Source organism: Scomber scombrus, chromosome 10, assembly GCF_963691925.1.
Source record: "Scomber scombrus chromosome 10, fScoSco1.1, whole genome shotgun sequence".
In the NCBI taxonomy this organism is placed as follows: Eukaryota; Metazoa; Chordata; class Actinopteri; order Scombriformes; family Scombridae; genus Scomber; species Scomber scombrus.
In genome coordinates this window covers 28,316,982-28,461,160 of record NC_084979.1, presented here as the reverse complement: position 1 = coordinate 28,461,160, position 144,179 = coordinate 28,316,982, and the positions used below count along the sequence as shown (strand labels likewise).

General features: G+C 38.2%; 7 protein-coding genes, 3 long non-coding RNA genes and 1 other non-coding gene across 14 annotated transcripts; 5 read left to right on the top strand and 6 right to left on the bottom strand.

Annotated features, from left to right (window-relative positions):
* Nucleotides 1–10,690: 10,690 nt before the first annotated feature.
* LOC133987938 (uncharacterized) lies at nucleotides 10,691–12,160 on the bottom strand. The gene is made up of 3 exons (XR_009925593.1): nucleotides 12,024–12,160; nucleotides 10,976–11,074; nucleotides 10,691–10,712 (listed from the first exon to the last, which is right to left on the bottom strand). It is a non-coding gene; the product is annotated as an uncharacterized LOC133987938 (long non-coding RNA).
* Nucleotides 12,161–15,713: 3,553 nt separating this feature from the next.
* LOC133987937 (uncharacterized) lies at nucleotides 15,714–20,233 on the bottom strand. The gene is made up of 7 exons (XM_062427430.1): nucleotides 20,179–20,233; nucleotides 18,298–18,633; nucleotides 17,799–17,930; nucleotides 16,949–17,044; nucleotides 16,444–16,481; nucleotides 16,212–16,339; nucleotides 15,714–16,101 (listed from the first exon to the last, which is right to left on the bottom strand). Exons 1-7 carry the CDS (start codon nucleotides 20,216–20,218, stop codon nucleotides 16,008–16,010), a joined length of 864 nt encoding a protein of 287 aa, XP_062283414.1. The 5' UTR covers nucleotides 20,219–20,233; the 3' UTR covers nucleotides 15,714–16,007.
* Nucleotides 20,234–22,225: 1,992 nt separating this feature from the next.
* On the bottom strand, nucleotides 22,226–22,827 carry LOC133987939 (uncharacterized). The gene is made up of 3 exons (XR_009925594.1): nucleotides 22,811–22,827; nucleotides 22,368–22,405; nucleotides 22,226–22,269 (listed from the first exon to the last, which is right to left on the bottom strand). It is a non-coding gene; the product is annotated as an uncharacterized LOC133987939 (long non-coding RNA).
* Nucleotides 22,828–27,095: 4,268 nt separating this feature from the next.
* Nucleotides 27,096–31,602, bottom strand: LOC133987936 (CMRF35-like molecule 1). 2 transcript variants are annotated; one of them, XM_062427428.1, is made up of 7 exons: nucleotides 31,548–31,602; nucleotides 30,090–30,464; nucleotides 29,580–29,723; nucleotides 29,065–29,166; nucleotides 28,454–28,491; nucleotides 28,224–28,352; nucleotides 27,096–27,388 (listed from the first exon to the last, which is right to left on the bottom strand). In XM_062427428.1, the coding sequence occupies exons 1-7, from the start codon at nucleotides 31,585–31,587 to the stop codon at nucleotides 27,203–27,205; spliced, it is 1,014 nt and encodes a 337-aa protein (XP_062283412.1). In that variant the 5' UTR covers nucleotides 31,588–31,602; the 3' UTR covers nucleotides 27,096–27,202. The 2 variants fall into 2 exon arrangements, with proteins under 2 accessions (XP_062283412.1, XP_062283413.1); XM_062427429.1 differs by lacking the exon at nucleotides 29,580–29,723.
* Nucleotides 31,603–32,984: 1,382 nt separating this feature from the next.
* Nucleotides 32,985–39,138, bottom strand: LOC133988254 (CMRF35-like molecule 1). Of its 3 annotated transcripts, none has more exons than XM_062427836.1 (7): nucleotides 39,098–39,138; nucleotides 37,091–37,429; nucleotides 36,602–36,775; nucleotides 36,127–36,225; nucleotides 35,528–35,565; nucleotides 35,298–35,426; nucleotides 32,985–33,116 (listed from the first exon to the last, which is right to left on the bottom strand). In XM_062427836.1, the coding sequence occupies exons 1-7, from the start codon at nucleotides 39,135–39,137 to the stop codon at nucleotides 32,994–32,996; spliced, it is 942 nt and encodes a 313-aa protein (XP_062283820.1). In that variant the 5' UTR covers nucleotide 39,138; the 3' UTR covers nucleotides 32,985–32,993. The 3 variants fall into 3 exon arrangements, with proteins under 3 accessions (XP_062283820.1, XP_062283822.1, XP_062283821.1); XM_062427838.1 differs by having other exon boundaries at nucleotides 36,602–36,715; XM_062427837.1 differs by having other exon boundaries at nucleotides 37,091–37,426.
* Nucleotides 39,139–53,714: 14,576 nt separating this feature from the next.
* Nucleotides 53,715–54,139, top strand: LOC133987148 (uncharacterized). The gene is made up of 3 exons (XR_009925561.1): nucleotides 53,715–53,747; nucleotides 53,834–53,874; nucleotides 54,045–54,139. It is a non-coding gene; the product is annotated as an uncharacterized LOC133987148 (long non-coding RNA).
* Nucleotides 54,140–56,035: 1,896 nt separating this feature from the next.
* Nucleotides 56,036–63,035, top strand: LOC133987727 (uncharacterized). Its single transcript, XM_062427171.1, has 5 exons — nucleotides 56,036–56,149; nucleotides 56,464–56,472; nucleotides 58,014–58,082; nucleotides 61,155–61,170; nucleotides 62,585–63,035. The coding sequence occupies exons 1-5, from the start codon at nucleotides 56,036–56,038 to the stop codon at nucleotides 63,031–63,033; spliced, it is 657 nt and encodes a 218-aa protein (XP_062283155.1). The 3' UTR covers nucleotides 63,034–63,035.
* A 6,624-nt stretch (nucleotides 63,036–69,659) lies between these two features.
* On the top strand, nucleotides 69,660–86,936 carry klhl21 (kelch-like family member 21). The gene is made up of 5 exons (XM_062427816.1): nucleotides 69,660–69,763; nucleotides 80,343–81,429; nucleotides 85,599–86,004; nucleotides 86,286–86,358; nucleotides 86,585–86,936. The coding sequence occupies exons 2-5, from the start codon at nucleotides 80,403–80,405 to the stop codon at nucleotides 86,918–86,920; spliced, it is 1,842 nt and encodes a 613-aa protein (XP_062283800.1). The 5' UTR covers nucleotides 69,660–69,763; nucleotides 80,343–80,402; the 3' UTR covers nucleotides 86,921–86,936.
* Nucleotides 86,937–90,716: 3,780 nt separating this feature from the next.
* zbtb48 (zinc finger and BTB domain containing 48) lies at nucleotides 90,717–98,512 on the bottom strand. Its single transcript, XM_062427700.1, has 11 exons — nucleotides 98,237–98,512; nucleotides 96,280–97,016; nucleotides 95,845–96,149; nucleotides 95,660–95,765; nucleotides 95,470–95,562; nucleotides 95,286–95,372; nucleotides 94,595–94,749; nucleotides 94,336–94,472; nucleotides 94,056–94,220; nucleotides 93,860–93,948; nucleotides 90,717–91,467 (listed from the first exon to the last, which is right to left on the bottom strand). Exons 2-11 carry the CDS (start codon nucleotides 96,997–96,999, stop codon nucleotides 91,033–91,035), a joined length of 2,292 nt encoding a protein of 763 aa, XP_062283684.1. The 5' UTR covers nucleotides 97,000–97,016; nucleotides 98,237–98,512; the 3' UTR covers nucleotides 90,717–91,032.
* trnar-ccu (transfer RNA arginine (anticodon CCU)) lies at nucleotides 91,909–91,981 on the top strand. The gene has a single exon. It is a non-coding gene; the product is annotated as a tRNA-Arg (tRNA).
* A 212-nt stretch (nucleotides 98,513–98,724) lies between the features above and the next one.
* nol9 (nucleolar protein 9) lies at nucleotides 98,725–117,657 on the top strand. The gene is given in 14 exon segments (XM_062427701.1): nucleotides 98,725–98,878; nucleotides 100,352–100,882; nucleotides 103,076–103,286; nucleotides 103,392–103,522; nucleotides 103,636–103,771; nucleotides 104,807–104,903; nucleotides 106,598–106,695; nucleotides 107,956–108,123; nucleotides 108,221–108,473; nucleotides 108,553–108,667; nucleotides 110,393–110,567; nucleotides 115,116–115,156; nucleotides 115,158–115,250; nucleotides 116,522–117,657. Coding segments are annotated over 13 exon segments (2,109 nt in total). The 5' UTR covers nucleotides 98,725–98,878; nucleotides 100,352–100,411; the 3' UTR covers nucleotides 116,642–117,657.
* The last annotated feature ends 26,522 nt before the right edge of the window (nucleotides 117,658–144,179 follow it).

Below are 144,179 nucleotides of genomic sequence, written 5' to 3'. Positions count from 1 at the left end.
ACATTTAACTGCGATTTCTATAGAAAATTTGAAAACAATCATATGTTATAGAGAAAAAAAAACGTTTCTATGTGAGTGATACTCATCCAAACCACAACCTATTGACCTGTTTGTCACTGAGGGAGGAAACAGGATGTCAGCAGTATTAAAGTTACTGCTGAGGTAAAGTAACAGTTGACAGAGGCTGTGATGCTACTTTGGCATCAGTGTATGTCTGAGGCGTGGAGTAGATAACATTATCGACTTGACCAGAGGGGGCGCTGCTGAGTGAGACGGCAGCTCTGTTGGACAAATGTACCTCAGTGTAGTCGACTTCAGTCAAGTCGTCTTCAGTCTGGAAGAAAACAAAGAGCTCAAGGTTTATATCTTATAGACTGAATCCAGTAAGGATTGCAGTAAGAGTGCATAACTATTATAAGGTTGATACTGGATATTGGATACTTTTATCTTTGGGGATGATTATTTAAATTAAATCATGTGAGAAGTTTTAGAGGGGAAATCACAGCATGATAAAATCTGATGATGTAAGAAAGGACCCCATCTAGACACAATTTTTTTAAGACACCATAAACCAATATTTCCCTCTGAAATGTAGTGGAGTAGTAAAAATTACAAGCTGGGGTAAATGTACTTTAGTGTGTATATGACAGAGTGGAGGCTGCTGCTGATTGAGACAGAGCAGAGTCAGCAGGTAGTAAATGTGATGTGAAGTCTGTGTCTTGCTCCTTAACTGCTGAGTAAAGTGAAGATTAACACTGAAGTTACTGTAGCAACTGTGGTAACTTCAACCCTGGAGAAGAAAACTAAGTCTCCATAATGTGGTTAACACTACTGTTTTCTGACCACAGAGCTAAAATGCTGCCACAGTTTCTTCTTACTTTGCTCAGAGGACAGGATGCTGTAGCAGTGACCAAGCTGTAGACAGCTGAGGCTTCAACTGAGTTTTCCACAGGAGGAGATCTGCTCTGTCCGTCGCCCTCTCTGATCTCCTCGTACACTGGGCTGGCCTGCAGCAGATGAAGAAGAGGATGGTTTTGGTTTGTATTAATATCAGCTGGTTTCACAAATATTAACAAAAAATCACTTAAACTCACCTCTGTGACATTATCACACTCTGTTTCATCGGGATGTTCTGAAAAACACGAGGTTCAGAGGAATAAGTACATGCTAAAACATCTGAGAGACACTTGAACCTTTTCTGACCAAAACGTTCCTGGAAACACTTTTGCCCGTTCCTCTTTGAGCTTCTGAAGAACTCTGAACTCTGACATCAACGAACATTGACAAATTTATCAGGAACTCAAAATCTATTTTCCTTGTAAAAGTCCTAAAGAACATAATTTTGTCAGGTTTTAACTATTGTGAAGACACACTGTGTGTCTCTTTCTGGACCATTATGGAACATTTTTTGTCTTGAAAATGGACCAGCTGAGTCGAAACTACACAGTTTGTGAGAACATTTGTTTCACATGAAAGCTTGTTTGAGGCACTTGAACAGGTGGTTTGTTAGAAATGGTTTTAGATGTTCACCTTTGGGTTTAGAGGTTCTTTTTTTGCAGAGTATCAGCACAGCCACTGAGGACAGGAGCACGATGATGACCAGAGTCAGACACACATACAGCAGCACACCTGTTGTAGATTGAACAGTAGAACAGGTTTGTGGTCTACAACGACTCTCCATTATTTAGTTTGTCATTACATACAGTACCAGTCAAAAAGTTTAAAACAAAGACTATTGTTTCTCTTTACTTAGTTGAGCAGTTTATGTCATAGTATGGATTACTACAATAGTTGAATAGAGCTATTAGCTGCATAGCAACACTACCTGGACACAACACAACTAAGACGGTATAATATTGATCATTATTGTGCAAAGCTGTCATCAAGGTAAACAGTGGCTACTTTGAGGAACCTAAAATATGAAACATATTTGGGTTTTTTGTTTATTAAAGAAACATTTCAAAGGTAAATGTACCTGAACCTCCAGCTGTTTGTTCCTTTTCAGACAGGTTGGTGGTTTGAGCAGAAAATGTTGAAGATGTGGAGCTTCTTCTGAAACTCTGTGTTGGTGTTGGTGGTGTTTTTGTGTTAGCTGATCGGGCCGATGTTAAAAAGGGTCTAGTAGTCATCTTTGGTGTTGAAGTGGACGGACCTGTGAAGAATAAAAAAGAAACACACTGATACAAAATAAATCCTGATGAGAGAAATAAAATGTTCCTTTATCTGACTGGCTGCTTAAAAAATGATGGCAACATTTAAATTTAATAATCAGTATATAATTTTCATTTCTAAAACCACTGATACAGTAAATGGACACTTACTGTATCAATCTTCACAGTGATTAATTAGACCAAATATCAGATTATTAAAATATCAGCTGCAGTCAGAAATATGTGAAAACTTTCCTCTGACCTCCAGAAACATGAAGAAATATTTTCATGACTTTCAATAGAAACTCACCATCTGTGACGATGATCTCAAACTGCTGGTATGGATCTATTACGGCATATTTGTCCAAACCACAGCCATAACGTCCAGAGTCAGATTTTCTCAGCTTTGTGATGGTCACATCCAGCCGACTTCCTGTATGTGTGGTTTCATATCTCATCCTGTATCTGCCTTTTTTATGACTGACACCAGTCATTGTAATAAGACGTCTATTACATTTGTTCTTACAAAAATACTTCCTGCTTCCAGTCCTGGTAAAGTTACATTTAACTGTAATATTTTGTCCTTTAGTTCCTCTAAAAATGGGGATTTCTGCATTGATGAGACCAAAGTTTCCATCCTGCAGCACTGCTGGGAACAAATCAACAGTCAATATTTCACATTTGCACTGATCCAGAGTCACACTGGGAGCTGCCCAGTTCAACCAGTCTGTCGTTTGACTTGTCAGGAAGGACTCGATGGATGCAGCATAAATTCTCATATTTTTCCAATGATCTGACTTGATTTAATTTAAATGTTTTAAATTACATCTTTGTCCTCATTAATTTATCTTATTTTATATGCTGTCTTTTATTTCTCCAGATGTTTTTTTTTATAAACCATTGAACTTTTCCCCCCCACACATTTTTCTTGATGCCTTTTATGTTTTATGTAAAGCACATCGAATTGCCTGTTGTTGAAATGTGTTATAAAAAATAAACTTTCCTGTATAATCACTCTCCTTCTATTTCAGCAACATAATACACTCCCACTAACTACAGCTTTTACAATACATTTGTTACTTTGTTTTTTGGATTTTAATAAGAAGAAACATTGAAATCACATCTACAGTAATTATCCCTTTTTACAGTTAAAAGTAATGTCAACATATTCTTTAATTACTTAGTTAGTAGTTTTGTATTATAAGAATGAAGCTTTGTTAACCTGCTGCTTAATGTGCTGCGGCATTAATTAGTGATCTGGTCGGCTAAATCTCTTTTCCCAGTTAATGTTTGTTTGGTGCAGGACAAGACATGTTTTCATGTTTATAAGTTAGATAAGAAGAAGACTTAATGTGGGTTGTTGATCAGAGTCTGTGACTCGTACAAATTTGTTGTCAATTTTATTCTAGATTCTATTTGCTAAACGTAAATAAACCCTCCAGCTTTAGGCTGGGAATTAAATTGATGTTATATTGATATCATGATATGAGACGACATATTGTCTTAGATTCTGGATATCGTAATATCAATTTATAGCATGGTGTTGTCTTAGTAAGGTAGGTAGTAGGTAATTAGGTAGTAAAATGATGTAATTTCCCCTTCATCCAGCTTTACTACAGCTACATATGCAGATGATGGAACAATAGTAAATGTAATCATGTAAAACTAGGAAATGTCATCATTAAATCAAATAATTTGCATTATAAATTTGTCCCTTTTTTTCCTGATTTTTTTCTCATAAGAGATGTTTATGCTGCAACATAATGTAATTTAACTTCAGTTCAATTTTTTATTTTATGAAGATTGATTGAATGCTCGCTTGCTTGCTTGATTGATTGATTGATTGATTGTCCCTAACTGAGAAAAAATAAACTCTAACAATGGAAAAAGTTAATTCAAATCAACATTTTAGTCTGTCCAGGTCACTGATCCAAATTATGTTCATTTGTTCATTTCTCTTTAACACTTTCACACAGCTGGAGGTAAAAAGAAGAATATAGAACCAAATTAAATGAATCATCCGTTTCAAACACACCCTGTTTCAATACATAGAGGAAGAATTCCTAATCTGAATTCAACATATTTTTTACATGTCATTTCTTTTTAATCTTTGCTTTTTAACTTTTACCTTCTCAACATTTTCTTTGACATTTAATTAGATCTCATATTGTAGTAGCACTTTCTCTCTTGTTTTGAAACAGATGATCTTATTCATTGCTGTTGATTGCTGCTAATTGCACGTCAAACATCCACTATTGTTAAGAATCACAATCATTAGAATACAAATAGGTAAATTATTTTTCAGAGTTTCTTTACATGACGAGAAATTATTTACTGGTTGAAAGTTGTTTTTCTCATCTCTAAAAAGGGGAAGTTAATTGAGTCCAAAGGCCAACACGCCACATAACAACTACAATATCCGTAGTTTGATTCTGGCAGCAGACTTCCCCCCACATATCATTTGTTTCCTGTCTACTCTCTACTCTCACTGTAATAAAGACTTACAGTTACAAACTGTCAAATGAACTCAAGTTAAACTGTTTGCATGCAAAAATTTAAACAGTCAGTTACTGTAAATTGTCAGTGTGTAAAACCTTCAATGTTACAACAAGTGCTGCTAATGATTTACATTTGAAAGTGACTCTGTTCATCATGTTTAACCACAGAAATGTTTGAAAATGTATCACTCACCAACTTTAAATAAATAATACAACATAATAAAGAGAAAGAAATAGGAAGTTAATGTACTCACTGAAGAAGAAAAGGCAGATCAGAGTGTGATGAACGTTCATGTTGAGGCTCTGGTGGTTTAATCCTTTCTTTTTTTTTCACTGGCAAACCAGGAACCTCTCGTTCACTTCTCTAAATGATGGAGTCCCTCCTCCCAAACAAAAACAAACACAGCTCTGCTCTCCTCCCCTCAGTCTCTATCAATACTGCAGGTCTGAGTTTGCATGCAAATACATACAAAGTTTAAGAGCTGCAACTATTTTCATTATGAAATCATCATCATCAATTTAGTCGTTTTGTTAAGCAAAAACAACAAATTGCTGCTTCTAAAATGTGATGATTTGATGTTTCTGTTGATGATAAATAGATAGATAGATATTTCATTCATCCCGAAGGAAATTAAGGCATCCAGTAGCTTATATTTCTAACACACATACACATGCAAATGCAAAAAAAAAAACCACACACAGTAGACAATTGTGAGATGCTTACAGATACCAAGAAGTATGCATAGTGGAAGTGGTGTAGTAGGGTGATATGGTGATAGAATGTGTAGTGGTACGGCCATGACAGTAGTGCAAAAATGGTCAGTGCAATTACTGTATCTGATACTGAATACAAATACACAATATAACAGGACAACAATGTTAACAGCAATAGAAAATACTAAATCCTTTAAACCTTGTGTTGGGCCTCTACATCCGCACATGGCTCCTTTTGTTCCCCTGTTTTTGTTCTCAGGCCTGTATGTAAAAATCAAAGCCTGAGTTTGAGTTTTCTTCACATACTCAAACACAGAAACCCTTCCCCCAAGCCAAAAGCTCAAATTCAACTCACTCCAAACCCAGGTAACCCCCTTTGATTCTCTTCCCCCATTGGCTGAGAGACACCCAACGTCACTTCCAGACGGGTGAAGTCACCGGAGCTTCAAAAGGAGAGTCCCAAGGCTGCTCTCTCTCTTTCCTTTCTCTTTTCCTCTTCTCACCAGGCTACGCGCAGGCGGGCCACAAGCTGTCCTTCCCAACCGCCAATGGCTGAGAGAACACGACGACACGTGTGTTACCTTTTCCCCTTGTCTTTTAGAAGCTTCTTCATCTTGCTGGCCAAGATGGAAAATTACGCATTCACCTGAACACGTCTTCTAAACAGAGAAGAGAGCCTGCTGATCACAGACGCTGCTCTAAATTACCTGCAGAAGGGAGAGATAAGTTACAAAACCAAGAAACAAAACCTCTCCACGTTGTGGGCAACCTAGACCCACGGCCCAAGAACTGTCGACAAGTAGGCTTTCCGCCGATCTGATCGGCTATATCCGATCAATGTCGTCATTGTCGTGTTGAAACTTTTTGCAGATGCTCCCGTTGCATAGATTGCAGATGGCTTGTGTTTTATCTGTCTCATTTACTTTGAATAAATTCCACACCACCGACATGTTTGTTTGATTCCGACAGCTAGTTTTGAGCCCTGTCACGATGTGACGGACAATAACGTTTTTTGAATCTTGAATCATTTAATTAGCTGTCGGATTCAAACAAACATGTCAGCGGTGTGGGACTTCTTTGGAGTAAATGAGACATATAAAACAAAAGCTATTGCAATCTGTGCAACACTAAAGTACCTCAGGGGGAAGCATCTGCAAAATGTTTCAACACCACAAATTTAATCAGGCACCTGGATAAGGAACACAAGGAAGAGCATGCCGAGTTTAAGAAACGGAGCGTGGACAAAGAAAAACGAACACCGAAACGGATGCTAAAGCAAACGACTTTAGACAGTACCCGTCCATATAGCCGTGACAGTGAGAAGGCAAGGGGTGTTACAAGGAAACTCATCAGAATTTATCGTGCTGGCCGACCTGCCATTTAATATTGTGGAGAACCCGGCATTGCAACATTTGCTGGCATACTTTGATCCACGCTACTTTGATTATTAAACATTGGCAAAAATGCTTGAGAATACTTTTGTTTATACTCGTAAACAGTAAATTAACAAGTTATTTAAATATACATATTGCTCCCTCACTTGATCGGATCGGTGATCGGTTTATTTAAACTCAGTAATCGATGATCGGCCCCAAATATCCTGATTGTGTAAAGCCTATCGACAAGTCTGAGTTTCTGCGCCACATCGCCGAACACAGCATCTGTTCAGCCGGAGATCAGGACAGCGATCGCAAAAGCGTTGCTTGAGGATCGCATCGAAATGTGCTACGGACTTGAACACCACACAGATTGCATCAGTTGATCAACGAATAGTAAAAGGTTGTATGTCTGGGCAGAGCTAAATTGTGTGTTATAATGCTAGTTAGCATCTTATCTCATTGCTGCATAAGCTTGTGTTTTGGGACCGTTGCGTCCATGTTTGATGACTCCGAGGAGTCTTACGTTGTTGCCAACACTGCTCACATGTAGTGCTATTTTGTGTTTATTCCATCAGGATCAGTGTTGTTAAGGCTACCATTAAGGGATAGTAAGCACCCTCAACAGATCAGCCGGCACGCACTTGCAGAGCTGCTATGTTAGCCAGCATCAGATAACAAGCGTACAACGCCTCCATGCTGTGCGCACGTTTATCTATGTACAAAGCTTCTGTCTCTCTCTCTCTCTTGCACTAACCACACGTTCACACATGCACATCCTACATGTATAACACAGGCTAAGCTCAGCTAAATCTAAGTGACCTCATCTTCAGACACGTGTGTTTCTGCTGAGCCGGTGTGTTTGGGAGCGTTGACCACGAGTCAGCGCCATTGTGTCATTTTTTCCAGCGGAAACGGCTCCCGTATCCGCCTCCTGTTCTTGTGTGGCGAAACCCTCTTGCGGAGTCTGCCATCTTGAATCCACACGCACATGCTCTCTCCCTCAAACACACACAACCCCTGCCTACACTCACATACTCTCTCATACACACACATACACACACACACACCTGTTTATTTGTACAGTCTTTCAGACACATCTGTTGTTAGTGTTTGTTTATTAGTATAGTGGTAGAAAAACTTATAACTATACATTGATTAACTTGTTGATTGATGGTTATTAATAAATTGTTCATAGCTTTAAATAGAAGTGTTTTGTGCATATGTTATCGTGATAAGTGGCTGATCAAAATAGTCAGAGCTCGGATTCTACTCCTTCTTTTTTTCTAATTTGTATTATTGATTGAGGCTGATTTAACTGTTTGGTTATTGTTTCCGGTTTTCCGGTGGTGCACCAAATTAATAACTAGAAATGATAATTATCTTATTTCTTAATAATTAATAATTATTTATGATAATTATTTATCATTATTAATAACCAAACGCACTCCCTTCTACCCTTACATTTTATGGTTCCCCTAGTGGTGATACCCCAACATTTATGGTGCCTCGTTGTGAGGCTACCCCAACACTTGTAAACCAATACAGAGATTACACAGGTTAAAAATTAGGACAATACAGTTAGTGAAGGTCCAAAAAAATAATAAGAAAAATAAGAAATAAGTAAAATGTCTATGCGTAGGGGCTAATATAGTCAGTAAAGAAAAACACATTCTGTGTGTAGGCTGGCATGATGTGGTGGGGGCAGAATGAGGCAGACTCATGACCAAAAGTCCATGTCCCTCTAAAATGCTAGTTGCAGCCCTAAAAGGTTGAATATTTCAAAAGTTGAAAAATAGCAGATTCATAACTCTGATGCAGTTTGCAGAAACATTGATCCTTTATTTATTGAAAGAAATTCATCACAACAAAGAGTACTGAGAAGGTTACAGCATTTCTACATAAATTAACTTTTACATTAACTAAGTTTTGTAACTTGTATCATGTTTAACATAGATATTCAACATCATAGCAGTATATAAATAACAGAAAATCACAAAGAGCATAATGTGTTCCCTTTAATAAAATGAAAAATAAAATAAAATCTTTTCAATATTTCAGTGGTAACCAGTGGAGGAAGGCCAGAGGAGACTAACCAACTTCCACAAAACAGGAGTTGCAGAAGTTGAGACCCGAGACAAACAAAACTTGAAAATGTTCTCCAGATGTAAAAAAGGCAGAAAATACTTGAGGAAGAATAATCACAATCAGATTTTCACTACACGATTGTGGAGATGAAAATAATTCATAATACTGATATTATTGCGATGTCAATGGAAAATTTGAAAACAATCATATGTCACAGAGAAAAAAAACCTTTTCAGTGTGAGTGATACTCATCCAAACCACAACCTGTTGACCTGTTTGTCACTGATGGAGGAAACAGGATGTCAGTTGTATTAAAGCTACTGCTGAGGTAAAGTAATAGTTGAATACAGAGGCTGTGACTCTACTTTGGCATCAGTGTGTGTCTGAGGCGTAGAGTATATAACATTATCGACTTGACCAGAGGGGGCGCTGCTGAGTGAGGTGGCAGCTCTGTTGGAAAAATCTACCTCGGTGTAGTCGAGTTCATTCAAGTCGTCTTCAGTCTGGAAGAAAACAAAGAGCTCAAGGTTTATATCTTATAGACGAAATCCAGTAAGGATTACAGTACAAGTATATAAGTATTATCAGCTCGAGGTAGTTAAAGTATTAAAGTAAAAGTACTGCAGTATTATGAGTGATGTAGTATGCAGTATTACAGTAAAAGTACTGCAGTATTATGGGTGATGTAGTATGCAGTATTACAGTAAAAGTACTGCAGTATTATGGGTGATGTAGTATGCAGTATTACAGTAAAAGTACTGCAGTATTATGAGCGATGTAGTATGCAGTATTACAGTAAAAGTACTGCAGTATTATGAGTGATGTAGTATGCAGTATTACAGTAAAAGTAGTGGTTTGGTCCCTCTGACTGATATATTAGTATATATGACATCATTAGATTATTAATAGTGAAGCATCAGTGTTAGAGCAGCATGTTACTGTTGTAGCTGCTGGAGGTGGAGCTAGTTTACACTACTTTATATACAGTTAGCTAGTTTAGTCCAGTGGTTCCCAACCTAGGGGTGGGGCCCCTCCAAAGGGTCAGCAGATAAATGTGAGGGGTGGTGAGATGATTAATGGGAGAGGAAAGAAGAAAAAACTAAGTTCTGACACACAAATGTGTTTTCAGTTTTTGGATTTTTTTTGTTTAGATACTTTCATCTTTGGGAATGATTATTTAAATTAAATAATCTGAAAAGTTTTGGGGTGAAAACACTACATGATCAAACTGCTAACAACATCTGATGATGTGAGAAAGGACCCCAGCTAGACACAATAAACCAACATTTCCTACTGAAATGTAGTGGAGCAGTATAAATTACAAAATTACATATATATAGTACTGGAGTAAATGTACTTGGACCATTGGTGTTTAGTGTGTATATGACAGAGTAGACGCTGCTGCTGATTGAAACAGAGCAGAGTCAGCAGGTAGTAAATGTGATGTGAAGTCTGTGTCTTGCTCCTTAACTGCTGAGTAAAGTGAAAATTAACACTGAAGTTACTGTAGCAACTGTGGTAACTTCAACCTTGGAGAAGAAAACTAAGTCTCCATGATGTGGTTATCACTACTGTTTTCTGACCGCAGAGCTAAAATGCTGCCACAGTTTCTTCTTACTTTGCTCAGAGGACGGGATGCTATAGCAGTGACCAAGCTGTAGACACCTGAAACTTCAACTGAGTTTTCCACAGGAGGAGAAATGCTCTGTCCGTCGCCCTCTCTGATCTCCTCGTACACTGGGCTGGTCTGCAGCAGAAGAAGAAGAGGATGGGTTTGGTTTGTATTAATATCAGCTGGTTTCACAAACATTAATGATGCTCAGATGTCACAAAATCACTTAAACTCACCTCTGTGACATTAGCACACTCTGTTTCCTCAGGATGTTCTGAAAAGCACGAGGTTCAGAGGAATAAGTACATGCTGAAACATCTGAGAGACACTTGAACCTTTTCTGACCAAAACGTTGCTGGAAACGTTTTTGCCCGTTCCTCTTTGAGCTTCTGAAGAAATTAAAACACAGACTGACACAGACACCAACCAACATAGACTAATCCAAATTTATGAGGAACTCAAAATATATTTTCCTCGTGAAAGCTTGTTTGAGGCACATGAACAGGTGGTTTGTTAGAAATGGTTTTAGATGTTCACCTTTGGGTTTAGAGGCTCTTTTCTTGAGTATCAGCACAGCCACAGAGAACAGGAGCACAGCAATGATGACCAGAGTCAGACACACATACAGCAGCGAACCTGCTGTAGTTTGAACAGTAGAACAGGTTTGTGGTCTACAACGACTCTCCATTGTTTAGTTTGTCATTACATATACAGTACCAGTCAAAAAGTATAAAACAAAGTTTAAAATAAAGACTATTGTTTCTACTTAGTTGAGCAGTTTGTCATACTTTGGATTACTACAATAGTTGAATAGACCTATTTGCTGCATACCAACACTACCTTGACACAACACAACTGATGGTCTCAAACACATTAATAGAAACCTGTTCATAGAAAATCATTCCACATGAAGACCTCATGAAGCTGGTTATAATATTGATAATTATTGTGAAAAGCTGTCATCAAACTAGCGGCTACTTTGAGGAACCTAAAATATGAAACATATTTGGGTTTTTTGTTTACTAAAGAAACATTTCAAAGGTAAATGTACCTGAACTTCCAGCTGTTGTTTTATCAGTTTGCTCCTGTTCAGACTGGTTGGTGGTTTGAGCAGAAGATGTTGAAGGTGTGGAGCTTTTTCTGAAAATCTGTGTTTTTGTTATTGTTGTTGTTGTTGTTGTTGGTGTTGTTGTTGTTGTTGGTGGTGTTTTTGTGTTAGCTGATGGGACCGATGTTAAAACAGGTTTAGGAGTCCACTTTGGTGTTGAAGTGGACGGAGCTTTGAACAATAAAAAAGAAACACACTGATACAAAATAAATCCTGATGAGAGAAATAAAATGTTCCTTTATCTGACCGGCTGCTTAAAAATGATGGCAACATTTACATTAAATAATCATATTATCATTTTTATTTTATAAACTCTGATACAGTAAATGGACACTTACTGTATCAATCTTCACAGTGATTAAATAGACCAAATATCAGATTATTAAAATATCAGCTGCAGTCAGAAATATGTGAAAACTTTCCTCTGACCTCCAGAAACACGAAGAAACATTTTCATAACTTTCAGTAGAAACTCACCATCTGTGACGATGATCTTAAACTGCTGGTATGGATCTATTGACCAAGATTTGTCCAAACCACAGCTGTAACGTCCAGAGTCATATTTGGTCAGATGTGTGATGGTCACATCCAGACGACTTCTTGTATGTGTGGTTTCATATCTCATGCTGTATCTGCGTATTTGAGCACTGTTATCCTTCATTTCAAGAATGCGTTCTGTTTGATCACAGTCATTATACAATTCAGGACTGGTTCTTTCTTCAGATTTGTGTTTACAGAAGTACTTCTTGCTTCCAGTCGTGGTAAAGTCACATTGAACTGTGATACTTTCTCCTTCAGTTGCTCTAAAAATGGGGATTTGTGCATTGATGAGACCAATGTTTCCATCCTGCAGCACTGCTGGGAAAAAAATCAACGGTCAATATTTCACATTTACACTGATCCAGAGTCACACTGGGAGCTGCCCAGTTCAACCAGTCTGTGGTTTGACTTGACTTAGATTTATTTGATTCAATTTCAATGTTTTAAATTAAATCTTTGTCCTCATTAATTTATCTTATTTTATATGCTGTCTTTTATTTCTCCAGATGTCTTTTTGTACTAAGTATTGTACTTCTATTTTCCCCCACATTTTTCTTGATGCCTTTTATGTTTTATGTAAATCACATTGAATTTCTTGTTGTTGAAAACTTTCCTGTATAATCACTCTCCTTCTATTTCAGAAACGTAATACACTCCCACTAACTACAGCTTTAACAATACATTTATTATTTTGTTTTTTGGATTTTAATAAGAAGAAACATTGTTGAAGTGAAATCACATCTAATTATCCCTTTTTACAGTTAAAAGTAATGTCAACATATTTTTAAATTATGTATTTAGTAGTTTTGTATTATAAGAATGAAGCTATGTTAACATGCTGCTTAATGTGCTGCAGCATTAATTAGTGATCTGATGTTTTCATGTTTATAAGTTAGATAAGAAGAAGACTTAATGTGGGTTGTGAGTCCGTGACTCGTACAAATTTGTTGTTTTTTTTATTCTAGATTTTATTTGCTAAACTGAAATAAGGCCTCCAGCTTTAGGCTGGGAATTAAATTGATGTTATATTGATAACATGATATGAGACTACATATCGTCTTAGATTCTGGATATTGTAATATCAATTTATAGCATGGTGTTGTCTTTTCATGGTTTTAAACGTAGTAAAATGATGTAATTTCCCCTTCATCCAGCTTTACTAAAGCTACATATGCAGATGATGGAACAATAGAAATGTATTCATGTAAAACTAGGAAATGTCATCATTAAATCAAATAATTTGCATTATACATTTCTCCCTTTTTTTCCTGATTTTTTTCTCATAAGAGATGTTTATGCTGCAACATAATGTAATTTAACTTCAGTTCAATTTTTTATTTTATGAAGATTGATTGATTGATTGATTGATTGATTGATTGATTGATTGATTGATTGATTGATTGATTGATTGTCCCTAACTGAGAAAAAATAAACTCTAACAATGGAAAAAGTTAATTCAAATCAACATTTTAGTCTGTCCAGGTCACTGATCCAAATTATGTTCATTTGTTCATTTCTCTTTAACACTTTCACACAGCTGGAGGTAAAAATAAAAATATAGAACCAAATGAAATGAATCATCCGTTTCAAACACAGTTTCAATACATAGAGGAAGAATTCCTAATCTGAACTCAACATATTTTTTACATTTCTTTTTAATCTTTGCTTTTTAATTTTTATCTTCTCAACATTTTCTTTGACATTTGATTAACATTAGATCTCATATTGTAGTAACACTTTCTCTCTTGTTTTGAAACATATTATTCATTGCTGCTGATTGCTGCTAATTGCATGTCAAACATTCACTATTGTTGACGGAAACTTTAAAGAATCACAAACTATCATTAGAAAACAAATAAGTAAATTATTTTTCAGTATTTCTCCACGTGACGAGAAATTGTTTACTGGTTGAACGTTTTTTTTCTCATCTCTACAAAGGGGAACTGAATGGTTCAACGACCATCAAAACAAATAAAAAAAAGTTGTGATCACACACCCTGTAGTCTTGAAGTGGCGACTGACTTCGGCTGCTACTCATACGTTTCTCTTTCTCTCTTTTTTTGAAAATGTACCAGAAAAGTAGTTTCAAAAGCAGTTAAGCTAAAACAGTCAGACTGAAGCAACAGAACACACACTTTGTTATGAATATGGGCAATAAATATAACAAAAAGAAACTGAATTCTGCTTCATATAAAACAAACAGTTAGAACAAGAGTTGTAACCCGGTAGTCTAAAAGCCAAGACGCCACATAATAACCACAACATGTATTTCAATTCCGGCAGCAGACCACACATCACTCACTTCCTGTCTACTCTTTACTGTCACTGTAATAAAGACTTTCAGTTACAAACTGTCAAATGAACATTTAAACATTAAATGCAAACATTTAAACAGTGAGTTACTGGAAATTGTCAGTGTGTAAAACCTTTAATGTTACAAGTGCTGCTAATGATTTACATTTGAAAGTGACTCTGTTCATCATGTTTAACCACAGAAATGTGTGAAAATGTTTCACTCGTCAACTTTAAATAAAGAATATAACATAATAAAGAGATAGAAACAGGAAGTGAATTTACTCACTGAAGAAGAAAAAGCAGATCAGAGTGTGATGAACGTTCATGTTGACGCTCTGATGGTTTAACCCTCTTTTCTGTCTTAAAACCAGGAACTTCTCGTTCACTTCTCTAAATGATGGAGCCCCTCCTCCTAACAAACACAAACATGCACACAGCTCAGCCCCTCCTCCTGTCAGTCTCTATTTATACTGCAAGTCTGAGTTTGCATGCAAATTCATGCAAGGTTTTAAAGCTGCAACTGTTAATGCAACTATTTCCATTAGATAGATAGATAGATAGATAGATAGATAGATAGATAGATAGATAGATAGATAGATAGATAGATAGATAGATAGATAGATGGACGGACGGACGGACGGACGGACGGACGGACGGACGGACGGACGGACGGACGGACGGACGGACGGACGGACGGACGGACGGACGGACGGACGGACAGACAGACAGACAGACAGATAGATAGATAGATAGATAGATAGATAGATAGATAGATAGATAGATAGATAGATAGATAGATAGATAGATACTTTATTCATCCTGAAGGAAATTAAGGCATCCAGTAGCTTATATGAAACACACATACTGTTCAAATGCAAAAAAAAAAAAAAAAAAAAACGCACAGAAGAGAATTGTGACATGCTTACAGATACCAGGAAGTACGTATAGTGGAAGTGGTGTAGTAGGGTGGTATGGTGAAAGAATGTGTACCATGACAATAGTGCAAAAGATGCAATTACTGTCCACCTGTCTGTTGAGCATGACGGAGACAGAAGTCTGCGGCTGAACATACTCCTCTGTCTGTTTGATTTTAAATGGCGTACATGATAGTAAGCTAGATTTCTTTGGATTTGGACTGTTGATTGGACATAACATCACAAGTTTATAGACAAAAGAAGGAAAAAATAAGCAGAACAGTTAATAAAAGGAATTGCTAGTTGCAGCCCTAAGAGGTTTAATATTTAAAAAAGAAAGAAAGAAAGGAAAGCAGCACACTCTGATACTGTTTGTAGAAACATTGATCCTTCATTTATTGAAATAAATGCATCGTAGTTATGAGTGTGCTTCTCTCTCGCATGTGTCAATGTCTACATGTGAAACTCATAAGAAAGGGTACGTAGGAGTCGTTGAATTGCACATTAAGACATTTGGTTTCCAGAGCTTCAAACACTTCTCTGGGGTTAATTATTAACATAATCATCATTACTGTGTTGACCTGTTTGTCACTCAGGGAGGAAACAGGATATCAGTAGTTTTAAAGCTACTGCTGGGGTGAAGTTGACACAGTTGACTCCAGAGACTGTGACACTATTCTGGCATTAATGTGTTTTCGAGGCGCAGAGTAGATCACATGACCAGAGGGGGCGCTGCTGAGTGAGGTAGCGTCTCTGTTGGAAAAATCAACCCGAGTGTAGACGACTTCACTCCAGTCGTCTTCAGTCTGGAAAAAAAGGAAGAGCTCAAGGTTTACATGTTATAGACTGTTTCAGTCTTAATAACATTTTCTTTTCTTTAAATACACGTAACTGACAGATCACAGTTTTTTCTTACTTTCTCATGGGATAGGATGCTGTAGCAGGGGCCAAGCTGTAGACAGCTGAGGCTTCAACTGAGTTTTCCACAGGAGGAGATCTGCTCTGTCCGTCGCCCTCTCTGATCTCCTCGTACACTGGGCTGGTCTGCAGCAGCAGAAGAAGAAGAGGACAGATTTGATTTGTATTAATATCAGCTGGTTTCACAAACATTAACAATGCTCAGATGTCTACATTTCAATTAGACTCACCTCTGTGACATTAGCACACTCTGTTTCCTCAGGATGTTCTGAAAAACACGAGGTTCAGAGGAATAAGTACAGGCTAAAACATCTGAGAGACACTTGAACCTTTTCTGACCAAAACATTCCTTGAAACACTTTTGCCCATTCCTCTTTGAGCTTCTGAAGAACTCTGAAGAACTCAAGGTAGGTGACTTCAGCACAAATGTTTACACCTGGCTGCATTTATGGGAATTTGGCAATTTGTGGTAAATTAAACACAGACTGACACAGACACCAACCAACATGGACTAATCCAAATTCATCAGGAACTCAAAATCTATTTTCCTTGTAAAAGTCCTCCTAAAGATAATTTGGTCAACTTTAACCTATTGTGAAGACACACTGTGTCTCTGCCTGGACCATTATGGAACATTATATTTCTTTAAAATGGACAAGCTGAGTACAAACTGCACAGTTTGTGAGAATATTTGTTTCACAAATAAAAGTTTGTTTGAGGCACATGAACCATCACCTTTGGGTTTGGAGGCTCTTTTCTTGTGTATCAGCACAGCCACAGAGAACAGGATCACGATGATGACCAGAGTCAGACGCACGTACAGCAGCACACCTGTTGTAGTTTGAACAGTAGAACAGGTTTGTGGTCTGCAACGACTCTCCATTGTTTAGTTTGTCATTACATACAGTACCAGTCAAAAAGTTTAAAACAGAGACTATTATTTCCCTTTACTTAGTTGACTAGTTTCTGTCATAGTATGGATTAATACAATAGTTGAATAGAGCTATTTGCTGCATACCAACACTACCTTGACACAACACAACTGATGGTCTCAGAGAGCTTTCACACCAACAGCAGTTGGTGCGCACTAAACAGTCCATTCGGACCAAAAGCTCTTAGCTCGGTTCATTTTCTTGGTGTGAAAGCATCAATCGCACTCGGTCGGCACTAAATCAAGCGGACAGAGACCTTCAAAAAGAGGTGGTCTCGGTCCGCTTGACTCCACACCAAATATCGACCTACCGGAAGATGAGGGAACGCCAATCGGACCAATTTTGATTCGTTTGCAGGTGTGAACGCAGACCACACCGCAGTCTGTATGCTACATAGTAAAAATTTGACTGCCTGGTCCGGACCAAATAATCGAACTAGTGGTGTGAAAGCTCCCTCAAACACATTAATAGAAACCTGTTAATAGAAAATCATTCCATGTGAAGACCTCATGAAGCTGGTTATAATATTGATCATTATTGTGAAAAGCTGTCATCAAGGCAAACTAGCGGCTACTTTGAGGAACCTAGAATATTAAACATATTTGGGTTTTTTGTTTACTAAAGTAAAATTTCAAAGGTAAATGTAGCTGAACCTCCAGCTGTTGTTTTCTCAGTTTGCTCCTTTTCAGACTGGTTGGTGGTTTGAGCAGAAAACGTTGAAGATGTGGAGCTTCTTCTGAAACTCTGTGTTGTTGTTGTTGTTGTTATTCTTGTTGTTGTGGAAGCTGATGGGAAAGATGTTAAAAAGGGTCTGAGAATCAACTTTGGTGTTGAAGTGGTTGGAACTGTGAACAATTAAAAAGGAAACACACTGATACAAAATAAATCCTGATGAGAGAAATAATATGCTCCTTTATCTGACCGGCTGCTTAAAAAATGATGGCAACACTTAATTGAAATAATCAGTTTATCTTTTTTATTTTTAAACACTGATACAGTAAATGGACACTTACTGCATCAATCTTCACAGTGACTAATTAGACCAAATATCAGATTATTAAAATATCAGCTATAGTCAGAAAAATATGAAAAATTTCCTCTGACCTCCAGAAACATGAAGAAATATTTTCATGACTTTCAGCAGAAACTCACCATCTGTGACGATGATCTCAAACTCCTGGTATGGATCTATTACGGCATATTTGTCCAAACCACAGCCATAACGTCCAGAGTCAGATTTGGTCAGATGTGTGATGGTCACATCCAGACGACTTCTTGTATGTGTGGTTTCATATCTCATGCTGTATCTGCCTCTTTGAGCACTGACACCATCCATTTCAAGAATTTTCTCTTCACATTCGTCCTTACAGAAGTACCTCCTGTCTCCAGTCGTGGTAAAGTTACATTGAACTGTGATACTTTGTCCTTCAATTTTTGTATGAATGTGTATTTCTGCATTGATGAGACCAATGTTTCCATCCTGCAGCACTGCTGGAAAAAAAAATCAATGGTCAATAATTAACATTTACACTGATCCACAGTCACACTGGGAGCTGTCCAGTTCAACCAGTGTGTGATTTGACCATAGACTGTATATAAGAAATGGACGTAACATCCGTGACGTCACCCATCTTGAAAATTTCAGGTGCATGCTGGGAAAAATAAAAACATGGATTCTACTTATATGGGCATCAGGAGGAGCAAGAGGCGCCCTCCTGAACATGTGAACCAATCAACCTGCCAATCACGACGTAGCCACGCCCTAATGCATACCCTGCTTTATCGTCAAATATAAAATCAGGGAGGCCAAAATTTCACAAATGAACATCATACTGCATTGAAGAAGGCTTTAAACTAGCAATTGAGACCATAAACACATTTTGAAAACGTTTACTTAGGTTATAAATCAAGTGAGAAGTTGGTGAATTCTCCATTGACTTGTATAAAGACGGAAGTCCTTTTGACACCAAAACGGTCGCCCCCTGGTGGCCTTTTGATAGAATGCAGTTTTAAATTACTTCCGTGTTGGCCTCATTTCAGAGGACCGGAACTCCCCGCCTGGAGTTGACTTGATTAAGTCTCTGTCAGGAAGGACTTCATGGAGACAGCATGAATTCTCACATTTCCCCAGTGATATCATTTGATTCAAACCACTGAACATAACTGTTAATCTCCTTATTTTAAGTGTTGTATCAGAAATTTGAAAAATAAATATATAGATATCTATGTTGAGTCAACAATATTAAAAAAAATAGCCATTAACTAAAGGTATGCCTCCTCCATTAGGACCTAACAGAGCAAATAATATCTAACAGTGGGAAAATGTCTACATCCAACTAAACATTTTAGTCCATTCAGATACGTGTTTCTGTGATCTGTGCTGAACAGAACAGTGCTTTTTATCTTCTCAATATTTTCTTTGGAGAATAATTAACATTAGATCTCATATTGTAGTAAATCTTCCTCTCTTGTTTTGAAACAGATGATCTTATTCATTGCTGTTGGTTGCTGCTAATTGCACGTAATACATTCACTATTGTTAAGAATCACAATCATTAGACTACAAATTGGTCAATTATTTTTCAGAGTTTCTCCACATGACGAGTAAGTATTTACTGGTTGAAAGTTGTTTTTCTCATGTCTAAAAAGGGGAAGTTAATTGAGTCAAAAGGCCAAGACGCCACATAACAACTACAACATTCATAGTTTGATTCTGTCAGCAGACTTCCCTCCACACATCACTTGTTTCCTGTCTACTCTCTACTGTCACTGAAATGAAGACTCTCAGCTACGAACTGTCTAATGAACTCAAGTTAAACTGTTTCCATGCAAAAATTTAAACAGTCAGTTACTGGAAATTGTCAGTGTGTAAACCCTTCAATGTTACAACAAGTGCTGCTAATGATTTACATTTGAAAGTGACTCTGTTCATCATGTTTAACCACAGAAATGTGTGAAAATGTATCACTCACCAACTTTAAATAAAGAACATAACGTAATGAAGAGAACGAAATATGACGTGAATTTACTCACTGAAGAAGAAAAAGCAGATCAAGGTGTGATAAACTTTCATGTTGACGCTCTGATGGTTTAATCCTCTCTTCTGTCTTCACTGGCAAACCAGGAACTTCTCAACCACTTCTCTAAATGATGGAGTCCCTCCTCCTAACAACCATAAACATGCACACAGCTCTGCCCCTTCTCCTTTCAGTCTCTATTTATACTGCAGGTCTGAGTTTGCATGCAACTTCATGCAAGGTTTTAGAGCTGCAACATTTAGTGCAACTATTTTCATTATGAAATCATTATTCAAGTCATTTTGTCAAACCAAAATTCCAACATGCTGGTTGCTGCTTCTCAAGTGTGAAGATTTGATGCTTTTCAATGTCACAATGAAAGTAAACTATAAGACAACAAGACATTTGAAGACATCACCATGGGATCCTAGAAATTATAAAACACATTTCTCACTATTTTCTGATGTTTAGAAATTGTTACTAAAATGCTAGTTGCAGCCCTAAAAGATTGAATATTTCAAAAGTTGAAAAATAGCAGAATCATGAATCTGATGCAATTTGCAGAAACATTGATCATTTATTTATTGAAAAAAATTCATCACAACAAAGAGTTCAGAGAAGGTTACAGAATTTCTACATACATTAACTTTTACATTAATTAAGTTTTATAACTTTTACCATATTTAACATATATATTCAACATCATAGCAGTATATAAATAGCAGGAAACCACAAAGAGCAAAATGTATTCCCTTGAATAAAATGAAGAATAAAATAAAATCTTTTCAATATTTCAGTGGTAACCAGTGGAGGAAGGCCAGAGGAGACTAACCAACTTCCACAAAACAGGAGTTGCAGAAGTTGAGACCCGAGACAAACAAAGCTTGAAAAATGTTCTCCAGATGTAAAAAAGGAAGAAAATACTTGAGGAAGAATAATCACAATTAGATTTTCACTACACGATTGTGGAGATGAAAATAATTCATAATACTGATATTATTGCGACGTCGATTTTTTTTTGAAAACAATCATATGTCACAGAGGAAAAAAACTGTTGACCTGTTTGTCACTGAAGGAGAGAACAGGATGTCAGCAGCATTATAGCTACTGCTGAGGTAAAGTAATAGTTGAGTACAGAGGCTGTGACTCTACTTTGGCATCAATGTGTGTCGGAGGCGTAGAGTAGATAACATTATCGACTTGACCAGAGGGGGCGCTGCTGAGTGAGGCGGCAGCTCTGTTGGAAAAATGTACCTCAGTGTAGTTGAGTTCATTCAAGTCGTCTTCAGTCTGGAAGAAAACAAAGAGCTCAAAGTTTATATCTTATAGACTGAATCCAGTAAGGATTGCAGTACAAGTGCATAAGTATTATGAGCTTGATGTAGTTAAAGGGTCAGCACATAACTCTGAGGGATCGTGAGATGATTAATGGGAGAGGAAAGAAGAAAAACAAAGTTCTGTTTTCAGATTTGGACCTTTTTCTTTGGATACTTTTATATTTGGGAATGATTATTTAAATTAAATCATGTGAGAAGTTAGATGGGAAATCACAACATGATGAAACTGCCGACAGCATCTGATGATGTGAGAACCCCAACTAGACACTTTTTTTTTTTAAGACACCATAAACCAATATTTCCCTCTGAAATGTGGTGGAGAAGTAAAAATTACATGTGATTCAAATCTGTACATAAATACAGTACTGGAGTAAATATACTTGGACCATTCGTGTTTAGTGTGTATATGACAGAGTGGAGGCTGCTGCTGATTGAAGCAGAGTAGAGTCAGCAGGTAATAAATGTGATGTGAAGTCTGTGTCTTGCTCGTTAACTGCTGAGTAAAGTGAAGGTTAACACTGAAGTTACTGTAGCAACTGTGGTAACTTCAACCCTGGAGAAGAAAATTAAGTCTCCATGATGTGGTTAACACTACTGTTTTCTGACCACAGAGCTAAAATGCTGCCACAGTTTCTTCTTACTTTGCTCAGAGGACAGGATGCTGTAGCAGGGACCAAGCTGTAGACAGCTGAGGCTTCAACTGAGTTTTCCACAGGAGGAGATCTGCTCTGTCCACCGCCCTCTCTGATCTCCTTGTACACTTGGCCGGCCTGCAGCAGAAGAAGAGGACGGGTTTGGTTTGTATTAATATCAGCTGGTTTCACAAATACTAACGATGCTCAGATGTCACAAATTCACTTAAACTCACCTCTGTGACATTAGCACACTCTGTTTCCTCAGGATGTTCTGAAAAAACACGAGGTTCAGAGGAATAAGTACATGCTAAAACATCTGAGAGAAACTTGAACCTTTCTGACCAAAACTTTGCTGGAAACACTTTTGCCCATTCCTCTTTGAGCTTCTGAAGAACACTGAACTCTGACATCAACCAACATGGACAAATTTATCAGGAACTCAGAATCTATTTTCCTTGTAAAAGTCCTAAAGAACATAATTTGGTCAAGTTTAAACTATTGTGAAGACACACTGTGTCTCTTTCTGGATCATTATGAAACATAATTTGTCGTGAAAATGGACTAGCTGAGTCGAAACTACACAGTTTGTGAGAACATTTGTTTCACATGAAAGCTTGTTTGAGGCACATGAACAGGTGGTTTGTTAGGTTTGTTAGAAATGGTTTGAGATGTTCACCTTTGGGTTTAGAGGTTCTTTTTTTGCAGAGTATCAGCACAGCCACGGAGGAAAGGAGCACGACGATGACCAGAGTCAGACCCACATACAGCAGCACACCTGTTTGAACAGTAGAACAAGTTTCTGGTCTACAACGACTCCATTGTTTAGTTTTACATTACATATACAGTACCAGTTAAAAATTTGGATACACCTCCTCATTCAAGGGGGTTTCTTTTCTTTTTATGTTTTCTACTTTGTAGAACAATAAGAGAATCATTAAAACTATGAAAGAACACATGTAGTATCATCATGTAGTAATAAAGAACGTGTATTGTGTTAAATTGTAGATTAATCAGAGTAGCCACCTTTTGCTTTAATGACAGCTTTGTTCACTCTTAATTCTCTCAGCCAGCTTCGTGACGAAGGCAGCTGGATGTTTTTCTAACTGTCTTAAAGATGTCCTCTCTTATGCTGAGAACTTGTTGGCTGATTTTTCTTCACTCTGCAGTCCTACTCATTCCTAAACATCCCCAATGTATTTAGGTCAGGTGATTGTGGAGACCAGGTTATTTGATGCAGCACTCCTCCATGCTTCATGATGGGAACCACAAATGCAGATATCATTGGTTCTCCTTCTTTGCATTTCACAAAGAAACAGCTGGATCTCGGTTGGAGCTGCAAATCCCAAATTTGAACTCATCAGACCCAAGTAGAGATTTCCACTGGTCTAAAGATCATTCTTTGTGTTTCTAGGCCCAAGCAATTGTCTTCCTCTTATTGGTCTGCCTCAGTTGTGGTTTCTTTCCAGCACTTTGACCATGAAGGCCTGATTCACACGGTCTCCTCCAAACCATTGCTGTCGAAATGTGAATGCTATTTTAACTCTGGGAAACATTGATGCAGGCTCTAATCTGAGGTGCTGTGAGTTGTTTTTTGAAGCTGGTAAATGTAGTGAACTTATCTTCTGCAGCAGAGGTAACTCTTGGTCTACCTTTCATGGGGCGGTCCTCATAGTTTTTGCAGCTGGACTTAAAGTAATAATGGACTATTGTTTCTATGTACTTAGTTGAGCAGTTTGTCATAGTATGGATTACTACAGTAGTTGAATAGAGCTATTTGCTGCATACCAACACTACCTTGACACGACACAACTGATGGTCTCATACACATCAATAGAAACCTGTTAATAGAAAATCATTCCAGGTTAAGACCTCATGAAGCTGGTTATGATATTGATAATTATTGGGAAAAGCTGTCAACAAGGCAAACAGTGGCTACTTTGAAAAACCTAAAATATGAAAGATATTTGGGGTTTTTGTCTACTAAAGTAAAGTTCTAAAGGTAAATATACCTGATGTGGAGCTTCTTCTGTAACCCTGTGGTGTTGTTGTTGTTGTTATTGTTGTGGAAGCTGATGGTAAAGATGGTAAAAAGGGTTTAGGAGTCAACTTTGGTTTTGAAGTGGACAGAGAAAATGAAATGCTCCTTTATCTGGCCAGCTGCTTAAAAAACAATGGCAACATTGAATTGAAATACTTAGTATATAATTGTTATTCCTAAAACCATTGATACAATAAATGGACACATACTGTATCAGTCTTCACAGTAATTACTTGACTAAAATTACTAAAAACGTTCCTCTGACCTCCAGAAACATGAAGAAACATTTTCATGACTTTCAGTAGAAACTCACCATTTGTGACGATGATCTTCAACTTCTGGTCGGGAACGTCTGACAAAAAAATGTCCAAACCACAACCGTAAATTCCGGAGTCAGATTCCCTCAGCTCCGTGATGGTCACGTCCAGATGACTTCCTGTATGTGTGGTTTCATATCTCATGCTGTATCTGCCATTTTGATCACTGTCACCTTCCATTTCAAGAATGTTTTCTTTACATTCGTCCTTACAGAAGTACTTAATCCATCCAGTCTTGGTAAGAGGACATTTAACTGTGATACTTTGTCCTTCAGCTCTGGTAAAAGTGGGGATTTCTGCATTGATGAGACCAATGTTTCCATCCTGCAGCACTTTAAAATAAAATAAATCAATCAATCAGTCAATAATTAACAATGACACTGATCCAGAGCCACACTGGGAGCTGCCCAGTTCAACCAGTCTATTATTTGACTTGATTTAGTTTCTGTCAGGAAGGAGGAACTGTTTTATGTTACATCTTTGTCCCCCTTAACTTTACCTCTACTGTCTTTCCAGCTGTCTGTTGATGAAGTATTGTACTTCTTTCTTCTTCTTTTTTTAAATGTTCTTGATGTTTTCTATGTTTTATGTAAAGCAATTTGAACTGCCTGTTGCTGAAATGTATTATAAAAATAAACTTTCCTGTATAATCACCTTTTCCTTCTATTTCAGAAACATAATAAACTCCCACTAACCACAGCTTTTACAATACATTTGTTGGTTTGTCTTTTGTTTTTTAATAAAAAATGAAACAAAGTTTAATTATCCCTCTTTGAAGTCAAAAGTAATTTAACATGTTTTTACCTTTTTTGTATCAGTTGGTTTGAACAAATAAAATCTAACAACAGAAAAAGTTCATTCAATTCAACATTTCAGTCTGTTCAGATCACTGATCCAAATAATTTTCGTCTGTTCATTTCTCTTTAACACTTTCACACAGCTGGAGGTAAAAAGAGGAATCCCTCATCTCAACTCAATATTTATATTTTTATATATTTTCTTTTGAACTAGTGCGTTTTAACTCTTATCTTCTCAACATTGGTCTTTGACATTAAATGAACATTAGAGTTCATATTGTAGTAACACTTCCTCTCTTGCTTTGAGACAGACAATCTTATTCATTGCTGCTAATTGCACATCAAACATTCACTATTGTTAAGGATCAAAAACTATCATTAGAAAACAAATAGGTTAATTATTTTTCTGATTAGAAATTATTTACTGGTTGAACGTTTTTTCCCCCTAATCTCTAAAAAGGGGATCTGAACGGTTCAACAACCATAAAAACAAAACAAAAAAGTTGTGATCACTCACTCTGTAGTCTTGAAATGCTGACTAACACGTTTCTCTTTCTCTCTTTTTTGCAAAATATACCAGAAAGGTAGTTTTAAAAGCAGTTGAGCTCAAACAGTCAGACTGAAGCAACAGAACACAAACTTTGTTATGAATATGGTCAAAAAATACAATAAAAATAAACTAAATTCTGCTTCAAATAAAACAAACACAGAACAAGAGTTGATTTGAAAATAAACGTGAAAAGGATCATTTCTGTATGTGACCCAGTTTCCACATCCAGATATGACGTGGCTTCATATCTGGATGTTGTCATGTGGTGTCTTGTAGTGTGGCCAAGACGCCACATAACAACCACAACATCTGTAGTTCAATTCCGGCAGCAGACTTCCTCCCACACACAACTCGCTTCCTGTCTACTTTCTACTTTCACTGTAATAAAGACTTTCAGTTACAAACTGTCAAATGAACTTAAGTAAAACCTGTTTGAATGTGAAAATTTTAAAAGTCAGTTACTGTAAATTCTCAGTGTGTAAAACATTCAATGTTACAACAAGTCCTGCTAATGATTTACATTTGAAAGTGACTCTGTTCATCATGTTTAACCACAGAAATGTGTGAAAATGTATCACTCCCCAACTTTAAATAAAGAACATAACATAATAAAGAGAAAGAAATAGGAAGTAAGTTTACTCACTGAAGAAGAAAAAGCAGATCAGAGTGTGATGAACGTTCATGTTGACGCTCTGATGGTTCACTAGTAAAACCACAAACTTCTCGCTCACTTCCATAAATGATGGAGTCCCTCCTCCAAACAAACACAAACATGCACACAGCTCTGCCCTCCTCCCCTCAGTGTCTATTTATACTACAGGTCTGAGTTTGCATGCAAATTAATACAAGGTTTTAGAGCTGCAACTATTTTCATTATGAAATAAACTTTTAAGTAATTTTGTTAAACAAAAATAACAAACAATGTTGGTTGCTGCTTCTCAAATGTGATGATTTGATACTTTTCAGTGTCATACATGAAAATGCATGATAAGACAACAAGACATTTTAAGACATCACCATGGTGTCCACGAAATTATAACACACATTTCTCGCTATTTTCTGACGTTTATAGACAAAAGAAGGGAAATCATCAGCAGGAGGATTGTTTAAAAAATGAATTGCTAGTTGCAGCCCTAAAAGGTTTTATACTTCAAAAATAGGAAAACAGCAGACTTATAACTCTGATGCAGTTTGCAGAAATATTGATCCTTCATTTATTGAAATAAATGCATCACAACAAAGAGTTCAGAGCAGGTTAACATCCTCGCCTTTGCGTTTGCATCAAGCATTGCTACATACATTCATTTCAAGTTTTATAAGTGCAAGCATGTTTAACATAGATATCAGGATGTCAGCAGCATTCAAGCTACTGCTGAGGTAAAGTAATAGTTGAGTACAGAGGCTGTGACTCTACTTTGGCATCAGTGTGTTTCTGAGGCGTAGAGTATATAACTTTATCGACCTGACCAGAGGGGGCGCTGCTGAGTGAGGCGGCAGCTCTGTTGGACAAATCTACCTCAGTGTAGTCGAGTTCATTCAAGTCGTCTTCAGTCTGGAAGAAAACAAAGAGCTCAAGGTTTATATCTTATAGACGAAATCTAATAACAGGATCAAATTAACTGACTCAGCTATCCAAGCCCATCCCCAGGTATGAGCTGGGATCCAAAACATCCTGAAAGCCATCAATAGCACCAGGCGAGGGTGCAGTTATCAGGTGTGCTGCAAGGTAATGTACTATCTTAAATTTGGTGAAACTAAAACATGTTTTTATTTTTTAAACTATAATGACAGCTTTTTTGAGCCATTTCGTGAATTTTTGTGTCTTTCCTCAAATGTTAATTTGCTGGATTACGTGATAATCACTATTCAGAATAGACATGGTGTTATAATGTTAGTGTAGCTCCTCCACTCGGAAATGTGTTTTCCTTCTGGTTCAGTAGAGTTCTGCTGCAAGTGGAAAGTTTCTCTGTACTCATTGAAAATTCAGATTTTAAGGGGCAGGACTATGAGCATGAAATGTGACATCACAACTAGTTTGGAGGTCGATCATAGTTCAGTAATTAACTTAGAAGCGATTTGCAAACAGTGCAGGAACACTAAAAAATGACTTTTCAGTGCAGTAGAAGTCATCTTGTGTCGAAGAAGTTTATAAACTTATTATATTTGCCTTTGTGTAAAATCTCCATTTAAAAAGTAACTAAAGCTTTCAAATATATTCAGTCAATTTTTCCATCTGAAATGGAGCAGTATAAATTACAAGTAATTAAATGTGTACACAAGTACATGACTACAATAAACCCTGGAGAAGAAAACTAAGTCTCCATGATGTGGTTAACACTACTGTTTTCTGACCACAGAGCTAAAATGCTGCCACAGTTTCTTCTTACTTTGCTCAGAGGACGGGATGCTGTAGCAGTGACCAAGCTGTAGACAGCTGAGGCTTCAACTGATTTTTCCACAGGAGGAGATCTGCTCTGTCCATCGCCCTCTCTGATCTCCTCGTACACTGGGCTGGCCTGCAGCAGAAGAAGAAGAGGATGGTTTTGGTTTGTATTAATATTAGCTGGTTTTACAAACACTAGCGATGCTCTGATGTCACAAATTCACTTAAACTCACCTCTGTGACATTAACACACTCTGTTTCCTCAGGATGTTCTGAAAAACATGAGGTTCAGAAGAATAAGTACATGATAAAACATTTGTCAAAAGAGGAAGGAAACACTTTTGACCGTTCCTCTTTGAGCTTTTGAAGATTAATCAAACTAGACTGATGACAGGTTAAAAAACATTTTCGTTTGTTGTTCAGCTATTTGCTCCTTTTATCCACAAATCTATAACTATCAGTACTGTAGCTAGAAAGACAGTTATTATATTTAGCTAAAGCTTGATATCCCAAACTTTAAAGGTGTTTTCAGCACAAATTTGAAGCAAATTTACACCTGGCTTTATTTATGTGAATTTGGCAGTTGGTCAGTTAGTGGTAAACCAACATAACTAATCCAAATCATCAGGAACTCAAAAAGTCATCCTGAACATAATTTGGGGAAATTTTAACTATTGTGAAGACACACTGTGTCTCTGCCTAGATCATTATGGAACATTATTTGTCTTGAAAATGGACCAGCTGAGTACAAACTGCACAGTTTGTTAGAATATTTGTTTCGCATGTGAAAGCTTCTTTGGCGCACATGAACAGGTGGTTTGTTAGAAATGGTTTTAGATGTTCACCTTTGGGTTTGGAGGCTCTTTTCTTGCATAGTATCAGCACAGCCACAGAGAACAGGAGCACAGCAATGATGACCAGAGTCAGACGCACGTACATCAGCGAACCTGTTGTAGTTTGAACAGTAGAACAGGTTTGTGGTCTACAACGACTCTCCATTGTTTAGTTTGTCATTACATATACAGTACCAGTCAAAAAGTTTAAAACAGAGACTATTATTTCTCTTTACTTAGTTGAACAGTTTCTGTCATTGTATGGATTACTACAATAGTTGAATAGAGCTATTTGCTGCATACCAACACTACCTTGACACAACACAACTGATGGTCTCAAACACATTAATAGAAACCTGTTAATATAAAATCATTTCAGGCGAAGACTTCATGAAGCTGGTTATGATATTGATAATTATTGTTCTAACCTATCATCAAGGCAAACAGTGGCTACCTTGAGGAACCTAAAATATGGAACATATTTGGGTTTTTTGTTTACTAAAAACTAATTTCAAAGGTAAATGTACCTGAACCTCCAGCTGTTTGTTCCTTTTCAGACTGGTTGGTGGTTTTAGCAGAAGATGTTGAAGATGTGGAGCTTCTTCTGAAAATCTGTGTTGTTGTTGTTGTTGTTGTTGTTGTTGTTGTTGTTGTTGTTGTTGTTGTGGAAGCTGATGGGAAAGATGTTAAAAAAAAGTCTGAGAGTCAATTTTGGATTTGAAGTGGATGGAGCTGTGAACAATAAAAAAGAAACACACTCATACAAAATAAATCCTGATGAGAGAAATAAAATGTTCCTTTATCTGACAGGCTACTTAAAAAAACAATGGCAACATTCAATTGAAATAATCAGTTTATTACTTTTTTTTCTAAAATCACTGATACAGTAATGGACACTTAATATATCTTCACAATTAGTAAGTTAGATCAAATATCAGATTATTAAAATATCACCTGCAGTCAGAAAAATGTGAAAACTTTCCTCTGACCTCCAGAAACATGAAGAAACATTTTCATGACTTTCAGTAGAAACTCACCATCTGTGACGATGATCTCAAACTGCTGGTATGGATCTGTAAAACATTTGTCCAAAACACAGCTATAAACTCCAGAGTCAGATTTGGTCAGATGTGTGATGGTCACATCCAGACGACTTCCTTCACGTGTGGTTTCATATCTCATGCTGTATCTGCCACTTCGAGCACTGTCATCATCTATTTTAAGAATGGGTTGACATTCATCATCGTCACCAGACGATTCCAAAATGTTTTCTTCACATTCGTCCTTACAGAAGTACTTCTTGCTTCCAGTCTCTTTAAAGTTACAGGGAACTGTGATACTTTGTCCTTCAGTTCCTCTAAAAATGGGGATTTCTGCATTGATGAGACCAATGTTTCCATCCTGCAGCACTGCTGGAAAAAAATCAACAGTCAATATTTCACATTTACACTGATCCAGAGTCACACTGGGAGCTGCCCAGTTCAACCAGTCTGTGATTTGACTTGATTTAGTCTCTGTCAGGAAGGACTTGATGGATGCAGCATACATTCTCACATTTCTGAAGATTTGATTTGATTCAGTTTAAATGTTTTAAATTACATCTTTGTCCTCATTAACTTAACTTCTTTTAGCTGCTGATTTTTTCCCCCCCAGATGTCTTTTGATGAATTATTGTGTTTCTTTTACATCTTTAAGTTATGTTTACATTGAAAGTCACTTAACAATAAACACACTTCATGCATCTTTGAGGTCTAACACATGAAACATGAAGCACTTCCTTCCTCATATGAAGCATTTCCTTCCATGTTTAGCTTTCAGGCTTCTTGTCGCCTGCTGTTGTTGATGCATTCAAGGAATAAACTAATGATATTATCATTTCTTTGTCTTTTCATACGGATGAACACTTCTGTCAGACTGAACCATAAACATAAACTGTAAATGCATGTGTATATTAAAATACACATAAACCACTGAACATAACTGTTTACCTCCTTATTGTAACAAGTGTTTTATCAGAAATGTAATAAACAAAAACACAGACAAAACACAGAATGGTTCAACAACCATCAAATAGACAAAAAAAGTGGCATTTGCACACTTCTTGAAATGCTGACTTAATTTGGCTGCTACTCATGTTTCTGTGGTCCTCAGTAGGAAGTTTTTTTTGTTTTTTGCAAAATGTATCAAAAAGGTAGTTTCATAAGCAGGTTGAACATCCCTTGTTTCCTGTCTACTCTCGGGCCTGAAATAAAGACTTATAGCTACAAACTGTCGAATGAACTCAAGTAAAACTTGTTTGCACGCAAAAATAAAAAAGGGTCATTTCCTGAAAATTCTCTGAGTAAACCCTTCAAGTGCTGCTAATGATTTACATTTGAAAGTGACTCTGTTCATCATGTTTAACCACAGAAATGTGTGACTATGTATTACTCCCCAACTTTAAATAAAGAACATAACATAATAAAGAGAAAGAAATAGGAAGTGAATTTACTCACTGAAGAAGAAAAAGCAGATCAAAGTGTGATGAACGTTCATGTTGACGCTCTGATGGTTTAATCCTCTCTTCTGTCTTAATACCAGGAACTTCTCGTTCACTTCTCTAAATGATGGAGCCCCTCCTCCTAACAAACACAAACATGCACACAGCTCTGCTCTCCTCCCCTCAGTCTTTATCAATACTGCAGGTCTGCAAATATATTCAAGGTTTTATAGCTGCAACAGTTAGTGCAGCTAATTTCGTCATGAAATAATCATTTTAGTCATTTTGTTAAGCAAAGATAACAAACATGCTGGTTGCTGCTTCTCAAATGTGATGATTTGATGCTTTTCAGTGTTATATATCAACGTAAACTCAATTTCTTTGGATTTTGGACTGTTGATCAAACACAACAAGACACTTTAAGACATCAACATGGGATCCTAGAAATTATAACGCACATTTCTAACTATTCTCTGACGTTTATAGACACAATAAGGAAATAATAAGCACAATCATTAATGAAATTGTTAAGTTGCAGCCCTGCACTGTTTCATATTTTAACAATGGGAAAGCAGCACACTCATAACTGTGATACAGTTTGCAGAAACATTGATCCTTCGTTTGTTGAAATAAATGCATCATAGTTATGAGTGTGCTGCTGTCCCATATGTGTCCATGTCTACATGTGAGCCAGAAACTCATAAGTACAAGTGTGCAGGAGTCGTTCACTTGCACATAAAGTTGTTTGGTTCCCAGAGCTCCAAACACTTCTCTGGAGTTTTGGGACCATTAACATAATCATAATTTCTGAAGATCCACATTGTGTGAATGACATTGTGTTAAAAGGTTGGTGAAGTAAATCAAGTCAAATTTATTTACAGAGAACATTTGGTGTTGATGACCAAAGTGCTTTACAGAGAAATTTAGGACAAAGTTTATAAAACCAAATATAAATCTGCGATAACGAACAGACAAAATTAAAACTATTTTATAATTATATTAAAAATTAAGGGGAAACAAAGGCACTTGTATTAAAGTGGGTCTTTAGCAAGGATTTAAAAGTGGTGACTGATGGGAGATGATACACCAAATATACGTCATTAAACTGAAAATGTAAGCAGAAACATTCAACCTGGATCATGATTATTATGTAGACCTTACAGACAGAGTGAGCTTAATAGACAAATCATTCACAGACATTAAAATATATTCTTACTCTTCAAGCTTCTTTTAGGTTTACTGAAGTAGTAAAAGTCTTAACTTGAAGCATCCTGTTGTTATTAATGACTTCTTATCATATGTCAAAAAGTGTTTCCTGTGTGAGTGATACTCATCCAAACCACAACCTGTTGACCTGTTTGTCACTTAGGGAGTAAACAGGATGTCAACAGCATTAAAACTACTGCTGAGGTGAAGTGCTAGTTGGGTACAGGGACTATGAAACTTCCTTGGCATCAGCGCGTTACCGAGGTGCAGAGTAGATAACATTATCGGCCTGACCACTGGGGGCGCTGCTGCGTGAGGCGGCAGGTCTGTTTGAAAAATCTACTTGAGTGTAGACGACATCGCTGGAGTCGTCTTCAGTCTGGAAGAAAAGAAAGAGCTCAAGTTTTATATGTTATACTGTTTTAATCTTAATAGCAACTTAAACCTTCTACTTCAGTTAGTAATTGACTACATTTTCTTTTCTTTAAATAACCGACGGAGCCCTAAAGCTGTGACAGACTTTGCAAATTATCATCTTGTGCTAAATCCACTTTTGTCAGTTGTTTGGAACAAGGAAACCTAAAAGTGGTTAAGCTGAGGCGGGACGAGCAGAGAGCAACCACCATGTACAGTTATTGGCTGAGATAGCTGTCAATCATGCCCACATGGCCCAAAACAGGCTCGTCTTTATGGTTTAATTAATAGCAATTTACATACAGAATCAGGGAAGCATATTGCTGTCACACCAAAAAAAGAAAGAAAGCATCACGTTATAACATGAAACTCATATTTTTAATGAGGAAACACTGTGTGAAGAACAGATAGGAATATGATTCATTTATATGATGTGATTAAGAACTTCATGCTTGGGTTGAGACATGGCGAGATTCTGCTGTTATTGCGCACAGTGGGTGATATTGTTGTTATGGAGAATTTGTTTTCAATGGTTAACCTCAGCAGTAGAGAAAAGTGTACAGGAGTCCAGGATGTCTTACACCGAAAGTGTTTATTGAAGCTTGGCCGAGGAGAATCAAAGTATTATCAATACACTCGTCTAATGCATGATGCCACCACGATTCTGAGGAAACTCTCCTCCGTGGATCGTCTTTAAACCTTCACAGATAGTACCATGAATACTCGATGCCCATAAATGGTCATATTCAATGCGTCTACAGTAATGGAATTAGCCTATTGGTTCCTTATTCTACAAACGAGGAAACAGTTACCCATCTGTGGGTTTAGGGAGTCAGACAGTGATATCCTCTGACCTTGGGTGCAACAGCAATGCTTCAACTTTATCAAAGTGACTCCTGCTTTCCCCAAAACACCACCGTTGCCTTCACCATTAGGGTTGGTCCGATGGCATTAGGGTTGGTCCACCACATCGGCGATGTGCCGCCGCCGCCCGCCCGGAAATTAGACGTATTCTCCCGGGATCTGGAGTGAACGAGCAAGAGCGCGCACTAGAGTGACAGCGCGTGTGTGTTTGTGTGACTATAAATGCAGCGCGTGGGAGAGCAAAGCTCTGTGTTACCGCTTATTAGATCGTCTGCGTGCTGTGCACCCGCCTATCTAGGAGCATATTGGATTCTTGATGATGCGCCCCTTAAATAACAGTGTCATATGCGCCAGTGACTTTAGACCTGTTTTTTTTTTGGTCAGTAGCGCAATCGCTTTCCTCTGCCTCAAAATAGCAACGCGCCACCAATGCGCCTGACCACACCTCATTTAGAGACCAACACGCCCATAGGCGCACCGACTGGTGCAAGTGCATTTGCTATTTAGACAACGTGGGCGCAGGGCGAGAAAATGACAACTGTGCCGGGGGAAACTAACAAAGACACATGCGCCACGTCCGCCATCCGCTGTGCGCCTACCGCAAGATTTGACCCATAATGTCTTTCTGCCAAGAAGATAGTGCAGCCTTTACTGTGACCTTAAGGTCCATGCTTGACCCCAAATATGGAGAATTCCCTAACAAGTGTAATAAGTATGCTTACACTGAGAGGGATTTTAGCATGCATGGCTGTACAAAGCAGAATGAATGAGTCTGACACTCTGGAGGTAGCGTCATTCATTGATCTGATGTTGGAATGAGCCACCAGAGTCCACAAGCACTAACACACATGCCAAGGAACACACAGGTTGAGGCCTTCTTACTCCTTTTAAGAAGCACTCAACCATAGAGTGCACAAAGACAGATCTGTGTCCATAGATTTCATGATAGGTATGAAATGGTCACAGCATGTTTTAACCATAGATATAGTCTCACTTCTATTAACTAACAGCTGGAGGAAAATTAGGTAATGATGTGTATGGTGTATTATGTCTCTTTTTGTGCAAAATCTTAATCTAAAAAGAAACTAAAGCTTTTAAATAAATGTAGTGCAATATTTCTTTCTGAAATGTTGTGTAGTAATATAAAGTACAAATGCAGTATTATAATAAATGTACTTAGTTACAATTTTAACCCTGGATAAGTAAACTACGTCTCCACGATGTGGTTAACATTACTGTTTTCTGACCACAGAGCTAAAATGCTGCAACAGTTTTTTCTTACTTTGCTCAGAGGACGGGATGCTGCAGCAGTGACAACGCTGTAGACAACTGAGGTTTGGACTGAGTTTTCCACAGGAGGAGATCTGCTCTGTCCGTCGCCCTCTCTGATCTCCTCGTGCACTTGGCTGGTCTGCAGCAGAAGAAGAAGAGGATGGGTTTGGTTTGTATTAATATCAGCTGGTTTCACAAAGACTAACGATGCTCAGATGTCACAAATTCACTTAAACTCACCTCTGTGAAATTGGCATACTCTGTTTCCTCAGGATGTTCTGAAAAACATTCAGAAGAATAAGCACATGCTACATTTGTCAAAAGAGGAAGTAAACACTTTTGCCTGTTCCTCTTTGAGCTTCTAAAGAAATTTGACTGATGACAGATTAAGAAACATTTTCACACATAGCGACACCGTCATCCTGTTGACTCTGATAACTGAATACTGTGTATTTTGTTGGTTTTTCAACTATGTTCTCCTTTTAGCCACTAGTCTACAAATAGGATGAGCTAGTAGGACAGTTATTATAGTTAACCAGAGCTTGATAACCCAAACTTTAAAGGTGTGTGAAGCAAATTTAGACCTGACTTTAAGGCAATCAAATCAATCAGGTAGTTAAATTTAAGCTTCATGAAGCTCTGTATAATCTCCACACTCAATTCTCTTTTCATATGACCAGGAGAAAGTCATCCATCTATATATCTACCTACCTATCTGTTATGCATTAATTTACCTATTTTTAAAAGTTTGTCTTGAAACAATACGCTGAAAATGATCCGTTCAGCTGAGGAAAAACTGGTGGTTGGTAGGTTTGGGAGAAACAGTTTTTGATGTTTACTTTTGGGTTTAGATGATATTTTCTTGCAGAATATCAGCAGAGCCACTGAGAACAGGAGCACGATAACGACCAGAGTCAGACCCACGTACAGCAGCACACCTGTTGTAGTTTGAACAGTAGAAGAGAAGCAGAGTTGAGGTTTCTGTCACCTCGCCTACTTCCAAGGTGGACAAAGGCAAAAAGACTGAATAGGTCAAAGCACAAGCAACACTTGTAGTGTAAAGAACTACTTTGTTGTTAGACTGACACATTTCAGCCATGAAATATATAATACTGATGGTCTCAAACACATTAATGGAAACCTGTTAATAGAAAATCATTCCAGGTGAAGACCTCATGAAGCTGGTTATGATATTGACAATTATTGTGCAAAGCTGTCATCAAGATAAACAGTGGTTACTTTGAGGAACCTAAAATATGAAACATATTTGGGTTTTTTTTTTTTACTAAAGAAACATTTTAAAGGTAAATGTACCTGAACCTCCAGCTGTTTGTTCCTGTTCAGACTGGTCGGTGGTTTGAGCAGAAGATGTTGTTGTTCTGAAACTCTGTGTTGTTGTTGTTGTTGTTGTTGTTGTTGTTGTCGAAGCTGATGGGAAAGATGTTGAAAAAGGTCTGAAAGTCAACTTTGGTTTTGAAGTGGACGGAGCTGTGAACAATAAAAAAGAAACACGCTGATACAAAATAAATCCTGATGAGAGAAATAAAATGTTCCTTTATCTGACCGGCTGCTAAAAAAAACAATGGCAACATTTGATTGAAATAGTCTATTACAGTTTATCATTTGTATTCCTAAAACCACTGATACAGTAAATGTACACTTACTATATCAATCTTCACAGTGATTAGTTAGACCAAATATCAGATTATTAAAATATCAGCTGCAGTCAGAAAAATGTGAAAACTTTCCTCTGACCTCCAGAAACATGAAGAAACATTTTCATGACTTTCAGTAGAAACTCACCATCTGTGACGACGATCTCAAACTGCTGGTATGGATCTGTAAAGATAAATCTGTCCAAACCACAGCCATAACGTCCAGAGTCAGATTTGGTCAGATGTGTGATGGTCACATCCAGACGACTTCTTCCACGTCTGGTTTTATATCTCATGCTGTATCTGTCTCTTTGAGCACTGACACCATACATTTCAAGAATTTTCTCTTCACATTCGTCCTTACAGAAGTACTTCTTGCCTCCAGTCACGGTAAAGTCACATTGAACTGTGATACTTTGTCCTTCAGTTGCTCTAAAAATGGGGATTTGTGCATTGATGAGACCAATGTTTCCATCCTGCAGCACTGCTGGAAAAAAAATCAACAGTCAATATTTCACATTTACACTGATCCACAGTCATACTGGGAGCTACCCAGTTCAACCAGTCTGTGATTTGATTTAGTCTCTGTCAGGAAGGACTCGATGGATGCAGCATAAATTCTCATATTTTTCCAATGATTTGATTCGATTTAAATGTTTTAAATTACATCTTTGTCCTCATTAACTTTACTTATTTTAGCTGCTGTCTTTTAATTCTCCAGATTTATTTTATGAAGTATTGTGTTTATTGTGCATTTAATTTAATGCCTTTTATGTTTTATGTAAAGCACATTTTATTAAAAATTGTATTTTTCTTAATTGACAAAAGGACTCCAGCTTTAAGCAGGGCAACATATCAATATTATATTAATATCACAATATGATACTAGATATTGTCTTATATTTTGGATATTGTGATATACAGAAAGTGTTGTATTTTCCTGGTTTTAAATGTTGCATTACAGTAAAGTGATGTGATTTTCTGAACTAAACAGACTATTCTAACTGTTCTATTATTTCTTTACCCACTTAGTCACTATATCCACATTACTGATGAGTATTTATCAAAAATCTTCATGTGTAAATGAGATAATATGTATTTTATTGTCTCGCATGGGAAACTTGTCCAAGCTGCTGCATCACATATGCTCCCAGTGTCACAATGCACATGTACACATGGAACATGTTTTGTGAAAGCACCAAAAGTCATCCGTACAATATTGTCACAATAGTACTATAAAGGTATTTGGTAAAAAAAAAACATTGTGATATCTGATTTTGTCCATATCATCCAGCTCTATGCCAGCAACATAAATGGATGATCGGAAGATATTAAATAAAAAAATCATGTAAAACTAGACGGCTTCATTATGAAATCAAAGAATTTAAAATGAACATTTCTCTATCTCTATCTTATTTTTTAAATACATTTTTAAATAGATAAATAATAACCAAGTACAGTCAACAATGTTAAATATTGTTTTTTGTTAACTAATGATATGCCTCCTCCATTAGTCCCTAACTGAGCAAATAATATCTGCCAATGAAAAAAGAGACAAAATGATTCAACACTTATTTACTTTGGCTGCTACTCATGTTTCTCTGGTTCTCAGTAAGAAGTATTTTTTTTGTTTTTGTTTGCAAAATGTTGCAGAAAGTTAGTATCACAAGCAGCAAAGAGATTGAAACAACAGAATACACACTTTGTAATGAATATGGTCAAAAATAGAACAAAAGGAAACCCTAACTCTCTTAAAAAAAGAAGAACTTTGGGATTGGCCAAGACACCATCCAACCACAACATCCGCAGTTCAATTACGGCAGCAGGCCTTTGTTGCATGTTACCTCCCCGTCCCCCTCCCTCCGTTTCCTGTCTACTCTCTACTGTCACTTTAATAAAGACTTACAGTCACAAACTGTCAAATGAACTGACATTTAAAAAATGTGTCGGCAAAAATAAAAATTAAAAATCAATTACGGAAAGTTCTGAGTAAAATCTTACAGATTAAGGGATTATTTTGAGGAAGTAACAAGTGCACTGTTCATCAAGTGCAACCACAGAGAAAGTACGAAAGTGTTAAAATGTATTACTCAGCAACTTTAAATAAAGAATATAACATAATAAAGAGAAAGAAATAGGAAGTGAATGTACTCACTGAGGAAGAAAAAGCAGATCAAAGTGTGATGAACTGTCATGTTGACGCTCTGATGGTTTTATCCTCTCTTCTGTCTTCACTGGCAAACCAGGAACTTATCACTCACTTCTTTAAATGATGGAGTTCCTTCCTCCAAACAACCACAAACATGCACACAGCTCTGCTCTCCTCCTCTTAATCTCTCTATTTATACTGCAGGTCTGAGTTTGCATGCAAATACATGCAAGGTTTTAGAGCTGTACCTATTAGTGCAACTAGTTTCATGATGTTAACCGAACACAAGACATTGAAGACATCACCTTGGGATCCTAGATATTATAACGCACATTTATCACTATTTTCTGACGTTTATAGAAGGAAATAATCAGTAGAATCATTAATGAAATTGCTAGTTGCAGCCCTAAAAAGTTGATTTATTTTTTTAAAATAGGACGGCAGGACACTCATAACTCTGATGCAGTTTGCAGAAACATTGATCCTTCGTTTTTTTGATATAAATGCATCATAGTTATTTAGTGTGTTTCTCTCCCATATGTGTCCATGTCTACATGTGAGACAGAAACTCACATAAACAGGTAAGCAGGAGGTGTTGAATTGCACATAATGTTGTTATATTACTATATATTCCCTTTAAAAATAATAAAAATCTTATAAACATATCAAATATTTTACTGATAACAAGTGGAGGGAGGCCAGTATCAGGGAGATATGGTCTCTGCTCTTGGTATCAACATATCAACGCACTGTTGCAACATGATCCAGAGGAGACTGACTGACTTCCACATAACAGGAGTTGCAGAAGACGAGACTTATGTCTAAAAATGTCTCCAGATGTCCAAAAAAAAGAAAATGTTTGAGGTAGAACTGTCACAGGTTCAGATTTTCACTACATGTTTATTGTGACCAAAAGAACTCACAATATCAAAATCTATTCTATTGTGAAGATATCTGCGTGATATCTATAGAAAATGAATAAAAATAAAACATAAAAAAATGTTATCAGTCAAATAATCTTTAACTTACAGTGTCATTTCTTTTCTGGCAAATGAATTAATGGCCATCCACACCAATCACTATAACCTATAATGACATTGATGTGAGCATCCACACTTATGAAAGATAACGTACTGTAAACAAAAGCGTCAAACACACAATACACGCTCCAGCTGTGTCTGCAGCTTAGGAAAATGTATATATATAACTTTACTGCTGTAAGTTGCACAGGGAAAGAAAAAAAGAAAACTAGCAGAGTTCACAGGCGGGTGGTAATTCAGTGTGTTGCTCAGAAATATTTCGAGACACTAGTTGCTGTGATATTTCAGTATTTACAGACAATTTTACACTTAATCATCAGTATTATGTAAACCTCACAGAGAGCAACAGGCAGACAGAGAGAGGAACAAGTTAAAAATGAGAAGGTTTATTCATCTGAGACGAAGTAAAGGAGTGAAGCAAGAGAGACAGGAGCAGTTCTTCAGATTTTTCTTAAACGCATTCAAAATGAATTTCCACCATGTTCTGTTCTTCTGCTTCTCATCAGGTGAGGATGAATTACCTTACTGAATATTTATGTATGTACACGGTATTACTTTTTTCACTTAGTTATCATTCACAGACATTAAAATCCATTTATAATAATAAGCTCTTCAAGTTTATTCTAAGTCGATTGAAATTTGGTGGAATTCTTGATCGAGTGTCAGAAATCCAATTTTTTGTGTAATGTAAGTAAGTTTTCATGTTACCATGAGTACAAAAAATAAGACAAAAAAAACAAAGATAGTGCTGCTGCTTTACCAAAACTAAGAAGATTTACTCAAGTTCTGTACTTCAGTATACAGTAGCTTTAATTTACTTTATTATATCCTTTTTTCCTACTTTTGATTTTTTTGCTTTATTACATTTTAGTGGAAAATATTAGCTGTGCTTTACCCTTCACTTCATTTATTTGACAGAAGTTACGTTTGCATATTATGATTGTACTTTGAAAATAAAAAAATATTTATTAAAATATGATGAATTGTTAAACCGCAGTAATTGTATAATATATTATATAATCATAAAACACTGAAATCATTCCTCTAGATAAGGAGTAGTTATTCTTTTGATACTTCTCTGCTTTTACTATACCACACTACTTTCTATGTTTTCAGCCTTATTGGAAAAAAAGATGCTTACATTAAACTTTTCATTTGTATTTGATATTTTCTTTTTCTTTTTCCAGGAGTTCTGTGTCACAGAAACACTCCAACAGAAACCCACTCCAGAAACCTCTTCTACACAGCGACCGAAGGGCAAAACTTCTCCATTGAGTTCCCCTTCACTCTGGCTGGAGGCAGCAGGAAGTACTTGTGCAAGGCAGAGTGCGAAAGCAAAGACGTACTCATTGAAACGTACCTCGCCACAGCTCTGCGTGAAAGATACAGCATCAGATATCATGAAGGATATTTACAAGTGGCTATCAGAGAGCTGAAAAGGTCAGACTCAGGCTTTTACAGGTGTGGCGTTGGCAGCTCTTCTTTACCAGATTTATACGAAGAGCGTTTTGAGGTCATAGTTAAAAATGATGATGAGACAGAGTTAGCTACTGTCAAAGATGATGACTAACAATGACTCCATGAAAATTTTGCACAGCTTCTTTTTTTTTTTACTTCCATTCAGCCTGATTGAGAAGTGACGGTGGCGTTTACTACATTTGTTACTCTTCACAGATTTCTACTTTATCTTCAACCACCGATCAGTCTGACCAGCAGCCGACTGAGAAAAAACATCAGTTACAGTTACGGTTCAGTTCATCCGAGATCAAACATACAGAGGTGCTGGTTTATTTATTTGTTTCTTCCTTTATATATTTATTTTATAGAATTTTTAATAAAGGGGAGGACAAATGTGGATCTTAAAATGCAATACCACTGAAAATGCATCAACTTCTCTATAAAAATACTAACTCAATCATTTATTTTCACTTCCATGAACGTCAAGGGTGCTCGTGGTTATCTTGGAAGTTATTTTTCTGAGAAGGTTTTTGATGTCTGCATGTGAACACTGAAGAGCATTAAAAGCCAAATTCTGCATATACAATGACATGACTAGAAAATTTAAGCATCGTGTAAGTGCAAGGCTATTTTTAAAAAGCAGCATCTATTTGGATAATTTTTATGGCTTGGAGTCTGTGTGCAGGCTTCCTTTTTCATCAAAAATCAAAATGCCAAATAAGATTCATCTTTTTATTCTAGCAAAATCTTATTTCATACATTATAGGTATTTTTTCTCCTTTATTCATTATGATTTTTTTTTTAAAAACAGTCAAAATCTGCTGAGTATTAAAAAGTACTGTTGGCTGACCTGCAAGAGGCAGATTTTTTTTAAAGATAGCAGTGGAGGTAGAGATATTCTGGTCTGATTCTTAGTCCTGGATCCTACATTTCCCATTATGCACCAATATCTATTATTAAATCCTCCCTGCCTGGTAAACAGCCACATATTTTACTCCACATCTCCATTGTGAGGCAATCTGCTCACAAAAAAAACACATCATTGAACACAGCTAGAAAACTTTGATGTTTAACTTCAAAAAACTAAAAGAAACTTTTACTCATTATTTCTTTACCTAGTTTGCATCCACACCAAACTTTTTTTCTGGTTCCTGGTTTTATTCTTTGGCGCCCTCTGCTGGATAGTTAAGAACAATGCAATATCAGCCCCTCAACTGAGTCCAGTCCTTTTTCAGTTTATGTAGGTAAAAAACAAACAAACAAACATGTCAATTAAGTAATATACAACACAGTCCTGTTAAAGGTCAATACACAAGAATTATTAAGTAATTTACATGTGTTAATTGTTTTTTGTTGTTTTTCCTCTCTCCATTTTACCTGTTTACCTCTTTATCTCACTCAGTTTACCCCCTGGTTGTATCCATATGTGTGACACTGAGCAGTGTTGCATTATGCGACCTTCCCGTCTTATCTGTATTTCCTTCAAATATTGTACACAAACCAAATACAAAGGCTTCCCTTTCTGATCCACAGGTTTGAACTTCAGTGTAAACTCTCACCTCACAAACATCGAGGTGACTTTTATTTTAATTTTTCATATCTCTGCTGACTCTCAGTGTCTAAAAATGATTATACTACACTGTGAAAAGAAATCAAAACTGTAAAAGATGATAGCACAGGCTGCAAAACCTACTGTAAAATTACAATTAGACTTAAGGGGCAGGCTCACATTTTTTCACATCTGTCTTAAAACAACAGTCAAATTTGTCTTGCTGTAATCATTCCTACTGTTCATACTAACAACTAAAAGATCCCTCCATGATGTACTTACAATGTAAGTGATGGGGGACAAAATCCACAGTCCTCCTCCTGTGCAAGAATGTATTTAAAAGTCCATCTATTTTAGCCTATATCTATTTCCAATTTAACACTTTTAAAAATAATATTTAAATGCATTTTTATATTGCGTTTGAGCTGCTTTTACATTATGTCTTGATGCCTTTTATGTTTAATGTAAAGTTCTTTGAATTGCCTTGTTGTTCAAGTGCGCTTTATAAATAAACTTGCCTTGCCTTTTCTGAAGTTAATATGAAGCATCAGTCATCCAAATGCAGGGTTGGGGAGTAACGGATGTAACGGCGTTACGTATTTAAAATACAAAATACGAGTAACTGTATTCCGTTATATGTACAGTTTAAATTGGTGTATTCAGAACACAGTTACTTTCTTAAAAAAGATTACTATAAGATTACTTTACTGCACCACGCAGGTTGCACGGTGCGGATGCAGGTGGCATTATGCACGCTGCAAATCAATGAGAGAGAGCACTTTACACACAACACCAAATGACATGAACGACCAAGAGGAGGAGGACAAAAAGGGCTTTTTGGCATGGAAACACAGAGAACATTTTACTTACACACCTGATAAAGGTCGTAACATCAAAGTGAAGTGCAAGCTTTGCTTACCATCAACGGAGCTGCATTCAGCATCGAGAGACTCCACGTCTAATTTGAAAAAGCATCTTGACTTAAATTGGCTAATTAGCGTTAGCTAGCCGGTCGGGTGATGTAAATTATAACCATTAGGTGGGGAGTAACAGCGCCCCCCCCCCCCCCCCCCCCCCCCTAAATTAAAAACGTCTCAGGGCAGCTACACAAGCACGAATATAGTCATATGACACCGTAACTCTATGAATAAACCGTCAAAGAAAAAATCAAACAAACTTCCCATTGTAAATTTACAACTACAAATTATGTCATACCTTCGCTGTTTTTATGGTTAAAATGTGTGTCTGGTCGCATAATATTCCCAGTAACAGCTACTCCAATGTCTCTGGATCATTTTGAGTCGAGTCAAGCCAGTTTCCATTTATATACATGGCATGGGGGATGAATTGAAGATAGCCTGCATCGTCGTCGTCAATGCGACACACGGTTTTTGTCTCCATCTAGTGGCTGAACTGTGCTATTGTGACAGATTTAGCCAACTGTACTTCTTTCTAGAGGGCGTGAACTTTCTGCTGGAGCCCAATTTTAATTTTAATTTCCCTAATTTCTGAGCTGTGGAAATTAATAAAGGTAAAATAAATTGAAGAATGTTGACTCTTGGATGCCATTTTTCTTTAAATAGTATCAGTTGCAGGACAAAACGTACCACATTTGTGTTTTATGTATTTGCATAACTTTTTCTCTGAAGACAGGAATAAGATCGTTCTCTAAAGCAAGTGTTAACTAAAATCAGTGTCCCAGATAAACACGTTCAACTAGACGATTTTGAAGTAAGCTAAAAGTAATCCAAAAGTATTTAGAATACATTACTTTACTTGAGTAATCCAAGGGAATACATTACAGATTACATTTTAGGACATGTAATCAGTAATCTGTAGGGGTATACATTTTGAAAGTAACCCTCTCAACACTGTCCAAATGAGTCAAATCAAGAAGATATGTTTCAACGTTACAGTGTTTTTAGTGCCAAAGTCTCTCTTTTTGTTACTATACTTCCACCACAGCTCAACAGGGAAACACTAAGAGGGAATTTGATGCTAAAGAGACTGTAAATGTGTCAGATATCACTTGATATGACTAACTGAGACTACTGAAGCTGAACAGAAGCTTCACGTATACTTTTAAATGACCGTGTGGACTCACTGTGGATTTTGTCCTCCATCACTTTACATTGAAAGCACATTTGAAGGATTTTAATAGTCAGTATGAACAGGACGGACGATTACAGCAAGGAAAACCTCTTTCACTGTTCATATGAACACCAGACTGTCGTTTTAAGACAAACTTGAGAAACTCTGAACCTGTCCTTTAAGCTTTCCGCTATTACATTCAGTAGGTAATGGCAATGAAAAAAGGAGAGGAGAAAGAAATAAAGTTTATAGTATATATATATATTTTTTTAGTATATTAAGTTTATACTAGTTGTATATATACTTGTTTTCCTCATTGATATTTGCTTCTATTACTGGTTCATGTTATCAGATTAAAAAGTATTTGGTATCAGTATTCTGGCTCTGATGTTATTTTTGGTGTACTGTCATAGAGATTAAGTTGTTTTGTCTTTTTTTTCACTTTAATCAGTTTGTCAACTATGAAAATTGGCCTTCAGTCCCAAGATGTGAAGACTCCACCTACCAGAACCTCAATCCAGCCACCAGGGATCAGAATCAACTTTACTCTACACTAAGATAGACAAGCTGCACTAACATGCTCTAAAACAGTATGTGACTACATAGTCAGTGTACTGTACTATGTAGTGCATAGTATGTGATTTCAGACACAGATGATACTTGAAATGGAATTGGTTTGGAAATGGTACTTTTATTTAACTGTAAACGACTGTAAAATAAACAGTATCCTGACATTTTTATTTTATTTTATTTTGTTAGACGTATAAAAACATATACGTATAACATAACGTATAAATTCTACTGTCTCTCAAAAATGTGCGTGGTTCTTCATCCTTCATCCAATACACTGTCTGCTGAAGGACTAGTTTACACCTAACACATTATAGCACAGGGGTACATAAACAGCACATAGCCATGACACATAGACTGTTACATCTAGATAGATGATATGCCTCATTGACAGAAGATAAAGTCATTTGCACATATTCAAAATACAGAACTGACAGGACCCTTTCTGTTATTTCTTATAGACACTTATTATACATTTCTCAGGTTTAACATTACATTGTGATTGGCATCTGACATTTAAATCTCTTATCCATCACTGAGAGAGAAAAAATCTTAAAATCATTGTTGAATATGTTAATATGTCAGAGTTGTGCCTAAAGTTTTGGAAGACATAACATGAACAGTAAATAAATATGAACAGTAAAACATATTTTGGCAGTTGTTTTTTTGGACTATACCTTATTATACATGTTTTCAATCTAAACTCTACATGTTCACATGCTCATAATATGCTGCTTAGATTGAAATACATTGTTGCAACATGTGTTTTCTACAGAAATGTAAAAGAAATTTCCACAACCTGTTGCAAACAATAGAAAGCAGAAGTGACGTGTTTTTTTTGGTTTTTCACCACATGTTGCTACAGTTAAGAAAAGCCAGAAAAGCCAAAAAAGCTAAAAGAACTTTGCAACAAAACCAGAGACGTTCCACAACTCTTTACTTCCGTAAATTAGGTTTTCTGATGAAGCAGGTTGTTTTATAATAATAATAATAATAATAATAATAATGCATTATATTTAAAGGCGCCTTTCAAAGCACTCAAGGACACCTTACAATGCACATAAAACATGACAACAGTAAAACTAAAACTATAAAACTATAAAAATCAGGTAACATTTAGTGCAAAGATAAAGAAATAAATATGAATGCGACTATAAAGTGCATCAGTACAACAAATAAACAAGAACGTGATTGCATAGTTAGTGTGAGACAGAGTATGCCACTCTAAATAGGTGCGTTTTCAGGCGGGATTTAAAGGTGGAAACAGAGTCCGAAGTGCAAATGTCTGGTGGGAGAGAGTTCCAAAGGCGGGGGGCAGATCGGCTGAAAGCTCTTGACCCCATGGTAGTTAAGTTGGCAGATGGGGCAAAGAGCTGGTTGGCAGAAGAGGATCGGAGTGTTTGGGAAGGTTTGTAGATGTGAATAAGTTCAGAGAGATATGATGGTGCCATGTTGTGAAGGATCTTTATGCTATCAATATAGATGCTATCGGATGCTTTCAGACTGAGACCTTAAAGATTAAGTATAATGTTAGTGTGTGGATGGTCATTTTTCCATATGTATCATTTGATTTGTTATAAATGTATATGTGCACACTCTCTGAGCACAGCCAACTATCGAAACTCCTGTTCATTGAAAGAGATGCCAGTTTAGTATCATAACATATAAAGCTTTCAAATGTGAGCACATTCATTGGTTGCTATGGGAGATTAGCATTGCTTAATCTGTGCTAAAAGGTGATGAATTGTCCCCTTTGCTTGTTTTTGAACCACTCCTATTGACTACATTGGTGCAAACTACTTCCATTACTTGTTTGTGGACTAACGAGCTGATATCCTTTACAACTATTGACAAATTGACTAATGGGCTAATCAGGGTAATCCGAGTAGATTATATAATCTCTTCAAGGAAGCAGATTGATTTCAGTCCATAGATATCCAGTGGGATAGAGATCAGGGGGCTTTCATCATTTTCAACAACAGTTCTAAAATCTTAGGCAAGTTTACATCAACATACCTTCTGTTAAAAAATGCACTCAGACTGAAAAATGCTATTTTCATTGTACTGAATCTTTAAACTCTTAACATAAAGTTGCACTGATTATAAATGAATCTCTACCTAAAAGACAGACATGACAGTAATGTTACATAACTTGGTAACACACAATATATGCAACTTGTCTGAGTGTATTGAGAAATTAAGACATGAGCCAAAATGAGCATTACAACAGTGAACACACAAAAAACAATCTACTGTATTAGCAGAACTGAAAAACATTATTTTTAACTTAAAATCTTACAACTTGGAAAAAATGGTCCCTTTTTTTAAATTTACTGGCATATGATACAGATTTGTTTTACCTGTTTATAGGCACAGGAGGAGAAAAAAAAAACTTAGATCAGACATATAAAATGGATCAGCAGAATTTTTTTCACTTGCCTCTCAGAGCATTTTCAGGCACATCAACGTCACCATTTTGAATGAATTATTATAAGCAAGGAAGAGCATATGTAACATTGATTAGAGATCATTTCTGAGAATGTTGGCATGAGAGTTCAGGAAACTGTGTTGATTATGTTGCAACTTTGTGGTGCAACTTAAAGTGAGGAACTACATAAGTTTGTACGAAGACAGAAGTCATAGTTTCATTTTAAATATTTGTCTTCATCAGAAACAACTTCAGAATGAAGATCCACCCTGTTCTGCTCTTCTGCTTCTTATCAGGTAAGTACCAATTACCCGTCTGTTGTTGCTGAGTAAAATGTGTTGCCATGTGTAAAGGTGTTACTGGTGTTACACAGTGTAGCAGCCAATAAATTAATAATGGCCTATAACATAATTTTGCCAGTTTTAAATGTAATAAAGCCGGTCATGTAATAACTAGGTATGTTTTTATTAGGTATAGTCATAGTTTGACAGGGCTATTATTTTTGTAATAGTCACACTGTCACATCTCTGTTGTTTAGTTCATGTCTTATTTTGAAGATATTTTCTCCTCATGTAGTTAGTTTTACTTCCTTTGTTTTCCCACCTTAGTTATTTCCTTATGTGTTTCACCTGTGTCTTGTTTCACTCACCTGTGTCCTGTTGTAATCATCTCATGTCTATATACTGTAGGTTTTGGTTTTCAGTTCAGTCATTGTCCGAGTCTCTTTGTTAGTTTGACATCACACTTAAAACAGGTGTGGGCTGAAGCTGCACCTTGTAATTTTTAGTTCTGTTCTGAAGGTCTTTTCAGTTCGTCACTTATTCCCGCCTGTGCTTTATACAGTAACTTAAGTACATTATTATCAGAAAGGACCTAATCATGTGGTGGATTGATAAAACAAATACCTGTAAAAAAAGAAATTATTTCAGACAAAGTCTAACTTTGATCATTTCATTTGGCCAAAACTGAGTACAAGCAATAGTCACCAATTTTAGCTTCTTCTGTTTAAGACACCACATAGACTGTTGAGTCTAAAATAGAGGCACTCCCACCCCTTCACACATTTTTAGACTTGTTTCACACATACAGCGAGTTTTGCAATGCCAGAAGTCAAGAATGTCTACTAAGCAGCCACAGAAACCGCATTTCTGTGAAGCGGAACACTTTACTTTTGTCCTTCCTTTTCTTTTGATGTATTTTCTTTGTTCTTTTGTATATAATATATTTACTTTGCATTCCATCTCAATGCTATCAGTTACACAGAACTGCAAGAACAAGCAAACTCTTTTCTCTCCCTTTAGGTAAATGTCCTAGGAATTGCCCCTCCAAGTTAAGAGTATCTATGACGTCATTAAAACTTCAATAAGCACCAATGCATGCCATTGAACTAAACCCCCTTTAGGGGTAGAAACTTACTTTACAGCGTTGAGTTTTATAACTATGACTGGCTCTTCTTACAAACTAACATTACAGAATGAGTTTTATGCTTATGGTTATGCACACACAAACTAAATGAGACAAAAGGGAGCATTTCTGATATTTATAAAGCTGTAGTTAGTGGGAGTTTATACTATGTTGCTGAAATAGAAGGAAAGAGTGGCATGTTTATTTTTATAACACATTTCAGCAACAGGCTATTCAATGTGCTTTACATAAAACATAAAAGGCATCAAGAAAAAATGTTTTTAAAAGGAAGTACAATAGTTTATGAGAAATAAAAGACAGCAGCAGAAGTAAAGTTAATGAGGACAAAGATGTAATTTAAAACATTTAATTTGAATCAGATCATTGGAAAAATCTAAGAATTTATACTGCATCCATTGAGTCTTTCCTGACAGAAACTAAATCAAATCACAGACTGGTTGAACTGGGCAGCTCCCAGTTTGACTGTGGATCAGTGTAAATGTGAAATATTGACCGTTGATTTTTTTCCCCAGCAGTGCTGCAGGATGGAAACATTGGTCTCATCAATGCACAAATTCCCATTTTTAGAGGAACTGAAGGACAAAGTATCACAGTTCAATGTGACTTTACCACGACTGAAGACTGGAGGTACTTCTGTAAGGACGAATGTGAAGAAAACATTCTTGAAATGGATGGTGACAGTGCTCAAAGAGACAGATACAGCATGAGATATGAATCCAGAAGTACAGGAAGTCGTCTGTATGTGACCATCACACAGCTGAGAAAATCTGACTCTGGACGTTACACCTGTGCTTTGGACAAACCTTTGTCAAGAGATCCATTCAATGAGTTTAAGATCATCGTCAAAGATGGTGAGTTTCTACTGAAAGTCATGAAAGTGTTTCTTCATGTTTCTGGAGGTCAGAGGAAAGTTTTCACATATTTCTGACTGCAGCTGATATTTTAATAATCTGATATTTGGTCTAACTAATCACTGTGAAGACTGATACAGTTAGTGTCCATTTACTGTATCAGTGATTTTAGGAATAAAAATAATAAACTGACTGTTTCAATTGAATGTTGCCATTATTTTTTTAAGCAGCCGGTCAGATAAAGGAACATTTTATTTCTCTCATCAGGATTAATTCTGTTTCTGCGTGTTTCTTTTTCATTGTTCACAGCTCCGTCCACTTCAAAACCAAAGTTGACTCTCAGACCTTTTTCAACATCTTTACCATCAGCTTCGACAACAACAACAACAACAACAACAACAACAACACAGAGTTTCAGAACAACAACATCTTCCTCTAAAACCACTAACCAGTCTGAACAGGAACAAACAGCTGGAGGTTCAGGTACATTTACCTTTGAAGCTTTTCTTTAGTAAACAAAAAAAAACAAATATGTTTCATAATCCAGACACAGAAATCTTGAAACACAGTTTGTGAAGCCTAGCTCAACAATTCAAATCTAAATGGTTGAAATGCTTTTTACACCTTTTTTAGAAATACATTTATGACCTATTTAATGTGTTTAGAAGAAAATGTCTGAATTCACTTTACACAGTCTTTAACATTAATGTTATATATTAACTATATATATCCAGCAGTGGAGAGCAGCCTCTCTGATCCATCATTAGCTCCAGGAAAGACATCACTGTCCAAAACGCTCAGTGTTTGCAGTGTTGTTGAGGTGAGACGAACTGAACACAGAGTAACCCTTGATTTCCACCGGGTCCGTCAGCGGCACCTTACAGCTGCGCCACAGTTTAGCTCCGTCCTCTACCCAGCGTCAACTCACACCGGGAGCGTTACAGCAGCGGAGCGGTGCCTTGCGAGCCAGCAGTATTCCCGCGAGATCACGCGATAATCGCCAGACCGCGAGATCCCGCGAACTGGGTGTATAAAGTCAACAACAAGAAACAACTGGTTTCTTTGCTTCTCGGACGTGAAACGAGACCCTTTGATCGATTGCCTACTGACCTGGGGCCACCGGTTATGACGTAATGTGGATGTGAGGTTGTGATCTGCGCATTGTGTTTTATTTTGAAAGGGGACAGAAGTTTTATTATGCCGATTCTGTGTCTGACTTCCTGTCTGGTGCAATCTGCTCTGTTGAGCTTGTCGCGAGTTAGAAACGTGTCCGTGAAAAATAGAAATGCTGCGGATTGATAGCGCTGCGGCGCGGAGAGCCGCTGCTGGGACGTTGCTGAGACGTTGCTGACACGCTCCCTGTGGAAATACTCTCATTGATTATAGTGGTACCTATCAGCTCCTGTGACCGCGGCGCAGCTGTAACGTGCCGCTGACGGACCCAGTGGAAATTGGGCTTTATTTCCTTCACCTCAGTTGCTGTTAGTCTGAAGTCAATTTATGCAGGTTGCCAGGTACTACAGTACAAGTCAAAAGTTTGGACTCAACCTACTCATTCAAGAGTTTTTGTTTCTTTCTTTATTTTATTTTTGTTTTTACTATTTTATTTTGCCTTGTACCTTAGACTTTTTACTAAAGCTTTTTAATGTTAGTCAATTAGTTATATACAACAACAACATAATAAAACATAATATTCTCTGTAGGCTGAATTCTGAGCTTATTGTGCCTACCATTAATACTTAAAGCATTACCTTGACTCTGCCCAAAATAACAGTGAAACAGACCGAAATGAAACGTAATAAAGACAGAACATCATAAAATAGACAGATATTAATTAAAATATCATTTTTTTGAACATTTTCTTACAAACACATATATATATATATATATATATATATATATATATATATATATATATATATATATATATATATATATATATATATATATATATATATATATACATTGAATACATCATTTTAGCTCATAAAAGCAAAGAGTGGCAGATACATAACACAGCTGACCGAGTCTGACTCAGGAAGCCACAAGAGTAGTGTGGGACAACAAATTACAGATGGTTAGTTTCTACTGAATGTCATTAAAATGAGTTTTTACTATCTACTGTTTAAGTAACATGATGTGTTTAGTGTAACAACCATATACTTACTTGTAGGTATGACTTTTGGCAGCATCTGATTTTTCATCTATAGCCAAAGCACAAGTCCTCCAAATTAAACAACGATGAATACTGTTTGACCATGCACTCCAGATTGAGACATGGGAGAATTTGTCAACCTTTTGGCCCTGTCAGCAGTAATTGATTATGGTCTGGTTTGGTTTAGGCACAACATAAATTGATAAGGTTTAGGGAAAGATCAAGGTTTATGTTTAAATCTCACTTTCTCAAGGACAGAGACAAGTGGGTTGTGAGTTGAAGTTAATACTTAAACTTAGGCTACCATCATCATGGCAAGAATAATAACCGCAGGGTTATAATTAGGGAATTAGTGTAGTCAGGGTTTTTTTTAAAAACCGTCCCGGCTCACAGTTTGAAATAAACAGTGGTCTCCTGTGGCAAAGTCCAAAGTTGGGTTATATGATCCACCCAACCCACCACATGAGAAAATGTGATAATTATACAGACATCACCTCAACTGTGCCACTGCTTATAAGTACTATGGCCACTAGATGGCATCTGTCATTCAAACATAACTATCACTGTCACCTTGGGACATCTAACATTACAGCTAATTGTGATGTTTTTCTTGGGAGGCCAGCTTCCCAAATCAGTATCCAATATTTGAGGCCAGTATATGACAAATTAACCAACTACCCTGCCATTGCTGTACAAACTACATAATGGGGTCCCTGTTACTAAAATACATTTGCTATATCTACGTCACCCCCTAGGCAAATTAAGAAAATTGAGCCCCTCACTCCAGATCCATCTAGATGAATGAAATTTGGTGAGCATATGTATCATGTAAAGACACACAGAAAAGTCTCAGGGAGCCATACTCTAAGTCCAACAGGACTTAACAAACTCCTCCTTACTACATAATAAGGTCCCTGTTTCTAAAATACATTGGCTATATCTACTACAGCAGACTGAACTAATTTGAACACTGTGTTTCTCATCCAGGTAACATCTTGTATGTGGCTGTTTCTGTGGCTGGGGTTGTTGTCCTGTTGGCTGTTTTTCTACTGCTCCTGTACAAGTGTAAAAAAAGAAAAAGCTCCAGTGGTGAGTTACCTTCCTGCTTTAACTCTTTATATAATCACAAATCAAGAGCAATGAAAAACACCTTTGTTGTATTTTGTCTTTCACAGATTTGGAAAGCAAGGTCTACTTAACCGACACAAACATGGAGGTGAATATTTTTCAACCTTTTGTTTTCCTCTTTTACTTTACATCAAGGTATCTCTGCTCAAAATGTTTAAATAACAGAGGAGTGTCTGAGCTGTTAAAATGGCTGTGTGTATCTCATGTATATTATCATACCTTGTCACCTTGGTAAAATTATACTGTTGTTTTTTACAGTCTGTCATCTATGAGAATTGTGCTCCAGTCTCCAAATTGGAGGAGTCTGGCTACGAAAACGTCAATCCATCCTCCACCTACGAGACCCTCAATCCAACCACAATCGCTCATGACTTGTACTCCACACTGGGAAAGCAAATATGATACTTGTTTTTGTATTCGGATAAATCGTGTCACAAAGAAATAGTTATGATTTATTTTGAGGACATATATTCATATTTTTTTCATTTAATAGTTTCTCCAGTTACTTCAGTGTTTTTGAGGGGCCCAACTCTTAGATTGAGATAAAGTAGTGTAAATTAGCTCCACCTCCAGCAGCTACAACAGTAACATACTGCCTACACACTGATGCTTCTGTATCAATAATATAAAGATGTCATATAATATATCGTACAGAGGGATTCAATTAGTACTTTTACTCTAATGCCTAAAGTGCATTCTGCTTCTAATACTTATATACCTGAGCAGGGTTTTTCAAGCTGGACTTTTGCTCGTAATAGAGTATTTTTACTTTTCTGTGTTGGTACTTTTACTTAAATAAAAGATCTGAATACTTCTTCCAACACTAGCACTCACTGCTGTTTGGTTCTTGACTTTCATTGCTTGATGTGATGGGGGTATGGATGTGTCTTTGCAAGCTGGGTTACCCAAATTATAATGCATCCATCAACAGTACATGAATTACAGCAGGACTTAATCCTGTGACATGGGGGCCGTCATGCAGAAAGCTGTGGGCCAACATCCTTCCTGCAACCCGGAAGAGGTCGCTTTCAATAAGCACCTCTGATGCTGCTGGAACAAGATGGTCAGGCTCACCCTCAAATAGCAGTGTTCGGCCCATTCCTCCTGTAAAGTACCAAGAGAGCAGGGGATAAAGTCACAACAATTAACCACTGGAACCTTTTACTCTTCAGTCCTGCAAAATAATGACCTCTGATGCACAAAATATGTAGGTGAAAAGTTAAACTAATCTACGCTGATCTAGCTTTTTTCTTTATTTTCAGTTTCTCACTTCCACCTTTCAGGATGCAGAGACAAAACAATGACAAGCAAATCACAAAGGATGGCCTTCTAGAGCTGATCATGCTACTCAATGTCTGTTTGCTGTTTTCTTATCAAATCTGTCTATCAGACACTACAAAGTCTCAGTCTGTCAGGAAAAGCTAAGATGCTCCATTACATCTGTGGCAGTAGTGCTAATAGTGCTTCTCTTTCAATAGTACTGTGTCATTGTCTATCTCATCAATTTTTTGTGGCTGTTTTCTCAGATTTCCACTCTATTATAGGAAATAGAAAGTGAAAGTAAAAGCTTCAGGGAAGTTTAAGGCTTTACAGTAAATCTCTGTGTGCGTGTGTGTAAGTTTATTGTATGTGCTAATCCCTCACACAAAGCTCCCAGAACAATCTTATATTTTATAATGTTACAAACTCACAGTTTTAACATTTTAAAAAGAAAAGCCTTATTGATATTAAGATCTATGTTTTACTCGAATAAATATAGTGTATTAGACAGTTAACTTTAACATTAACTTTTAGTAAATTTCTAACTTCAGTCACTGAACGTGAAACAAAGAGCTGCCTGGTCTTGTTTGGAGGAAAATTTAACAGGAATGTCTGTTTTCTATCTAGCAAAGGATTTTGACATGTTTAATGAGAGTAACCTACATGAGCAAATGACAAAGTTTTCCTTTTCTTCTCTTTCTTTCAATCTCATAAGCTAAAGGTACTTACATGGTATACTATATAATTACTCCATTGTGCTAATGGAGATTTCATGTCATTTTTGTCATTAGATCACAAGAATCAAGTTAAAGTTAATACAATTATTACTATATATTGTAACCCAACGTCTTCAAAAAGACCTGTGTGATTTGCTCCAAAGAAAAATCTTCTTATTGACCCTGTTTTCTGACTTATTAAGCAAATGATTCCACAATCTGATCATTTCACATTTTGGAGTCGGAGCCTCTTTGACATCTGGTGCCAGAGCCATGGCCACCTCAGAACTAGCCAGTGCTTCAGCCTCTGCTGGTCCACTGAAGGCTAAAGTCAGCCTGGCACTATACACCGGAGTCACTATTGGCCTGACTGGTGTAGAGGCGAAGGTGCTCGGCACAGGCTTCTCTTTTGGTCTTAAAATGGGTGTTTCCTTCTTTGGCACAGGGTTTGAAATACATTTGTGATAGAATGAGGCTTCAAACCAAATGCAGCCTTCTTACTTTGTCTTGTGCTCTCTATTCCAACAATGAAACCTATTTATTGGCCTATAGCGTTTACTGCATTATAAATAAAACACAACAGGAAGTGGTAATAATATAAAATGTAACATGTTATGAAATAAAAGAGTCTCAACCTAGTTTATTTCAGAGGAAGAATTGAACATTATCTGATGTTTTTAGTCTTACTTTCTGTTCTGCAGGATGAGAACGTAAATAAAACTTTCACCTCCTCAGTGAACAACTTTCAGAACAAGTTATAATAAAGGCTTCCTTCTTTACATTGATGACCTCCTTCACTGCTGGTCTCCTAATCTGTTATCCCAGCCAGTGGCGAGTGACAGAGGCAAATGGCTGTGATTGACTGGATGGACTTCAATCACTCTAATTTGATCAACAGATTTTCATGTATGGGTAACTCAGTTTTGTTTCATCGGGAAAAAGTTGAGTGTGAAGTCATATTTCTTTGACAGTGCCAGTGTTGCAATACTCACAACACCTGCAGCTGCGACACAACTGCCCACTAGGAGGGTGACATTTCATGTCCCTAAAGCCAGTTTACAATACTGACAATTGTCAGGTTCAGGCAACCTAAAACATCATAAATATCAGACAAAGGAAGACAAGACACAGCGTTAGAGTTATTTACTTGCAAGGAGAACGGACAGAGATACGCTCCAGTTACCTCCAACCCGCTCTGAAACGTATCTGTCCGAACCCTCTCTTTTTATTCCACAACAAGGGAGTTTCCTAGTTACATTACAGTTGTTGCTCTAACGAGGGGATTTCACACTGAAACAATGTAGTTATGATAATATGTTTGCATATACACATGAACATTCTAGCCATGACGTTCTCTTTCTCGACATCGCCCTGGAAACTAGTTATTATTAGGTTTCGGTCAATATTGCGGTCAGGCTGCAGTTCCTCTTTTGATATCGCGGTTGGGCTGTAGTTCCTCTTTTGATATCGTGGTTGAGTCGACCTGCAGTTACATCAGCCAGGTGTAACTTACATAACATCTTTAGAAAGTATAAAGACAAAATATGAGATAACATATATACATTATTCCAACAACAATCAGCGAGCCCAGGTCCCCATCTCTGCTGCTCATTTGGCAAAGTTCCCAACTCCAATTTCTATCCCTGCAGTTGGTGGGCAGGTGGTCACATCTCAGTATCAGGACAGAATACTTCAATAGTAGTTGCAGTCTTAGGCTGTGTTCAGACTGCAAGCCAAAATCCGATTTTTAGCCAATCTAGATTGGAACCAGATGGCTCTTATGAAGTCTGAACAGTCATAAATCACATGAAATCCGATTTTTGCAACGTCACTCTATTTAAGTTGTTGTTGCTAGCTGATATCAATGGAGGCAATGGAGGACGTCGAAAACATCAGTCCTTGGACAGAGGACGAAACCAAATCCTTAATTAATCTTTGGGGAGATGGCTCCGTTCTCTTACATCCAGTTTGTTGTTGCTGTCGCTGTCGCAATTATATGACATCACACAATACATGCTAGATGACACCTCCGCTCCGACGAAGTTGCCACAGCAACCTGTCAGATTGGTCATTAATGTGGCCCAGTCTGAACAGAGCCAAATCCAATTTGGACACTTGCAAAAAACAGTGTGGATAGTCAGGCCTAAAAATCAGATTTGAATCAGATTTGCCTGCAGTCTGAACGCAGCCTTAGTTCAGTCTTACTCTGAACCCTCACGTGGGACCAATGTGCCTTGGGACACCTTGCCAGGGGGCTACTGCCACCAACAACACAGCTCCCAGGGTCACAGGGATCTCCACACCTCTCCACCACATTAAGGTGACGATTCTCGGAGGAGTGTTAACATTTTTAAATGTCTTCATACATGTCTGGAGGAGGTCTTTAACCCAGAGCACACATTCCTCTACACTTAACTAGCTGGTCGTTTTAACCCAACCCATAATTTTTCCCTCAACCTAACCAAATGGTTTTGTGCCTAAACCTGACCAGACCTTAACCACAGCGTTGCCACATCATAAAAGTTCACGATATTAACAGTGAATTTGAATTGTTGTTTTATATGTTGTATGTTGTGGACGATAAGAATGCTTTGACTACTACCATATCAGCCACTGCCAAGAAATCGAATTAATGAGCTGCTCCAACATGTAATGGTGTTGGTGAGAGATGTGTTTCATTTCAGTGGCGTCTGCTTTATGTACTTCACTAGACTATCGGGATCCTGAAACTTTACAGTAGCTCAATTCTGATGTACAGTGTGTTTGTCACCTTTTAGTCTTTGTCTTCTCAGTCACAACCTACTCTATTAAGAACAGTAGGTTATTATAAAGTACTGCTTTGTCCTGCCCCCATGTCCACTTGCAGGTCAGAGTTCACTTGCTGGTTGAAATTCAAATGTTTGGCAGATTATGGGTATTTCTCTACTTTGACGATACTTTTCAGTCCCTCATTAACTTATTTGCCTCACCCATTTTCCTTGCCCCTCGTCCTTTCTCTCACTCTGTTTTCACTTTCTACTATGTCCCATTCATTTTATCGATGAGTCATTTCCTACTAATAGGTCTGAATTGCATTAGCTCTGCATTTGTCTTTCCAATAACATTAGCAGCAGACAAGGATTGTGTGCTTATTGCATGAAAAAGAAATGCTGACTTTCATCTGCTGTCTGCTATTCATACAGGCAAGGCAAGGCACGGCAGCTTTATTTATATAGCGCATTTCATACACAATGGCAACTCAATGTGCTTTACATAAAACAAACATTTAACAGTAAGAATTGGAAATCAAAAAACATAAAAACATGCAATTTGAGAAATAAAAATGAAACCCAATAATAGTGAAAACATGGAAATTCTAATTTTTTTGACCACACGGACAACCACCTAACACTATCTCTTCCATAGATTCCTTATACTCTACCAGAGGGCCATCTGGTATAGGAAGATGTTCGGTGTTAATATTTTCTTATTGGATGATAATTGCTGTTTGTTTGTTTTTTTTGATAAAGTGATGATTTATCATATCTTAATGTCTTTGTACTGTTTTGTCCTTACCTTTTCATTGCAAAAGAGTTCAAACCATGAAGAGATGGAATTTTGGTTGGTTGGTTGGTATATATATATATATATGTTAATATAAAAAAGTGAAGTATGTTCATTTCTGGTATATCTACTGCAAAAAAGTGTACATATAAAGATGTGTATGTATGTAGTAGTAACAGATAAGGAAGGAAGGAATAGAACTCGCCCTCCCACTATCCCTTATCCTCATCTTACATCTCTCACTGTGAGGATGAAGACTCTTGTCTCTCTTTCTGTTCCTCACACACACACACACACACACACACACACACACACACACACACACACACACACAAACACACACACACACACACACACCATGATTTTTCAGCTCTTTTAAAATGAATGGGTAATAAATACAAAATGTGACTAACAATGACATAAAATAAAGTAATGAAATAAAAAGAGTTTCAACCTCGTTTGTGCACTTCACGGGAAGAAAAGAACATTATCAGAAGTGTTTAGTTTTTCTTTCTGTTCAACAGGGTGGAGACGTTAATTCGATTAAACTTTCCGAACTTCAGTCAGTCAGAACAAGTTGCAGTAAACAGGAAACCCAACAGGAAACTCAGTCAGGCATCATAATAGCTGAGGGACTTTTGGTGCCTGTTCTGAAAGATTGCTTCACACACACAAACTTTGAAAGAGGACACACTATTAGGAATAATCTCATGCAATGTGTTACTTTAATACTGAGGAAACCAACTAAAACACATAACACATTAAAGGATGTTTTTAAATGCAGCCATCCTATGAAGAACTTTAAGACGCAGAACATAAAACTACATCACGATTAAACACAAATGTTGAAGTCACTGTGTACATATTTAATTTGAGCTTTAATGCATTTCAAAGTGCAAAGTGATCTGCAAATTATTCCTGTTGACAGTGAAACAGATACAGCTGAATGGCCAAATTATATAAAACAACTAAATTGATTAAGTAACATATAAACATATAGAATAGAGTAAAAGGTTATTGCTATAACTTTAATATTTACTAAGAATCTTTTATTCTTCTTTTAATCTCAAGAACACAGTGTTTTAATCTTTTATGTAATATTTTACTTGTGCAAATTTCTAACAATTTAACTGTCTAGTTTATAATGAAGTCACTATATCAGTATAACATCTGTATTTTTGTGGTGAGGAAATGTGAACATCAGTACCTTTCTCTACCCCTTTGTTTTTTCGTGTTAAAGCTGGTTTCTAGTTTCATACTTTCAGATTCGATTTCACTCACTCACTCACTCTCACGTGCACACACACACACACACACACACACACACACACACACACACACACACACACACACACACAGAGTATTTATACAACCTCTCAGCAGAGGATCTCAGTTATACTGACTTCATTCCTCAAACAACATCTGTTACAAACCAAGCCACCTTGTTCAGGTAAGAAATCTTTCATTGTTTTTTCAAACAAACAGAACATTATACATGCCTTAACGTATTACATGGTGCAGAATGTACCAGTAGTAACTTTTTGAGGCTCAGCAGTCAGCTGTCAGCTCTAAGTTTAAAGGATCACTACTTTGTCACATTTCAGTATCAGGACAGAATAGTTAAATATTACTTTAACATTACATCTTTGTTTTTGTTTTAATTTAGCAAATATGACAAACAAAGATGATTATGAGTATTATTTATATGAGTTCACTAGCACATTTATGCTGCTTATATAAAATAAGTTATATTAAATGTATTTGCAATAGATGTAATAAGTATATTCCACTCTACTTTAGTTTTTATAATCAGTTCTAATCTGCTGGTGACATTTTCTTTTTCTTTCAGACGCACAAGATGCCAGGTAAGCAAACACCATCTAGAAGTATAATGTTCTGCAGCACTGCATATTTTACTTAAAAAAATATAGTATATTGAGGATGTGCACAGTTCTCACTATAAAACGTCTACATGTTAATGGAGTAATTGTGATTTTGGCATGTTTCATGGGATTTACATGAATTCTAAAAGAAAGAAAGAAAAGCTCACCTCCATAAGCTAACGACACGGTTTCCCTTTTCTTTTCTCATACACAGACGTTAAAGGTAAGTACATAAATTACTTCTTAAATAGTTTCTTGTCAGTATTGATATTTTGTGGAAAAGTTGTAATATTAAGAGAGCTAAATCCAAATGAGGAAGAAACACATCAGATCACAAGAATTAAGTTGTTGTTTTATGAGAAATATTATTATGAAAACAAAGTCACAAAATATTTTTTGAAGATGCAATAATTTGGAAATTAATTTTAAAGCAGAAAGAAACTTTTTTCAAATAAAGAGCTGCCAGATCTTGTTCGGAGGGAAATTTAACAAGAATGCCTGAATTTAGTTTTTTATCTAAGCAAAGGATTTTGACATGTTTCGTGGGAGTTTTATGAATTTTTAAAGAAAGAAAAATAACTTGTCTACATAAACAAATGACTGTGTTTCCCTTCCTTTTCTTCTCTTTCTTTCAATCACATCAGTTGAAGGTAAGTGCATTACTTTTTGAATAGTTAAATTAAGTCCACATTCCAAAAAATGTAATTATATTATATGTGTATGCATATATATAAATATATATATATATGTGTGTGTGTGTGTGTGTGTGTGTGTGTGTGTGTGTGTGTGTGTGTGTGTGTGTGTGTGTGTGTGTGTGTGTACGCATGCACTGTCTCAGAATCCACTTCAAAAAATCTACTTTAAATTATTAATAAATAAATAATATTAATGTATATAGATTATATAACAACCACATTTTTTAAAAAGTAACAGATTACTGTGACCAGCAACATTCATAGAAAAGTGACTATTATTTAGTAGGGCTGTCAAACAACTTCTCTTTTTTTTTTTTTTTAATTGCGATTATTCACTAAATTTCAATAGTTAATCACAATTAATAACATTTTTTATCACATGTTTAAAGTTCTATTATTTCTCATTTCACAACAGTTTAGGGTTAGGGTTAGGGTTCCAGTCAACCATGTAAAGTTAACAATGTAAAGTAGTTCTTACCAGTGTATCTTGATTGGGAATCCAATGAATGCAAAGAAAGTTACTTTATGAACTTGACTTTTACAATAGGCTTTTTCTCAAAATATTACTTGACTATATTGTAATCCTGTTTTTTCCAAATTATTATTATATTTTTGAAAACTCCACACCAAACAATAGCTTTCCCTGTTTACATCATTATCTATCATCCCTGAAATTAAATGCAGTGTCTCTTTGTTTGCAGTCCGTAGTGAATTGGAGGGGCGTCCTGCTTTATCCAAGAAGATGATTGAGCGGCCTGGTAACGCTTCTGCTAAAGGTCTCTATGCAGATGCTGGGACATATGCAGACAGTGATGATGAGTCCCTAGTTGGAGCATATGCTGGTGCAGGCCTGGGCCGTGCCGGTGCAGAGTGGAGCATTTTTGAAGCTGAGGCCAAAGCGCCCAACGCCACTGCTGGAGCCGGAGCCTCTTTGGAGTCACTTAGTGCCAAAGCCTTCGCCAGAGCAGAGTTGGGCAGTGCTTCAGCCTCTGCTGGTCCACTGAAGGCTAAAGTCGGTCTCTCAGTAGACACCGGTGCCAGCATTAGCCCGACTCAAATAGAGGCGAAGGTGCTGGGCACTGGTGTGTCCTTTGGTCGTACAATGGGCATTTCCCTGTTTGGCACTGGGTTTGAATTTAAGTTGTGGTAGAATGAGGCTTTATGCCAAATGCAGCTCTCTGTTACTGTGTCTTGTGCCTTATTTTCCAACAATGAAAACTCTTTTGTAATATTTGAAATTTGCTACATTATAAAATAAAACATGAGATTTCAAATCTCCATAAAGATATATTTGTTTTAGTGTTTATATGTCCTTTGTCTACTGCTTTTGAATAATAATTATGTTTGTTTATGTAACTGATTATCAATTCCAAATATATGACCACCTTCCTCAGTATGGCCTTACTGCAATTAACCAGGAAAGAAGACAAAACAAAATGACAAGTCACAAAATCCCATCTTGATCTTGTTTATGATCAGCATGTTTTCTGTAACAGCCATTCAATGTATTTATATTCAGTATATCAGTTTATTTAGTGTTTGTTTGTGACAGGACCCGCCATTCCCATGTTGGATTCAAATTACACACAAGGGATATAGAAGGAAAATGTCCTGCAGCCATATCAGAGCTGCTTTCATTTAACACTAAACCGAACATCTACAACATCACAGTGTGTATGAACCACACCACAATGTCCTTATGTCTGTGTGTACACTGATTATTAATTACAAATATAACAACAGCCACCTTTTGTTTCTGTGACAAAGTCTCTACACAGACTGTTCAGTTAGCTAACTGTTAAGAAGCGCTAATGCTATGTTAGCAAATAGTGAAAAGATGAGGAAGGTGGTTAATTGTTTGGTTGTTACTGTAGAGTAGGCTGGTCTGTTTTTGACTGACAGGCTCTTGGTTTGATGTTTGCTCCTCCAGACAACATGGACATAAAAAAAAGAAAAGTAAGTCATCACTGGTAGTAATCAGTTAACTTCAGCTAACTACACCTGAGTTTCTTATGGACAGGAGCTGAGGTGCCTCATTTATAAACTGGCTCATAAAACTGACAAATATTCTATTTTTTGAGCAGCAGTCTTTGGCCTGCTGCTCCTACGATCTCCTCTGAGGGCTTTGGGTAAATCTCCAGTTTCACAGACTGGTACTTTACAGTCAGTTGTATTTACATTCACTATTTACATTCAGTATAATTTGTTCTGATTATAAATGTGAAAGAATAGATACTGCTCACTAAATAATTATCACTCCACCACTTCTCCTGACATGTAGGTGCATGAGAGTGAATTAGAGACAGTGCATAGATCCTTTGCTCGTCATCCTTGACAGCTCTTTGTCATTCCAGACTCACATTAATAATGTTACCCAGTCAGCCTACTTCCATCTTCGCAATATCAACCACCTCCGTCCGTCCCTCACTTCCAACAGCGCTGCAATCCTGGTCCACACTCTAGTCACATCCCACCTAGACTATTGTAACTCCCTCCTCTTCGGTCTCCCCCACAAGTCCATCCGTAAGCTCCAACTGGTCCAGAACTCAGCTGCCCGTATTGTCTCCAGAACTCCATCCATCAATCACTCCCGTTCTTCAACAACTTCACTGGCTTCCTGTCAAATTTCGCATAAACTTTAAAATCCTGCTTCACACTTTCAAGGCCATCCACAACCTCGCCCCCCCCCCCCCCCCCCCCCCCATACCTCTCTGACCTCCTCCACATCAATACTCCCTCCCGGTCACTCAGATCAGCCTCTTCCATCAGCCTCACTGTTCCCTCTGCCGGTCTGTCCACCATGGGGTCCAGAGCCTTCCCTCCCCCCCGACATCAGGAACATCAACTCATTATCCATCTTCAAATCCCGTCTAAAAACCCACCTCTTCAAACTTTCGTATTCACTTTAATTTGTCATCCACCCTGCAGCACCCTGTGTTTGAAAGCTCCAGTAGAGGCAGATGAAGCAGCATGTCAAGTGATGACTGAACAGGCTGATCTAACTGTACACAATTTTTCTCAAGTAGATTGAGCAGTGACATTGTCAGACCACAAGGCAATACTAGATAAGCTTATTAAAGCACTTTGTGGGTTTTTTTTGTTTCTTTGTTTGTTTTTTTCTTCTGAGATTCATGTTGTATTACTTTCTGGTTGATTTGCAGCTGTAACTGTAACAAACTTTCGTAAAACTGATTTTGCTCTCAGAAACATGTTCGACTCTGTATGTTCTGCAGTGTATGATATGATTATAAATATATGCCTGCGGTTTCCTCTTCACAAGTGTTTGTTATTTGTTTTTCTCACTGTGAACCACAAACAGCCTCACACCTCTCTGCCCTACGCTGGAAAGTTTCACCTCTCTAAGACGACAATTTGATGCAGTTTAAATCTGCTGCATGTCACATGATGAGCCTTAAAGTAAATATAAAGGTTTTCTATGTTAAAATATACATCAAACAACTAAACAACTGCTGCACTTCATCAATTGTTTATCTGTGATTTCATTTTACTGAGAATTATAATGAGGAAGTAGGTTCATTTTTGGTATCAGAGCTGCATGCAGCATGTCTGCCAGCCGTCCTCACACTGACCAATAGTTCATTCTGGCTTCATTAGTCTGTAAACCTGCTCTTAATTTACCCTTTCCAGTTAAGATTGTTTTATGAGCTTCCATGAGGTCAGCAGTTATGATATAGCATTATACAATCAACTTATGGATACCAACATTAATGTCATTATTTACACCTTTACTTTTTCTGCTTTGACAAGTCAAAATTTCGCACACTTGAACAAGATAGTCAGTGCACTTTTGATTTATATTTTGTCTTTCTCTGTTAACTGCAAATACACACTGACATTGTAAGCAACATATTTCTGTCCATCTCAGCACTGCACAACAATGACTCCATCTTGTGGCGAAACTTAGTTACTACACCAATGATGTACAACGCTAGTGTATTATTATATTATTATTTATACCTGTACTTTTTCTGCTTTGACAAGTCAAAATGTTGCACACTTGAATCAGTGCCCTTTTCACTTGTATTTTTTCTTTGCTGGGTTCTCCAAAAACTGCAGATACACACTGACATAGCAACACATTGTTTCATCTCATCACTTCAGACAATGTACAGGTATAAATGTCTGTTTTCAAATTATTCATGTATGTTACCAAAATACAAGTGAACAATACCCAACTGTGGTATAGCCAAAAAAATATATACATTAAATAAGTATTGGGGCTCCAGTATATATGGCTACATTACACATGTACCACCGTTTGGTCCTCGTAAAACAAGCTAACTAAAATGTTAGCCTGGCTAATAGCATGATATGGCTAACATGTGTAACAACCCCAACCCAACTTCTACATACACATAGGAAATAGGAGGACACGGTTAACTTTCTGTCACTGGGGCCGTCTGCACTTAACTCATTGATATGTACATTCATGACTCATATACTGTCTGCTTATCTTCAAATTATAATAATACATTTATAATAACTTTTATTTATAAAGCACTTTTCAAGCACATAGCCTATTAAGTGCTTTCCAAAGGTAAAAAAAAAAAAAAAATTCAAACACAGGCCAGATTAAAATCAATAGCAAGAAATAATAAATAAATAAACATAACATACACACATCCAAAGATAAAACACTCAATAAAAGGAATATCAGAAGAAGCAGCTGAACCAACAGCTGAACTTGTACACTGTTCTGAGAAAACGCCCTTCTATACAAGTAAGTGTTCAGATTTAAAGGCAGTGACAGAGTCAGCTGACCTGATGCTTATAGAAACGTATTCCTGAGTCTAGGAGCCAGAACTGCAAAAGTTCGATAATCCTTTGTCTTTAATTTATAGTCTGGAATAATTAAAAGATCATGACTGGAAGATCTGAGGGGCCTGTTTGGACAGTATGGTGTAAGGAGTTTAGTTATATACCCCGGTGTCAGATAATTTAGAGCCTTGTGAGTGCTTAGAAGTACTTTAAACTGGATCCTAAAAGAAACTGGAAGCCGGTGAAGTGAAGCCAAGATTAGTGTAATGTGTGATAAGCACTTTGTTTTGGTCTTTGGTCTAGCAGCAGAATTTTTAATAATCTGAAGTTGCCCAATGGCACAAGGCAGGTGCTTTTCACCAGGTACCGCCCTCCTCCTCCCTCCGCTGATTAAAGCAGCTGTGGCCCATCAGGGCTTGGTGTTTAATAACCCCTGGAAAGCTGGTGCCAGGGCAGTGGGCCTTCTGGCAGCGTGCTGATCGTACCTGTGTGGTGGTGTGCGCATGTGTCCACTGGCGTTGTCCTATTGAGATATCTTTAAGGCGGCTTCCCTTATTTGGGAGCTTGTTTTTGGTTTGATCTTTAATAAATCACTGCCTTGCAGTTGCCATAGTTTGCTTGCTGGTTCTCTTTATTGTGTAGTTGTTCTGCTTGCTACTTCCCCCTCCCATAGGCCTTATTGGGGTCGTAACAACATGTATAATGTTTTCTGTGTTGCTGAAAGAAAGAATTGATCTAATTTTGGAAATGTTTCTTAATGGATAAATGCATGACTGAACTACCTTCTTTACATGTTGTTCTAGGTTCAGGTCAGAGTTCAGGATAACACCAAGGATTTTTGTAAATGACTATGTTGTGAGTGAAAGGACCAACTCATGGCTGTATTTGTTTTGAGATGTGTTCAGGGCCAATGATGAGAACTTCTGCTTTTCAGAGTTTGTTAGTTAGGTTACTGGAATCAGAAGCTTTGAAAGACAAGTACGGTTGTGTTTTATCTGCGTAGCTATGGAAGGAAATGTTGTGATGACAAATAATTTGTCTCATGGGTAACATGTATAGTGTGAATAAAACCCCAAGATTGATCCTTGATGTATTCCATGCATAACCTGTGCAGTTCTTGAGATTAAAATCAAACATGAAACATAAACATCACCTGAAGAAAATTAGTCTAATGCAGTTCCAGTAATACACATCCTTCATTTTAGAGTGATCGACTGTATCAAATGCAGTCCTGAGGTTGAGCAGTATTAGTGTAGTATTATAAATACACACAGCAACACATTGTTAGCAACACATACCTGCTGTTGTTTCACCTCAGCACTTCATGACAGTTTACTACTGCAGCCAAAGGTTTCTCCTGACAGATAACAATCACAAACTATGAGCTGTATCTTGTGGTGAAACCTAGTTACTACATCAACAATGTACAATGCCTCTGTAATCTAGTTGGAGCACAATAACTGCTTATAGATCAAACAAATATCAACAGTAAATTGTATGCAGGAAGACACACAATAGAAAAGAATATAAAATAAACAAATATGTGGTTGGTGTCTTGGTTTGAAAGCAACTCTCCTCACAAAAATATCTGCTGTGAAAAAGGTCCACTGATTTGAAGATATAAGGACGACAACTGGTGGTTATTGGTAGAAGTTGGATGTGTGTTTATTGGTTTGTATTGTATTAGCAGTGAACAAACACAGAGAACTTTAAAGTGAAGGAGGAGACATGTTCAGACCTTCACAACTTTGAGCTTCATTGGGTTAAAAGCTCTGAAACCTAAACTTATTTGATCAGAATGACTTGAAAGAAGCTTTCCACACTAAAACACACTGTCTTTAAAAACAATATTTTTTATATTTTGTAAATAAATCATGACGCAGACCTTATTTAGAACACATATGGGATTAAATGGTTTCACATTACCAATTAAGCTCATGCAATACCCTCTTCCACCACCAGAGGGCCCCATACTCTGAGAAATTATTACATTTTGCTGTAAGAATGTGTTTTCCCCCTATATATAAGTGATTCTTCATCATAAAAATCAATTGTGTTAATTACACCATAAGATCATAATGATTTATCAGTAACTTAAAATAACCTTAATTTAGGAAAGCGAGGAATTACTATGTGAAAATTAGTTTGTGTTCACCCTAAAACATCTTGATCATGATCCAGTTAATAGTCAATAAGATGCATTTTTGCAGGTTTCACATGAGCATATATTTTTTTGGAACAATTCAGGATGGATTCACAACTTTTCAAGGCTGTCTTACAACAATAGCCAGGAGTCAAAATGAACATTGAAATAGTTAAAAAAAAAAAAAAAAAAAATATATATATATATATATATATATATATATATAATAATGATCATTCCTCCTTTTCAAACCATTAGGAGATCTATTCATAATGCACTTACAATTTAAGTGATGGAGGACAAAATCCACAGTCCTACTTCTGTGCAAAAATAGATTTAAACGTTTATCTGAAGCTGATAGTCACCCAAATGAGTCAAATCAAGTTGATATGTTTCAACATTACAGTGTTTTTAGTGCCAAAGTATTTTTGTTACTATACTTCCACCACAGGTCAACAGGGAAACACTAAGAGGGAATTAGATGCTAAAAAGACTGTAAATATGTCAGCTATCACTTGATATGACTAACTCAGACTGATGACGCTGAATATAAGCTTCACATCTACTTTTAAATGACTGTGTTTGTCCACCATCACCCCCATTTCCACTGAAAGCACATTTGAAGGAGATCTTTTAACAGTCAGTATGAATAAGAGGAATGATTACAGCAAGGAAAACCTCTGTCTGTCATCATATGGACATCTGAAAAAAAAACTGCGAACCTCCTCTTCCCCTTGCAGCCAGTCTGGCACGGTTATAATTTACAGTCAGTCGGTGACTATTGGATATTTCCGACAGCACGTGAACGCCACCCGTGTACAGTTCAGGGTATCATGGCGCAGAGGAGGCCAGACAGATCCGACGCATCAAAGTTTGATCTCAGCTCGGCTTGTAAGCTGTTATCTCGTCTTACTCTGTAAAAAAAAAAACCCATCACATCCAGAGAGGACTAACACTGGTAAGCTGACTAAAACAGTTTTTGACGGTTATTGTTTACTCCAAAAAAAAAAGGAGGAGGATAGCTTTAACACGAGCAGCAAACGTTACATTTTGTACGATAGGAAATAGCTCTGAGCTCCGTTTAACAAAATTACACTTTTATGTCCTTAAACGGCGTTGAACGTGTGTAATGTCATTATAATAGCTATAGTTTTATGTGTAAAGCTTTAATGTGTTATAAACAGCTGCCTTAATAGTGGATTAGCTTTGACAGAAGTTGCTAAAAAAACAGTTTTTAACCATACTGTGCTTGTTGTGTCATTAACATAGTAATAAATCACATTATTGGGCTTTTAGTGATATTATATAACGTTGTGTGTGTGTGTACGGGTCATATCTGAGCTATAATCTAGTGTTAGCTCTAACATTTGAATACTGTCTGCAGGCCAAACAAGGCTGTGGATGGAGGAGAGTGACTTTTTTTTTTTTTTTTTCCCAAGAGCAATTTAGGTCTGAAGTCTCACTGAGCTCAATAATATGGACATGTATGGCTGCATGGCCTCAATGATACACATGGTTATTGTAACCTAAGTGTTGCTAAAGGAGGAGGAATGATAGGAATGCAGGAGGGGAGATGAAACAGCACATTACTTTATATAACAAGGGTTTCTGCTGGGGCACTGACATGGATTATTCCTGCATGCATACAAGACTGATGAATAATGTGCTGGTTTATTTAATTGGAAACAGACATACTGATAGAACAGTGCTGCTTGAGCTAGGATTGGTTCGCTGAGAAAATATAGAGAAAAAACATTCACTTAAGTAAAGGTAAGTGACATTTAAGAGTCGCAAAGATGAGAAAATATCAAAAATATCTTAAAAATAGTTTTAAAAGCAGCATCAGATTTGTTAAAATGTACATTTTGTATTTTTGTTGGTATTATGTCATTTGAAATGACATTTGCACCATTTAAAAAAAAAACAAAAGTAAGACTGAATGCTCCTGAAAATGTCAAATGGTGTAACCACAAAAGAATGATAAATATTACATATTTTATCACCCTACAGTGTATTTAAGTGGACTTATACTAATAATTACTTTATTTAAAACAAAATTAAATTAAATGGTTCCTGATCTCCATGATTCCCCAGATGAAATGTAATATTTAGAACAATTGTATTCCATTACCTTTATTTAATATAAAAAAGTTATATGTAAGATCATGCCAAACTAGTTGATATGGTGTTTTATTGAGAATTTACTGTTTTTAAGCAAGTTGAATTATTTTATGGTTACACCACTTAGACATTTTTGCCATAATCTTCTAATATATTCTCTCAAAAAGGATTTAAAGCAGAAATTTGAGACTGGATCCACAAAAAAAGAATGTGTGCAAGTTATTCATTTCACACACTTTAAATTTGACTAAACCACAAGGACACAAAATAATGTTATTGACCCATAAATGTAGCAGAACTGCAACTATTAATTGATTAGTTGCCAATTAATAAATTAACCACCAATTATTTTGATTAATGTTTTGCTTCCAGCTTCTCAAATGTGATCGTGACCAGCTGATATCGGCCCATTGCAGATACGCCAGCACACAATTCTAGTTACAATTTGTCTCCATACAATAGTGACCATTTTATAAGCTACATAATCATCACATTAATAGATAATGAACATCTTGGTTAGTAAGTTGCTGTTCTAATTGAAACCTGTCACATCCTGTTGTCTCTGTTGTTTAGTTTATGTCTTATTTTGAAAGATATTTTTTGCAGTTAGTTTTACTTCCTGTGTTCCTGTGTACTTCCTTAGTTAATTCCCTCATGTGTTTCACCTGTGTCTTGTCTCACTCACCTGTGTCTATATAGGTTTTGGTTCTCAGTTCAGTCATTGTCCGAGTCTCTGTGTTAGTTTGCTCCGTGTGTTTCCGCCGGTGTTCATTTGAAAGTTTCTCGTGTGTTGGAATTGAAACTACTATTTCTTCAGTAAGACTGAGCTTGCAGTGTCTGCATTTGGGTCCTACCACCTCCGTCCCTGACAGAAACCGTCACATGATCAATCCCCCCTCAGATTCAGAGTCTCGCCACAGCTGGATGGCATGTGCAGGATTGCATCATGAGCTCTTGGGCTGCAACCAATGATCATTTTTGTTAGTGATTTGTTTCCAAATTAATAGTTTTTTCTATAAAATGACAGAAAATGTGTGATTGTAATGTGATGCTGACTTCTTCAAATGTCTCGTTTTGTCTGATCAACGTTCAAAAATGCAAAAATATTCAGTTTATTATTATTCATGGTGAAGGAAAGCTTAACATTCTCCCTTTTTAGGAGCTGCTACTAGCACACGTTTTGGCATTTAGCCTTTAAAAGAACATTCAGTTATCAATACAGTAATATAGCTCTAATAAGCTCTGCAGCACTATTCAGATGAGACACAGTATAAGAACATTTCTCATCCTGTCTCTCTATCAGCGTTGTTGCTCGTGCTGTTCCTCCTCAGCGAGGACTGAGCTGAGTGTTGAGGTGGGAGTCTGGGGGTTGCCTTTTTATGGCCAGGCCTGGCTCAGCTGTGGAGAACCGAGAGTTTCTGTCGCTCCACGCTGAAGGCCGCCTTCATCAGCCTGGAGCAACATCAGAGAGAGCGAGCAGCTGTCGTAGTTGTCGCCTTGTGTCGGTCCACCAGGTGCAGTGTTAAGGCCTCTTAAATCTGAATACTGTGACATTGGACATCTTTATTATTGCAGAAACAATAAAAGTTTATTCCCTTCTTTTTATATTCTCCGTCATGTATTTTGATATTCAAAGTAGCCCAAGCTAAACATTTGCAAACAGGCTATTTCTGCACATAATAAAACCTTTTTCTGCTGTTGATACTGAGCGGACAAAAATGCAAAACAGCGTCAGAGCCTGTATGTAAATGATCATATTGGTGGTAATTGCGAGCTTGCACCTGCAAGAGGCAACGCGAACAAGAGAGAGAGAGAAAGAGAGAGAGATGGCACAGTGTGAGCAGCTACATGTAAGATGAGTCTGTTTTTGATTTAGCTTGTTTACATGTACAGAACAGCTCCCACAAAAACAAACCCTCGCTGAATACTTGGACTGTTGGGAGGCACATAGTTTCATGAAGCTGTGGCACACAGTTATGCCTCGCAGTAAATAAATCAAAACTTTTTTTTCCTTTTTTCTTTCTAGATTTAAATGGTGCAAGATGTTTTTTGTTTTTTTACAAGATAATGCTTCTGCCTTTGTGAAACTTTTGGCGTTTATAGTTTTGGCCTTTTTAGGATGTGAAGGGTGGCGATATCAATCAGTCCTACTGACATATCTCCACAACTGTTGGATTGAGATTAAATGTTGTACAGATGTTCAATCAGACTGATTTTGATGGTCTCCCAACCTTAAACACCCTGATGTAGCGCCACCATGAGAGGAAATATGGGAACTATGAATAAATAGTAAGGCTGTTGGAAAAAACTTTGGTAGAATATAATTCGAACTGTAAAAAAACAAACAATCAATCAAATGCTGAAATTACTATACAAATGTGTAATTTTATATATATGTGTTGGCTAACGTAAGAAAATCTGGAAACTCCCATCGGGAAAATAAAATGCTTTTGTTGCATCTGAACAATGTCACAACAGAAATGCCAGAAAGCATCATCTACAGAGATCATGGCGTTGGCAATACATAAGCCTGTGTAATTACATCGGAAATATTAATAACAGACTAAATTTGAATTTTAAAAATTATATCGAATGAAATTGAAGTGGGATAATTGAGGAAAATTGACAGCCCTAATAAATAGGTAAAAAAATGAGTAGACAAATAAAGTAAGATGAAATAACCTCTGAGCTGCCAGTTATACAGGATGCTTTAGAGTGCTATACATGGTGTCTCAAACAGAGAGTAAGAGAGTAAGTAGATTATTTATTCGACCAGATAGGCAAGAAATGATTCCCAGATAGCTGAAAATGTCTTTTCACTTGTTTCGAAAACATTGCAGCAGATTTGCAAACATTTGTTATTCTGATAAACAGACCATATAATGGGAATCTACATAGTTACTTTCTCACCTGAAAAAATATAAAATATTAATAAAGTGAGTTATTAACAGTCCCACTGTGAAAATTGCGATTGCTTTTTGTTTTGCTTGTCTAAAGATACCCAATGCATTTTGGGATGGTTTGTTATGTCGATGGTTGTGTCATGCCGAAGTGGGCATGGTTTAATTTAAACTGGGTTGTAAAAACAATAGTCACACTGCCACCTACTGGATGCACGTGGTAGAACAGGCTCTACTTGCAATTTCTTTGAATGCAAGTTGTGTGTTGCAAATTGTGATTCGTGCTTCTTGCATTTTTGGCACACTCCATCTGAGAGAATCGTGCCAAAAGTCACGTGAGAAGGATGATGCAACTGAGCGTGCAAACAGGAAGATCAAATGCAAATCCTGTAATGAAGGTTTGTGAGTATGACATTACGGTTGCAATTTCTTGTTTGCATTTTTGCAGATCTTAAGTTTTAATTACAAACTCTAAGATGCAAATATTGCATTGCATAGCTGTTTAGCATTTAGTTCAAAGCACATCTGTGCTTAAATATGGCTTCATAGAGCCACTAACTGGGCTGCAGAGTCTAAGATGCAGTGGTGCAGTGGTGAGGAGGGGTGTGTCAAGTTGAACTGGACTCAACTTTGACTGAAACGCAACCCGTTGGCCAGTCACTAAGGTTGAGTATCACTTACATTTGAATATGCAGCTCTTCATCAAACATTTTTGCTGTTCCTCTGTTTTATTTCTAATTCATCTGCTGAACAAATGGCTCCAAATATCTCCAGATTTTGATTTTGTGTCGACTTGTATTTATCAAAACAAAGCTCCACTATCTCAGCGATAAACACACTTTATGTCCTTTTAAGTTCTCCACAATAAGAAATTTGTGTTAGTTAGTTGTCATTGGAAAGCTTTTAATATGAAGCAGCAGGATATGTTTTCATCAGCAGTAACTTAACACGGCTCCGATACGGCTGAAAGCAATCAGGAAACAGTCAAATAAGGCTGATATCTAACAGATAACAGAACAAGAAGAAATTTTAGATGCACATGTGCCGGTAAACTAGGAATGATATTTTGAAAGTCCCATAAGGAATCTATCTTATCAATACTTATTTGAATTCTCAACACAACCTGCTTTCACGTTGTCATGGCACAGAAATTTGTCACAGAACGATAGTAATTAAATCGGCACCCTTAAAAGTACAGAGTTCAGTACCCAACCTGACCAATCACATTCATTTCGAACGCCGTATTCGACTGCTAAACATTAAAGGAAAACATTTGCCACTTTGATAACTTTCCAGAGTTGTAAAGTCCCATAGAGTGTTACAAACTGCTTTGTGGTGTTTTTGTTCCTGTGTTTAAATCCTTAAATACATTAATCTGTAACTTCAACTCGACTTCCATGATCGTATTTGATTGTCTCACCAATACATCAAAAAACAACCCCCCCCCCACCACCATCGTAGGGATCCTGGATCACCAGATTTGGTCTGAATGCTGCTTAAATTCTGTTCTTGGATGTTTTAGAGTTTAGTCAGTGCCTGTAAGTCAGGGTAATTACAGAGTTTCTACAGATAACCCGACAACAGCATTAAACCCTCATCAACCTTTTTAAGGAGTAGAAAATAACAACCGTCCTCATGAAGTCGTCTGACTAACAGCATTAAACCTCTCTGAGTGTTTTTGACCTGAATATAACTGCAGGTCATGAGTCAAGCTTCAGGGGCAGACATGATAGATATTTTACTGTACGTGATTATAGGCGCATGAAGTCAGGCTGTGTAGGTGGGTCGGTGGGTGGGTTGCAGCCATACGCTGCCTGTTAAACTGGTCTCCTATCTGTGTGTGTGTGTGTGTGTGTGTGTGTGTGTGTGCGCTCCTCTCTCATACCAGTGAAATTGTTTCTGCACCTCTAGTTTCTCTCCCTCTGACCTTCCCGCTCTCTCTCTCGTCCTTTGAGAGTTTAGATTTCTGTCTTGTTTCTATTCTCGGAGCTGGTCGGTAAACACACTGATTGTGAAGTTGCTCAATACTTCAAACTGCTTGACCCGCCCTGTGTTAGAAAGAAAAAAAACAACAAAATGCAGTGAAACGTAAAACTAGACGTAGAAATAGTTAATCAGTTTAGTTGCCAAATATTTTGATAATTGATCATTTTGAGTGCTTTTTTTTTTTTTTCATTTCTCAAAGTATTTGATTCCAAATGGGAATATTTTCTGGTTTCCTTAAAATTTTTGGATGATAAACTGAATACTCTATGGGGACGTTTTAGGACGTCACATTAGGCTCTGGGAAACAGTTATCGACATGGATAGGACGCTGCTGCTCAGCCATCAGCCAGTTTTTGGCCACTCACGGTATTGCAGTGAAGAATCCCTCCATGTGGCCCAAAAAGCATTTTTTCCCACATACACCAACATTGGAAAAGAGACATCTTTAAAAATGTTGGACAGGACACATCAAACTGCAGACAAGCTTAATTATGACTCTTTCTATTATGTTTTTTTGATCCATGGAGGTTTTATATTTGTAAAACTTTCCCCGAGCCAAGAAAATCTGTGACATCATCACAATGTAAAGTCCGTGGGCTGAGCGGGAACTCACGGATGGGGCCAGCAGGGGAAACACTACTGCACATATTCAGTGGGCTGCATACCGTGGAAGTAGACTTGGAAGCTAGAAACATGTTTTGCATGTCTCATAGGTCTCATAGGATTAAATAGGCGCCATTTTTGGTGGAGTATCCAGCTCTTATAATACATCCACGCCTTCCATCAGCAACACCTGTGATCGGTGGCATGAACTTAAATAACCATGTACCCCCCTAGTGTTCGGGAAGAGAATTACATTTAATCTAAATCAAACGCATGGCTTCTACAACACACATTTTGCGCCTCCCCTGATTTGACAGTTACATTGCGATTTTGATAAAATTACGATTAATTGTTCAGCCCTACTACTTTTAACAAGAGTATCGTAGCTCGGCGGTGCGTAATGTATGTGGTTGACAAAGTGGCAGAAAGTGACGGTGAAAGCCAGCTGAGCAGTGGAAAAGTTTGGCAGTAAGCTTACAGACTACAGTTAATAAATGCTGAAGCTTCTCAAGACAAACAAACGTCACATCTGTTGTTTCCAACTGCTGGAATAGCAAAGGACAATGGGTTAGGTTAGCCTAACCTGACCACCAGGCTTACTTATTAAGGTGGACTGACCTTTAAGATGGATTATTCTATTCTTATGTTAGTGTCAATCTCAGCCTCTCCCACTGTAAACAGAGAACGGCTGCTGAGTCTCTCCAGGGTTTGGCTCAACACCAAACACCTCCAACCCCCCCCCGATCCCTAAAATCAGTCAACCAAGAGGAAACACCGAATCGACTGATGAATCAAATCGATAAAGAAAATAGTCACTTAGTTACAGCCTTGTATAAGACAACTAAAACATGTAGGTAAGGAGGTGATTACATAGTTGAACGGCTGCAGTCTTGGAAAGGAAAACGTTTTCTCAGTGGGAATTAAAAATCACAGACGTGACCGAGCAAAAAACAAAACAAAAAGGAAAGCTCATCACCTCTGTGTAAGGAAATGCGTTTACCTTCTCGAGCAACAAGACAATCGCTTACACAGACGTGAGGATGGACAGGACGTGTGTGTTTTCTCAGTGCAGGTCTGGGTTGTACAGTATGTAACAGAGGCCCCATCTGCCCTTCAGGAGAGCAGTTTGATCCCTCGCAGAGCTGCGTGGACGGCTGCATTGTTGAATCCCTGTGAGGAATGTAAGTCCTTTGGCCAGAGGACCAGAGAGGCTTTATTACAACCTTTAAACAAATCTTCTGTAAGCAGATACCTGTGTATTTTGAGAAGGAATGATCATCTCCAGATATCAACAAGTAGGTTTGGAGAGACATTTAATACTAGTTGATACTGAGTCAGGAACAATACGTGGTTTTAAAAGAAGAGTTTTACTGATTTTTAACTTGTGTTATTTTTCTGCTCGAGTGAAAACTAGAATTTAAACCACAATAAAATGTTTTTTTAAATCCAGTCAACATCTGAGTTAACGTCATGATTCACAAGATTATATTACAGTTAACATTTCAAAAGTTGAAGCAATCTTTTCAAAACATTTTCTAGGATCAACATTATTGTTTCTTATGTGTTTGACTCAATGGATTGATTGGATGAAGAACATTAAAAATACACTTTTTTGACAGTCACTAAAAAAGTATAGAAGAAAGTAGGGCCCGACCAATACTGGACTTTTGGATGCTGATACCGGAGTAAAAAATTCTTCTATCGATATGTGCCAATAATCTCATGTATACAAATATACATAAACACACATTATTTGCAGTGATCTCTCAAATGTGGTTATCAAACATTTGTGAGAAATACATGTAATGGAGGCTGTGATATTTTACAGTTTCACATTGAATTTTGAAACTGGAAATTAAATAACTAATTGAAAAACACATGTATATATTAAACCTGAATATTTAAAAACAGGATAAAATATACATAAATTGCTGCCTGTATCTTTAAAAAATATATTGGCAGATATCAGACCACATAAACACTGATGCTGATATATCTGTGATAGTCCAATATTAGGCGATAATATCAGTTGACCGACACTTTTAATCTCGTAGCCAAATGTAAATGAAAGATAGTATTAATTTAAATAGTCAGGGAGATATTTACACAGTCAGCATACAGACACTAAAATAAAATGGTGGACGATAAATGTATTGAACCATATAGTAAATATTAGGTATGTGCACTGGCCCTTTTTTTAATGGGCGCCTAATCTGTGGGTATATCCTTTACAATCATGTTAGCAATGAGAGACGTAACGTTAGTTTTCTCTCTGAGACTTTTGTCACACTTTTAATTGGCTGTTACAAACGTTGATGTACTAGTTTGGTGATTAGCATCATGTCCGTCTCCCTCAGTAACCGTCACAGCAGACAGCAGCTTTCTGTTGATCTGAAACTATGATAGCTCAACTCTGCTCCACATATTTCACACCTGACAAGATTTTCCTTTACTTTCTGTAAGTTTTTCCACGCTGGACTTTTGTGTGGCTTTGTCTGCATCGAGTTCCCTCCAGTCAGCTAGCTAGCAGGCTAACTTAGTACAGAGTCAAAGTATCCGAGGGCAGGAGTAAAAATTCACTCCGTGTCAGGTTCATCTTCAAAATAAGGTGGAGGTATTCATAAAATCTTAGAGCTCCTCCTGGTGGCTAAAGGTGAAAATTGCTCTTCAGTAGCCTAATTAATTAACTAGAGTACTCAGCTCGAAGGTCGATGTTAGACCCCGCAAACAATTATTCTATTCTTCTATTTTAATGAAACATTATTAGTAAATATATTTAATCAATTTCATCACAGTTCATCTAATAATTTGAGATATTTCAGTCGGTCCAAGGTGGTAGACTGAACAGAAGATTGTTCTTTCAACATCTTGCCACCATGTTTGAAACAAGTATCTTTAATTGAACTTTTGAGACTCTAGTATTAGTTTTTGTGTCTGTAATCCATCAATTAATCATATCACATCATATTCTGTAAGATTTAGGCTCATAAGACAAAAATTATAGAACGAAGTGGAGTTATTTTAATGTAGGGCATACTGGCACATTAAAACTCTGAGCCAGCGGTCTGTACAGTAAATCTATTGTTAATTTAGAGTTTTTGACACTTGAGCAGTCCCAGTTTCCGTTGGTCTGTTGTTGTCGGAGCGGGTCTGTGCTCCTGTGCTGCTTCTATAAGCTGATTAGTGGATATTATGACAGGAAGTTGTGTGTTTTGGTCTGACCATGGAGATGAGGCACCGGGCTCAGCTGGCTCTCCTCTCAAAGACCTCTTACTCACACTGACTGACCACAGAGACATACCAGTGAGTGGGTGGAGGGTGGGAGGAGGGGTTTGTACTCCCCACAGCTTCAGCTTCAGAGCATGTTAGGTGTTCTCCCCTAAAACTGCCCCCACCCTACCCTGGAAATGGACACTGCTGGTGTATTTATAGCCCCAGAGCACAAGCCAGCTCTCTTTCTTAAACACGGGTAAAGAGCTGGTCGCGTTCACCAGATCTGAGCTGTCGTATTTTCTAGACAGTTGTGTAACTTTGCTTGAGAAACGTTCCTAGAAGGGGCTCGTCAGGTATGAGAAAGTATTTATATTTTTTTATTTTATTTTAATTTTAAAAAGCCTGAGTTAGTGGTTGGTTATATTTCTTACACATTTGGCTGGATAGTTTATAGAATTTATAGAGTGCTGCTGAACAGGGCAATTAACTGATTTAAATCACCTTAATTGTTTAGTTTTAGGTTGTTTTTTTTAGGGTTTTGAGGTTGTAGGGTTAGGGTTACTTATCACTTTTGTTAATCTTTGATAGGACTTTTGAAACTGTGAAAAGTCATCATAACTGTTACTAAATGTCTTTATTGTGTTAGGATTCATATTTGACAATGTTATGGGTTTGTAATTTGGTTGTAATCTGATGTATTTTTATCTGTTTTAGATGTTAACAGCGTTCTGAGCACAACCACCAGAGACTGAGACACCCAGAGAGAGAGGCGAGATGGAAAAACCCGTCTTACAGACTCAACCGTCCACCCTGCCTTTTTTCGACACTGCTCACGCCTTCAACCTGCTGCGGGGAATCCATGAGCTTCGTGCCGAACGGAAGTTTTTCGATGTGACTTTGTGCGCCGAGGGCCGCGAGTTCCACTGTCACCGCACCGTGTTGGCCGCCGCCAGCACCTACTTCCGGGCCATGTTCGCCGGGACGCTGAGGGAGAGTGTTATGGACCGTGTAGTTCTTCATGAGGTGTCAGCTGAGCTTTTAGGCCTGCTGGTGGACTTCTGCTACACAGGACGAGTCACCGTCACTCAGGATAACGTGGACCTCCTGCTGAAGACGGCCGATCTGTTTCAGTTCCCGTCTGTCAAAGAGGCCTGCTGCGCTTTCCTGGAGCAGCGACTGGATGTTTCCAACTGCTTAGAGATCCAGGACTTTGCGGAGGCCTTCGCTTGCAGAGAGCTGGCGGTCAGCGCGCGACGCTTTGTCCTCAAAAACATAATGGAGCTGGCTAAAGGGATGGACTTTGAGCGGTTGCCGTGGAAACGCCTCCTTGAGTTTGTGTCAGATGATGAGCTTAGCGTGGACAAAGAGGAGACGGTTTATCAAATTGCGGTGCTCTGGGTGAAGGCCGACTTCCAGCGGAGACTGCACTACTGGCCCGAGCTCCTCCAGCAGATCCGCCTCCCGTTCGTCAGGAGGTTCTTCCTGTTGGCTCATGTGGAGAGCGACCCACTGGTCTACCTGTCACCCACCTGCCTCCGCATGGTGAACGAAGCCCGCAGCTTCCAGTCCTGTGAGTACGACCGACACGACAGGCCGTGCCACCGCATGCGGCCGCGGCCATCGACAGGACTGGCAGAGATCCTGGTGGTGGTGGGAGGCTGCGACCAGGACTGTGATGAGCTGGTGACTGTGGACTGTTACAACCCGCAGACCGGACAGTGGCGCTATCTGGCCGAGTTCCCCGACCACCTCGGAGGAGGTTACAGCATAGCTGCCCTCGGAAGTGACATGTATGTCACAGGTGAGTTACATGTCGACACTAAAACACTTTTCTACACATTTTCATTCACAGACGCACAGCACAATATGTTTGTCTTTATTTTAAGATTTTTCGGCTTTGCAGTGCAGAGATGAGAGACAGGGCTAAGAGTTATGACACGCAAAAAAAAATCTGCAGCTGGAAACCAATAGTAGCTGCAGTTATTTGTTATTTATGCATCTGAATCAGTCGGCGAGCTGCGTACCTCACATCACAACATCTGTTATAGAACAAATTATTCCTATCAGAAGGCACAGAGCTGAAGTTGTCTTCAGAGGTTTAGAGGAAAGATCAGGGAAAATTAAATGACTGAAGCAGCCGGTTCTCAGTTTTGGCATCATTAATAGTGGCTGAAAGGTGTCAGACTTATTGTTATTGTGGTAAAAGCCTTAACTTGAGCTGTTTAAATACGCCATGAAACGGAAGTTAGAGCATCTTTATCTTCTGCTCTGTGGCGTATTTCCCAGTGAAGTTGAACATTTGAGTAACGTACAGTCAATTAATCTGTAGATTATTTTATCGATTAATACATTAGTTGTTTGGTCCAAAAATGTTAGAAAATAGGGGAAACTTTTGGTCACTCGTTTCTAGGGCTGCAGCTAATTGATTACATTCTTTATTATTTGAATAGTTGTTGGGTCTATAAAAAAGCCAAAAAGTCAGTTTCATACTCAAGATGTAGTTCACAACAGAAATATATTTACTTTACTATGCTAGAAGACTAAAGAAATCTGAAAATATTCACATTTTAGAAGCTGGAATCAGAAAAATGACTTGAAACAATTAATCAATTTTCGAAACAGTAGGAGATTTAATTTAATAGTTTCTAACTAATTGACTAATCATTGCAGCTCCAAATAATTGAATCCATAATGAAAAGGAAAGGATGGAGTGAAATGTATTTTGGCGCCATCAGGTCGTCTCGTCTGGTGTTTTGAAGTTCATACTCAACTGCGTCTGGTGTCCTACTTACTGAGGATCAAACCGCAGTCACTGTATGTGTTACAGTCACTGTGTGTATGTGTGTGTGTGTGTGTGTGTGTGTGTATAAACGCTGCAGTCAGTAGATTTCCATTCCCGCTCCTTCATCTTATGAAATGGACGTCCCGGCAGTGCTTATAAATAAACTGCAGGCTCTATGGCGAGCGACTACTACATGTGTGAACAAGTGAAAGTGAGGCAGGACATGATGTGCTGCCAAGAGCTGCAGCGGTGTGATCATTATCATCATCATCTTCTTCATCATCATCGTCGTCATTACCGGCAGACAGTCTAAAAACATGACCTGAGTTTCCCTCTGAGAAATCATCTTTAAGACTCAGAGCTCGTGACTCCTGCAAGACACTGATAGCGAATCATAAATTTAGCAACATTAGATCAACCCCTCATTAATAGAAATAACAGCAGCAGCGACATATGATTACATAATGTCGACTGGCAGATTCTAATTAAACTTGATGCAATTTATTTTAATTTATGGTTATGGTTCATATTTAGCATGCTTTAAATATGAATAAAAAGGTTATTTTCAGAGGGTAAAGTGGACGTGTTGAGAGGGAGAACTGCAGAAAGCTGCGTCAAGTGAAAAATATTATGTAATGAATTTTTTTTTTAAAGAAAAAAAAGGCTCAATATAACATAACTATATGAAAATTAAATGTGTCTTACTTTTGAGGGATGAAAAGTCCTGAATTTTAAATTTTGATATGATGGTTAAACTGTGAAATCATTTTGACCTGCAGGATAAAACAATAGTTAAAAGTTGTTAGTTATCTTGAACTGTGCAACTAACTCTGTAAGTTAGTTGTTTTTTTTATGACTTAAACTTTTATTGAACATTTTCAATACCACACCACAATACCACCATAAACAAACTAAGGAAACAAAGAAAAGGGAAAAAAAAACATCGATCTAAACACCAGCAAATACCAATATACATCACGCACAGACAAAGAAAAAAAAAGGAAAGGAGAAACAAAACGACAACAACACCAGGCCAAAGCAAAAAACAAAACGAGAACATACAGGTCAGAGCAGTCCCAGTAATCATAAGATGTTGCGTATATTCCTGCAACCAAAACCCCTGCAGCCCATCCCCCTCCACACTGAGAATCATGGCACCGAGTCCCTCGCCACGGTGCTAAGAATAAGTACCCCTGCGCCTAACATCGTGCCCTACGCCTAAAATTACAAAGAATTAAATTCTAAATATTTGCTCCACTTATTAAGATATTTTCCACCTCTTTCTGTCTGGTTCAAAGAAATCTTTTCAAAAGCAGCTACTTTACTTAATTCCAGAAGCCAGTCATTGAGCAAGGGCCCCTCCGGAGACTTCCACCCCCTCCTTATTATCTGCCTGCCAATCATGATACTAGTTTGTACCAGTCTGCTACTGGTTTTGAGATATGCTTGAGAGGGTGAGGATTCCCAAGAACGTATAACCCAGGCCCAAATTCGTATTCGGTCTCCGTGATCGCCACAATTTGATCGTGAATACTGTTCCAAAGTCAATAATCTTTGGGCATGTCCAGAGGGCATGCATTAACCCTCCCCTGCCCTACACTTCCAGCAGTCTGGGTTTTCTTTCGGACCCAGCCTGAGTCCTAGGTCCCTTTCCCAAACTGTTTCAAGAGCCGAAACTATCCTGTTATGATCAACATCGTTATCCATGAGTAAGGAGTAGTAAATAGGGGCCTCGCGACCCAACCCGAAAATGGCTAAGATGTGCTTTAGCAAATCCATACCCTGAGGGGCGGATTGAGGGGAACTAAATGTGCATACCAGTAAATGTCTCAATTGTAAATATCTCCTAAACTGATTTCTGGGCAAAGTATATTGTTGAACAAGTTTCTCAAAAGATTTCAATGTGTTGTCCTCGTATAAATCCCCCAGGGTACAGATGTCTTTTACTACCCATTCCTTCCACACAAAGGTGGATTTACCTATACACAGTTTGGGATTAGCCTAAAGACCGGATGACAGACTCAAGTTAGGACTAATTTTGAACAGTCGGTAGACCTTTAATGGGGTGGGTTCGGGCATCAGGAGGTAACCTAGCTGTGATATAAGAAAGAGGAGGGAGTGCCATATAGACAGACTGCTCCATCTTAAACCAAGGGGAGGCTCTTTCAGGGGGCAGTGACCACTGTGCCAGGTGCCTGAAACTGAAGGCATAATGATAGAATAATAATTTAGGAAGGCCCAAGCCACCCTTCTCGACTGGCTGTTGTAATTTACCAAGGCGCATCCTGGGCCTCTTATCGTTCCATACTGTGCATATTTTGTCAAATTGCTTGAAATGCTTACTAGGAATTGTTATTGGGAGAGACTGAAGAAGATAGTTCACTTTGGGAATGCTGTTCATCTTAAGAACGTTGACTTTGCGCCATAAAGACAAGAACAAAGGAGTTCACCTTTCCACATCAGCAGAAATCTAAAATAATAATGGGTCAAAGTTTTTTTTGACTATATCACTTAATTTACTAGGAAAAAAAATACCTAGATATTGAATGCCTTTTTCGGGCCACTGAAAGGGGCCTGCCTGAAAAAATGATTTGGGACAGTAGGACGTCAAGGGGAGGGCCTTCGACTTCGACCAGTTAATCCTGTAGCTGGAAAATTTTGAGCATGAGTTAATTATAGTGAGTAATCTGGGCACTGAGTTACCGAGGTCTGAAACAAAAAGTAGGATGTCGTCTGCATAAAGCATTCATTGTAACTGTAAGGTAGTTGAGACAATCAACGATTGATGTGGTTGCAGAAGAAACTCTTAAATGTTTTAGTTTGATAGATAAAGATGTGACATTTTAAGTATTTATATTCTGGTGCCTCAGTTTAGGGAATGTGACATTAAGTTCAACCAATTAGGAAAGTAAAATAAGTCATTCATGTTTTGAGTTGTTGTTAATTGGATTTGATTTGGAGGAGCTATTTTATCAGGTACACTGTCTCAGAAAAGACAACAGCTATGATAATTTCGATTTTAATTTAGAAAGTGCAGAATTCAAACGTTTGCTGGTCCAGCTCCAGATTCTAGCGAGTTTACATTGGATATTTTTCTGTATTATATTGGATATTTCACGGTGCTGCTTGATGCCACAAATGGAAATCTTTGGTGTTAATGGTTCAAACTTCACATCTGTGTCTGTCAGGCGGCTCTGATGGCTCTCGCCTCTACGACTGCGTGTGGCGTTACAAGTCCAGCGTGAACGAGTGGACGGAGGTGGCGCCCATGCTGAAGCCTCGTGAGTACCACAGCTCCTGCGTGCTGAAGGGTCAGCTCTACGTGGTGGCGTCGGACAGCACCGAGCGCTATGACCACGCGCTGGACTGCTGGGAGGCCTTGCCGCCGTTGCCGCACCCCATGGACAACTGCTCCACCACGACGTGTGGCGGACGCATGTACGCTATCGGCTGTCTGACCGGGGATGACGCTATGGCCATCCAGAGCTACGACGCAGACACCAACCGCTGGTCCATGGTCAACTGTGGACAGATCCCCCCGTGGTCATTCACACCCAAAACTATGACCCTCAACAAACTGATCTACTTTGTGAGGTGAGGAGACGTCATTTATGTATCTGAACTCTTTAGAAAGGATCAACTATCTGACGTTAAGACACTGATAGTTTCCTTTTAGAAAATCAGCATTGAAAGTAGGAGGTCCAGGTCAGTAATCTGTCATCCCAACGTCTACACCCCCAGGTTACTTGTGAGACGAGAGAGCACAGAGAACTCAAGGGAAGAAGTGTAATAGTGCGATAGTCAGTGAACAGAACTGGTTGTGGTCACTTTGGCAGCTTTTTGACATTGATGTGTTTGTTTGTCTTTAATTTTAGGGATGATTCAGCTGAGGTGGACGTTTATAATCCTCAAAAGAACGAGTGGGGCAAAATTAGTCCGATGAACCAGGTTTGTATTTCATGTCAGATGTTTGTCTGCTTGCATGATACAGCTATAAATGAATACATATAAATAATAGTTCATTTGACGTTACTTGATAACAGTAAAAGTGATAAATGAATACAGCTTTTTATATGAGTCTTAGAGGTTACTTAGAGCTTTATCCACATGAAGTGTAATTTGTTACTGTTACGTTAAGTTTAATTCAACATCTTAATTTAATTTCTGTGTTCAGGTTCATGTTGGAGGCAGCGTGGCAGCCCTGGGTGGTAAATTATACGTGTCTGGCGGTTATGACAACACATTTGAGCTGTCTGACGTGGTGGAGGCGTACGACCCGGAGACCCGAACCTGGACTGCTGCTGGACGACTACCTCAGCCCACCTTCTGGCACGGCAGCGTCAGCATATTTCGTCAGTTCATGCCTCAGGTGTCCAGTGCGTTTGAACCTACTGACATACCCGAGTCCAACGCCATTAACCTGCACCGGCACCAGCGTCACCAGGAGCTCCACAATCTCAACAACAATCTGAACCAGAACCAGAACCAGGACGTGAACCCGGCGCACTGAGTTTGGACCCTGTCACATTATCAGTCTGTTCCCTCTTGTTGTACCATCAGTAGTTTACTGTGAATTTACCTCATCACAATGCTAAAGCTGTGTAAAGCTAAAGTGAAGACTGAGCGTGTGCACACTAGTCCGAGCTCCTCCTTATCCACTCGACTGTCAGACCGTCACACTGAAAAAGGCTTCTCATCTGGAGCCGTCTCTTTAGGTTAGCGGCTGCTTCTTATCACAGGTGTGGAAGTTAAAGGTTCCCTGTGGAGACGAAAGTCATGTTTACATTGATTGTCACACACCAAAACACATTGTGTGTATCCTTAAGCTCTAACAATAGCGTCAAATGCATTTTCTTCCTCCAAAACATTTGCAGAGCCTATTTTTTGAGTATTTTAAATTGATGTTTACTAGTTCGCAGTCTTCTTCTTCCCTGCCTTTGATGGCGCATGCCTAGTCTTGTGATACCAGACAATTGGAGATCTCCGCTTACTGAAGTCTGGGGGTTTCTAAATGCACGGTAGTTTCTTGAACAGTAGCAGGAATGGCTGCTCACAAACCTACACCCCTTACATTTAATTAAGGACATGCTTTATTAAAAATTATAGTTCATTCTCCACTGTAGTAAACTGCATGTCACTGCCCCGATATGAAGGGCCACACTAAAGCAGTGGTCTCTTACCCTGCTCCTGGAGAACTACTGCCCTGCATGTTTTAGGTTTCTCCCCACTCTAACACTCCTGATTCTAATAATTAACTTGTTATCGAACACGGTGAAATGATGCTTGATAACGAGTTAATTATTAGAAGACTTTGGATTGGTTCTGCAATGCAGGTTTTGTTTTAACTCTCTAATTGTTTCCACCCAGTTTTAACTACAACACATGAGAGATTGTCTCATGATTAAGTTATTTGTGACAGAGACCCTTTGGCCAACCAAAAAAAAAAGAAAAACAGGTCAGAAGCTCCACAGGTGCCTTTAAAAAGATGTGTTTGCCAAACCAAACAGTTCACTCTCATCATTTGAGTCTTTTCTCTGTCTGAAAACTCTTCTGATGAAGCAGAAGTCTCACTTTTATGACACATGTCTAAGTAGGTTTTCGTATATGTCGAGTTTGCCTCATTCTGTCTTACCAGACTGCGATGGGCTTATTACTGCCCCCCCAAAGATGCGCAGAGAGGAGAAAGAAACCACTGCAGCTATGTTTGGTGAGAATTAGAAGTTGATCATTAAACAGTTCATTTTTTTGAGTAATATTTGAGAAAAATCCTCTGATTCCAGCTTCTTAAATATGAATACTTTCTGGTTTCTTTCATCCCCGGTGATTGAAAACTTAATATCTTTGGTTTTTAGACTGTTAGTCATGACGAAACAATACATTTTAATTTGCATTTTGGGCTTCAGGAAACACTAATTGACCAAACAACTAATTGATTAATTGAGAAAATAAACAACGGATTCATCAACAATAAAAAATTAATCATGAGTCGCAGCCTTGAGTGAGAAACGTAGTTGGTGTTTTCTCACATTAAACCACAAGGGGGCAGCAGTGAGTTCATTCCACACTCGACCAGCCACATAAAGGAGAGAGATTTATACTTCATCGTAAGTGTCTGTGAAGTTTCTCAATCATCCAGGTTATGAAGGGTTGAGTCAAGAGCAGCTGAACTTGTTATAGATTCTTGAAGATGTCTTGACATTTTAAATAAGAGGCAAAACCATCTTCAAGGATTTAAAACAAGTCCTGTTGCTCAACCCCTTTTTGGATATATGCCATCAGAAGTGTTCTCAGTTTGTGTCAATGTTTATAAGAGAAAAGACTTGAAGGATGAGGACTAACTGGGTTGTTTAACAGCTGCTTGTCTGGTTAACTCCTCCACCCTTTGATAAAGCTCACAGCTGCTTCACTAAACCTTCCTATGAGACTCTCCCACACAGCGGATCAAACTGTCTCCAGTGGAGCTCTGTGTTTCTTTGTATGGACATTACTGTTTTTAATATTTACTACAAACACAATAAATTTAAATTTGAAAGCCAAATATCTGCTAAGAAACGGCAATAATCTGTTTACATTCCGCAAAACTTATCGACAATCACAATTTATTCAAACCCTAATCACAGATCAGACGGCTTAACTGAAACTCCAGGTGTGCCGATAAGTGCAGGATTTCAGGATGGTTGCATGTGATTTGAACGTGTACCGGGTTGATACACTATTGCTTGTGACAATTAGCATCTCCTGACCCTTATAAACAGGACTAGATCTGCCGTTATAACCATCAGATTAATGTGCATGAAGGATTTTCTTTTAAATTTGTATTTATGGATGTTTTACAGTTGTTTTCTTTTCATTTCTATTTATAGATATATTTGTGCTGTGGTTGCGTCAAATGTTCCTGCCTATCAGTTGCAACAAAAGCGGTTGACGTTATGTTGGAAATGGGTCGGCAGTCACAACTGGAAGTGCAAAAGAATCTCAATTATCTTTCATGTTACGAAATTATTATTTTTTTGCTTTAATGAGAACGAGTTGTTTCCGAGTGTTTTTAACGGTAAAGTTAATGCAGCGTTGTTTTCTTAGTTTTCATACAAGTTTGTGATGTTGAACCTGTTTTGTAAATACAGTATATTCTTAAGCTTATGTACTGTGTTTGTATGATGTTTTATAGTGTGGTTAGCATAAATTAAACTGCAGGCAGGTCTGAGTTTATTCTGCTGAGTCACAGACGACGAGCAGTTAGCAAGTCGCTAATGCTAACAGATATTTCTTGTAAACATTGGACGGTAGATGCTGCAGAGTGTGAAAAGAAAAGCATCAAGTTTTTTATTTTTATTTTATAAATAGCAAGAGTAAGCAAATGTGTTGACCTATAAAGCTGTATATTTTACCAAAAAAAATATAAACCTGTGTAGTGTTTTAATTCCAAATAAGGATATTCGGATATCTGTAACGGGGACATTTAGTTATTTTCTGTTATCTATACTGTTATAATGTCAGATAAGATGTAAAGTGTTGCTTTAAAGTTTGTGAACCCTTCAGTTTCCTCCATTTCTGCAAAACATATGACGTAAAATGTGACCAGACTTTCACAGAAGTACTAAAACTAGATAAAGGGAACTTATTGATTTATTTACTAAGGAAAAGGATCTAATTTTATATATTTGTGTGAGGTAAAAGTATGTGAACCCTTTTAGCTTTCGGTAAATGGTGTGACCCCCTTTTTCAGCAATAACTTCACTGTTAATCAGCCCTGCATGTAATTATTAGAATATTTTACATACATGTTAACCAGCCTACAGTTGTATTTTTCATTGACTTTTCAGGAGCATTGTTACACTTGTATCAATGTACATCACCAACCATGTAACTACTTGTTAAAACATTGCTGTAGTATGCCTCTAGTGGTGAGAAACTCTAACCCTTTAACCAGGACAACATATACGAGCAGGGACCCAAAAATTCCTGAAATTGATTAAAAGAAAAACTTGTCATTATAAATCTTTCAGTAGTACTTTTCTAATCCGCTTCAAATTCCTCTCCTTGAGATGCAATACACTCTCTCATTCCTGGAAACATTTCCAATTTTAGTTTCACTCAGCTGTAGACAGACACCACCTAGTGTCAAATCTGATAACTACATTACCCCCTACTGCTGTACTATCGATGGCCTCTGGGAATTTTTGCTTCCCCCCTTTCGTTATTTACCCTGGTATTCACTCTATAATCAGTGTCCCTACTTAAATTCAGATAAACAAACATCCACTTCAAAACCTTCAGTAACAAAACCAACCAAAAAGACCTTTTATTACTCATTTTCCAGCTGCAGTAGGCACATTGATAAAGAGGGCTTAAAAACAAGCCAAAATTAAACATTCAAGCAAATTTCACACACATGCAGTTCATATATTGTATATTAACTACCAAAAGCATGAAAACTATTCACTTCTGTTCGCCAACGTGTGGAAACTCAACAGTAGTCGACTTTATTGCAGTTTCTTCTGTCTCGGGATCTGTAAAGCCAAATATTTCCAGCGGTGCGTCACCATCCCTCACAGCAGATTTAAGTGCTTCTCATGTATAAAGTGTCCTTCACAGTAACTCTTGAGCTGGTTGCACACAGTCTCAGGTCTTACTCTCTGATATATTCCCAACGATTCCTTCCATATCCACCGTGGACTCGTACGCCTCCGAGACCAGCTGTGTTTGCTGCAACACCGCTGGCACAGAGAAGCCATGAACCGCCTGGACGTGTCCCAGGTTCTGATTGGACACCACGCCCTCCATCGCCGCGTCACTCGACCCAATCACCACTCTCACTATGCAACTAGAATTGAGGGCTGACGCAGATTCAGGTTCTGGGTTTGTGGATTGCTGGACGGCGGTGGCGGTGTGTTGGACGTAACCTGTCTCGTCTGCGATCAGCGAGGCCTCCACAGTTTTAGTAGCTTCGTTTTCACTTCCTTCCACATCCTGCACGATCACGTTCCTCAGTTTCCTCTGCCGAGGGTTGTAGTTCTCGGTGCGTTTGTGGATTTGAACGTGACGTCGCAGGTGTGCCTGGAAGACAAAGAGTAGAGATGTAAGTGTCATCAGCTGAGGGGGTAAAATGTAGTTAGCATTCATTCAGGCAACAAAACAATTATCGATAAATCAAGTCGTTTTTTAAACAAACATATCAAACTTCCCTATTTTCATCTTGTCAGTCGTGAGGTTTTGCTGGTATTCTTTGCCTTTTGTAATCATAAACTGAATATCTTTGAGTTTTGGACTCTTCGGAAAGACATTTGAAGAAGACTCCTTGTGGGCTTTTGGAAACTGTCGTGAATTTTTTCCAAACCAAACAATTAGTGTGCAGTATTGGACACAATGAACAACCTCAGTTCACACAAAGGCTACCATCCCTTCGTCCCTGTCCCTAGAATAACGACTAAAAAAGGATGACGCTGTGAATACCACTGAACAATCGTTCAGCACAGTGGCTCCATCATGGTGACAGAAGCCCCAGTGGCCTAATGGATAAGGCACTGGCCTCCTAAGCCAGGGATTGTGGGTTCGAATCCCATCTGGGGTGTGTAGCAGAGTGACAAAGCAGTGGGGTACAAAGACTTCATCTGCAATGTCACATTTTTATACAGACATTAAATATTTAAATATGCTCAGAGATAAGATGACATTTCACGACATCATCACAGACTTTAGGAAACTAATGGAAATTATTTCACTATTTACTGATGTTTTATAACAAAGATAATCATTAGTTGCAGCCTTAGTATTCTATATATATTATTAAAAAAAAGAGGTTTGCATCAGTTACAGTTTTGAAAAACTACGTGAATGTATATAAACCCTTGTTGTGTACTCTAATTAACAATAATAATGATCTTAATTTGTAGAGCAGTTTTCAAAACCCACATTACAAAGTGCTTCACACCAGCCAGCAAATTAAAACTGAGATATTATAAAATAATTAGATTGCATGATAAAAAACAAACAGATTAAACCAATGCTAATAATGTAAGATAGAAGAAAATTAAATAAAGAAAAATAAATTGAAAACAAAACCCAAAAAGTTTAAAGAAAATAAAAAATTGAAGTAAAATCAGGAAAGCTCCTCTAATGTGTGTGTTCGGCCCTTCAGAACAGATTTAAGACCTCTGCTCGAGGATCTCAAACTACGTACAGGCTCATGTGGTCAGAAATAATTTCAGAAAATCAACAGCCATAAAAGTAATCAGGAAGATCTTAAATCAATTCTGAAACATACTGGAAGCTGGTGTTAAGCAGCTAAAACAGACTCTGGATAAAGAAGCTTGGCAACTGAACAGATTATTGGTTACGGTAGGTAAAAAGGTTTTTTTTTGCAGTAATGAAGGCGTAAAATGGTCTCTTTGTCTTTCAAAGTTAAAATAGATTGTATTTTTAAAACATTCCTGAGATGATAAAAACATGATTGCATAAGCTTTGTGGTGTGCTGCTCAACACTTTACTAGATTTGATTTTTTAAAACTAGTAATTACTACAAAACCAAACGCCAAGATTCCTTTCAGCAGGCTTGATTTATTCCAACAGGGAACCACCAAATGGCAGAATTTGTTTTGCAATGTGTTTAATCCATCTAACAAATGACTCAGGCTTCTTTTTTATCTTCTACAAAACAAACAATTTAATCATATGACCTGGAGCTTCTGGAAATGAATGCATTTTCAGATATTTTACCATTGACTTTATATAAATATGGACGTCATGACAGCTCCCCAAAAGTGAAGTCAAAACATTTCCAATTTTAGTTTCCCCTCAGCTGTAAACAGACGCCACCTAGTGTCAAATCTGATAACTGCAGTACCTCCTACTCCTGTGCTATCGACGGCCTTTTGAGAATTTTTGTGTCCACCCTCGTATCTACCCTGGTATTTGCTCTATAATCAGTGTTACAACATTTTACCATTGATTATATATATGAATATGGACGTAATGACAGTTCCCCAAACATGAAGCCAAAACATCTCCATCGCCCCCTGGTGGCTTGCTGCAGTACAGGTCATAAAACCGAGCCCCCTCCATGTTAGCAGAGGAGACAAAATCATTCAAAATCATTCAATCAATCAAGTATTTTAGGCAGCTCTTGATGTTGTCTTAGTGTTCATTTTTCAAATACGTTTATTATTATTAATTTAGTTATTTGACGATATAAAAAAGGTACTGTGATGTCATGATTGACAGCTGTGACAGTTGCTCTCAAACCACCTGACTCTGGCACAAGCAAGAAGGCCTCTCCCATAAAAGGAGATATTTTGGCTTCATTTTTGCATAGTGGCAGTAAAGTGAACACCCGTCGTCTATATTTATATACAGTCAATATATTTTACAGAGACAACGATGAGTCAACCAGGAACACGACAGATGAATCAATAATGAAAACAGCTGTTAATTGCAGCCTTAGTGAGCGTACCTGTCGAGTGAACTTGTAGCCGCAGTCTATGCACTCAAACTTCCTCATGCCTTTATGGCGACGCAGATGGACACGAAGTTGCTCCCTCGCTGATGAAAACCACAAAGAGAATCATATTAAAAGAGGCTGATTCACACCATTTGCCTTTTATCCACACCACAAAACATGATAATGACGGTCATATTGAATATCATACCTTTAAAGGTTTTATTACATATGTGACAACAGTGGGGACGGCCTTCCTCGTGTTTGCTGGCCTTGTGGCGGACAAGAGCGCCTTTCTCTGTGAAGCGCTGCTCACACACGTCACAGCTGAAGGGACGCTCACCTGTGTGTGTCCGATGGTGTTTATCTAGACTGGCTGGCATTAAAAAAAAAAAAAACCCACACAGATTAATAATACAATGAAGTAGTGTTCGAGAGCTCAATACTGTGTGTTTGGATTCATCCTTCGAACTCGGTAGGATGGTTGTTACCTTGTGTCCTGAAGGTTTTTCCACAGAGGTGACACTGGTACGGCCTTTCACCGCTGTGTACACGCAAATGCATGTTGAGGTTGTTCTTCTGGGAGAATGCATGGCCACACAAATTACACACAAAAGGACGCTCATTTCTGTAAAAACATTAAAACAAAAAGACAAATGTTATCATAGTTTTTTTATGAAAATGGATCCCCACATTTAAGGTACAAGTCTGTCTAGTCTGATCACGGCAGTACTTTAACATATCCACTACCTGTGTATGGCTTTGATGTGCATCTGCAGGCCGTTTCGACTGGACGCTCGATGGCCACACTCCTCACACACAAACGGCTTTTCGCCTCGATGTTTGGCCGCTTCGTGCACTCGCAGCTCTGTCCGAGTTAAGAAGGTTTTGGGGCACTGTGAACACTAAAAAAAGGATCTATATTGTTAACTGAAGACGCAGGATGATATCTTAGATACAAGATTGACTTTTAATGAAAACACAAAGGCAACAGTGTTAAAACTAAAGGTGTGTATATGTTTATTGCATGTCACACTGTATGAGATGGGTCTAATAAAATCTTGCAATCTTGTGTGAGAATGTACGATATCCATGTACGGTACGTCACATTGAGTGAAGACTGCATGGTGAATCATAGTATATTTTGTTTGTTTGCTTTGGTTTGTGTGGGTTTTTTTCCCCTTAACTTTATTCAAAGCTGGGTTTGGGTTAGGATTGAAATGATGCAGAAAAATGGCACTTACAAAAATGCCCAAAGTGCCAATTTTCTGCATCATTTCTCCTAAAGATCTGACTCAGGATGTTGGTCAAATCTTTGTTGACGACCAAAGATTTTACCACATTTCTCTCCCAATAATCAACTTTTGTGTGAGACGGCCCAAAGTTTTTGCAACACAACTTCTAGTAAGTGAAATACAGTGTGTGTATATATAAAACTTACTGCGTGTGGTTTGGGATGACCGTGGATCTTCATCATGTGAAATGTCAAGTTTTTCTTGTACATAAATTGTTCAGTACATGTTGAACACTGAAAAACAATGACGCCATGTTAGTGAAGACATTTTTAAACGTTCATTTTCGATTTGATATGATTGTTATCTGTGTCTGTTTGGTGCTGGCTGTACCTTGTAGGGCATGTCTCCTGTGTGGGAGATAATGTGCACACGGAGCTCTTCTTTTCCATTAAATGTTGAGGAACATGTCGGGCAGGGGTATATCTGTAATTATATCACAGCACAAATACTCATGTAACACTTCATAAAACCTTCCTTAAATGTAACTGGTCCTTGGTCTACACTTACTACTCTTACTCACCTGTGCTGTTGCACAGTTTCTGAACTCATGTATCAAAAGATTCTCCTTTCTGAAGTACCTCTTTCCACATTTAAGGCAACCGAAGGGTCTCTCCCCTGTATGCCGCCTAGGAAAAACACAAATAACATTAAAGGATATTCTTTCAACAGCAAGTAATTTGAAGGAAAAATGCTAAGTCTGCAAACCTGTTGTGGACTTTGAGGTAGTATTTGCTCTTGAAGGATTTGTGACAGATGGGGCACTGCACAGAGTCCTTCTTCGAGTCTTCTTCCGCCACCTCACCGTTTCCGTTTTTGTCCAATTTAATCTGCGACTTTCGCCTCCGTGCTGTTGATGTGGACGGAGCTAAAGAGGAGGGTTCATTAACAGGAACATACTCCTCATCTGAGTCTTCAGTGATGCCCTCAAAACCCCCGTCATCATCCTCGTCTGCTTCCTCAATCACCCGGCTAACACCTTTGTCGTTTATGTCAATCTGCAACTCGTTTATCTGCAAATAACATAACACAAGTGGAGTAATAACCAGCATATTCATCTTCAAAATGCACTTGCAGTTAAATGCAGCAACAAATACACAATCACTGTAATACTTTTTCCATGCATGTGTTTATGTTTTCTACCTCAGTTGGCTGATCTGGGTTTTGGTTCTCCACAACATCATCACTGCTCTCTTTCTCTGCAGGAATAAGCGGCGCCTTCTTGTTGGCTTTTTCAGTAGCTGTAAAATCAGTAGGGGGGGTCTCATCAGTCACCAGTCGCCTGGGGCCTTTAACCACTCGACCGGAGCGAGTGGTTGTGGTTGCAGAGGTTGTAGCAGTAGTAGTGGCAGCCATGCTAAAATTATGTGTAACAGAATCAACGATGGACTCCTGTTTCTTGACTGTGAGCAAGGTCTGATCTGTGACTGAACAAGGGGGGTTTGTGTCTGATTTGGACTTTCTAGGTCTTCCTCTTTTACGCTTCAAAGGAGCAGCAGCCACAGAGGTTTCCTTGTAGCGTTCACAGAGAGCCAAAGCTTCTGGCACACACAGGCTGGACGCTGCATGCTGCACCTTCTCCAGGTTGTCTGGATTCAGCTTCAGCTCTCCGGTGTAGACGAAGTTCAGGAGCAGCTCGAGGCCATCGTTGGGGCATTCCTGCAGGCAGAACTCCATGCACGGTGCAGCGGGCATGTTGGACTGTTGGAACAGCTCACTGAAACAGGCGAGGATGTTGCGGTGGGCCAGGTAGACCACACCGCCTCCCACATTCAACACTGCATCACAAAACCTCCCTACTGCCCTCTGCTGGTTCAGGGAGGACAGGACACGCTGTGCATGGTCGCTCTCTGGTGCAGGCATCTCTCCAGCTTCACTTACTGCAGATACATGAGACACAGGGAAACTATGAATATTAAGTCAAAATATTTTATAAATTAACCAAACTATATTTGCTGCAGAGCCCTTTTCACACTCATGCACAGATGCACAAGTTGGAACCTGTATATTCATGTTATTATCCATTGCTGATTAGATATGGATATATAGACATATATTTTGGAGCTGAAACAATTAGTCAATCAATACAATATTAATTAGCAACTATTCTGATAATCAATCTTTTTAAAACATTGCCAAACATTTGATGGTTTCAGCTTCTTAAATGTAAATACTTGCTTCTTTTCTGTGTTTCATATAATTATGAATTTAATATTTTTAATATAATTATCTAATATTTCCGCCCCTACTTGCCTCTACATAATAGTCCGCTGTATGCGTATCTTACTTATATTTTATACACAGTACAGTCAAAACCATTTATGTGCAACATCAAGCTCCTTAAATAAACAACAATATAAAGCTGAAAACTAAGACTTTTCATAGTTGCGGAATATTTAGGAGAGTTTGATACAATCTGAACCAAATTATGTATAAAACAGCTCAGTTTACAACAAGAGTCTGACCTGTATATATGTTATTGAACATTTTTGTTTAAACATATGTGTATATATTATATATTAACCTTTATTTTACCTTGAAAGACTATTGAGGAGGAATTACAATGGTGTCGAGAAACATCAACAACAAACCGCAAAACGATATTAAAATACAATAAAAGAAAAAAAGAAAAGAAAACATTTAGGAAAAATAAAGCAATGAATAAATACAGATAAGAAAGTAAACAGGTAAGATGCACTGAAGTTAAAACATTTGCAATCAATTAAAACAAGGTCTGAGATAAGGTCTTTGAACAGCTATAGTTGTGATAAATAATCTAATTTTAAGGCCTTTTTGCAGATTATTTATATATAAGTGTAAGCTGCATTATTATAAGAGAATGACATTTCTGTGCAGAGCAAAAACCTATTCTGTGATCATGTAGTTAAATAATTTAGAGCTGCAATGATTAGCCGGTTAATTGATTAGTCAGTCAAGAGAAAAGTAATTATTAGGATGGATTAATGCTTAATATTTAGGAGAGCTTGATAGAAATCGCATCAAATTAAGTCACTTTTGAGAGAAAATAGGTCACGTGTGTCAGTGATAGCGTATGCAATAATCAAACAATTTAAGACAAATAAAGCATTGAGTACTTAACACTTTATATTCTTCTGTTGAGACTGAAAGTGAGTGCAGACCCCTGGCTACCGCCGCAGCTCGACGTTTATTTCCTCGCACATCTTTTTAAAGACGCTCCCTTAACGCAGCAGCTGCGTTCACACTCTCACATCTGCAGGACGGAAAATCAAAAACTCAAAACATTTATTGCTCTCTTTTCTACTGTAAAAGCTGCACCCTTGTTTGTAGCTAAAATGAAGATAGGTTATTAAGCAAAATATCAAAAGCCCTTAGCTGCTGTACGGCTTGTTTTCACTTCTTTCTTTGCAGGCCCCTAAAAAAAAAACCTGCAGGAGGAAGAGGATGTGACGTTTCTTATGTGAGACGAACTCCGGGAAAGGTTTTTTTTGTGTGTGTTATGCGTGAATTAAAACACCAATAAACAGAACATTAACTAAACAATTAAACCAAACAAAAAACATAATTTGTGTCTAAATATCATTGTTTAATTTTCTATCTTAATATAACTTATCTAAGAAGTATAATTATGTAGTATTATAACAAACATGACACTCCGGGTTAGATCATAATCGTCCAGCATGTTTGTGGTTCACACATGTTAGCACGTTAGCATGTTAGCTCTGCTGTATTAACATCTGGACAGCTGCCTGGATCCACTTTAGTAAGTTTTTAAACGTTGTCTGCTTAGATAAAAGATAAATAATGATCTCTTAAAGTGGTGCATTGTTTGTTTGTTTCTTTATACAGGTTGTTGGGTTAGTTTTCTCCTCCTGAAGGCAACAGGAGCTACAGCAGCTAGCTTTGTTATCTGCCTGCTTTATTAATGTTTTAATTTTATGTTGTTTTGTTGGTTTGCAGCTTTTTATGCATATATGACTGTGATTATGTTTTTATTAGTCTGCCTTATATGTTGAGAAACTTAAGTATGATATAGTTATAAACGTTTTAGCTTAAGTAGCTTAGCCTTTAATTGCTAAACGAGTTTTCTGGTTAAATTAAGCTTCAATTAACTATTATTTTAATTATCATTAATTAGGTGTTTTGTTGTTTGTGCTATACAGTGTCAGAAACTGGAGAAACATATTAATCACTGCTTCCCAAAGTCCAATGTGACGTCTTCATATATCTTGTTTTGTCCATAATTACAAAGATATATAGATAATATTTACATTTAAAAAGGTAAAACCAGAGAATTTGGACATTTTCTACTTAAAAAACGAGTCCAAATGAATAATCAGTTATGAAAGTATTTGGGGATAAATTACTGGTGGAAGAAGTATTCAGATATTTTACTTTAAAGGTATTAATTAATTAAGTCCTGCATGAAAAAATAAGTATTATGAGTGATGTAGTATCCAGTATTACAGTAAAAGTACTGCAGTATCAAGAGTGATGTAGTATGCAGTATTACAGTAAAAGTACTGCAGTATCAAGAGTGATGTAGTATGCAGTATTACAGTAAAAGTACTGCAGTATCAAGAGTGATGTAGTATGCAGTATTACAGTAAAAGTAGTGCAGTATTATGAGCGATGTAGTATGCAGTATTACAGTAAAAGTACTGCAGTATTATGGGCGATGTAGTATGCAGTATTACAGTAAAAGTACTGCAGTATTATGAGTGATGTAGTATGCAGTATTACAGTAAAAGTACTGCAGTATTATGAGTGATGTAGTATGCAGTATTACAGTAAAAGTAGTGGTTTGGTCCTCTGACTGATATATTATTATTATGACATCATTAGATTATTAATAGTGAAGCATCAGTGTTAGAGCAGCATGTTACTGTTGTAGCTGCTGGAGGTGGAGCTAGTTTACACTTCTTTATATACAGTTAGCTAGTTTAGTCCAGTGGTTCCCAACCTAGGGGTGGGGCCCCTCCAAAGGGTCAGCAGATAAATGTGAGGGGTGGTGAGATGATTCATGGGAGAGGAAAGAAGAAAAAACTAAGTTCTGATACACAAATGTGTTTTCAGTTTTAGGACTTTTTCTGTATCTCAACCGAGTGTTGCAGCTTTATTTACAGCTACGTGTTAAAAGTGATGAATAATTAGTAAATGGTTCATTGCTATTCTTTCACCACAGAGCACACCTGTCCTTTCAGATGCTAATTTGCTCTCCTCTCTCTCTTTGCAGCCCCCCCCCCCCTTTTATTTCCCACCATCACCTGCAGGAATCAGTGTTGATTACAGAAACATGAAGGTGAGCAAATCCACGCAGGTAAAAGGCCAAAGTAAATCTCAGAAGTGGAAGGATGTGAGAGGCAGACGCTCCAGACCTCCCATCAACTCCTCCGAGCTCAACTCCAGTCCCGTCATGGCCAAGATGGCTAAAGAGCACCAGGCGTCTGTGAAGAAAAAGCCCAGCGTCAAGAGACTTAAGACTAAAGTGAAGTCTGTGTCCGACTCCAAGAAAAGCGCTCCTCAGTCCGTAGCGAAGAAACCTCACACGCAGGCGAATGGGAGCTCTGCGTTTACAATGAACGATGAGTCAGATGACTCTCAGGACTGGAAGGAGTACTCTCTGTCCATCCAGGGGAACGGAGTCGAGCCCTCGGCTGACATGGAGAACGTCCTGCCAGGTAGACTGGATGGAGAGGCGCTGCATCACTGCGCACAGAGGAACGACCGCCAAAATCACGCAGTGCTGGTCATGCAGAAGGATCAGGTATGCAAGTGTGCAGAATCTGAGAGAAAAATGAAGCTTCAGACTGTTTTTGGTAAAGAATCAGTCTGATTTGGCAAGAATTAAAAGTCAGACTGAATAACTGCTTCTATAATTGATTGGTCAATAAAATGTCAGCAAATTGTTAAAAGAAAAAAGGCACATTGGTAGTGATCTGACATCCAAAACCAGCAAATATATTCAGTTTATTTTCATAGTCTAGTAAAAAAAAAAAAGGAAAAATCAGACATTGCAAAGCTGGAACCAGTTTATTTTAGCTCATTTTTTACTTTTAAAGTTACTGAACCGATGAATCGCTTACCAGATTTGCTGCCAGTTAATTTTCTGTTGATCAACTGAAGGATAAAAAACTGACATCTTGAACTGAAGCAGAGGTTTTTTTGTTGTTTTTATTAAAATAGAGGCTGGGAGAAAATCAGTATCAGAGATTCATTGTGAAAAACAAACAAGCTTCAGGCCGTTTTTGGTAAAGAATCGGTCTGATTTGGCAGCAATTAAAAGTCAGACTGAATAACTGCTTCCATTATAATTGATTGGTCAATAAAATGTCAGTAAATTGTAAAAAGAAAGTCATCTGACGTCCAAAACCAGCAAAGATATTCAGTTTATTTTCATAGTCTACAAAAACCTCCAGAAGAAACCAGACATTATTCCTATTTGCAAAGCTGGAACCAGTTTATTTAGGCTATTTTTTAACCTGTAAAGTTACTGAACTGATAGATTAGCTGCCAATTCATTTTCTGTTGATTTAACTGATGGATAAATACTGAAATCTTGAACTGAAACTAGAGTTCGCAGAGCAAATTCGTCAACATTCATTTATTAAAATAAAGAGAAAATCAGCATCAGAGACACAGCATGACATACAGGAGGGTCAAGAGCTCATAAAGAGGTCATATAATAATAATAATAATAATAATAATAATAATAAACTTTTTTTATAGAGCACTTTTCAAAGTCCAAGTTACAAATACACAAATCGTGAAATAATTGCGTTTATAAAAGAGAACAAATAAAAACAATTTGATGAGTAAAAAAACTATTTCAGTGCAGAAAAAGCAAGAACAGACAAACCGTATTGTGTCTGCGCCCCTGAACTCACCACGAACACAGGTCACAAAAAGGGGAGTGGAGTGTTACATAGGTGTGCTGCTTTCTGTGGAAGAAGGTGCAGCAGTGTGGAGGCCTCTCTTCTCTTCTCTTCTCTTCTCTTCTCTTCTCTTCTCTTCTCTTCTCTTCTCCTTCTCCTTCTCCTTCTCTTCTCCTTCTTCTTCTCTTCTCCTTCTCCTTCCACAGTTTAGATAAAGAAGGGAGGACAGTACACAGTCTGGCAGCTCAAGGTCCAAAATGAGTCCCAACAACATTTATACATTTTTCTCCATCAACTAATTAATTAATTGTTATAATTATTGCTCTAATTAACCCTTAAACAGGCGGGAGTGGAAAATTGGATAATTACATGTTACATGTTATCTCATTTGCACCTAAGTAAAACATTTCCATAATTATATTAAATATATATATATATATATATATATATATATATATATATATATTTATTTTTTTTAACCCTTACATACTTTTCAGGGTCACATGACTCATTTTCACATCCAAGAGCAGTAAAAATACAAAATACTTTTTTCCTTTAGCCTGAAATGTGACCCACAATATACAGAAAAGGAAATATTTTTGTTATGTAATGTTAATTTTTCACATTTACTATAATTCCTTGAAATAGTTTTGTTCTATTTGTTTTATGTAACATTGTAACATAGACGATTATAGTGTTTTTTTCAATAGTTTTTAAAAATAAACACTTTCTGCTTTCTGAAAGCTTCATTAAGGATTGATCACACATTTATCTGTGACTGGTGAGGTTTTTATGAATGATTAACAAGTTTTTTATAGAGACTAATTACGAGGGGTTAATGAGGGTTAATATATATTTTAGATTTTATGAGTTGTATCTCCACCAGGATGATGAGGTGATACATTCTTGCTTTCCCTGATCATTAATATCACACATACTAGCTTCTAAACTGATTTTTATCATTCTTATCAAAGTATAAACCTAAAAAAAGCTTCATTTCCAAAATACCAAAATATGTCCTGTTGCACGTTGCCTGTTTAAGGGTTCATATCTGACTGACTATTTATGTTTCTCTCCTTTTTAAGACGCTGTGTTTCAGAGGAAAGTGTTTCCTGACGTGCTTGTACGGCCGGGTGGAGGTGATGGGCTTCACCATCGAAGAGGGTCAGCAGTCATATCCGCTCTTCTCCCCAGCGTCACACTGTCCGCTGACCATCAGAGCGCTGGAAAGCCCCGACGACACCAGAGACGACAAAACGGAGGCTTCCAGCATCCTCCCCAAGTATCTGACATCAGGTAAATCTGATTTGAGACGATCCTGAGCTGCTAAACACGTGTTTTTATTATGTCGACTATATTTTTCGGTCTTTTTATAAACCTCTTTGAATGTGCTCTCTGCAGCATCGCGGAAGAAGCTGCTAAAAAAGGTGACGTCACACTCATCCATCATCCTGCTGGAGCCGATGGAGACGCCTCTGACTCGGTTTCTGTCGAGCTTCGCAGACCTCGGCGAACTGTTCAGCCCCCCGATGGTACTTAAATAAATATATATCGACGTTATCCTCCGAATCACAAGACGTTCGACCACATTTAATTAGGAATAAGAGCTGGAAATCAATTTATTCTCTCTTGTTTTTATATACAGAGTGAACTCCTGTCAGCTGTTCTCGACACTCCTCTCAACGGTTTGGGGATGATTCCTCTCGCTAAGACCATCGAGGGCCTGAAAATGTCCGGCAGTTACAGAGATTCTCTGAACACGGTGGTCAGCGCCAGCAGAGGTGAGATCCTCAGACTCTGTTGCACTTCTGTAGCACTTTCAACACTGAAGGAATAAATTAAGAGTCCCAATTTAACATTGTGTAATTTCATGCTTCAGTATCTATGGGTTTGTTTTTTGTGTCCATGTGGTTTAGTCCAATTTAAAAGGGGTTAAAAAGTGAAAAGAAACGTATGAATAACTTGCACACATTCTTTTTTTGTGGACCCAGCATCAAATTTCTGCTTTTAATCCATTTTGAGAGAATATATTAGAGGATTATGGCAAAAATGTCTAAGTGGTGTAACCATAGAAACTTTGTAGTAAATAATTCAACTTGCTTAAAAACAGTAAATTCTCAATAAAACACCATATCAACTAGTTTGGCATGATCTTACATTATAACTTTTTATATTAAATAAAGGTAATGAATACAATTGTTCTAAATATTACATTTACTCTGGTAACCATGGAGATCAGGAAACATTTACATTAACGTTAAAAAGTCCACTTAAATACACTGTAGGTTGATAACATATGTAATATTTATCATTCTTTTGTGGTTACACCATTTGACATTTTCAGGAACATTCAGTCTTACTTTTGGTTAAAAAATGGTTCCAAATGTCCAACAAAATACAAAATGTACATTTTAACAAACCTGATGCTGCTTTTTAAAACCATTTTTTTCAAGAAATGTTTTAATTGCTCATCTTGCCAACCCTTATTTGTCACTGACCCATGTACGAAATTGATGAGAAAATTATTATTAATGAGGGAGTTCACTCACTGTGTCCAACACTGATAAATTATCATCAATTAAGCAACATAAGGTTTAAAATATGGTACTGATGCTGCCTGTGAGTCGACAGAAAAACACTTTACTTCCTTCATATCTTCACTTTATTTATGTCTAAATGGTCAAAAACTGTTACTTCAACAGACGAACCCAGCGATGTTATGTATCCGTTGTCTAGTAGTGGCTTTACACACAACATGAGGAAACACACATCTGTCCCAGCTGCTGTAAATGATCTGATGTGTTTCTGTTACCCAGGCGACATGGACGGCTGTGCAGTGATCTTAGTCTGTGGGAGTAAGAACGTTGGCAAGTCAACATATATCCGCTTCCTCGTCAACACGTTACTAAATCAGTAAGTTCCTTCAAGATTAACGAACCAAACTGTCTTCAACTGTGTTTATTAATTATAAACAGATGTTTTATTTCGTTAGTGTGATTAGAGCTGCAACTATTAGCCGATTAATCGATTAGTTGGTCGACTTTAATTGGTAACTATTTTGATAAGCAAATAATAATTCTGGTAATGACACTGTTAATACTTCATTACTAAAACTTAAAAAGGTCCAACATGATTTTATAATTACTGACACACTCATTCAGTAGGTTTAACCCTCCTGTTGCCCTCGAGTCAAGGAAGGAAGGGAGGAAGGAAATGAGGGAGGGAGGGAGGAAGGAAGGAAAGGAGGGAGGGAGGAAGGAAGGAAAGAAAAGAAGATAGGGAGGAAGGAAAGGAGGGAATAAAGGACGGAGGAAAGAAGGAAGGTAGGAGGGAGGGAGGGAGAAAGGAAAAGAGGAAGGGAGGAAGGTAGGGGGAGGAAAGAAAGAGACGAGGAGGGAGGGAGGAAGGAAGGAAAGAAGGTGGAAGGAGGGAGGAAGGAAGGACAGAAGGAAGGAATAAAGGGGGATGAAGCAAGGAAAGAAGGAAGGGAGGAAAGAGAGAGGAAGGAAAGAAAGAGAGAAGGAGGGAGGGAGGGAGGAAGGACAGATCTTAGTCTGTGGGAGTAAAAACGTTGGCAAGTCAACATATATCCGCTTCCTCGTCAACACGTTACTAAATCAGTAAGTTCTCTCAAGATTAACGAACCAAACTGTCTTCAACTGTGTTTATTAGTTATAAACAGATTTTTTATTTTGTCAGTTTGATTAGAGCTGCAACTATTAGCGGATTAATCGATTAGTTGGTCGACTTTAATTGGTAACTATTTTGATAAGCAAATAATAATTCTGGTAATGACACTGTTTATACTTCATTACTAAAACTTAAAAGGTCCAACATGATTTTATAATTACTGACACACTCATTCAGTAGGTTTAACCCTCCTGTTGCCCTCGAGTCAAGGAAGGAAGGGAGGAAGGAAGAAGGAAGGAAATGAGGGAGGGAGGGAGGAAGGAAAAGAGGGAGGGAGGAAGGAAGGAAAGAAAAGAAGATAGGGAGGAAGGAAAGGAGGGAATAAAGGACGGAGGAAGGATAGGAGGGAATAAAGGACGGAGGAAAGAAAGAAGGAAGGAAGGTAGGAGGGAGGGAGAAAGGAAAAGAGGAAGGGAGGAAGGAAGGAAAGAAGGACAGAGGAAAAAAGGAATGGAGAAAGGTAGGGGGAGGAAAGAAAGAGACAAGGAGGGAGGGAGGAAGGAAGGAAAGAAGGGTGGAAGGAAGGAAAGTAGGAAGGAAGGAGGGAGGAAGGAAGGAAAGAAGGGTGGAAGGAAGGAAAGTAGGAAGGAAGGAGGGAGGAAGGAAGGACAGAAGGAAGGAATAAAGGGGGATGAAGGAAGGAAAGAAGGAAGGGAGGAAAGAGAGAGGAAGGAAAGAAAGAGAGAAGGAGGGAGGGAGGAAGGACAGATCTTAGTCTGTGGGAGTAAGAACGTTGGCAAGTCAACATATATCCGCTTTTTTTCTTCTTCTTCTTTTGGTCAAACATGATATGTAACCCAACTTGATATATATATGTGTGTGTGTGTGTGTGTGTGTGTGTGTGTGTGTGTGTGTGTGTGTGTGTGTGTGTGTGTGTGTGTGTGTGTGTGTGTGTGTGTGTGTGTGTGTCTCTGCAGCACTACCAGTGTAGATTATTTGGAAGGAGATCTCGGTCAGACGGAGTTCACCCCGGCTGGTTGTTTGTCTCTGTCGACTGTCACGGAGCCGCTCCTCGGTACGTTTTACCCTCCTGTTACTTCACACATCTTATTTCTTAATTTTGACTTTTTTTTTTTTCACGCAACTCCAAAGTTATTCCCGTTAGTTTGTCACTTTATAAGATTAGATATTCCTGTATTAGTCCCACGTTGGGGAAATCAGCAGTATTGCAGCAGCAACTGGATTAGACCATAATATAGTTCTTAAGCAAGTTTAATTATTTCATACAAAGTTTTAATGGTTACACCACTTAGACATTTTGCCGTAATTTAGATTAAAAGCAGACATTTTAATGCTTGGTCCACAAAAAAAGTTACTCATATGTTTATTTTCACATTTTAACCCCTTTTAAATTTAACTAAACCACATTATGATGTAATATTATGAACAAGAGTAATATTGGTGACGTCAGAATGATAATATACCTGCGTTTGATTTTAAAGTGAAAAACATATATTGCACAGTTATAGTAAGAATATACCTAAAATACTTATATTGCAGTTATAATTAATGCAGTTTAACACAGCAGCCCTGATTTAAAGGACGATAATTCAACAGCATCACAAACTACAGCCTCCAAAATGACCGTAAATGTGAATTAACACCTTTTTAGAAAACACTTTGAACAGAAGCTGAATATTATATCTTCTATAAGGGTTTAATATGACTACAGCCTGTTGAATTGGACTGAATTAGTTATAGCCAGGTGTACCTAATAAACTGGTGCCTTCTTATTTGTTTTTACTGAAGTTGTGAGTATTGTGTATCCATTGTATTACATTTAAAATCACTATAAACTCTTTAAAATGACACTTTTAGAATAGAATAGATCTTTATTGCAAATTGAGATGCAACCCCTTATTAGTGCAAATTATGAAAGTGCAAAGATAAAAACATTAATACTAGAATAAAATAAAAAAACATAAATACCAAGCACTCACCTCACATACAACATGTCATTCAAGTTATTGCACAATCACCAGATTATTGCACAGTCATGCCTTAATTGCATTCATTTGTTACATTATTAGTATTATTGCATCATTTTAATTGGGGGGGTTAATGTGTATCTTAATCTTTTTTTCTCATGTCATTCCTGTACTGTTTGTGTAAGAGAGACTCTTTAAAATGCTTCTTTTAACACACTGTTACATCATTAGTATACTTTAATCATTTTAGTTGGTACTAAAGTAATAATAATTAAATAAAGTATCAATGTGTGTCTTCATTTCTTGTCTCTTATGTCATTTCTTGAAACATTTTGTATATTTTTCAGGTCCTCCTTTCACACATCAGCGCGCACCAGAACACATGATCTATTACGGCCAGTCGTCATGCGAGTCGGACTTAGACCGCTACCTGGAATGCCTTAAGTCCTTGTGGCGTAGACGCTCCCTGAACAGAGAGACCCCCGTCATTATCAACACCATGGGCTGGGTCAAAGGTCAGCAGCTGTTGATTCCTCTCTGTGAAATGTATTGAGAAGTTAAAGTGTAAAAAAAAAAAAGAGTCTGATGTGCTTTTTGTTGCCCGTCTAACAGGATTTGGATTCCAGCTGCTTATAGACATGATCCGCTTCTTCCCGGTCTCGCATGTGGTCCAGCTCGGTCATACCGGGTCCACGCAGTGTGCCGCCTTAACTCCAGAGTTTCTCAGGACGGCACACGGCTGCCAGACGCACCCGCCCGCTCAGACGGCTCTGGACGAGTTCACGGAGAGCAACAGCCCCCCCAGAAGCTACGTTCACCTGATCGTAGACTCAGATTTCCAAGGAGTCGGGCGGCAGGGAACGGCGTAAGTTCACCGTTGAACATGCAGAGTTAAAACTGGATTTATTAAGTTATTCTAAATGTTATCTGTGTGTGTTTGACAGGAAGCACCAGCGCACTAACGAGCACAGAGAGCTGTCACTGCTGGCCTACCTGAGTCAGCTGCAGTCTCCCGACCCCGGACCCGTTAGACCTCTGAACTGCCTCACTCCGTACCAGGTACAGAAGCATAAAGCTGCAGCTGTGTTCTTGATAAGAGACCTAGTTCTGTTTTATATTATTATTATTATTATTATTATTATTATTATTATTATTACCTCAGAAATGAGTCGCCAGAATTTAATTAAGCATGTTGGAAATCGGCCTCTTGGCATCAAGATTAAATATTAAATGTGATTAGAAAGGAATTTTTGTTCTATTAAGAAAATAATTAGACAGATATGAAAGAATAACACGGCACATTTAGAGTGAAGCGTTTAATGGTTATCTGCAGGTATGTGCTTAAAGTCAAACTTAATTTATGGCAAGAAAATCCTGTGAAAAGAGTGATGTGTATATTCATGTGAAGTGATGATTTAAACATTTTAAAGTACAAGAAACCAGTGTTTTAAATGCATAATTTCATTTAGGTACAATACTCATAGCGGCAAGGCAGCTTTATTTATTTATATAGTGCATTTCATACAAAGAGGCAACTCAATGTGCTTTACATAAAAACTAAATATTAAACAGTAAAAATTGGAAACATTAAAAACAAGAAAACCCAATTTTAATAAAAAAGAAAACAAAGTACAGAAAAATAGAAATAGAGAGAAAAGAAATGAAAAGCTAAACTAAAATAGAGAATAAAGTAATGATTTGCTTTGAAATCATTAAAAGAACATGTGCAGTGCAAATGAAAGATTAAAATTTAAAGTGCTTTAAAAAGAGTTCAATCATAAAAAACGTTTTTAACCTGGATTTATAATATATTCACATTTGGGGGCTGATTTCCCTGATTCCATTATCAGAGTATCATTTAATGATTGTCTGCAGGTGTGTGTTTAAAATCAAACTCAATTAATGGGAATAAATCCTGGGAAAAGAGTATAAAGTGATTATTTAAAAATCTATTAAACAACATTAAACACATTTTATGGTTGCATAAAGATATCAAATGAGGAAATTTAGCATTTTTTTTGTGCATAAATTCATTTAAACATGAAGCACAACCTTATTTTCTATCTTATGACACTGTTTATACTTCATTACTAAAACTTGAAAAGGTCCAACATGATTTTATAATTACTGACACACTCATTCAGTAGGTTTAACCCTCCTGTCGCCCTGGAGTCAAGGGAGGAAGGGAGGAAGGAAGAAGGAAGGAACAAGGAAGGAAATGAGGGAGGGATGGAGGAAGGAAGGAAGAGAGGAAGAAGGAAGGAAATGAGGGAGGGAGGGAGGAAGGAAGGAAAGGAAGGAGGGAGGAAGGAAGGAAGGAAAGAAAAGAAGATAGGTAGGAAGGAAAGGAGGGAATAAAGGACGGAGGAAAGAAGGAAGGAAGGAAGGTAGGAGGGAGGTAGAAAGGAAAAGAGGAAGGGAGGAAGGAAGGAAAGAAGGACAGAGGAAAGAAGGAAGGGAGAAAGGTAGGGGGAGGAAAGAAAGAGACAAGGAGGGAGGGAGGAAGGAAGGAAGGGTGGAAGGAAGGAAAGAAAGAAGGAAGGAATAAAGGGGGATGAAGGAAGAAAAGAAGGAAGGGAGGAAAGAGAGAGGAAGGAAAGAAAGAGAGAAGGAGGGAGGGAGGAAGGACAGACGGAAGGAAGGAAGGAAAGAAGGAACAGTCAAAACAGACGGGGTCAATTTGACCCGGGAGGACGACATGAAGGTTTAAAAATGTTTCCTCCGCAACATTTATCTTTATAAAAGTCTCAGTTGAACCTAACGAGCGTCGCTCTGGACCCACAGGTGCCGCACACAGCCGTGGCGTTGGGTGTCATCCACTGCGAGGTCGTTCCCAATCACATGTTTTACGCTGCCAACTGCAGCCTGGTGGGACTCTGCTGTCTGGGAGAGAAAGTAACGAGCAGGGGAGGTCCGGTGCTGCTGAACCAGGCGCCTCTCTGTCCGTGTGTGGGCTTCGGTACGTACTCCGCCCGACCCTTTGATGGGAATGATCTAATTCATGTTGTTTGAGCCTTTTAATCCTTTACATACTTTTCACATTTTTACGTTTTTTACCCTGAACCCTTACCCTTTGATGACTGAAGTGGCTCAAAATGCACAAACACTTTAGTCCATTGAAGCTGTTCTGGGTCAAATTTAACCCCGTATCTATTGACATGTTTAGTTTAGTTTATTTGGAAGGAAGGGAGGGAGGAAAGGAAAGAAGGAAGGGAGGAAGGGAGGAAGGAAGGAAGGGAGGAAAGGAAAGAAGGAAGGGAGGAAGGAAAGGAAGGATTTTTCCTTCCTTTCCTTTTTATTAAGGAAGGTAGGAGGGAGGGAGGGAGGAAGAAAGGAAGGAAGGAAGGTAGGAAGAAGGAAGGAAAGGAGGAAGAAGGAAGGAAAGGAGGGAGGAAGAAGGAAGGAAAGGAGGAGGGAAGGAAGGGAGGAAGGAAAGAAGGAAGGAAGGTAGGAGAGAGGGAGGAAGGAAAGAAGGAAGGAAGGAAGGTTGAGGGAGGGAGGGAGGAAGGAAGGACAGAGGAAAGAAGGAAGGGAGGAAGGTAGGGGGGAGGAAAGAAAGAGAGAAGGAGAGAGGGAGGAAGGAAGGGGGATGGAGGAAGGAAAGAAGGAAGGGAAGGAAGAGAGAGGAAGGAAAGCTGTTACCCAGGCAACAGCTACTCTTCCTCTTTGTTAAATGAAGAGTTAATAGTTTTAATAAGATAGTAGTTAAGAGGATTTCTTGTTATGATGTAGCAGTGAAGACTGATGGCTCTAATAATGGTTTTACAATAAACCCCACAGCTCCATAAAGCTCTGCTCATTTTCACTTTACATATGAAATAACATTTCAATCATTATTGCTATGTTATATTTTCATGTCTTAGGTAAAATAGGACATGATATTGTGTGATAGGAGCAGTTTTTTCTCCAAAAATACAAAATACACTTTCAATAAAATAACATTTAACCACCAAAAAGAGATGAAAAAATGACTAAAAACATCTAGTTACCATGGTAACTTAGAGATGGAGTGACTAAAGAGATTCACAACATTTTAATCATTATTGCTATGTTATATTTTCATGTCTCAGGTAAAATAGGACATGATATTGTGTGATAGGAGATGTTTAGTGGTGTAAACCCTTAAATAATACACTCTCTCTGCTCTCTGAAACATTCATCACATTTATTCATCAGTCCGATCAGATTTTGGTAAAAGGCTCTTTCTATGACGGGACTCTTCGGTCAAAAATTGGTGATTTCTCTTGGTTGTTTAACCCTTTGTGTGAATAATCTCACTCCTCCGTCTCTTAATCATGACTCAGCTGAATCTGAGACAAAGATGCTTTTCATTTAGCTAATTTATGCTTCCTCGCGTCGTCTTTCTTCCGTCCGCCAGCTGTGACTCAGAAATCGTTCTCCCACTTCCATCACTGAGAATCTACCAGTTCTTTAAATGCTCCTTAAGGGGACGAGGAGCGAGAGAAGAGTCCTGGAGGAGCTTAGAGCGATAAAACACAGGTGTATCACATGTGCAGGAATGACAACACCAACAGCAGCTGTTCATATTTATTCATAAAATAAAAATAACTGAATCATGAAACAGTCATAAAAAAACACATTTGCAACTTTATTATTATTATTATTGTTCCTCACAAGTCAAAATCCTTCTCTTCTCCTCTTTTCCATTTTACGCATGTCGCAGCTCTTTTTTTGGAAAATATGACACAGCTGCACAGCTGTGAGTCTCCTATAAAATCATCCTGAGCCTGAAGAAGACGTCAGACTTTAACAAACTATTATCACTCACTAATATTTTATTTAAAAATGTTCTGCAGCTGTTTTTATTGCTGCGTTACGTCGGTTCTGTTCTTTCAGTAATTACCAGATTTAAATGGACGACTTGTGTCTTATTCAGTTATCAGGTGTTTCCCTTCCAGCTAGCACTATGTAGAAATGATTAAGTAACAGTTTAAAGTTTTAATTACCTGTATATGAATTTAAAGTTTAATCTTTTATGAGTTAACCCTCCTGTTGTCCTCGAGTCAAGGAAGGAAGGAAGGGAGGGAGGAGGAAGGAAGGATAGGAGGGAGGATAGGAGGGAGGAAGGAAGGAAGGAGGGAAGGAAGGAAAGGAGGGAGGAAAGAAGGAAGGAGGAAGGAAGGAAGGGAGGAAAGGAAATAAGGAAGGGAAGAAGGAAAGGAAGGACGGAGGAAAGAAGGAAGGACGGAGGAAAGAAGGAAGGGAGGGAGGAAGGAAGGAAGGGAGGCAGGAGGAAGAAGGAAGGAAGGGAGGAAGAAGCAAGGAAAGGAGGGAGGGGGAGGAAGGAAGAAGGAAGGATAGGAGGAAGGAAGGAAGGAAAGGAGGGAGGAAAGAAGGAAGGAGGGAGGAAGGGAGGAAAGGAAATAAGGAAGGGAAGAAGGAAAGGAAGGACGGAGGAAAGAAGGAAGGAAGGTAGGAGGGAGGGAGTAAAGAAGGAAGGAGGGAGGGAGGGAGAAAGGAAAAGTGGAGGGAGGGAGGAAGGACATAAGGAAGGAAGAAAGGGGGATGTAGGAAGGGAAGAAGGAAGGGAGTAAAGAGAGAGGAAGGAAAGAAAGAGAGAAGGAGGGATGGAGGAAGGACAGACGGGAGTCAATTTGACCCGGGAGGACGACACGAAGGTTAAACGTACTCATTTCTAAATATCGATAGTTGATTTCTTCATATCTGAGTTGTGAGTAGTTTCCATCTCTTCACAATCACTCTGCAGTGAGCGACGACGTTCCGTTTGATGAATTGAATTCCTCCGTCCTCACGTCTTTTCCTCTCATCTGTCTCTCACATCCTCACCAAGAACAAACTCAGACACGAAGGAAGTGGTGCGAGTGAAGGGAAGCGAGGAGACACGTTCGCTTAATGAAAAGCACCCAAATATGTTTCAGCTCAGATTCAGTGAGGATTTATGTTTTATGAGAACAGCGCAGATAAACTCCCATAAATCTGCACAGAAATGAGAAAAAAAAGACATTACTTATATGTGAGTTAGTGACAAATTGTCTTTAAAGCAGCATCAGGTTTGTTAAAATGCACATTTAGTATTTTTGTTGGTTTTATATCATTTGAAATGACTGAAGTGGCACAAAATGCACAAACACTTTAGTCCATTGAAGCTGTTCTGGGTCTATTGACATGTTTAGTTTAGTTTATTTGGAAGGAAGGGAGGGAGGAAAGGAAAGAAGGAAGGAAGGAAGGAAAGGAAAGAAGGAAGGGAGGTCCTTTTTATTAAGGAAGGTAGGAGGGAGGGAGGAAGGAAAGGAAGGTAGGAAGAAGGAAGGAAAGGAGGAAGAAGGAAGGAAGGGAGGAAGAAGTAAGGAAAGGAGGGAGGAAAGGAGGAGGGAAGGAAGGAAGGAGGAAGGGAGGAAGGAAGGAAGGTAGGAGGGAAGGGAGGAAAGGAAAGAAGGAAGGTTTGTTAAAATGTACATTTAGTATTTTTGTTGGTTTTATATCATTTGAAATGACATTTGCATTTTTTTTTAACCAAAAGTCAGACTGAATGCTCCTGAAAATGTCAAATGGTGTAACCACAAAAGAATGATAAATATTACATATTTTATCAACCTACAGTGTATTTAAGTGGACTGATACTAATAATTACTTTAAATGTTTCCTGATCTCCATGGTTACCAGAGTAAATGTAATATTTAGAACAATTGTATTCCATTACCTTTATTTAATAGTTATAATGTAAGATCATGCCAAACTAGTTGATATGGTGTTTTATTGAGAATTTACTGTTTTTAAGCAAGTTGAATTATTTGGTACAAAGTTTTTATGGTTACACCACTTAGACATTTTTACCATAATCCTCTAATATATTCTCTCAAAATGGATTAAAGCAGAAATTTGATGCTGGGTCCACAAAAAAATTAGTTTTCATTTTTATCACATTTTAAACCTTTTTTAAAGATTTTTTTTTTGTTGGCATTTTGGCCTTCATTTGAGAGTCAGTGTGATGAGGAGAGCAAGAGAGAGGTTGTGACACCTATAAAGGCCAGGAATTGAACTGTAGGCGTTGCAATTATATGGTATGTGCCTTTAGGCCGACCGGTGTCATCACATTTTAATGTTTTCTTCAGTGTAATCCAGTGAAAAGTTATTTGAATTTTCATTTCATTTTTACATTAGCGCTGACATCCTGCTGTCTATTTACACACAGATATTCTCCCTCTGGTGAGAAGCTGTAGACATGCAGGCAAAAAAAGTTTATATTACATAAAACATTCAGGCCTCTCCGGGCATTTCTAAAACAGCCAAACTCATTCTGAAATAATAATATATGACAAGTCTGACTAAAATATGTAAGAGAAGATAATCCTTTATTAGTCCACGATGGGGAAACTTACAGCATTACAGCAGCGAAGTGGGAGCCGAAATAGAAAGAAGAATAAATAATAAGTAAACAAGCAACATGTGATATAAAATATTATGTTAGATTTTTGGTGTTGTCATAATAACAAAAGGGTTCAACTGAGTGTGTTGTGTGTTGCAGGTGTGCTCCGAGGCATCGACATGGTGCGAGGTCTGTACTCTACTGCTGACACCCGTAGACCCGTCCGTCCTCCGTAAAGTCAACTGTCTCCTCCTGGGAGCGATATCACTGCCTTCCTGCATCCTCACAACACAGGTTACATCAACGCTTCCATTATTTCACACACAATACTCTACAATGCTATTAAATTAACTTGTTTTTGCTATTAAACTTAACCTTTGTGTCGTCTGTTTTGACTGTTCTTTCTTTCCTCCCTTCCTTCCTTCTGTCCTTCCTTCCTCCCTCCCTCCTTCCTTCTCTCTTTCTTTCCTTCCTCTCTCTTCCTTCCCTTCCTTCTTTCCTTCCTCCATCCTTCCTTCCTTCCTTCCTTCTCTTCCTTCCTCCTCCTTCCTTCCTCCCTCCTTTCCTTCCTTCCTCCCTTCCTTTCCTTCTTTCCTCCCTCCTTCCCTTCCTTCTTTCCTTCCTCCACCCCCCTTCCATCCTTCCTTCCTTCCTTCCTTTCCTCCCTCCCTCCTACCTTCCTTCCTTCTTTCCTTCCTTCCTCCCTTCCTCTTTTCCTTTGTCCCTCCCTCCCTCCCTCCTACCTTCCTTCCTTCCTTCTTTCCTTCCCCCCTTCCTTACCTTCTTTCCTTCCTCCCTTCCTTCTTTCCTTTCCTCCCTCCTTCCTTCCCTCCTTCCTTCCTCCCTCCTTTCCTTCCTTCTTCCTTCCTCCCTTCCTTTCCTTATTTCCTCCCTCCTTTCCTTCCTTCTTCCTCCCTTCCTTCTTCCCTCCTTTCCTTCCTCCTTTTCTTATTTCCTCCCTCCTTCCCTTCCTTCTTTCCTTCCTCCATCCCCTTTCCTTCCTTCCTTCCTTTCCTTCCTCCCTCCCTCCTTCTCTCTTTCTTTCCTCCCCCTACCTTCCTCCCTTCCTTCTTTCCTCTGTCCTTCCTTCCTCCCTTCCTCTTTTCCATTCTCCCTCCCTCCCTCTTACCTTCCTTGCTTCTTTCCTTCCTTTCCTTCCTCCCTTCCTTCTTTCCTTTCCTTCCTTCCTTCCTTCCTTCCTCCCTCCTTCCTTCCTTCCCTCCCTCCTTTCCTTCCTTTCCTTCCTCCCTTCCTCTTTTCCTTTCTCCCTCCCTCCCTCCCTCCCACTTCCTTCCATCCTTCTTTCCTTCCTCCTTTCCTCCCTTCCTTCCTTCCCTCCTTCCTTCCTCCCTCCTTTCCTTCCTTCTTCCTTCCTCTTTCCTCCCTTCCTTTCCTTCTTTCCTCCCTCCTTAACTTCCTTCTTCCTCCCTTCCATCATTCCTTCTTCCCTCCTTTCCTTCCTTCTTCCTTCCTCCCTTCCTTCTTCCTCCCTTCCTTCCTTGACTCGAGGACAACAGGAGGGTTAAACTTGAGCATATTGTGACTGATTGTATCTTTTATTTCAGCCTGGCTTCGAGGGAGAGATGCCTTACATCACCACCAACTACAGTTTTGATCTGAGCGGTGCAGGAAAGCTGCGAGTCTTCAAAGGACTGATGAGGCCGAGTCACGTTGGAGCGCAGTGACTGTTTTCTACTCGCCATCGCTTTCACGCTCTTCACCCCTTCTTGACTGCTGCTCTTCAAGCCAAACCGGTCCAGACTGGCTCTTTTGAATGTACAGAACTGAGGTTGAATCGGATATTCTTTCTTCTTCTTTCTTTTTTTTAAACTTCAAGATTCAAGTCTGAGAGAGCAGCTGCCAGTATTACAAACTCTGCAGGAGGACATGACAGCCAGCTCCTTCCTGTTACCCTGAAAACGCTGTTTTGTCTTAAAAACCTGCTCCGAGTACGCAAGATGGCGGCGTGAAGGATCTCCATGAATTTCTCTGTTTCCTGTCACAAAGGAGGACAATAATAATAATAATCATAACTTGTAGTTGAAGCTCTTGTTTGTAGGTGACATTCCAAAAAAGCTGAAACTTAATACACAAACCTGTCAGATATTAAACAACTTTTCTTCAGGCTTTGTGTGTTTTTTTTGTTTTTTCTTTGCTGTCAGTGTTTTTCTACTCGAGACCAGCGTCACCGGTGTTTGTTAAAGATTTAATCTGTGTTTTCAAGCAGGTAAATGGTCGGTTTACAAGTGTGTACATCACAGTAATGCAGTGTAGTTTTCTGCTTTAGAAAAAGTAGTTTGTTCATTTCTTACATCTGTATTATTATTATTATTATTAATGGGTAAAAAATGTCCAACATCAGGACTTTCCATCCAACGTTCAAGTAAAGAAGAATAAAAGAGGGATGTTTCACCTTTCTGATGGTTTATAAATGAAAGAAGCTCATTTCTGTCAGTGTTGCGCTTTTATGCCAGTCAAAAAAAAAAGAAGAAAAATAAGAGACTCTATTTTTATCACTGACTAAACCTGCTTTAACTGTTGTACATCTTTTTCTTGTTATTGTGTTAAAATGACACCAAACTGTTTGTGCACTTACAAAGTCATTCAAGAGGTTTTGGTTCTTTTTGTAAATGCGATGTGTTGACGGTTTTCTTATGTCGATAGAAAAGATACAAAAAATAAAGATCATTTTGTTTCTTGATGCTACTGTTTTTTGCCTCAAGGGAGCAGCAAATATATATATATATATATGTATACATGCTGGGATTCTTTTGCTCTGAACAGCAGAAGATGCTCAATTTGACGTCTCAAACTGCAGTAACGAGCCTTTAACCCTTTGTAGGTCACTTTGTGTCATGATATCTGGTCAAAAACAAAATCTATTGAACCCATTTAACTTTTTGGGCAATCTCTACCACTTGTATGAGGTATTTAATGCACAGACAGACCATCAGAATGTTCTATGGTTGCTATAGATACAGGTTGTTCTATGGTTGCTATAGCTACAGGTACACTCTGCTCTCTGAAAGCTTCATTAAGGATTGATAACCAGTTTATTAATGACTGATGAGGTGTTCATGAATGATTTGTAGTTTAGAGATGATGTATAGACATTAATTATAAGGGATACTATGAACAGTATGTGAGGGTTAAACAGCACTTTCTTCTCTACAAAGGGTTAAGCTTCCTTCCTCACTTCTCTTTCTTTCCTTTCTCTCTTGCTTCCCTCCCTTCTTCCATCCCCCTTTCTTCCTTCCTTCTGTCCTTCCTTCCTCCCTCCCTCCTTCTTTGCTTCCCTCCTTCCTTCCTTTGTTCCTTCCTTCCTCCCTTCCTTCTTTCCTCCCTCCTTCTCTCTTTCTTTCCTCCCCATTACCTTCCTTCTTTCCTCTGTCCTTCTTTCCTTCCTTCCTCCATTCCTCTTTTCTTTTCTCCCTCCCTCCTTCCTTCTTTCCTCTGTCCTTCTTTCCTTTCTTCCTCCCTTCCTCTTTTCCTTTCTCCCACCCCCCTCCCTTCCTTCTTTCCTCCCTCCCTCCTACCTTCCTTCCTTCTTTCCTTTCCTCCCTTCCTTCTTCCCTCCTTTCCTTCCTTCTTCCTTCCTCCCTCCCTCCCTCCTTTCTTTCTTTCTTTCCTTCTTCCTTCTTCCTCCCTTCTTTCTTTGACTCGATGACAACAGGAGGGTTAATAAATGGTATTAAAGACAGATCTAGCTTTACTAAAGAAGCGTTTAACCCCATCTGACCTACTTATCAGTGCTTGTAGATTTTGACTTCTACATTATCTGACAGGAGGAATGAAGGAGGACTCGGGTCGTAAACATCCACTCACGCAGTGGAGAATTGCTAATTTGTTAAGTGGGCTGTTTTAACATCCCCTCTCTCTGCCCCCCCCTCCATGTTCCTCTTTGTTCGCTGCCTCCCCGCCTCTTTATTGACGGGTGGGGGAGCTTACAAACACAGCAGAGCCACGTTTTTTGGCAGAGTCATTGTTTTGGCTTTGTCAGGTCAGATGTTTTCCCATAGACCTCATGATGCAAAAAAAAAAAAAAAAAAACCCTCCAAAGAGACGTCCCACTGTAGAGATGCCACTAGACAGTCTGCGTGACCCCCGAATGATTGAAAATAACAACACACATCTGCAAAGTGCTTTTAAAGGGCAGAATACAGATTTAAATGATCAATAATACAGTTTATAACCAGCGTGCAACAAAAAAAAAAACCTGACTCATGTTTTGAGTTTAAAGTATATAAGGTTTCTTCATCTCGTGGAGACTTCAAAGTAAAAATTAGAGAAGCCAGATGTTGGCAGTAAACTCTGTGCCACACTCAATATTGAACTATAATTAAGTATACCGACTAAAATGCTGCACTGAATTACAATTTTTGAGAAACATTTACTTTGTAGTGCTCTAATATTTCCATTTTATGCCACTTTATACTCCTATTTCACTTCCACTTTATACTCCTACTACTCCATTTACTAGTTTCTATTGTATCTTGTTACAACTGCACGCAAAATACATGATACATTTATTAAAAATATACCAGTTTATAGAGTAACCTGCCTGAGCAAATTTAGCTCAACCTCAATCAGCTACTTGAATACATTTATTATATTAATCCGATGCTGCAACATATAATAATAGACTGTTTGAAAGGGGCTGACGGACAGTGCATCGGCTGCCTGCAAAGACAATTGTGCTGAATAAAGCAACAATGCAGCAGCAGCAGTGTGTGTTCAAATCCCTTGTTCAGTAAAAAAAAAAACCCCAACAGATTACAGGTTTGGCAGACTGTTTCATTATATGGTTTGATTTTTTTTTTTTTTTTGTAACCACACAACCAAAACCATGATCATTGTTTAAAGAACAGATTCATAGTTTTTCCAAGTCTGTCTTAAAATAACAGTCAGGTGTCTGTGTGAACACTGAAAGAGGTTTTTTCAGGCTGTAATCATTCCTCTATTGTTCATAGTGGAGATTAAAAGATCCAGCTTTAAATGGGCTTGATGGGCGTCATTAGTTGATGTGAAGCTTCTATTCAGCTTCAGCAGTCTGAGTTAATCATATTAAGTGGATATCTGACACATTTACAGTCTTTTTTAGCATCAAATTCCCTCTTTGTGTTTCCCTGTTGAGCTGTGGTGGAAGTATAGGAACAAAAAGACTTTGGTACTAAAAACACTGTAACGATGAAACATAGAAGACTTGATTTGACTCAATTGGACGACTGAAGCTTCATATTAGCTTCAGATCAACTTTTAAATGTGGATTTTGTCCTCCATCACTTACATTGTAAAAATTATGAATAGTCAGTATTTCTGCTGGGGGTCGGGGGGTTGAAGTCAGAGGACAGAAATAGGATCAACAAAGTCAATAAAAAAAAGGCAGGATCCATCATTGGTTTGCTTCCTGACTCACTAGAGGTCGTCATGGAGAAGAGAGATAAGCAGGAAACGCAGCAGCATCCTGCTCAATGAGGATCATCCATTGTTTGGTGTTTTTAGGGGAACTGAAGAGCTTCTTTAGTGCCAGATTAGTGAAGCCAAGGTGCTCTTCAGAAAGATTTAGAAGCTCCTTTATACCTGGTGCAGTGAGGGTTTTTAAATGAACATGGTTGATGTTGATGTTGCTGCCTGAGTCTGTATGTTTTACTTCCTGTATGTTGGCTGTCTTTGTGAGAAGGTGACATATTCTTATCTTATTTGGGTTCCTGACTGTTGTTTTTTAGACAGACTTGAAGGATTGTGAACCTGGTCCTTTAAAGGAGCGGTGTATCAGATTTAGGGGGATCAGTTGACAGAAATGCAATGTAAATACGTTTTCATTAGTGTATCATCACCTGAAAATGAGAAGTGTTGTGTTCAGATAGTTTCTCATTATTTTGAGATACTAAGTCATTATTTTTAGGGTTTCTTATTATTTTTGACATTATCTTTCATTATTTTGAGATTAATCATTATTTTGAGGGTTTCTCATTATTTTGAGATACTAAATCATTATTTTGAAATTGTTTCTTATTATTTTAAGACCGTTTCTCATTGTTTTGAGATAGTTTCTCACTAGTTTGAGACACCAAATTATTATTTTAAAACAGTTTCTCATTATTTTGAGATACTAAATCATTATTTTGAGGGTTTCTCGTTGTTTTGAGATACTAAATCATTATTTTAAAACAGTTTCTCATTATTTTGACAAAGTTTCTCATTATTTTGAGGGTTTCTCATTGTTTTGAGATACTAAATCATTATTTTGAAATAGTTTCTCATTATTTTGAGACACTAAATCCTTATTTTAAAACAGTTTCTCATTATTTTGACAAAGTTTCTCATTATTTTGAGATACTAAATCATTATTTGGAGATAGTTTCTCATTATTATGACTCTGAATGATATTATTTTCATCACATTGGCAGATTTGAGCTTCCATAGCCATCAGCACATTTGGCCTGTGATGACCTGTGTCTGAATGAACGTGTTGTTGCTGTTTTCTGGCGCCTCTAGTGGTGAAACTGTGACTGTGAGCCAATGGAGGAGCCACACACCAAAAAAAAAAAAAAAAAAAAAAAAGGAAAAAAGAAAAACTGCATGACTCTTTGTGGATCCAGGTTGTGTGAATGAATGGAGGGGGAGCCGCTGGTTGCTCGGAGGGGGCGAGCAGAAGAAGAAGAAGAAGAAGAAGGAGAAGAAGAAAAAGAAGCAGAAGAAGGAGACGCAGTGTGTCGATATGAGTTCACCGGCATGCTGTTTAAAGTTAATAGAAGAAAATCTGCTTATGGAGTCGCTGCTTTAAAAGCCTTTGAGAAGATGGTTTTATCCTCGTAATCTCTTTTCCTATATGCTGATCTGCACCGACCAACCTTCACCACCAACACACACGGAGGGGTTTTCGTTGGACATCGAGGAGGATTTTGGGGTTTTCTTGTTGCAGAACCAACAGGTTATTTCTGCAACATTAACTTCACCTTTTTTTTTTTAATCAACCAATGGATGCTTCTTTTTTTCTTTCTTTTTCCTCCTGTGCATTCACCGTGATGTGAGTTGCAGCTTTTTTTGTGCTCACCACCAACACAGATCCTCCAGGAGCTGAGCAGTGTTTTTCTTTTCTTTAAAAAAAAAAAAAGGAGGAAAAAAAAGGGGGGACGACAGCAGCAGAAATGAGGAGAATATGACACTCAGATTGTTTATTTAACATTGCTGGGTGATTAAAAGTAAAACTGTGCAGCTGGGAGCCAAACAGACACCAATACTGATACCTGCAAGAGGAGCTGGTGCTGGCAAAAAGGAGCTTTCTTTCTTTTTTCTTTTCTTTTCTTTTTTTTTTTTACCACTCCACCAACAAGGATTGCATGCATAGATGGTGCCAAACAAGTGGAGCATGAATTCAGTTCTGCACAAATCGCCACCAAGGAGCTGGCTCGGTCTCAGATTACGACTCAGTAAGTAAAAATTTCATGAAGTCTTAAAATGATCACCAACCTTTTTTCTTTTTTTTTTCTTCTTCTTTCTTTCCCCCCCTTCCTATATTAGTAATGCCACTTGGCAAGCTGTTGGATGAGTCTCAACATGCTTTTCTTTCTGCTTTTAAAAGAAAAAGGTGTGATTCACAGAGGAGCCTCTTTCAGGACTTTGATCCTCAAATCCTCAAGGCACTAGATTTTTTTTTTTTTTTTTCTCTAGGCTCCATCCTCTCAAGTCAAAAGAGTTAATGGCAGCATTTGGCAAGTGACCTGAGCAATTATCCCAGCTGGAGGCAGAGGTATTTTAGTCAGGGAGGACAGTACACTCTGATCCCCATACCTCCTCCTCTCATGATAAAGGGTCCTGGTACAACTCTGAATACACTCTCAGATGATTATAAATCTCCAACCAACAATATTTATTACATTTTTCTCCTCCAGACTTGCCATCTATCCACCCCCCCCCCCATTTCCTCTCCTTCTCCTTCTCTTTCTCTCTCACACAATTCACATCAAAGTACAATTGTCTACGGCTGCAACTGATTATTGTAATAATTGAGCAATCTGCAAATGATTTCCCTTTTTCTATTAATTGATGAATTGTTTGCTTTATAAAGAACAATTTCCAAGAACTCGAGGTCACATAATGTAGATAAATATTCACATTTTGAGATACTGGAAGCAGCAAGTACTGTAATTGAGTCCGATTAATATTCGCCGTCATTGCTTATTAAATGTTTTAACTCCTTGATTTGAAATGTGTGTAAATGTGTGTGTGTGTATGCAAGGGGTTCGTACAGTGAGCCAAGTGAGCACGGAGTTAAAGTTTAGTGGCCTTAATTGGTTGAGTCTGGAACCCTTTAGTGCTGCAGGCCACCAGAGTCTTAAGCCTGTCTTAAACACACGGGTCTAATCTGGGAGCAGATGTCTTGTCTGGTCTCTGTCCACCGCCGAAAAACAAAAACACAGACTTTGGAAATCCCAGATTTTACTCACTGATTAACTGATGATGATGATGTTAAACTGTCATAAAAAAATAGGCGACTTCTGTGGAAGAATCGGAGCCATTGAGTTTTAAAAAGACAGATATTTCATTTAGGTCATTTAATTCCTCGTCATATCTGTCAGTAAATGTTCGAAAATGGGTTTGACTTCACATATTTGACAGATTACCTCCACTGTCATGTTAGCTACAGAGTTGGGGCCCTCGCAGTCTCAATACAAGGTCCATTTAGTAGCTGTTCCGGAAGCTTTCGATCACTTCACATGATCTTCGTCAGCAAGACAGAGTTTGAATCGTAGATGTTGACAATTTTTCTCATCTGTGCCGGCTTTAAAGTTCAAACGTCACGCTTGGAAATTGGAAACATCGGTTGACGAAAACAATCTAATCACGAGGTTCATTTGCAGCGGTCGCTGTTCTGGAGCTTTTGATCACGGTCACATGATCTTCGGCAACAGATGGGGTTTTGCTCGGAATTGTTGATGTTCGATTTTTCTTGTCCGTGCCGGCTTTAAAGACGAGGTTCGGATGTCAGTGTTGAACGGGTTAGTGTTCGGGTCAGTTGACGAAACGGTCTAATCACGAGGTTCATTTGCAGCGGCAGCTTCTTCTGGAGCTTTTGATCACGTTACATGAGCTTCATCTGTTTGCTTGGAATTGTAGATGTTGACATTTTTCATTCCTGTTGGCTTTAAAGATGAGATACAAACTTCCTTCTTGACAGTGGAAGAGGCAGTTGACGAAACAAGCTTATCACAAGGTCCCTTTAGTAGCTTCTTCTGGAGCTTTTGGTCAAATCACATGAGCTTCATCAGCAGGTGCGGTTTGCTTTGAATCGTAGATGTTTTAAATGTCTCGTCCATATTGGCTTTTAAAGACATGGTTCAGAGTTTATTAATATCCTTGGAAACAGTGGTTGACGAAATAAGCTTACCACAATGTCCCTTTAGTAGCTTCTTCTGGAGCTTTTGGTCACATCACATGATCTTCATCAGCAGGTGCAGTTTGCTTTGAATCGTAGATGTTCGAATTTCTCATCCATCACGGCTTTAAAGATGAGGTTCGAATGTCAGTCTTGACCATGGAAATCAGCAGTTAACGAATCAAGCTTATCACAAGGTCCCTTTAGTAGCTTCTTCTGGAGCTTTTGGTCACATCACATGAGCTTCATCAGCAGATGGAGTTTGCAATATTTTCTGAGCACTTCAAGGACTTCTCATCCATGTTGGCGTTAAAGGTGAGGTTCAGACTTCATTGTTAACCGTGGAAGAGGCAGTTGATGAAACAAGCTTATCACAAGGTCCCTTTAGTAGCTTCTTCTGGAGCTTTTGGTCACATCACATGAGATTCATCAGTTTACTTTGAATCGTAGATGTTTAAAATTTCTCGTCCATATTGTCTTTTAAAGATGTGGTTCGGAGTTTATTACTGACTTTGGAAACAGCAGTGGACAAGACAAGCTTATCACAAGGTCCCTTTAGTAGCTTCTTCTGTAGCTTTTGATCGTATCACATGAGCTTCATCAGCAGATGGAGTTTGCAATATTTTCTGAGTACTTCAAGGACTTCTCATCTATGTTGGCGTTAAATATGAGGTTCAGACTTCATTCTTGAACAGCAGTCGGGGAAGTCTCACCACAACGTCAGTTTAGTGGATGTTCTGGAGCTTTTGATTATGTCACATGACCATCATCAGCAGAGTTTGTGTGTAATAGTAGATGTTAAAATTAAATACTTTCCTGAACACTTAAGGCAGTTCTCGTCAGTGTTGGCTTTAAAGACGAGGTTCTTGAAAAGCAGTTAGGAGGGGGGGGGAAAAACCAGTCTCACCACAAGGTCCGTTTAGTAACTGGAACTTTTGATCACATTACATAATCTTCATCAGTAGATTGAAATGTTTTTTTTCTGAGCAGTTTAAGGACTTCTTGCCGATGTTTACTTTAAAGATGAGGTTCATACTTCCACTCTTAACAGCGGTCGAGCAACCAGTCTCACCACGAAGTCCGTTTTAGTAGAGGCGTTTGAGGTTTTTGGATCATCAGCTCCAGATCTTCTTCTTCAGCCACTAAGTTTGCTCATAAAGTGTTTTTCAAAAAGTCACACGAAACACTTACTGGGAAATACAGCTGATGTTGTTTACAGAATCCAGACATGTGTTCTCAGATGAAAAAGCTAAATATGAGGTTCCTCTGTCAAAAAATAAAGAAGATATTTGAGATCAAAGTCCCAATTTATCCAGTTTTAAACTCAAAACACCTCATTAAGTAACTGCTGGAGCTTTCAACTACACCATACAGTCATCCTCAGATAATTGAGATTGCCTAGTTGTCATACATTTGATTAGAATTGCAGTTTTTCTGTCAATGCTGACGTCAAAGTTTATACTTGATCTAGGAAACAAGCAGTTGACAATGTATATGAAAATGAGAAATAACAGCAAAGTCAACCAGCTGATGAAGATCATGTGACTCAGAGCTTTAATCTGAAAAGGCTGCAGAGCTCAGAGGGGAACATTTGGAGCCTTCAAGTCTTTAAAGCAACAAGGCTGATTTAGACTGGTGTAATCTGGGTACATATGCTGCTATAGTGTGTGTGTGTGTGTGTGTGTGTGCGTGTGTGCATGTGTGTGGGTGTGTGTGGGTGCTGGGGATTCTTGGCTCGGCTCGTGGCTTGTTACAGTTCAAACTTCCTTCTTCAAACTGTCTTTCCATTGTTTCACTTTGTTCCCGGCAGTAATTTCCTTTCTCTTTTCCCCCTCTTTGCTGTTCTGCCTTTTCCTGATGGAGCTCCAGGGTCACAGTTTGCTCTGCTTGTCTTTTCTTTTCTTTTCTTTTGTTTTTCTTTCTCATCTCCGACTGCTCCAGAATAATTCATGTGTATTGTTTCAAGTCATCTCTCTCTCTCTCTCTCTCTCTCTCTCTCCCTAGATATATATTTTTTGCATGACAATCTTTATTTGTTTTACGAGGGCCTTGCACTTGCTTTTGATGTTGCTAACACGCTAACAGGCTCAGTCTGAGCTTCTTTCATCGCTCTGGTCGTAATGTTGATTGTACTCTTGGCCTTAGAGGCTGAAAGTTTGCCATTTCTTATACCGCAGTAAATACTTGCTAATCTCTGGTTGGTTTTTTTGGCAGTTGTTGTTTTTCTTTCTCTCTCTCTCTGTCTGTGATTGAACGTGATATGTTTTAATATCAGATTCATTTAAACAGTAATGCAGAGACTCGCTGTTCCTCTTTCTTGTCTCTGAACCCCAAAATTAATTTCCATCCTTGAATTTCATCTTTTACTCTTAATTTACATCAAATTCAACTCCATTGAACACCGCTGTGCCATGATATCTGTTGTTGTTCTGCTCTTAAGAGACACAAGAAAGGAGTTTGCACTATTACACACTCTTATACATGTTTTGTATGATTTGTTTATTAATAATTGATACATTTTATTTAAAAGCGCCTTTCAAGACACCCAAGGACACTTTACTAAATGAATTAAAGGAGCCAAGCAGTGAAAAAAAGAAAACACCAAGCAGCAATGAGAGGATAGATCAATACACACACACACACACACACACACACACACACATATGCACAACAGCACAATATAAGCAGGGATGTATGCTTATATACTCACTTAAATGCTTTTAAAAAAAAATGGAAATGGAAACACTCACCAAGCACTCTATTAGAAACACCTGTGCAGTCTAATGGAAATCAATACAACAGCTCTAACATAAATTCTACTTTATACTGAAAAGTGTTCCTAATATTTTGTCCAGGAACAATTTACAATTTTAAAATGATGTAAATGAACGTTTTGATAATGATTTTGATCCATTTTTAAACCAATAATGCCAAAAATCGAGCCTGTTGCAGCTTCTCAAATGTGTCAGTTTGAAGCTTTTCTTTGTCATACGTGACGATAAGCTGCGTTTCTTATGGATTTTTGGACATTTGAAGACGTCATATTGGATGTTAAGGAAATGACCACGGGAATTTTTTCACTATTTTGTGACATTTTATAGACAAAATTAGGGCTGGGCAATATGGATAAAATCAAATATCATGATTTTTCTGACCAAAAATGTCGATATCGCAACAGTGCTGTAGTGTTGACTATCATCAGTAATGTGGATATAATGACAAAGTGGATAAAGGCAGATAATAGAACAGCTTGAAGAGTCTAAAGTCAGAAAATTACATCATTTTACTGTAATGCCGCCTTTAAACCAAGGAAAAGACAACACCATATTATAGGGCTGGGCAATATATTGATATCATATCGATATCGTGATATGAGACTAGATATCGTCTTAGATTTTGGATATCGTAATATTGCGATGTGTCATCAGAGTTCTGCAAATATATCATTTTCTGAACTTACCAGACTGTTGTAGCTGTTCTGTTATTTACCTTTTACTCACTTTGTCATTATATCCACATTACTAATGATTATTTATCAACAATTTCATAGACATCCCTACAATATTGTTGCAATATTGATATCGAGATTTGGTCAAAAATATCGTGATATTTGATTTTGTCCATATCGCCCAGCCCTACCATGTTATGATATCCAAATTCTAAGACGATATGTAGTCTCATATCACGATATCGATATTATATTGATATATTCATATATATATTAAAACAATCCAGACATGTTCTCAGATGAAGAAGCAAAATATGAGGTTACTCTGTCAAAAAATAAAGAAGATATTTGAGATCAAAGTCCCATTTTATCCAGTTTTAAACTCTCAAATTCTAAGACGATATGTAGTCTCATATCACGATATCGATATTATATTGATATATTGCACAGTCCTAGACAAAATGATTCATTGAGTTATTTGATAGTGAGTCCTGGAAGTAGCTGCAGCCCTAGAATAAGCATTAAAGATGATTTTTAAGGAAGAAAAACACCAAACATTTGCTGCTTTTCCTTCTTTCAGGCTGAATATCAAATTACAGATACAACAGGTTGTCATTGCTCCAGTGTCTTCTTCTACACTTCACCACAGTGTCAGTTTCTCTGTTTTTAAGTCACAGATGAAGTCATTGCTCACAGCTGGAGGCCATCCTACACCTCTCCCCTTCTCTCACGTTTCTCTTCCCTTCATCCTTTTCTCTTACAAAGATCCTCCTGAAACACGTAGAAAAGCTAGCGAACAGAAGCTGATACTGTCTCTTCTTCCCTTTTTATTCTCCACAGCTGTTCCTCTCATCTTTGTGGGACAATCGCTTCACAGCTGAAGATTTGTTTTTTTGGGGGGGGTTCAGATTTCAGATGGTGTACAGTGCTGCTTTTATTTTTTTGTGCCCTGAGGGGAATCCGCTGTTCTTTTATTACTCTTACTGTTTTGCATCATCAGACAGAGAACAAAGCTGTCGGGCTCGGCTTTGTAATTTTCATTTCATTTGCATATAGAATCACTTGTGTATGTCAAGTTAAGACAAACAGGCACTTTTTTATACACACACACACACACACACACACACACACACACACACACAATGGGCTTAACAGTTGCAACACAATCATAAAAGTGAAGATAAACAGGCATTGACAAGCTTTAGTGAAGTCACGCAAGAATCATGAAGCAATATATAAATGTCAAAATATATAAAACACACACAACAGCTTAGTTAGAGGCTGTTGTATAAAGTCATGTTTTAGGCTCTTCTGTTTTAGAGGTAATATGAAGGAAGGTTAAAAGACCTCACTTCCTGTTTGACCTGACAGATCTTGCTGATTTGTGTCTAATTAGCATTTATTTGATTATACTGTGTTTTATATTAACCTTCCTGTTGTCCTCAGGTCAAGGAAGGAAGGAAGGAAGGAAGGAAAGGAGTAAGGAGGGAGGGAGGGAGGGAGGAAAGAAGGAAGGAAAGGAGGAAGGAAGGAAGGAAGGAAGGAAAGGAGTAAGGAGGGAGGAAGTGAGGAAGGAAGGAAGGAAAGAAAGGAGTAAGGAGGGAGGGAGGAAGGAAGGAAGGAAAGGAGTAAGGAGGAAGGAAGGAAGGAAGGAAAGGAGGGAGGAAGTGAGGAAGGAAGGAAGGAAAGAAAGGAGTAAGTAAGGAGGGAGGGAGGGAGGAAGGAAGGAAAGAAAGGAGTAAGGAGGGAGGAAGGATGGAAGGAGGAGGGGGCAAAGAAAGAGGGAAGGAAGGGAAGAACGAAGGAAAAATTAAAGAAAGAGGGAGGAATGAAGGAAAGAAGGAACAGTCAAAAGAGATGGGGTCAATTTGACCCGGGAGGACAACAGGAGGGTTACGGTTATTTAGAGCTTTGAATACAAGTAGCAAAACATTAGAATTGACTAGTTTTGACGGGTAGCCAATGAGATTTAACAACAGGTGTAATGTGTCCAGAGGTGTTTAGTTACGGTGAGAACATGTGCAGCCGCATTTTGAATTAGCTGATATCGGGCCCGACCAATACTGGATGTTTGTGACCGATGCCGTTACTGATATTAGGGAGTGAAAAAAATCTGATATCAATATATTGGCTGATAATACCTCCATTACTTCTCTTTGTCACAAGTGTTTTGAAAACCACATTTGCGAGATAATTACAAAATAATTTATTACATTAACACACATTTTTTCATAATGATTCCCCAAATGTGGTTTGAAAGATATGTAATGGAGGCCATGATATTTTACAATTTAACAAACTTTATTGTGTAAAATGACATCACTGCTCTGAAACACTAAACTTCACTGGGAATTTAATCATTATAATTAGCTATGAATAAAAAATAGATGTATATTAAACTTTAAATTAGGCAAAGAGTGACATTTACATAAAATGCTGCCTAAATAAAAAATAAAAATATATATATTGGCGCATATCGTACAACATATTGACTGATACCGATATATCTGTGATCAATGGTCATTATCGGCCGATAATATCAGATGACCAATATATCGGTCGGGCTCTTCCTGAAAGACAATTGAGGAGGAATCCTAATTTTCAACGGTGTTGAGAAACAACAACAATGCAAAACAATATTAGGTAGATAAATAGAGGGAAATAGAAACAATGAATGAGTAAATGAGTAAACAGATATAAGATTACGGTGCTCGTTAAAAACAATCAATTAAAACAAGGTCTGAAATAAAGCCTTTAAACAGCTGTAGTCTGTATTTTGGGAGTCTGGATTAGTTTCTCAGGGTCTCTTTACGATATGAAGGCCCTCAGTTTTGAATTTTTTTTTTAGATATTAGAAGGCTGATCTTGTGTGATGATTGATATGACTCCTCAATTTTATGATTACACTCAAATGTCTAGCTTTACTTTGAGGGTAAAAGCAACCAGGATGTAAAAGTGTAGACGAAAATGTAAATGTGTGACGGAGCTGAAGGCGAGACCAAGTTATCGATCACTTTCACTCTTTACATTTTGATTAAAGCCTTCAAATAAGCAAATTTCAGACAAATCGAGATGCCTAATTTAAATAAAAATACCCATCTACACTGTCCAACACTGAGCTGCTTCTCTGTAACTCATACAGTAGATAATTAAAGAGGCTCTGTTAAGGTCATACTCACACACACACACACCTTCTTTAACTGTAGAAACATAATGACAAATGTTTATCTCCCGATGTGTCCCTCCACACTTATAACCTCCGCCCCGGCTAAATGACTGTTTATGGATATTGCAGCCTTCCACATGACAATAACTGTACTTTTAGGGAATAAGTGTTTTTGATTCCTGTTGACTCTGTTATTGGCTTCTCAACGGCAGCCCCCACTGCAATTTCAACCAGATTGTTTCAATTATGGGATTATTTATATCAACAAGTTTTAAAGAGTGGCTGTTTGTCCCCTCTGAACTGCTGGTTTAAGGACGGACTGTCAAATTACACGTCTCATCATAGTTCACTCGGTGAGGATCTTCCCGCTCAGCTCTGATATATATATATATCAGATATCAGATATATATCAGATATATATATATATATATATATATATATCTATATCAGCGCTCAGGTTATCAACCAAACACAAATATTACAATACTTCTGTTGATAATAAACCCGCTCTGTTTTATTAGGGTTGTATTTTAAATGTGGCCACCTGCTCAAACTGATATATCTCAACTGTTGAATGGATTACCATGAAATGTATGATGCACTACCAGCAGGTTCACAATTACATTTTTTAACCCTACTGTTGTCTGTGCAACCTTCGTCCTCCCGGGTCAAAACTAACCAAGTCTGGTTTGACTGTTTATTAAGCATAAGGTTATAAATGAGACCTTTTTAGCCAACGTCCTTTCACAATTACCACAGTTTTACACTTATTTTAGGAAATTATGGTCATAATAATACAATAGGCTTCATTTATTTTAACTGAAGTTAAAGCTGGATATCAGGTTTATGGAAAGCATAACAATGTGACCCATTTCTCCATTGCACCACCCATTGGTGGCCGAGTCAAATTTGACCCGGGAACATAACAGATGTTATAATTTTTTAATGAAACACCCACAACTCAGTGAAAGTAGGGGTGATCAATTTTACTTGCTAAGAATGTAGTATGGAACCAATCATGTGATTTAAAGGCAATTAGACGAAATAAATCCATATTTCTGATTCTGAGTGTGACAGGAGGGTTAATTAAATGTCTCTGCAACTGTTGGATTAAAATATTCATGTACCCAGCAGGATGAATTGTAATAACTGTAATAAATTATAATAATAACTTCCAATGTAACTATTAATACGAGGGTGGGATATTAACTGTTTAAAATGTGAAAATTTACCAGCCTCTGACTGATAAATGTTCATATTTGAATGTTCACAAAGTCACTCAATAGTAAATGGTAAAATGGTAAATGGAATGTCTCTACAGCACTTTTTTAGTATTTTTTGACCACTCAAAGCACTTTTACACTGCGAGTCTCATTCACCCATTCACACACACAGATGGAGACTAACCATTCACACACATTCATACAATGTTTGCACAGCCATCGGAAGCAATTTGGGCGTTAAGTATCTTGTCCAAGGACACATCGACATGCGGATTTGAGGAGCCGAACTCGATGTTCTGATTCGTGGACAGCTGCTCTACCTCCTGAGTCACAGCCGCCCTCATGAATCATTATTTAGTGTTTGAAATCTACCAGATACTTTCATATTTGACTAGCATTTAGCTCGTGGCTGGTGCTAATATCCCACCCTGATTACTAATACTCTTATTTTCATCAACGGATACCAATTATTTTCTTGATTAATTAATTAAAAGTTTGGTCTATAGTAAAATATAGCCTCATAGAGGACAAGATTACATCAGCTTGCTTATTATTTTTGACCAATACCCAAAGATATCCAATTATCTTTAATGTAAGAACAGCAAAAGCAGCAACTTCTCATATTTTAGAAGCAGAAACCATCAAATGCTTGATTGATAAATGACTTCAGCATCTAATATTTGTCAGAATAGTTGCCCATTATTTCTTTGTCGATTGACTAACTGATAAACTGACTAATTGTTTCAGCTTTACTTTGATTTGTAACCAGATACATGCCAAAAGACTAATGACATTACCATTAGTCCCACCTATAATTTGTGCTTTTTGCTAATTAGCAAATGTTAGCATGTTAACAAGCTAAACCAAGATGGCAAACATTAAAAACATTAACATAATATTACCTTCTACAGTTATTAAACACATTGAACCTGCCAAACATCAGCATGTAAGCACTGTGATTGGTAGCATGTAGCTCAAAGCACCGCTGTGTCTACATACAGTCTCACAGAGCAGCTGCAGACTCTTCAGTCTTTAGAGCAGCAGGATGGTAATTAAGCAGATGAATAAATGACCAGGTACAAGCTGTACTTGTTACACTCTGCATCCGAGATAAAGATAAAGACAGTCTGGCTGGAAGAAGTTTGTAGAGTGTTTGTTGGAAATCATTTGCATTTTTGTCTACCTCAAAGGACTCACACACACACACACACACACACACACACACACATAGAAGTCTTAAATTTCTTATTCAAGTCGTCGCTGGCTGGTAAAGAGTTAACCTCGGCCTGTTTGATGGGCCACCTTGCTAAATATAACCCCAAACCTCCTCCACATGGGCACGCACAAGCCTTCAACTGCACTCCCTCTGTCAACACTCTGGCTCACACACTTTTTTCCTCACTGTGCGCATACACACACACACATAAACACACTATCTCAAACACACACACACATACACACACACTCAAGCAGGCTCATTTACAGTCTTGTCGTACTGCAACCCGCTCACACACTCATTTCCCAACACACCATTAATACTTTAGTGAGTGTGATTCTATTGAGAAGTCGGTTCATTGAGGCGAGGCACACCGGCAGCTGCTATTTCTGTCCTCACATTAAAATAAATTAAAGGTAGTTGGGCAGCAGCATCAGGTGCTGGTCTACTGATGCTCACTCAAGAGTATAAAAAGCTAAAGCACCATTAGTGGATGACGTAATCTAATCTTTTTTGCCAAATAATTATACTTTTATATACATTTATTCATTCATTTTCCAAAGTGTTAATGAGGAATCTGTCAGCTGGTATCGAGATGTTTGCTCTAAATTTTTAGGGGTGGATGACAGATGATTTGTAACACCTAGTCATTTAAAGAAGCACTCCCATCAATTTTTCACATGAAGTTTAGTTTACTCTTCAGTCTGGACCAGCTTTGTCAAAACAGACAAAATAAGCATGATGATGTCATTATGGTTACTTTTTTCTCAGCCTGGGTTTGTCGATTTAGACTTTTTAAAGGACCAGTGTGTTAAAATGTAGAGGCATCTAGTGGTAAGATTGCAGATTGCAACCAATTAAATACCCCACCTCCACCTTAAGTGTGTAGGAGGACTCACGGTGGCCCTGAAACTTGTGACAAAAATGCAAAAGGCCCTCTCTTGAAGCAGTGTTTAATTTGTCCGTTGTGGGCTACTGTAGAAACATGGCGACCTCTATGGATGAGGACCCTCTGCCTATGTAGATATAAAGGACCCTAACCCTTATTATAATGGGGTTATACACCACTGAAAAAACACTTGTGAATATTGTATAACATTCTGTTACATGCCACTAAATTCTACACACTGCACCTTTAAGAGGGACTTAGACCCACTCTTGTTGGTTAATGGTTAGAAAAACAAGGGTAAAAGTTTTCTTTTGTTGCATGATGGGAAATGTAGGCTCCAGTGTTTTTTTGGAGCTTGACCCACACTAGAGACTAAACATCGCAATTTCTTGCCCTCTTTTACTTCAGTTTTGACCTTTCTGTTTTTTTAATCTGTCTCTCACAAGTTCCTCAACTTTATGAAAACATAATACTAAATTGCTGCAGAGAAAAAACAAAAAAATTTAGCAATCAGAAGTCTTTATATGGAATATGTATCTGTGGTTGCAGGGTTTTTCCTGGCTCAGAATAAGCCTTTGGGGGGCAACTACGCACGAGAGTAAGCATGGTAATGAGTCCTTGTTACCTTATTTGACAGAGATGTATGCATATGCTTGTTATCTCTGACCACCACTGACAAAAATGTCTGAATGAAACCCAAACTAACAAAAACTGGTTAAAAAAATAATAATTTTATTACAATATTATAAGAAGGGGAGGGGAGTAAGTTTTAGAGAGAGAGGGGTGCAGAAGCTTTTATTTTATAACAAATCACAGGAAGTCGTCTCTCTCCTTAGCGTTAGCTTCACAGCGGTGCGTTCAGGCCCCATCAAAACAATGCAGCTTGCTGCGTTTATCCAGCGCCAGCCGCATGTTTAAAACATAGCGGCTGTGGATGAGAGGGGAGTTGACTGATGGAAGACAAAGACGTCCGTCGTATTGGGGTTTATGTTCTGCTTGTTCACTAGTTTGATAAATTGCTTTTTAAACACATTCAGAGAGGATTTGAATTGTTATTTTTATTCTCAATTCTTGTCATTTTGGCGCTTGATAAAACCTCTTTTAGGGTACCAAAAAGCTGCAAGAGCCCCCAGCTGTGGAAAGAATATGTGAGTCCAATCCCCAAATATAGAATAATAAAAAAATGTTCTTGATCTAAATATTCTATAAGTGAGATCAGATGAAAAAGCATTGGGAGTTTGAGTACTTGCACCACTACTACTGGCCTTGAGGCAGCTGTAAAAAGTGTCTTTTATAATAAAGGGTGATCTGATGGATGCTGATGAAAGCGAAGCAGTCTAATACCTCCTCTGCTCCCCTCTTTGTTTCTGCAGTAGGTGGAAATTGGCCCTTGTATTTGCAGCCCAGTTCTCATGCTGCACGACTGCTCTCCTTATTAAAAGGGAAGCCGCGTGCCCAAAGCTGCTTCAGATTATTACCATATGTCTGCAAAGCCCAGAGCTGAGCAGCAAACCGGCTCCCATTCTACCCTCTAATTTCTTATCCCAAAATTGGACATGTGGGTCGTTGTGTGTGACAACGTCCCTCCCTTCCCCCGGCCGACGAAGTACATTCTCACAGTATTTCTTCTCCCATTTTAGATGCATAATAGCAGAGCATCAGCCTTCAAGCAACACTGGGGAAAATATTATGTCTTGACTTGACATATCTAGCCTGTGTGTTGTTTTTAACCCTTCAGCTGTTTTTCAATTATATTAGAGAAGTAGAACACATTATCTGAGTCATAGAATATAACTGGCGTCTTTCTACATTTTTCCTCTTGAACAAATCTCATGTGCAGAGTAAAAACCAAGTATTGTGTATCCAATCCTTTGTTCCTTAGACCTCCGTTGTCATCCAAAAACTACTCAAAACATGTCAGTGAGCCTCACCATTGCACTGGGTAGCATGTTCTATCATTATGAAGAGTTTAGACACATTATTTTAATTAGAAACGGCTCCAAAGACGAATAACCACGATCACGTTTTCAGTCGTAGGAGAGTAGTTCTGTGTAAGGGAAGCTGTGCATGTAGTTGTGTTTACAGAGCTTTGCTACCTTGTTGTGCTACATATCACAACCTCTTGACTATGTACTGTTAGTTCTTTTGAGTAATTTACAATGTGATACAAAGTTTAGCACAACAAGCTACACAGAACTACTCTCTGGAGACTTATCGCTGTTATTAGCCGTTGGTCACATTTTTCAACAAACTAATGTAGAGTAGAGGTGTCTGGTGCACAGAGAAGGGGGGAAAAGTATAAAAAAAAGTAAAAGCTCCAGCAACACAACTTTATTGTTAGACCAACACATTTCGGCTCCCGGCCTTCATCAGGGTCATCATAAAACACATTACAAACAGCATTTGAATAAAATAGACAAAAAAAATGACCAATTACAGACGCGTACCAGCCAATGGGGGATATACCAAGATGGGTTGGGTATATGGTCATGTGACTTCAAGCCAATCATTATCCCAGACAGGCAGGAGGGCAAAGGGAGTATCCGATAAACGATTGGGTGACACCATATTTGGTTCATAAACCAGGAAAGTGTAATTGAGTTGTTCTAAGTGGTTTTATACTAGAAGTTTTGCTGGAGCTTTGACTTTGAGGTGAAGGTATGTGACAGCAACGTTGGTCTACAGTACAGATGAATAAGATACCTCAGGCTTTGAATACACACACAATACTTATAAGTAGATAAATTCATTGTTGGTTTGACTCTGCACATCAGATTTGTTGACTTTAAATGAGACAATGCGTCAAAAGTCCGTCATCAAATGGTCGTTTTGAGTTTTTCATCTCTCCAAGAGGCCAATGTGTGCATTGTACCTCCACGGAAATAACTGAGCTCAATCACCAGATAGTTGAGCTCAGTAGCCACAGAACTGGTGCATTCATAAAAAAGGAATAAATCTTCCAGGAGACATAAAGGGCGCGGGCACAAATTCATGCAGAAAAATGTCAGCCCCTTACAGTTTGCGCAAAATATAAAGAAAATCCACTCTGGGTGTAGGAGGAGGTTTAAAAGAGATCTTTGTGTCACCCAGTCCAAAAGCCATTGGCCCAGATTGCCCGTCCCAGCATGCAACTCACCTCTGGATGAATACAACACTTGTCTGATGCAGTGGGCCGAAAGCCCCCCTATCGTCAAGAGATCCTACACAGGGCTTTAACATTAGCGGCTCGCCTCACACACACAACTTTTGCACAGTTTGGGGAACTTTGCCATGGATAAAGTCGAAGCTCAAGGAAGGAAACTTGCTGCAGGGGAGATACATGTTTGCAACACCTTTTTAGCAGTTGGACGTCTAATTTAATCAGAAAAAAGCTGTTAAATGGATTGGAAGAGGGCAGTGTGGTGGGTGGCTTTCACCGGATGATTAGCGGAGAGCTGAAAAATCTATGAAATCAACAGGGAGAGGCATTAAAAAGGAAGGTTGAGAGACATGTGTTAGCGTTTGCTGTGTGGAAAGAAGTGGTGGTCAGTTATATCACCTGCTGCCTACTTAAGACTTGACTGTTTAAAAACCTGGATGGCAGGCGTTGTGAAGCTTATTCCAGTTTTAGAATCAATAATATGGTCCCCCGGAGATGTAATGGATTGTACTTGAGGGGAAATCTGTTTGCTCACTTGGACTGGCCTCACTTGAAGTGGAGTCAGACTTGGACAGAAGGTTTAAAGCAAGTGATTTGCAGCTTAGCTAGATGAGGTAATTGTGCAGGTGGAGAATTTCAATGAACATATCGGCGGGTTGGCAGAGTTTAATGTTGAGCTGGGGCTGGCAGGTTTGTTATTTTTAAAGATGTTTGATGAGCAAAGGGAGGTATTAATATTAATTGCCTGCAGAAGTTTAGATCATTATTATTTTGGGGGATCACGGGCTGGATAGGAGTATCAGATCCACTAAGATACAGGGTAATGATTTGAACAGTGAGGTTACATATCACTTAGCTGGTTTAATAATGTTCCTGTACTGGAAGAAGCGTGGTGCGTATGAGCTGGAGGCACTGCCACCCTCCCTCACTCAAGAGGGAATAGAGCGCTACTCCTGGTCGTCATCCCTGGACGGCATCCATGATCTGTGCGGTAAGCTGGGGGAATGAGTGGATCACCTGACCAAGTGGTGGCTTTGTGTTTGTGTGTCTCACAATGAAACGGGGAGGCTGGACGGTGGATTGGTTTGTGTTGGACCATCTGTTTTATGTTTTAAAGCCTCATACCACATTTTAAAGGCTGTCTGGGTAAACAAAAGAGGGTAACAAATTGAATTACTGTAAAGCAATGGGTAAAATCTGCAAGTAAACAAAACATTTAAGTGAACATGACAGTTTTTCTCTGAATTAACTAATCCTATTTCTCACACTAATCCAATTTTTGTCTCTTCTCCTGAGATTTATTGTCTTATCATTACTGCCAAAGGAAGACATATTATACATCCATTCTGCCTGTGTTTTTTTTGCATGAAATCGGAAATTGAAATGAGTGGATGACACTTTTTGATTTGATTTCCTATCTTTTAATTAGCTACGATCATGTCATGGCTCTGTGGATGGTCTTTAGATTGGTCCAAACTTGAAATATCTCAACAACTAATGGCTAATGGATGGATTTCCATTAATCATCAATACAGAATTGCAAATTATCATAACAAATCCCTGCAAAGTGAGATTTCTATCAACCCCAGCTGTACTTTGTTTGGTGTGAATTAGTAAATGTTAGCGTGCTGATGTGAGCACAAAGTGAACCCATTCACAGAGCAACTATCACAGCTGCAGACTCTTGTTTCCGTTGTTAAGAAGGAGTAACGAGCTATTAGCTTGGTTGAGTGTTACCTGTCCATTCATGTCGGAAATGTCTGCCAAAAAAAGAACATTATTCAGCATAATTGAAACCTTGTGTGTAGTTAAAACTTGCTCCACTAATTCTCCTTATTTGTCTAACATGACTTTTGGAGGGTACTTTCAATATTTCACATGAATCAGACATCACTTCAGTTACGTGTAACTCCACAATCAAGTGATCTGGTTCACTTGCATTTTGTCCTCAGGATTTCAGCACCATCATGGAAAGCCTTTTTTTTTTTTCCATTGCTCTCTTCTTCCGTGGAAAGCACTCTGTGACCTGGCATGAAGACAACCTCACATGAATGAGAAGAGAGTGAAAGAGCGGATGAGAGCAGCTCCACAAATGAAATATTTACCACTGAAGAAGTGCATAGCCGAACTGAAAAGCTTCCCTGTCTCCTCTCAGTGCTTTTTTTGACGTGGCACAGGGGCACTTGCTTTCCGCTGCGCTGCCCGATTTATGCCATTAGTGAAAGGGAAGTGATAACACAGCGCTGTGGAGGAATGCTCTTCATCCTCTCCGCTCTGCCAGCCAGCCTCTTGGAAATCCGGCTACTTTCTGGTCAGCTTAAGGACGCTTGCCTGCTGAGGCTGACCTGTTTGGCAGAGATGGAAAAGAGGAATGCCACAGAGAGAACAGAGAAGCTTTGATCCTTACCTTTTCACCATCTCTGTAATTAGTCCTGAACTTCTCTTGAAAACATTTCCCAGCTCTGTAGGAACATTCAACGTCTTTGAGCTTCTCTTTTAAGATTCTGCCCCTTTCTCCAAAACTGAAAGTAGAAAGTAGGCCCATGTAGAGTTGATACGACTTATCTTAAAATCAATTAGTAGATTGACAGAATATTAACCAGCAACTATTTTGATAATGAGGTCTCTGCTTTGGACGTACATGATAATGAAGGTAGTATGTTTTGGTTTTACACTGTTGGTTGGACAAAATGTGAACATTTGAAGATGGTACCTTTTGGCCGACACATAGACCAAATGGTTATTTGATTAATCAAGTAGAGTTGGGGTTTGTTAGTATTTTGTTGCAAGGCTAAGGCTGCAACCAACGACTATTTTCATTCCTTCGTTATTGGTTAATCTGTCAGTCGATTAGTCATTTGGTTTTTAAAATGTCCAAAAATGAAGAAAAACTTGGATCACTTTTTAAAAGCTCACTATTCAGTCTTGCTTTGTCCCAACCAACAGTCCAAAACCCAAAGATACATAGTTTACTATCATAGAGGACTAAAGAAACCAGAAAATACTCACATTTTAGAACCTGGAAGAATACACCAGAGAGCGGTTTTCTTAAAAAATGGCTCAAAAGGATTGTTTATAAAAGAAAGTCGGTGATTAGTGACTAATCAATTAACCGACTAGAATCCCTTGTCACATCTATTTGGGTTCGTCTGCCACCACTTGAAACTAAAGTTAAAACTCAAAGATTTTGGGCCCTATCACATCTACTTCGTTTGATCCAGACTTTCAGAGTTTTTTCTCTTTGATCTGAACCAAAATTACAGGTGTGAAACTTCCCCTGGACCACGGCCCAGACCAAACAGCTGAACCTTGGTCTGATGATAAAACGCGGTCTTGGTCTGGATCGAACTGAACCATGGTTTGGTTTGGGGTTTTTTTTAGTGTGAAAACATGTTTTGGATGGTTCAGAATCTTGGACCAGTTACAGGAAGTTCCAGCAGGCTATCGTCAGAACTGTAAGGAAAAATTAGCTGCGGTAGCACATTCTCACACAGAGAAGAGGAGACCAAGTTTTTATTTGAAATATGGTCTGACGACATTGTAAGGAGTCAATAGGAAAAAACTGATAAAAATACAGACACTTTCCAGGTATGAGAGGACGGAGGATGTCATGATAATATTTAGATTTCCATGGGCAAGAAAATTAACCTGTCCATTCATTTAGACGGTTAGAAGTCTACCCACCGAATGGACAACACGCAAATGTCAGATGCGTGCAATCTCCAAACCAATCAATGTCAAGTTTAGAAAGACGCAGCCCATGTAGGTGATGACGGCAGGACGTAGGCATGACATGTAAAGATCTGTAGTGCTTTATTTGAATTGCAAAGTGAAACCAAAGCCAACCAGATCAAGCGTATACAGTTTAACAACAGCTCGACCCTCAAACTTTCAGGTGTGAAAAGGTTAGTTGAGATCTGCACTTTTTAGTTGTCTACGAGGCAGAAACCGTTTCGAATGGAAACTCGGTTCACATTGACAACCTGCAGCTTTAACTGAATACTGGACTTTTGGACATTTTGTCAGGTGGCCAGAAACAAGACTCCATAATAACTTGTTTTTGCTGCTTGTTTTCAGTTATTGCAGCTTTTATTTTGCAGTTATTGCAACAACAAAAAAAGGCACACAAGGAAAACTTAAGTAACTGGTAAGTATTAATTTGGGTTTCAGTAAAAATAAACAACATTCAGTTCATCCCAGCCAGTCTAAAATATCCCCAGTGTACAAGCACAACTGGCATTCCTCAGGTCATACTCAGCCACGGGTTCCAGTAACAGCAGAACATGCCTCCTGTTTTTCTTGGAGTTTAGGTCCAATAAAGCCCATAAAAAGAACAGGCAGACACAAAAGGCCACACCGTGATATTATAATCAACTTGAACTTGACCAATTACTGTACTTTCTGACTTAAATACCCTCAACAATTCAAAGTATGCAGTAATCTCCTCATGTGACCCCTCTTAAATATGGTGACGGGATATCGGGTTTTTACCCAATAGACATTCTTAATCTAACAGTAATGTAGGCACCTGATATGCACGGGGAGTTTTTTTTCCACTGTCATTATTGTTAAATAACTCCAAAATGAGTCAGCATAGTGAATCAGATATTATCTAAATCCTCCTCCACAGATATTTCCTGGTAAATTACTGTAATAATCTGTTTTGCTACTCACTCATGCAGCTATTCAGGAACATTTCCGTCTTCTGTGTCTCTTCACACATGCAAAGTTGGTGGTCATGCAACACTTACGGATGCCAGCCGACTGAGAGGAGCTTCCTTGTCTGTGAATCTGTCCAGTTTCCAGACATTCTTGAGATAAGGAGCTCATTTGCAAGCAAAAGAACTTGTATTGCTTGTTAGTTATCGGATCACCCGCGAAAGTATTGGCAAAGGCAACTGTAAACAAGTCGCACAGTCAAATACGTAATCTTTTACTCAGTCTTCTGATTGGCTTATTCTCTCCACCGTCTTTCGCCAGATGAATGTAACCCTTTACCTGCTTGTCCCTGCGAAGTTACTAGGTTATGAGGTGATAGATTGGCGGTAAAGATTTCCCTGAATATCGATCCCCTGCTCCCATTTATGGTGGTTTACGTATCTCTGTCCTGTAAATTGAAAATCACGGACTGCTCCTTTAACTCCTCTCTGGAACAGTTTACACTTGTTGCTCTGTGGGTTTGTTTTTTTTTCTTTTAGTTTTAAACGCATGGACCTCGGGTTTGCTCAGATGTGGTGGAGGAGGGAGAACGATGGAGCGTGGGGGAGGTTGGGGAGTGTGTGATGCACATGTGCGAGGTTTAACCACTACGGGGGTAAAATAACATTAAGAGAGAGGGTTGCGTCCTGCCCACACTGCCATTAAAACCCCCAGCATTCGAAACAGCTGCAACCTGCTTGAGTTTTTAACTTCTGCTCACCAGACCCCGACTGATTCACCTGCAGAGGAAAACTTGTGTCAATACTGAAGGTTTGGTTGGTTATTCCCTGATTGATTGAATAGGTTTGCGTGTACACGTTATTTCTGAAACATTATACAAACTTAAAATCCTGCTTTTCCCCAAAGAACTGAACCAATTTTTTTTACTCAAAGCAATGAACTGTCTCCTTTCCTGCTGTGTGTATTTCTGTCTGACAGCCTTTAAGTTTTCTTTTAAAGGCTGTCAGAACTGAAGCTCACATTTTTCTCTATTTTTTGGCTTGGTTTGGTCCCAATCGATTTACCAAATATGGAGAAGATTGTCTTGATAATGGTGCTACAGCTCCAACTGGGCCACATCTAAAAAATAGTTTTAAATAAGCCACAACTTTGAAAGTTTCACCAGCATGTTGATGAATTATTCATATATAGGGAATGATTATCTTCAACCATTGATTATTTTAATATTTCATTTATAAAATGTCAGGAAATTGTGAAAAATGCCCATTTATAATTTCCCAAAAGCCCAAGGTTGCATCTTTAAATTCCTTCTTCTGTCTGAACATCAGCCTCAAAACCCAAATATATTCTGTTTATAGTCACATAAACCATATAAAAGCAGCAAATCTTCACATTTGAGAAGCTGAAATCAGAATGTTCGGCTCTCTGCTTGAAAAATGAAACAATTGCTGATTTTTAAAAAAGGAGTTGCCAATAATTTTTCCGTCATTAATTGGAATAAGTAGTCAGCTCATATGTAGTTTGTTCAAATTTCAACAATATCGATGCACACCATAAATTAATTTACAAACTCCCTATATTTAATGCCTATATTTAATATTGTCTATATCTTTGTGAAATTAACTTGAGACAGAAGATACAGTATGTGCTGGATGGCTGTTTTGGTCTGGTCCATTTATCCTGAAACTTGATATTTTGGCCAAAGTTTGAATTTTGCATTTGGCAATTGATTGTGCATCGTCCTATAAATCTGTCCATCTATCAGCCAGCATCCAACGTCCAGCCTCTCGTTCCTGATACTCTTGTCTACTCGTTCTACATTTATATTTTCTATGATCGGATTTTTTTTTGTGCCTCTGCAACCCTGCATGTGCTGATATGGCCGTCTCTTTGCCAGCTTTTCCTGTCCGTATGCCATCCCGCCTGCCTGCCATCTGTGTTCGTCTTTTCAAAACCATCTCCTGGCAACGAGGTGTATGTAACATTGCGGGGGGAGTGGAGGCGGCGTATGTGAGTGGAAGGGTCTCACAAACAGTATGTGAAAATGAAGCGAGGAGTCGAAAGAATAAGCTCACTCTCTCTCTTTCTCCATGTGCCATGAAGA

Excerpts from the sequence above, each read along its gene's own strand:
- LOC133987937 (XM_062427430.1), bottom strand. The coding sequence starts at position 20,218 with ATGAAAGTTTATCACACCTTGATCTGCTTTTTCTTCTTCA. Across the intron at positions 16,482-16,948 it reads AAGAGCCTCCAAACCCAAAG|AACATCCTGAGGAAACAGAG; the intron begins GTGATGGTTCAT and ends CGTGTTTTTCAG. Across the intron at positions 16,102-16,211 it reads GCATCCTATCCCATGAGAAA|ACTGAAGACGACTGGAGTGA; the intron begins GTAAGAAAAAAC and ends CTTTTTTTCCAG.
- LOC133987936 (XM_062427428.1), bottom strand. The coding sequence starts at position 31,587 with ATGAACGTTCATCACACTTTGATCTGCTTTTTCTTCTTCA. Across the intron at positions 29,724-30,089 it reads TGAGATCATCGTCACAGATG|CTTCCACAACAACAACAACA; the intron begins GTGAGTTTCTAC and ends CTTTCCCATCAG. Across the intron at positions 28,492-29,064 it reads AAGAGCCTCCAAACCCAAAG|AACATCCTGAGGAAACAGAG; the intron begins GTGAACATCTAA and ends CATGTTTTTCAG.
- LOC133988254 (XM_062427836.1), bottom strand. The coding sequence starts at position 39,137 with ATGACAGTTCATCACACTTTGATCTGCTTTTTCTTCCTCA. Across the intron at positions 36,776-37,090 it reads TGAGATCGTCGTCACAGATG|CTCCGTCCACTTCAAAACCA; the intron begins GTGAGTTTCTAC and ends TATTGTTCACAG. Across the intron at positions 36,226-36,601 it reads ACAAACAGCTGGAGGTTCAG|GTGTGCTGCTGTACGTGGGT; the intron begins GTACATTTACCT and ends AAACTACAACAG.
- LOC133987727 (XM_062427171.1), top strand. The coding sequence starts at position 56,036 with ATGGCCACCTCAGAACTAGCCAGTGCTTCAGCCTCTGCTGGTCCACTG.
- klhl21 (XM_062427816.1), top strand. The coding sequence starts at position 80,403 with ATGGAAAAACCCGTCTTACAGACTCAACCGTCCACCCTGCCTTTTTTC. Across the intron at positions 86,005-86,285 it reads AAACTGATCTACTTTGTGAG|GGATGATTCAGCTGAGGTGG; the intron begins GTGAGGAGACGT and ends CTTTAATTTTAG. Across the intron at positions 86,359-86,584 it reads AAATTAGTCCGATGAACCAG|GTTCATGTTGGAGGCAGCGT; the intron begins GTTTGTATTTCA and ends TTCTGTGTTCAG.
- zbtb48 (XM_062427700.1), bottom strand. The coding sequence starts at position 96,999 with ATGCCTGCACCAGAGAGCGACCATGCACAGCGTGTCCTGTCCTCCCTG. Across the intron at positions 95,766-95,844 it reads TACCTCAAAGTCCACAACAG|GCGGCATACAGGGGAGAGAC; the intron begins GTTTGCAGACTT and ends TGTTTTTCCTAG. Across the intron at positions 94,221-94,335 it reads AAAAACCTTCAGGACACAAG|CCAGTCTAGATAAACACCAT; the intron begins GTAACAACCATC and ends TTTTAATGCCAG.